Here is a 144,179-nt window from a genome sequence, read left to right as displayed (position 1 = left end):
TCATCCAATAAGAACATAATTATCATCATAAACTATCAAAAATCCTTCATTTTCTTCATAAAAATGGTCATACCGTGTTTTTACATAAGCTGAGATGCCTTGAATGAATGCATAACCAGTAGGCGGAGCCTCCATTGCTCTCAATCCAATGTTTTACTTCAATCTTCAACGTCTCCATCAATCTTCACCATCACTTCCATCATTCTTCCTCCCCGGTTCCTTCATCAAGATGGCACACATGAACAGCCCATAGAGAAGAGAGAGAGGGAGGAGAGAGAAAGACTAGAATATGTTCTCTTCATCCACACAGCCATTCCATGTGCGAAGGGTGGTGAAATGATCAACAAAGAGAGAGAAAATGTCGGGCATTGTCAATTGCATGAGGTATTCATAGCCTAGAAATCGATTGAGGGGGGATGATGGCGCATTTTGCGCCTGCATGCTGCCGCCATGCTCTCCTTCTTCATCCACTTTTTTTTTTTGCATGAAATGTTGGGGGGTTAAAATTCCCCAAAGAGCACCCCCCCTTTGGTCCAAGTTGTGGCCACCCTTTCAAATCTTGGCCATTTTGTGGCCTTTCCCTCGTCCTGGCTCCGATTCGAGCTTTGAAAAATCCTGGGCGTCTGGCTTAACATCCTGCACTGACTGGCAACTCCTGACATCCCACACGGTAGTCGAAAAAATTATCAAAAATCCACAAGTGTTTCTCGGGCACCCTTTAAAAGCCATCTTTCACTTGGTGCTTAAAATTATCCTAGCTGGAGCCGCCGCCTTCGATGTTAAATATTTTTCCCCTAAATTCGAGATTGTTTGGCATTTTTAAGGCACATCTCGGGCTCAGAACTCCGCTCTCACCGGTTGTGCGTTGGGTCTTGGGCGGCCTAGGTTTTTTTGGGTCGCTATCCGAGCTCACCACTGACTCAGAGTTGAACTTGCCGTCTTCGCTAGAAGAGGGGGTCTCCCCTGGTGGTCGCAGTTCAGATGGTGATTTTTCCCTAAGCACTGGTGTCCCTAGTTGAGCTAGGCCTGCTTGCTCAAGGTCTATGGCTCCTACGTGTTCTAACTAGGCGTGATCACAATTTATGTGCATGAGTCCTCGCTTTGTCTTGTAGGCACTTCTTTTTTGTGGCTTGGAATCCACCCGTATTTGTTCTATTTCATGTCCCTCCATGTCGTATTCTACCAAATCCATCTCACCCTCACTTCCATCACTGAAGGGTTGGTAGTCTTCGTACTCATCGTCAGAGTCCTCTGCGCCAGACTGTTCATCGTCTCGTAGGGCTTGGTACATCTCTTGTCATCGATCCGGGACTAAGGCCCAGTTGTACATAAGGTTCAAGTCATGCACCCTGGTCCATTGCCACTTGGATTTGCCTAAGAGATCCTGGAGTGGTTTGAAGTTTGCTGTTGAATTGTCAGCCGGCTTGTCTATTAAGTATTCCAGGGCCTCCTGGAGTTCTCTCTTGTTTCCTGGCACTTGGAAGGTGACGGGCTTAGGTCTCCCAAGAAGGGTTCCTTCCATCATGCATATTGGTATAGAGGACGTGCCGTCGATCGTGCCCATCATTTTGATGGCTTGCTCATGCGCCTCTTGATCCGAGAACGGTAGGTCGACTATAGCAAGGACATGCATCCAATCCCTCTCATCCTCTGGGCATGGGATATACTTGCTCAAGGGCCCATAAGACTTATTGACCTGACTGTCACCCTTGAGCATCGAGGAGATGGCTTCCAAGTTAACTGGTGAGGTCTTCCAAGTGTCCATCTCTACCCTCACAGCTTCTGTCCTGTTGCCTAAGAATATCAAGCCGTTACCCCAATCTTTAATAACTCTAGCATTGCGCATCTAGGGCCGGCCTAACAAGACATCGTAGTCCACCCCCTTCATGACTATAAAGTCGACAGAGAACTGGACACCTACGATTTTCACTGGCGAGTTTTTAAGTACCCTGAATGGCCTCACCCTCATGCCATTTGCTAATGTGACATTAAACTGAGCGATCTCAATAGGTGGGTTTCCCCAGGTCTGCAGTACTGCATGGCTTAGCATACTAACCCATCTCCCGTGTCTACGATCCCCTTTCTTGTTGTGTCTCCTAAGGCTAGGACTGGTAACACTGCATGCATCTCGGTGCCTTTCCAAAAAGCTTTAACGTGCAAGGATTTTGGCACAGAGTGTAGCATTAGACTCAGTATTTGTGTTTCTGTGTCCTGATCCTGCAAATCTGCCGCCTGTTCTCGTGATTCCTCGACCCACTGCTTGAGGTTTTGCCATAGGGTGGGGGGTGCTGCTTAAGCAGGTCTCCTAGGCTTAATGACATTGGGGTGGTCTCTAGCGTGGTAAGGAGGCTGTCGGCTGCTTATCCCTCTCCTACGCCGAATTGTCCTGGCCAATGGTTGACTGATTTGTGGGCTTGCAGTATCAAGGCTTGCCCTAAGGAGTACTATCTGCAGTGTGGTTGCATCTCCTGACTTTGGTCGAGGGGGTGAGACTACTGTGCTCATGCTGATGAGATCCTCGCTCTCGTCCTCTAGGATGGGCTTAGCATCCCTTAAGTGCTCTTGGGCCTCTTTTACCCAGTCCTTCACTTTCTCTATGGCCTCGAGTTGGTGCTTCGGATGCGGGTACTCCCTTATCTTGGCACTTCCCTTTTCGGCCGTCTTGGGGGCTGAAGTTTCTGTATCTGCATCCTCGACTTTCTTTCCAACAGGCAGAGTTGTAGCACTCTCAGCTTTTAGTACGATCTTAGCCTCTGGCCTCCTCTTCGTTCACCTGCTACTCTTTTTTCACGTCGAGGCTATATCGAGGTTGCTGGGTCCCGGTAGTGATATGTCGGCCTGCTTTGTCTGGGCACGGGTCATGACACGCAACGGGATGGGTGTGGCCTCCCCATCAAGGTTCTCGACACCAAACAGCCCCAATGGGACAGATGGTACTTTGGCTGAATTTGCAGAAGGTTTCCGCTTTGGGCAATCGACGAAGAGATGGGTAATTCCACACTCAACAGACTTTAGGTCAGCTTTGTCTCTATTCTGCTGCTTCCTCTCAGGGGAACGTGATGAGACATGACCTGGGTGACCACAAGTCCAATAGATGATTGAATCCTACATCTGCCCTCCTAGGCCTCTACCTCGTCCTCTCCATGACGCCATCACTGGTATTGGTCGATAGTCCATAAGGACGGCGTTGCCCTCGTCGTCGTGAGAGACATAAGGGTATAAGTAATTCTTTTCCTCACTTGTCTCTTCCACGTAGTGGATTAGAGCGTCACTCAGTGGTGGATGGGTCACATAGGGACCAGGCAACCTAGGTATACCTGTAGGGTTTATGTCCATCCTAGGTACAGCTGGCTTAATGTCGTTAGGCGCAGGAAGGGCCAATGCGGTGGTCTATTCGCTAGGTAAGCCTGACCGTATGGTTGGGAGTATGGAAGTCTCCTAGGCAATTTGCAGTGCATAATGTCGTGACCGAACCTGCCACAGTTAGCGCAAGGTCTCGAATGAGGGTCTTGGCACTCGGTCGCTAAATGATTTCCACCACAGTACACACATTGGACGTGTGGCTGCGTTGGTCATCTCCACAGGTCTTGCAGCTTGACTATCTCCATCTTGACATCAGCCAAGTCATGGTTCATCTTGGTGGCCTTCCCCTTATCTTGGGATGATGGGGCTGGTCGCTCACCAAAGGTTGATGCTCTTTCCAAACCCCACGAGATGGTTTCTTTTAAGTTGGAGCTCCTAGAGCTCCTCTCTTTCAGTTGATCGTCAACTCTGATAGCTTCCTCAAAAACCCTAGCTAGCATGTCTTGTTGCAAGCTCGAGTTGGCTGCCAAAGCCTTATACAGTTCCTTGTTTCGAATTTTGCTGATGAACACAGTTGAAACTGCTCTTTCAATCAGTTGTTCACCTATAGGGATTCTCTTGAAGAGGCTCCTTACGTGGGTTACGTAATTGCGAATGTCCTCCTTCTCTTTCTGCTTGACATTCATCAGTTTCATCAGTCGCACTAGCAGATTGTCGGAGTATCCAGGCTCGGAAAATTTCTTAATGAAGAGATTCTTGAGGTTATTGAAGTTTTCCCGCTCTGTGGCATCTAAGCTTGTATACCAGGTCCTGCCCTTGTCACCTAAGCAGAGCCCGAATGCTTGAGAATGCTGAGTCAAGTTGTTGAGGCTGTTGGCTTCGTAGACTTGCTCGAACTGCTCTACAAAGTTGTATGGGTCGTGATGGGGTTGGTACTTGTCGAGCTGCTTTGCGACTATTGGGATTTTAGACTGGTTCTTAGAGCCTTGGGTTGCTCCTAATCCTGCCAGCAGTGAGGTCGCCAATGCTGCAGCACTTTGCTTTACTGCGGTGTTGTTTAACAATCGCTTCATAAGAAGTTTGCTCAGCGTTAAGTCTCCTTCTAGGGCTCTCTCATGATCCCCGTTCGATTTCTACCGGCTAAGTTCAGCACTCGATGTACCTCATGCAACTCCGTGCTTTGCCTTTGACTCTTGGCCTGCCGGTCTCTATTGTATGCGGCTATGCCTTACAATGCCTTATGGGCTAGCTTCCTCTCTTCTTCTAAGTATGCGATGATAGCATCTGTTGTCCGACCACGGTGCTCATACCGGGCGTGTGCATTATAGCTGCTGACCAGTTTACTAAATAGCCTCTGGGAAGACGCCCAAGTCGAGTTCCTCATTAGACCTACGGTCTGAGCTTTCCTCTACCATAGTCGAGTTCTCGTGCTTCGTGAAGCTATCGATCAGGTTGAGTGGGTTTGTCAAATCCCCTTCATTTGCGCCGCTTGCTTGGTCCTACTTTGCATGTTGATGGTTTGTCTCTGTTTGTGGATTCTCTCCTATTTGTGGGTTCCTTGAGTGGCTTATCTGAGTGAGTTCCTTGACTTATTAAATACAATCCTCAAGTTATCTCCACTCCGTGCGTGTGTTCTTTCTAGTGCACTTGTGTTCAATCAGGCTTTCAGTTTTTCTTAAGTGCACTTCAAGTGCAGAAATTCAAGGTGAGTGTGGAAAACAGCCTCTAAGCATCTCATGCATCCTCGGGCCTGATAGGCTTTGTAGATCAATTCTCTGGCCATCTAGAGGGGATTTAGGGCCTTTCGGTTACGTTTCCTTGCCGTTTTTGGGCTCGATCAGGTTTATGGCACAGCGGGCTGCCTCTAGGTCTCTGGGTTTCTAAGTATTGCAACAGCCCACTCAAACTGTTAAGCGGCTATGCCTTACGATTTTGTCTACTCGGTGCGCTAGAATTAGGCTCTTAACATCATGAGGGCTTGCGACAAGTTGCACTGCTGAGCTCCAGTTGGGTCAGATCAAATTTCTGAGAGACTGAGTTAGACACACACTTGGCCCAACTGGTCCAAATTGTAGGGGCCGAGGGAGTGACTCGGATGGGCCGAATCACACTTGTCCGAGTGCAAAAAACTTTTCACAGGCCAAGGTCCGAGTGGAGTCACTCGGATGGGCTGAGTCAAATGTTGGGCCGAGAGCCGAGTCGGGTCCTGGGCCGAGTGAACTTCGGACCGAGTGTTGGTTTGGTCAAAGGGCCGAGTGGAATAACTCAGATGGGCCGAGTCGAATGTTGGGCCGAGGGCCGCCGGTTAGGGTTTTCGGGTCGAGGTCCGAATGGGTAGGTCTGAGGGCCGAGTCTGGGACTCGGCCTAACAAGGGCCATTCAGATGGGCCGAACGCGGCGCGATGACGATTTCGATCAAATCTCCCGGAGTCAGGTAATCATCCCAAGCACAAACTTCCAGATCCTAGCTAAGGCACCAAGGGAAGTGATTGGTATACCTGGGGTGAGCGGTAGGCTCTTTGATGACGAGATCGAATCAAATTTTGCATGATTTATGCCTTGTTTTGCCCTGTTTGCAACAGTAAACCCTACCCTTTCCCGGTTCGATTTCCTAATCCTATCCTATAGTAAATGCAACAAGAATCAAAAGCAAAAAATTAAAATGATTTCTCCCTGTTTTCCAATCATCAAACTAACTAACTAACTCAAAATACTTACTTGTTTCAAAGATCAAAACACCCAACCTTCCTACCTACTTCAAGCTCCGTTTCGGGGGAGAATCCCTTACTTCGATGCTCGATATGGGGGTGCGCAAGCACTCAAGCTTCAATCTGTTGGTCCCGATAATGGAACCAAAATGTGGGAGCTTTTGCTCAACTGCCAAGACCCACGGACTGCTTATTGTTTCAAGCGTTCCAAGTGAGCTCTAATGGCTACCTCTCACATAGCCAATGCGCCATCGATCCTACGAGTGTAGTGAGCTTACCTTGATGCCGATATGAGTTACCTTCTCTCTCGTGCACTCCGATAGCTCCACAATCCTAGATGCTAGCTCAAGCATCCTTAAGCCTCCTCCATCTCCAAGCTCCATCCACCATAGCTGCGCGCACAAGAGAAGAGAAGAGAAAAGGAGAGGAGATGGTGAAGAGCTTCACCCTCTTGATCCCTCACTCCCACTCACTCACTCTCAAGAGCACACACAAGCAAGAAGAGGAGAAGAAGAGAAGAGCTCTTGTTGGGCATACACCAAAGAATGAGCTTCCATTCACTTTTTGAACTTTATATATACAAATCCTAAAACCCCATGGACACCCATCCATTTTTACATGACTGGCCATTGCGGCAAGGTCTCTTTTTTTAATTCCCTCTTTTTGCTTCATGCCCTAGGCCTATATTCAACTATTCTTTTACAAGTGGCACAGGAGGGAGCCTGGCGCTCTTTTACAAGAGTTTTTGGAGTTTTTGAGGCGTCTTTTATTTAAAACTACACTTTTGTCCCCTGCTTAGCTTTAGAGGCCGCCTGTGTGTCTTTGCTCCTTTTCCATCTTCTTTTCGCTTTTTCATTTATCCTTCTGCCTTCTCGGCTTGGGGTTAAAAATTAGATTAAGCTAATCTTCTTGATTAACATAATCCTAGATTATGTATGGCATCTTTGAAAATATGGAGAATAGTGGATGGGACAAGTCCCCACCTTGGTCATCATGCAAGAAGCCAAGGGTGGTGGTAGACAAAATAGAGAAAGGGAGCTAGATTACAAGAGTTGGGTGCCCAAAGCACATTATTATAATATATTTACAAAAAGGATAGAATGGAAAGTTGATGTGGTGAAAGAGAGAAGAAAATTGTATGTAGCCAGCAGTTTGTGCCTTCGTAACTTCAAATCGGTGAAGAATCTAAAAAAAGTTTCTTATGCAATTTTGTAGACCAGATCGAAACCGATCGAGTAATGTGAGAATTTTCTTGAAATTCACTTTTTCTTGGGATTTATTGAGATTATTAAAAATGACTTCCAAAAGTTGCTTTGACTTTAGTCCCCCATATATATATAAATACATATAAGCATGTGACAAAAGGGGTCCATGCTTGTAAGCTTTTATGTAAGATCCAAATGATACCATGATGTGGATATTGACTTGTGTACTAGGGTGAGGTGTCCTCTAATGATGGTGATAGATTCCAAATCTTAGTGATGCAGGTGGAATCCACATGTAGTTAGAGGCTAGTCCTTTGAAAAATCTATGCACTCACTCAACTCCTAGGTGTAATCCATTTCCATCTTCACTAAGATAACCATCTCTTTTACCCTTTACATTGACATCCCTCCTAAGAACTTGTTCCCTCCATTTGCTAGAGTTATCATAATCGAGAAGCAATGTAGCATACCTAGTGCTTGAAGAGTAAACCCAAAGTGATATGGTAAGGCTCTTGATAGGGGTTTGGCCAAATTTTGTGATAGAAATCCGGTTTGTAAAAAATTCAGATCAATTGTAGTGTAGTAGTGTGCACTTGTGTGTTGTGCAGGTATGTGCATTAGCAATAGTACTAGCACTAGCATATGCATTGTCACGTGCATTGGCACATGCACGTTCACTAATATATCCTTATGTGCACTTGTACCCACACCCTCACCCACTCTAGGTCCACTATTCGTAAATCTTGCATCTAGCCTCACATAGTATACTTGCATGTGCTTGTCTCTTAGGGGGTGCACCTATAAGAAATCTTCTATATAACGTGCATTCAAAGGGTATTAAGAAATACCTTTTCTTTCATCCTATAAGGCCATAAAATGGCCCCTTTTACTTTAGTAAAGTTATGAATTTTTTTCAAATTGTAATTAAAAATTTTATTTTATAAATATAATCCAATAAATGTTACAAAATAAAACACCATTTCTTTTGAACTCACATGGTATCTTACATGTTCCATAAGGTGCATCCCTGGGGGCTTGTCCGCACTTAAATGTACTTAGGCACACGTGCATCAACACTCACACTAGCACATGTATGTGCACACACATATGTGCTTGTGAGCACTTGAATCAACAACTCTAGATACCTTAACCTAGTATAGGTGAGCCTACACTAATCCAATCATTGTGCAGTTGTGCGCTCTTTGCATACATTCGAGCATGCTTGTGCATGGTTGTATTATGTGTTTGAGAGTACTTGAGTGCATTTATGTGCGCATGAACTTAGATGCACTTGCACTTAAGCATACCCACACTAGTGTGCACTTATGTGCACTTGTGTGTGCTTCAATATACTTGTTATCGCAGTTGCCCTTGCACTCGCATGTGCACCTATACTTGCACACAATCACACTTGTGCACTATGCACTAACTTAGCACACTAAGTTTGGTCCTTAAGTGCATGTAAGCACACCCTTCTTCTCAACTTGCATATGCTTAACTTAAGGCATAATTAGAAACCCGTAAAACCATAAAACCATAGTGCATGACAACAATGTACTACTCTCACACACGTGCATAAGTGTACACATACTAGTTCGCCATTTTACCACCTTTGAATGAGCAACCTCTCACGTGCATTGCATCTAGCTTAAGGCATAGACCTTAGGTCACTTCGCTACCTTGCATAACCCTCGGGGAATTCACAATATGTATACCCTATAAATCAGGTGCGTTCAAAGCTTATTTATAAATATTTTTATCTATGAATTTTTTCTTAATAAAACATAATCATTTTCTATTCAATCTATAAATAATCTCATTATATGGGACCCTTTTGTATGTAAAAAAGTGTAAAAATTGTATTTTTAAAATCCCTTATGTTGAATCTATGTGATACATATATATATTTATGAGACTGATCTCCCCAGGCAATGACCCTACATTTATGCCACCACTCTAGCTCACTATTGTAGTGCACTAATGCACATCTCAATGCATTACCCTAGTGCACTCTATATGCTCGAGACTAGGTAAAAATTGAACAATTTGAGAAACTCTATGAGGCCAATAACCTTCTTGGTGTATAAGCTTTTGGACTTTTCTTAGGAGAAAAGCGGCAAACTTGGTTTACTAGTCTAGATGCTATAAAGGATGTGTTCTAACTAAAGCTAGCTATGGGGATAACCTCATTGTTAAGGTCATGAACATCGAGTAGTAAGAGTATGAAAGCATGAGAGACTACGTTTGTAAGGTCAAAAGTCTATATAGATAAATTCCTACCATAGAGAGACACACCACCAAGGGAGTCAAAAAAGCCTTCGTCAAGGGCATCCACAATGAAAGAGCCTAAGAAACTTTGGTTGGGAACTCTCAACTTGATCACTCCAACATTAATAATATCTCAGATGAGGCTATTCATGTGGAAAAACTTCATTATAATATGATATGGACAAATGACCACATGGATCCCATTAGGATATGCTTGCAAGACAAAATCATACAAAAACCAACAAAATCAAGGACTATAGTAGGGACCACCTTCCTTTGCAATGTGTAATGCATTCATTGTGGTAGGGACCACTTACTTTGCAATGTTTCTAATCACATCTATCATGTACTAACTTTGGATGATTTGGCCATAAAGTTTCATATTGCAGAGCCCAACATAGGCTCCTTGGCCTACCTTTGCCTACTAACCTGGGGCTTGAATTATGCTAGAAAGTCCCCCACTTGTCACACAATTGACAATGTCAGTCCCTCCAATAGGTATACAATGAGCTGGGATTAACCCCTTTGAGACTCCTAGTAGACCCCTTGTGCCAATAGACATACACCCACCCAATGATGCCTATGTCCATTTTTTGAGGAACCAGTAGTGGATGAGGAATACATGAATCATTTTTCTTATTACAATGACAAAGAACATTTGATCCTTATGGACTATTGTCATGTATCCATTATGATGTTGAACATTAGCACGAGCTTGAGGTCACTTTTCGGCCTTTTAGCATGTAGAGAGAGAGTGTGCTCCACAAATGAGGAGAAGGTTTTCGTGATAGAACCTTTTTCCAAAAAGTATTTTCATATTCTCAATATATAAATTTGGAATTTTTGATATTGTTAGTTTTATTGAAATGAGTAGAGTAATTGACGCTTTCCAACAATAAAGCAAAGTACTACCATTTTCCAATAGTAATGTTTTGCTGTCATATTTCAATCGTTTCTCTTTACCAAGGGAAAAAAAGGTGGCAGAAGCCTCTCCTCATATGAAATCTTTGAGTGCTCAATGCTCATTCCCTCTCTAGCTCCTGCTTCCATTGAGTCCATAGTCACTTTCAATATGCTCGATGAGCAGGACATGTGGGTTCCCGTGACCATAAAATGGATAATCATGCAACAAAGAAAGTGGAAGAGATCTTCGACAGCCAACCCTTTTTAATCATGATGGAAGGAAACCGTAATGGATTTTAGGCTTGATGCCTCTAAGAAGACAATTAAAGAAGTGCATATGTAGTATGCTTTCATGCATCATAAGTTTAACCTTGAGCCCACTGCCTCTAATCTCCCTCTCCATAGACCCAACTATTGGTACATTTTGGTTGCATCTGCTTTCTAGTATGAATGAAGGCCTATGTTTCTTATTCACCTTGTTACTGAAAAGATCATTTGATGTTAACATACTTATATCCATCAAGCACTTAGGAGTGGCAGCTAGTAGAATGTATGGTAGATATTCAAGATGTCATCCACAGCTCTGTTGGCAAAGAGATTTACAAGGGGAGGACCAAAGCAGTGAAAGGTGAGAAGGATCGAAGCTTGCATGCAAGAGCTATGGCGAGAGAGCAAGAGCAAGAAAGAGAGAGACAAGAAATGGGAACTCCAACAACCAGAATGTGTGGCTGGGCCTTCCTTTATTCAAACTGTCACTAGAAGAATAAAGAATAAGTGATTGTGACGGGCGCCCACCACCTGCAGTGTGCAGTGATGAGTACTCTCAGTGTAGTAATACACGGGCGGCTAGGCGGAGGCGCCTTTACCCCCAACAACCTCCCACTTAAAGGTGAATCTGCCCCAATGAGAGAGAAAAAAGAAAAGATAGATAGTACAACATGTACATATGTACAATAGGATGAGAAAAAAGACGTCATCTCATCCAATGCCCATCAATCTCCTGAGGAAGGCAAAGCACTTGGTAGTGAGGCTTTTCATGAGCAAGTCTGCAGGATTCTGCTTAGTTGGAATCTTGACAAGGTCAACAGACTTGTCCTCAATGATCTTGCGAATGAAGTGATATCTCACCTCAATATGTTTCGTCTTCCCATGGAAGACCGGATTCTTGGCCAACTGGATGGCACTCATAGAATCTAAATGCAGTGTAGGCATAGGATATGTCATACTAAGGTCTGCAATCAAACGACCTAACCAAATAGCCTCCTTACAAGTCTCTGTGGCTGCAATATACTTGGTCTCTGTAGTAGTAGAAAGGGCCATACACTTTTGTGCCCTGGACATCCAAGAGATAGCCCCTCTAGCATAAGTGAACACATAGTCAGAACTGGACTTCCTACTATCTGCATGTCCTGCATAATCAGAGTTAGTGTACCCAATGACTCCTATATTCTGGCTGCCATAACAAAGACATATATCTACTGTGCCTTTCAGGTACCTCATGATACCCTTCATGGCATCCAAATGTTTCTTTCCAGGTATAGCCATATAACATGCCACAATCCCAACTGCAAAAGCAATATCTGGACGGGTGGCTATCATGGCATACATAAGACTGCCCATGGCTAATGCATAGGGAATCTTGGCCATCTCAGCCCTCTGCTCATCTGTCTGTAGACAATCATCCTATGAAACCTTCACATGAGAAGGTAATGGATAGCCAATAGGCTTAACATCCTGCATGCAGAAGCGCTCAAGGAATTTATGTACGTACTCCCTCTGTGACAGATAGAGGAGTCCCTGAGATCTATCGCACATGATGCGCATACCAAGTATATGAGAGGCCTGTCCCAGATCTTTCATCTCAAAGCTCTTCTTGAGCTAAGCCTTAAGAGCATCGAGCTCCTCATGAGTTGTCCTTGCTAAACGCATGTCATCCACATAGAGTACCAAAATCAATAAAGAATCATCGCGGACTTTCTTCATGTACAAGCACGAATCCATAGCACTGCGGCTGTAACCCTATGACTACATGAATGCATCAAACTTATGGTACCATTCCCTAGGTGCCTGCTTTAAGCCATATAGACTCTTCTTTAGCTTGCACACTAGGTGTTCCCTACTAGGGTCTACAAAGCCCTTAGGCTGCTCCATGTAAATCTCATCATGCAAGTCCCCATGTAGAAAAGTCGTCTTGACATCCATTTTGTACAAGTCTAGGTCAAGCTGTGCAACCAAGGCCAAGACTAAGCATAGGGTAGTCATCTTGACCACAGGAGAAAAGACTTCATCAAAGTCAAAATCATGCTCCTGCTTAAAACCTTTAGCAACCAATCGAGTCTTGTATGCCGGCGCTTGGGGTGTCCAAGGGTACTTTTCAGCTTGTACACCCACTTGCATGGCAAAGCCTTCATACCTTGAGGCAAGGAAACCAAAACCCAAGTCTGATTCTTATGCAATGAGTCAAGCTCAGACTACATAGCCCTCTCCCAAGAGTGACAATCACCTTGGCGCATAGCCTCATCATAAGTGAGAGGCTCTCTTGCATCTGTAACAGTACATAATCCATAGAGGGCACAAAACAGTCAGGAGGTCGTCTATCTCTAGTAGAACGCCTCAATCTAGGCTCTGTTGCCTAATTGACATCCTGTGTAACATCAGCATGTCTAGCATCTAGGCCGTGGGCATCACGTGATGTTTCATGTTGTCTAGTTGGTCGTGGAGCGGGCTGAACGGGAGTACGTGGCTCCTCCTGAAAGATAGCTCTACGTACCTCAACCACTTTTTCAGGCTGCATATGTATTTTTTCCTCATGAAAGATGACATCATGGCTGCAGATCACTTTCCGCGCCTGCGGATCCCATACACGGTAGCCCATCTCTCCTGCATCTCCATAGCCAATGAAAATGCATTTGACACTCTTAGGATCCAGCTTATTGCGTTTGTCCTTGGGCACATGGCAGAATGCCTCACAGCCAAAGACACACAAATGATCATAAGAGGGGGGCTTGCCTGCCCACACCTCCTCTGCAACCTGAAAATCAATGCCACTGCTAGAGGACTTGTTAATGAGATGCACTGTAGTAGTAACTGCCTTAGCCCAAAAGTGTTGTGGTAAGCCAGCCTGGCTAAGCATGCTACGAACCCTTTCCTGAATGGTCCTATTCATGCGTTTAGCCATACCATTCTGGGGTGGCTGTAAGGGGCGGTCAAGTGATGCTTAATACCCCGCTCCTCACAAAACTGCTCAAAAGCACATGAGACATACTCACCCCCATTATCTGACCTTAGACATTTGAGCCTTTTCCTAGACTGGTTCTCTGCTAATGCAAGCCAATGCTAAAATGTATCTAAGACATCGAATTTTCTCTTTATGGGATAAGCCCAAACCTTATGTGAGTAATCATCTGTGAAATTAACAAAGTACTTTGCCCCTCCAAGTGACTAATAGGGCATGGGCCCACATACATCTGAGTGCACAAGAGCCAAGGGCTCACCCATGCATTTCTTACCAGACTTTTTATGCGTATTTCTAGTCTACTTGCCATACAAACAATGATCACAGGAATCAAAATGCGAAGAGTCAAAAGGCAAAAGATATTGTAAAGCATGAAGCATTTTCATTCCTTTAAGAAACATATTCCCCAAATGAGCATGCCAAAGGGATACATGGAAAATAGAACCCACAGACAAAACATGATCCTATGTAGCTCTTGATACAAGTAAGAGATAGAGGTTGCCAGACTTGGCACCTCTTGCAAGTACAAGCCTGCCACGAGTAATCTTCCATGCAGAGTCTCCAAAAGACACAAAATACCCTACATCATCAAGCTGTCCAGCTGACATAAGGCTACATGTCAACACAGGTACATGGCATACATCATGTAAAACAAAAGAGCTGCCAGAAGGAAACTGCAGCCAAACATCTCCAATGCCCACAATGTCAAGAGACCTGTTATCACCAAGATGCACAGAACCAGACATGGTACGATAGGTATGAAACCAATCTCGACAGGGTGTCACATGAAAGGACACACCTAAATCCAAGAGCCAGCACTGCGCATACATAGAATGTATCTCAGAAGTCTATAAGGCATCGTATGAAGAAGCTACAAGTATGTAATCATCATCTGAATCGGTGGCCTGCATGACATTAACCTCTTCTATCTTCACACTGGACTTTGCAGGTACAATACTTCGCTCAGAAGACTTTTCCTACACTTTTTCTTTTTCCTTTTTCTTGCACTTATCATCACGCATTTTATGGCACTACGGCCTAATATGTCCTGCTTTCCCACAATAATGACAGATAAGATCAGACTTCCATCCATGGGACTTACTGCGACCACGTGACTTGGACTTGGACTTCTGAGAGTCCTTGCCCTTATGATCATTATCATGCCTACCATTTCTACCACCTCTAACGGTCAATGCATGTGAAGAGCGGGAAGCATCATTGTTCCTCTTATTGATTTCCTCAGTCAATAAAGCACTCTCAACATCTTTGATTTTTAGCCCATCAAGCTTGTTTGTGCATATGGCAGTACGGAATACATCCCATGATTTAGGAAGGGTGCCAAGTAGAAATAGCATGTGCAAGTTATCGTTGAACTCAATACCCTATGACAATAGATTCTTCATGATAGCATGAAACTGACTAAAATGAGATGATAGGGATGACCCCTCCTTCATGCGAAGGTCCATTAACTGCTTCAGCCAATACATCTATGACGTAGGACTCTGCTGCGCATAGAGCTCCTGAATCTTCTCCCATAAATCCCAGTGCACTCTAATTCTCATCTTCAACAACATTATGATGGACCTCTTCTGAGAGTGATAAAATAATGGTAGACTTGCATAGCTCGTCAAATTCCATCCAAACATCATTATCTATATCCTTAGGTTTGACGCCTTTGAAACACAAGGGTTTAATCTGCAACTTCTGCACCAAAACCTACCATATTTGGGACTTCCAATACCTATAGTTGGTACCATCCGACTTGGCAATGTTAAAGAGAGTTGTGTCTTTCAGATGACCAGCTATACTGTCCCAAATCAATGCAAAAATGCAAAATTGTAGGTTGCTGTAATCAGCAAAAAATGCACTAAAACCATTGCTAAAATTGGCTGAAAGAGTGGATTTTACCAAGAGAAGCACCTGCCACCAAATATGACCAAGATAACATCAAATAGTAAGCATTACCCTCAAAGAAGTGCTCAAAATCTGTAGATTTTAGCTTGATGTAATAAATGAAAGATTTCAGTAAATACGCGCTAATTGTGCCAGAAGCGGATCCCAAGTCAATCATATACTGCCAAGACCATAACCAACATCATGCGGGCATAACATAGGTATATGACAGTTGATAAGAATGAATCCAACACCTGAACATGTCATGAAATATCTGCCAGTGAGTAGGCACACCCCCCAGTCACAATGGAGCAAAGTGTATCTGCCACTACCAAGACTTGACACAAGTAGGTGTCAGCTCACAACAAGGAAATGGACCCAAGTCAAAGAGCCAGCTCATAAGCATCGGAAGGAACCAAGACATATGAACCATGCATCATCCCAAAGGGTAAGAAATCCCAAATAGTCTCAAAAGCTCAAATAGCATAGACCACCTGCTCAATATCTGTCAAGCATCCAAAAAATGCTCCCACTGGCATAAAGGCTGTAAATATCCAGCAACAAATCTCGAACAAAGCATGTACAAGCACCAGTGACAAGTGTCCAAGATCAAGTATCAATGAGACATACCGGATATGGAGGTGGTGTGACATCCATATGTAGCATCCATAGACATCAAGTATATCCCAAAATAAAATCTGGCAAGCCAATAAAACTCCAAAATATGCTCCAGACAATCGAATGTCAAGCCCAAGTAAAGCTCCAATAGCATCCAAGCTCAAACAATGTAACTGACATAGGTAGGTGACATGAGCATAAGTGCATGTCCAAAGTGGTCAAGCATAGACCGATAAGTGCCGAGATACATCCAAGATAAATATCCAAATTCTATGGAACGAGGAGCTCAAGCTCAATCAATGATTAAGAAGTAATGTCGAACTCTTTTCCAATCTCTGATGGTCAATACATCAATGTATATCTCCAAGATATGACTCGAGTAGCATAGGCATAAGCATACATGGGTAGAATAGCTTCAACCCAACTGTTTACAGCAGACATTCACTGCTCTAGACTAAGTATTTCAGGCCTCAAATTAGTACCAAAATGATGGCAATCCATTAATATAGCATCTCCATACATATAGACATCATCCGGGCATCAATATACTTCATCTGGGCATCATCCGGGCATCAATATACTTCATCCCGACATCATCAGCATCAATATACTTCAAGTGATCAATCTCGGTAAGCATAGACTTCAAGAGATAAGTGCTTCCCTGTTTTGGCCAGATCTGGGACTATTCAAAACAGTCAATGGCTGAGCTAAATCAGCTCCAAATGCATCTCACATAAGAGGCATAACATCTATAATTGATCGGCCTATATCAATAGACATCAGTAGAAGCATCACATAAGCCATAGGCATACAAATACATGTTGTCTCATACCTAAAATCTATTACAAAATATTTTATCATTAGAATTTGGTAAATCCGACATCACCATCACGTTCGGAGCATGCCAAAACCCCAACTTAGACTCTTATCTTTGCCTAAATCGAGTTTCGAATGCCCAAGATATAACAAAAAGAGTGATTTTTGAGCCATTTTTGCAAACATGCGCAAATAAAACGTGAGCATGCTGCTGTACTTGAGAGGCCAAATCAGGGTGGGAAGGGGATAAGCAAGAGCCCAATGAAGGCTTACAATAGACCTACACAAGCCTAGGACAAGTCCAAACAAGAGGTGAAGAGAACAAGCTTCAATGATGGAAGCTATGACTGCCTTTTCATGAAACCCTGTTGTTCATGTCAAAGAATGGCTGAGAACTGAGTGAGAAGCAAGCTCTCATACCTCGCGTAGATGCCGGGGAAGGCTGGGAAGCGCTTGTGAAGGACTTGTTCTGATACCAGTTGAAAGGTGAGAAGGATTGAAGCTTGCACGAAGAGAGCTATGGCAGGAGAGTAAGAGCAAGAAAGAGAGAGATAAGAAATGGAAACTCCAACAACCACAATGTGTGGCCGGGCCTTCCTTTATTCAAATTTTCACTAAAAGAATAAAGAATAAGTGAATGTGATGGGTACCCATCACCTGCAGTATGCAATTGCGAGTACTGTCAGTGTAGTAATACACGGGCGACTAGGCAGAGGTGCCTTTACCCCTAACAAGCAGCACTGCTAAGAGGGGCATATTATTTTACAACCATTTCTACATACCACCTCCCTCCAATAGGCAATGGGGAGCCTTCTCTACCCTTCTCCTTCTAGATTTCAAGAGCAGAAAGTGGCTATTACCAAATTCTAGAATAAGTGAGAGTTATAGGTGCACAATATTTCACGAGGTGCAAAAATTCCTAAAGCCCAACATTTCAAGTATTCAAAGCAAAATATCCACTTTTATACCTATAACCATTTTCATGGACTTCTTTTCTAGCACTAAAGTTTAGACCTCAAGAACCATGTTTCTAGTAGTGAAGCACCTAGATGCAGAGATTATCCTAGAGTTTGCATATGAACACAATATTAGTAAGTTTGGGAATCTCCCAATTCCCATTTTTTGAATACTAAAAAGGTGGCACCCGGATAACATGCTCATAAGTTTCTCAAAACCATATGATGTGACCTAATCCAAACATTTGACCACGTGTCCCAAACTTATGGGAAATTCCCATATTCCCCAATATGGTATTAGATGTAGGCTCGGATATAAAGGTACAAGATGGAATCACCTGCAAGGTGCAAATAGATTTTGTTGTTTGCAAGTACATGATTTTCACTCAAAACTTCATCATGGCATTTTTGTATGGAAGTTGATACCATGTGTGTGGGAAATTGGTGCCACTAGACCAAGATATGAGGGAGTTTTCTAAAAATCTATTACAAGATATTAATGATATTTGGTTAGATGTGAACTTTTGATCATTATGAAGGTAGGGTCAATGTATTATGACAATTGAGGATGGACTTGCACAATGAAAACATCCAACTTTGTGCTTCTTTTAGCTTTTATGTTGATGATAAAAAGGTGCATTACTTTTTGCATTGTTTATCTTGCTTTACATTCACATGATCAAAGAAATTGTTTGCATCACTTTACCTCTAGCTACTCTCTTTATGTTTGTCAGGTCCCAATAAGAAAAGAAAATAGCTTCATATATAAAGAGATATCAAACAATGTTGTGCATCTGTGTTGCCATTAGTAGCCCAACATAGCTACCTCTAAGGATTGTACATTTACAGGACAACAGGTGCCTACTTGCAAGATTCAAGGAGATGCACCTAAAATTAAGGCTTGGATGGTGAAAGAAAGATACATGTCATCATCATCTAAGAAGTTCATCTAAAATTAGCAATCATGAAATGAACCTAGCCTCATCCTATAAAGAGAAACAGTGTGCTGCTACAATGATAGTAATAGAGATGGACATAGGCAGAGAGTGAGAACACAAAAATGGAACAGAAGTTGTACAAACATAAAGTATAATAGGCTAAAGTTTAAGCATCACAATTCTCATTTGGATAGCACATTCCCTAGCTCTCAAACACTTATTTTGTATTTGGAATATTCTATACTTCTATCCAAGACTATCTTTAGTGGTGGTTTTCTCTGTCCTAGGGTACCAAAATTGGTAGCTTTTGGCACTTCCTTAGTACCATTATTTTCTTCCCATTGTACCATTATTGGTAGTCTTGGCACTTCCAAGTACCAAATTTGGTAGTTCCACAATACCTTTCTATGACATCTGGGTACTTTTTGTACATGATAAATAGGGTTATAAATGTAGGTTCCTTGTGCCTCATTTGAGTAATCTCTCATATCAATGTGTATTAGTCTACTTTGGGCCATGAGAAAATTACATTAGAGCTAACTATCATTGAGAATGGCACCAAATTTGAATAGCCTACACTTGGAGGCTCACAACCAAGAGATACGGGGGTTGTTGCCCTGAGGAGGTGCCTCTCTTGCTCGATGGTAACCCATACAACATTCAAAGCACACGAGGGTCAACACTAAGCAAAATGAGGGTCCTTCATGTCACAAATCGTGTGGTGGGGGGACTTGCTCAAGATACTGCACCAAACACACACAGAATGCACAAGGAGAAGCTCACTCAAGAGACAAGAAGAGAGATGGAGGCTAAAACGTTTTCTTGCTGGTTTCTTCTTCTTCTTTCACACACTTTTCAATGTACACAAATTATAGATAAGATACAACATAAAGGAAACTGGCCTACTAAGTCAAACAATGCATAATCGACTACACTAGTCGGCTGGCGTTATAACTATGCCAGTTGTAAATAGGTTTAACAACCTGAATATAATAAGTAATGAGTCAGTGGCCATGTGAGAGTCATAATGACCACCGATGTGCTAAGTGTAGATGTGTGGACCCATCTAACCAGGCGGTCCATCATTAATGTCTGCATGTATTGAGCTTGTCATCTCAACACTCCCCCTCAAGCTCAACTACATCTCTGCAACTCCAAGTAAGCTTCAAAACTTTTGAAGCTTCTCTGTACCCAATGCCTTCATGAATATGTCAGTTATCTGATCCTGTGTGCTAACATACACCAAATCAATCTCACCTACTAGTACCTTCTCTCTCACAAAGTGGTAGTGTACCTCAATATGTTTTGTCCTGGCATGGAACATAGGGTTCCTAGCCAACTGTATAGTGCTCATGTTGTCACAATAAATGACAACTGGACCTTCCACCTACATATCTAAATCAGCCAATAACTTTTGCAGGAGCCATACTACCTCACATGCTGCAACATCAGCACCTCTATACTCAGCTTGTGTACTCAACAAAGCAACTCTAGATTGCTTTTTGCTGCTCCAAGTAACTGCTGCACTACCAAGAGAGAACATGTATCCGCTAGTAGATCTTTTATCACCAGCCCAATCTACATTTGTGTATCCAAACACCTGTACATTTGTACCTGCCTCATAGAAAAGTCCATAATGTAATGTGGACTTCACATATCTCTATATGCGTCTGACTGCATCCAAATGTGGCCTTCTAGGTACTTGCATAAACTGACTCACAAGGCCAACAGCGTAGCTCAAGTCTGGCCTTGTAATGGTCATGTAGATCAAACTCCCCACTATCCTCCTAAACATAGTAGGGTCTTCTATCTCATCCCCAACATCAGCACTCAACTTTACATTCTGCTCCAATGGAACTGAAAGTGGTTTGCATGATGTCATACCATACTTGGACAACATATCCAAGCCATACTGTCTTTGGGACAGCCATATACCATCATCACATCTGATCACCTCAATGCCAAGGAAGTACCTTAGCTCACCTATATCCTTCATCTCAAACTTCTTCTTCAAAAAATCCTTGACTTCAGCAATCCCACTATCACTATCACCTGTAATAATCAAATCATCCACATAGATAACTATGATGACCAAACCTGTATCTCCCTTTCTCACATAAAGTGAGTGATCAGCATCAGAAATATAAAAGCCAATATTGACAAGATACTCTCTGATCTTGTCAGACCATGCTCTATGTGCTTGCTTGAGCCCATAGAGAACCTTCTTCAACCTACACACATACGTGGGATGCTCTAAATCTTCATAACTTGCTGGCTGATCCATATACATTTCTTCCTGCAAATCACCATGCAAGAAGGCATTCTTCATATCCATTTGCCTACAACCTCCAACCTTTGGCTGCTGCCAAAGGAATCACACATCTGACAGTTGCCATCCTAGCAACTGGACTGAAGGTTTCTTCATAATCTATGCCATATGTCTGGGCAGAGCCTTTTGCAACCAGCCTAGCTTTATACCTACTAATAGAACTATTTGCATTGTGCTTAATCTTATAAACCCACTTACATCCAATAGCTTTCTTGCCCTTCGGCAATGATACTAGATCCCAAGTCTTATTGACCTCTAATGCAGCCATCTCCTCATCCATTGATGCATCCTAATGAGCATTACCAACAACCTCCTCAAAACATGTGGGCTCAACATCCTCAATCACTTTCATCATATAAGCATAATGGTGAGCTGCATAACCTTCAAAACCAAATCTGTTAACAGGGTATCTCACCCTGCTAGACCTGCGTACCACTGGATCACTCAATGGAGTCTTTGCATTGACGCGTGCTCTCTGCACACCTGGAGTCCTCACTGAAGGAATGCCAAGCTCATTATCCAAGCTATCTGAGCCACTGGAGTCTCCATCAAGAACTACATCAATGCCATTTGACACTTTATTCTTTCCTTTGTCTTTACTTGTAGTGCTACTAGATGCACCTGAAGATGTAGAGCCACTCCTTAGTCTCCCAGACCAAGGACTACCAGATGATGTCTCTGGTCCACTAAGAGTCCGTGATCCTTGCTTTTCAGCCTCTGCACATGAGTGTCATGATCATCATCATCATCCAATGCATCACCACTAGATGCATACCAACTACTCATTTCATCAAAGATGACATCCTTGCTCACTTTGAACTTACATGTGACAGGGTTATAACAACGATACCCTTTTTGCTCTAAAGAGTATCCAAGAAAGACACACTTTTCAGCCTTTGGATCTAGTTTCTTCCGCAACTCATATGGCACATGAACATATGCAATACAGCCAAACACTTTCAAGTGTGAGACATCAGGCTTCTTACCTGTAAAACATTCTTCGGGGGTCATACCATGAACTGTAGCTGTGGGAATTCTGTTCATAATATAAACAGCAGTATGAATAGCCTCAGACCAAAAATGCTTAGGCATATTCTTTTCAGCCTCAGACCAAAAATGCTTAGGCATATTCTTTTCAGCCATCAAGGCGCGTGCAACTTCTGTAATATGCCTATTTTTCCTTTCTCCAACCCCATTTTGCTGTGGGGTATATCTGCATGTGAACTGTCTCTTTATCCCATGAAACTTTAGAAAATCACTAAACTCATTCGAGAGGTACTCTCCCCCTCCATCTGACCTTAAGCACTTTACTTTCAAGCATGTTTCTCTTTCAACTGTAGCCTTGAAAGTTCTAAAGTGCTCAAATGCTTCACTCTTTTCATTCATAAAATATACCCATAGCTTTCTAGAACAATCATCAATGAATGTGACAAAGTATAAACTGCCTCCAAGAGATACATTTTGTGTAGGCCCCCAAATATCTGTATGCACAACATCAAGGATATTTCTGCTTATATCTCTGTCATGTGAAAAGGGTTGTCTTGCCTGCTTACCAAACTGACATGCTTCGCATACCTTATGAAATTATGCAATTCTAAATGTAGGCAAACCTATAACCAACCCTTTGGAGTGCATTAATTTCAGCCTTTGTACATTTGCATGTCCAATGCGTTTGTGCCAAATTTCAATATCAGCAATAACACCTCTTCATTTGTACATAGCAGCATTCATAGTAGGAATTCCAGCATCCAGAGTAAACATATGTCCAACTCTACTTCCCTTTGCAACCAACCTGCACTTGTCATTGAAGTCTTCTACAAAGCAGCCCTTTGCATTAAATCTAACTTGCAGCCCTTGCTCTACCATCTGACCAACTAACACCAAGTTCTTTGTAATAGATGGCACATGTAATACATCTGAAAGACTCTTTGTCTTACCATCATGCAAGGACAAGGGAACTTTTTCAATGTGTGAAATTGGGTGGCATGAATCATCATCCATCTGCACATAACCTATATTTTGCAAATCCTGCATCTCTCCAAACCATTCTGCATGGCTAGTCATATGATTGAATGCACCTGAATCAACATACCAAACATCATCATGTGTTCCCTTTCCTGTAATAGCATTCAACATATGCTGCATAACAAACAGACGTTCATTTTTGTCTTCATTCTGTCGTGAAGACGATGCATAGTTTCCTTGTTGCAACTTACTACTGCGAATATCATCTTTCTTAGCATAACATTGGACTGCAATATGACCTGTTTTGCCATAGTAGTGACACACAATACCAGAGTTGTTAGAACCTCTGTTCTGCCATCCCCCTCTTCCTCTAAAGCTCCCCCTACCTCTAAAGTTTCCACGACCTCCTGAAACCTGCATATCGCCAAATTGCTGATTCAATCTGTTTTGCTGGTTGTCACTGTCAAGATTGTGGGAGAGAAGGAAGGAATCTCACTTGTAGCTTTCTTGCTTGCACAATGGGGGAATACACACAAGGGTGGAGGCTGAAAATTGTTTTCCTCTTCTTAGTTGTGTAAGCCAAAAGGAACTCTCATACAAAGAAATAGAAGAACCCTATATATGGGTCTCAAACCAAACTCAACTAACTAAGGTGGCATACTAACTGAGCCACGAACTAGAGTAGATAAGGATAGCTGTCATGTAGCTATTATTCATGGGCGGTGTACCAACCGCATCTACAACTGACAAGTCGGTGACATAAATGCACAACGGTCACCCTGGCATATCACGTGTGGAGCTCGATATCTCAACACTCCCCCTCGAGCTCAATCCCAATTCCTGCATACCAAGCAGGTCTCTGAACTTGCGCAGCTTCTCTACGCCCAATGCCTTCGTGAATATGTCAGCTACTTGATCCTCTGTGCTGACATAAACTAGATCAATAAGACCTAGTAAAACCCTCTCCCACACATAGTGATAATGCACCTCAATGTGCTTTGTTCTAGCATGATAGACTGGGTTATTTGCCAAGTGTATACTACTGATGTTGTCACAATAAATGACAACTGGCCCATCTGTAGACTGATGCATATCATAAAGTAGCTTATGCAACCAAGCTACCTCACATGCAGCCATTGCTGCACCCTTGTACTCGGCCTCTGTGCTCGACAAGGAAACTGTAGGTTGTTTCTTGCTGCTCCAAGTGACTGCAGCACTCCCAAAAGAGAACACATATCGTCTATCAGAAATACTACCAGCCCAATCAGCATCAGTGTATCCATGCAGCTGTATCTGAACCCCAGTCTCATAAAATAGTCCATACTGCAATGTGGACTTCACATACCTGAGTATGCGTCTAGCCGCATCCAAATGCGGTTTCCTTGGAGCCTGCATAAACTGACTTACCAATCCAACAACATAGCTCAAATCTGGCCTGGTAATAGTCATATAAATCAAGCTTCCTACTATGCGTCTGTACATAGTAGGGTCTTCCAGAAGCTCACCTACATCTGCGCTCAGTTTCACATTCTGCTCCAAAGGAACTGAAATAGGCTTACAGCCTGTCATCCCATATTTGGATAGCATGTCCAATCCATACTGCCTCTACAAGAGCTGTATCCCACTTGGTGATCTAATCACCTCAATGCCCAAGAAATAACGCAGCTCTCCCAAATCCTTCATCTCAAACTTCTACTTCAATAGCATTTTCACATGAAGAATATCTTCATCACTGTCACCTGTCATAATCAAATCATCAACATAAATGACAAGTAGCATAATACATTTCTCTGTTTTTCTCACATAAAGTGAGAAATCTGCCTTGGAAATCTGAAAGCCAATAGTGACAAGATACTGTCCTATCTTGTCAGACCATGCTCTAGGTGCTTGCTTCAAGCCATACAAGGCTTTCTTCAACCTGCAAACAAACTCAGGACGAACAGCATGCACATAACCTGGTGGCTACTCCATATATATCTCTTCTTGCAAATCACCGTGCAAGAAGGCATTCTTTACATCCATCTGATGTAAAGACCATTCCTTTGATGCAGCCATAGCAATGACTGCTCTTACGGTTGCCATCCTTGCAATCGGACTGAATGTTTCTTCATAATCAATGCCATATGTTTGAGCATACCCCTTGACTACTAATCTTGCCTTGTATCTGTTCACAGAACCATCTGCATTGTGCTTCACCTTATAAACCCACTTACAGCCAATTACATTCTTACCTTTAGGCAAAGGTACCAATTCCCATGTAGCATTTGCTTCCAAGGCATCCATTTCTTCATCCATGGCTTTCTCCCATTTTTCTTTTCCCATGGCTTGCTCAAAAGAAGTGGGTTCTGGTTCCTGTATTACTTTGACCATATATGCATAGTGAATGGCTGTAAATCCATCATATTTCAGCCTATCCACAGGATACCTAGTGATAGACCCAAGATTTGTGCAAAAAGAAGGCACTAAAGTGGACTCTACATGGACATATGCCTAGCATTTGGCTATCTTCTTTGTAATCTTTGTGCTCCCAAACATAAAAACATTATGTCAAATGGCATGACTCAACACTATAAAGTCATGACCCATGCAATTTGGAAAGGAAAAAGACTAGATATCCCTTGTAATAGAAAGGTCATAGGACCTTAGCAAAATGACAGCGTAAAAATATAATTTTGGTAATAATAAAAGAAAGATCGAGGAGTCGTGGGAAGAAAGAAGTGGTTGAGAGAAGTTGTAACTTCCTCTCTCTTCTCCTTTTATCTCTTCATCTCCACGACTTTCTCCCTCTCTCTCTCTTTGGGCACAACTTTCTTGTCTCTTCCCTTTGCACATTCATGTTTGTTCTAATGGAAGAGGGAGAGCTTGAAGATGGTGAGGATGCAGAGCCTTTGTGTGCCTGATGGATGGGTATGGGTGCTTATTTGGAGTGGAAGAGTAAGAGTTTCTACAGATTTTGAAGGTCGGGCATTGTAGATGCCACTCTACAACCTGGTTTCTGAGCATATTTTGGTGCCTCCTTGGGCATCTCCATTTTTGGCGATCCTGCCAGGGGGTAGAGTAGCTTTTGAAATCTGCAGAAAATTCTGGTTGTGATCATCAATGTCATGCACTTATTCCTCGAGCAAGGTCTCTGGTCTCTTCGAAATTTGACTCTTGCGGTGAAGACTAGAAGATTCGACATACAGTAGAGAAGACCAAAGAGACATGCCGTCGAATAAAAACACAAAACGTTTTAAAAAAAAAAAAAAAAGACAACGCCATATAGGAGAATTCGATGGTCGATTCAAAGGCCATGGTTGAAAAGATTAACAATATCACAAATCTATGATCATCCGGGCTGCTAGCAGAGGTTATTTGAGAAGGGATGGTTAAGCAAGAGAAGAGAAGCAAAGCCTCCAGTCACAAGCCAATGAAGAGAAAAGCACATTTGACATTTGATATTCCTTTTTATTGCCCAAAATCCAAATCTGAGAAGGGCGCAACCTGCTTCTTGAAGAAAGAGATTTGATTCAAAGCAGAAGCAGATGACGAGGATGAGATCAACAAGGATGCTGCTCCGACACGCTACATTGAGACCATTTCCCTCCTTTTCTTTCTAATGCTCCCTCCACTCCAAAAGCAGAAACCCTATATTCCTCATATATCACACTTATTATTTAGTTTTTGATAGGTTTTTTTCCTTCAATAAAACTTTGTTTTCCTTTTCCTATTTCTAAGTAAATCTTACATCAACTGGGTGGAAAACTTAATGATAATTCTTTTTTGAGGGTGTTTTCAATTTGGATATCTTTACATGGGTTGATTTATGTACTTCATGTGGATGTTATTTTCTCTTGTATTGCTTTTGTGTAGTTACACTTGCTTGCATAATTGTGTGAAGAGCCTTATCCTTTGTGTGATGTGCTATTGAACTTAGATAAACAACCTACTTGTGTTTGTATATGAATTTATTTCCCCCTTCCTTCCCCTACCAATGGAAAAAAGAGAACAAAAAAAATTTCAAGAAGAATAAAATGACAGACAGAAGATGAAGATGGAAGACTTTCTGGAGCTGATCATGGTTCTTCTCCAATTAATTGTTCGCGAGGACGCTTCACATTTCAACATGGGAGAAATGATACACCCAAGATTTGTGCAAAAAGAAGGCACTAAAGTGGACTCTACATGGACATATGCCTAGCATTTGGCTATCTTCTTTGTAATCTTTGTGCTCCCAAACATAAAAACATTATGTCAAATGGCATGACTCAACACTATAAAGTCATGACCCATGCAATTTGGAAAGGAAAAAGACTAGATATCCCTTGTAATAGAAAGGTCATAGGACCTTAGCAAAATGACGGTGTAAAAATATAATTTTGGTAATAATAAAAGAAAGATCGAGGAGTCGTGGGAAGAAAGAAGTGGTTGAGAGAAGTTGTAACTTCCTCTCTCTTCTCCTTTTATCTCTTCATCTCCATGACTTTCTCCCTCTCTCTCTCTTTGGGCACAACTTTCTTGTCTCTTCCCTTTGCACATTCCTGTTTGTTCTAATGGAAGAGGGAGAGCTTGAAGATGGTGAGGATGTAGAGCCTTTGTGTGCCTGATGGATGGGTATGGGTGCTTATTTGGAGTGGAAGAGTAAGAGTTTCTACAGATTTTGAAGGTCGGGCATTGTAGATGCCACTCTACAACCTGGTTTCTGAGCATATTTTGGTGCCTCCTTGGGCATCTCCACCTAGCTCTGGTAGACCTGCGCAAAGTAGGTTCACTCCCAGGTGCTCTCAAAACATCGCTAGTCTTCCTTACTCCAGGTGTAACAATAGAAGGAATACCCAACTCATCATCAATGCTCTATTCTGAGCCACTAGATTCACCATCCACATAAGAGTGACCTGCATTCACATCAAACATGGGCTGATCTACCTTCTCTTTTCCTTTTCGTGCTATGAGAAGATTCTCCTGATCTCAATCTGCCTTTCCATGGCGAAGAATGTGAACCACTGCTAGAGGACGCTCCAGGTCCACTAATATTTTGTGACTGCTGCTATGAATTATGTGCAGCATTACCATTTTGTGCATCTACATCATCAATCACATTTATTGGTTTATACCAGCTACTCATCTCATCAAAAACAACATCTATGCTCACTGTAAACTTACGAGTAGAAGGGTTATAGCATCTATACCCTTTCTGCTACAGAGAGTAACCAATAAAGATGCACTTCTCAGCTTTTGGATCCAACTTGGATCTCAACTCATCTGGCACATGTACATAGGCAATGCAACCAAAAATTTTCAAATGAGAAATATCTGGTTTCCTACCAGTATACCTCTCCTCTGGAGTCATCCCATGTATTGCTGCAGTGGGAGTCCTGTTCATTATGTAGACTGCTGTAGCAACTGCTTCAGCCCAGTAAAAATATGGCAAGTCTTTTTCATTGAGCATGGCACGAGATACCTCTCCAACATGCCTGTTTTTCCTTTCCGCAATTCCATTTTGTTGTGGGGTATGACTACATGAATATTGTTGCTTTATGCCATGCTCCTGCAAGAACCTTGCAAACTCATTTGAGAGGTACTCTCCTCCTCCATCTGAACTTAGGCATTTTATTTGCAGACCTGTTTATTTTTCAACCATAGCTTTAAGAGTTTTGAAATGCCCAAACACTTCACTTTTCTTCTTCATAAAATACACCCAAACTTTTCTGCTATAGTCATCAATAAAAGTGACAAAATAATGACAGCCTCCAAGAGACGCAGCTTTAGTAGTCCACCCATCAGAGTGGATTAATTCCAATGGCTTCTTACTCTCTTGAACATGTCTAGGAAATGGTTTTCTTGCATGTTTTCCAAATTGGCAGGCTTCACTTACCTTATGCATTTCTGCAACCTTGGATTTAGGCAATCCTGCAACAATATTTTGGGCCTGCATTGATTTAAGTCACTGTACATTAACATGACCAATGCGTTTATGCCAGATATCAATATCTGCAAAACTACACCAGTCCCATGTGCAAACATTGCTGCACTCAATTCAGACATGTCTGCATCCAACGTAAACATTCTGCCCTTCTTCTTTCATTTTGCTATCAAGCGACCTTTATTTTTCATATCCTCAACAAAGCATCCATGAGGATTAAATCTGACCTGCAAGCCCTGCTCAACCATTTGACCAACAGAAACCAGATTCTTGGTGATATTCGGGACATGAAATACATCGGATAGGTATTTCTTTTTCCCATCCTGCATAGACAAAGGAATTTTTCCAATCTGCACAATAGGATGTGCAGTATCATCACCAGTCTCCACAAATCCTGGTTTTTCCATTTTCCTTGCATCCTCCATCCATTCTACATGACCTGTCATGTGGTTTGATGCACCTGAGTCAACATACCATACATCATTGCTTTCTTCTGCACTTATCACAGAATTGTTCATGTGCTGCACCATAAACAAATGCTCATTTCTGTCATCACCCTGTCTACTAGAAGATGCATAATTCCCTTGTTGCAATTTCCCATTCATGATGTCATTCTGCTTTTTATAGCAGTCTTTAGCCATATGACCCATTTTACCACAGTAGTAGCATTCAACATTGCTGTTTGCATTTTGGCCTCTTTGCCATCCACCACGACCTCTTTGGCTCCCCCTGCCTCTAGAGTTACCACGTCCTCCTCCATAGGACTGGTTTTCTTGAGTTTGCTGCATATTCTGATTTCTACCACGGCCTCCAAATCGGCCTCCTCTACCTCTGCCTCTATCTCTTCCAGCATTTGAGTAGAAGACAGTTTCTTTTGAAGTTCCTCCTGAAGAAGATGCACCACCATTTCTCTGCTCCTCAGAAATTAGAAGAGCAATCAACTCCTCAAAATCAGGAAATCTTTCACGAACTGAAATGGATGTCCGAAACTGCGCATAATCCTTTCCTAGACCATTCAAGGTCACAGAAACTAAATCATCATCTTCCACTGGCGACCCAATGGAAGCAAGTGCATCTGCAATCTTCTTCACCTTCATGTGGTAGTCATTGATGCTCATACTTTCTCTTTGCACATTATGCAACTCTTGCTTGAGCTGCATTTTCCTGGCTTGCGTATTTGTGCTATACATTTTTGACAAAGTATCCCATGCCTCCTTTGGCGTACTTGCATCTTGAATATGCACAATCATAGAGTCTGAAATACTGATAGACAGCCAGTACATAACTTTCCTAGCTCTCTCATGCCATGCTTTGAATGCCTGCATTTGCTGTTGATTGGGAACATCAGGAAGAACTGGTTCTTCTTCATTTCCTGCAACAAATTCCCAATATCCTTTTCCCATAAGGAAATTCGTCATTCTAAACTTCCATGCTTGGAAGTTGTTCTTGTCAAGCTTTTCAGTTACAATTTGTGAAAGAGAATCAGACGCCATTATAGAATCCTGCAAAAAATTCTGTCACTGCAAAGAACACAGCTTTAGCCTCACAAGGGCAAATCTGCAAAAGTGACGAAAGTGATATTTAACCACACAGTCACTTCCTAGTGACGATTTTTCATATACAGGAACCAAGGATGATTCTGTAACTCCCAATGTCTCTGCACACGAGCATATGATGCAATATCTGTGGTAACTTTTCACCGACCTGTAGAACAGTGGTCGCACAGCATAAAACAGGGCTTTTTCTTGAGTGCGTGCAGAAAACTTTCGCCTCCAAAACAGGCCCCGAAATGGCCTCAAATCAAAAAAACAAGGTCGCCTATGGCTAAAGCCCTTTCTCGTAGCATATACTGTCCTCTTACTTGACCGCGAAGGGCGTCTCAACCTGAGACAGTGCACTCTTGCAATTTCCGGCTGTGCTACCTGCAGAGATCTGCTGGCTCTGATACCATATCAAGATTGTGGGAGAGAAGGAAGGAGTCTCACTTGTAGCTTTCTTGCTTGCACAATGGGGGAATACACACAAGGGTGGAGGCTGAAAACTATTTTCCTCTTCTTAGTTGTGTAAGCCAAAAGGAACTCTCATACAAAGAAATAGAAGAACCCTATATATGGGTCTCAAACCAAACTCAACTAACTAAGGTGGCATACTAACTGAGCCACGAACTAGAGTAGATAAGGATAGCTGTCATGTAGCTATTATTCATGGGCGGTGTACCAATCGCATCTACAACTGACAAGTCGGTGACATAAATGCACAACGGTCACCCTGGCATATCACGAGTGGAGCTCGATATCTCAACAGTCACTACCACGTCATGTACCACGGACTCTTGAAGAGGACCTGCCACGTCGCCTTCCTGAACTAGAGTAGAAAGCTTGGACTTGTTCACCACTTTTTTCAAATGTCTCACTCTGCATGGTGATCTCTTCAGTGATCATAAGGGAGACCAACTCATCGAAATCTGGAAATGGCTTTCTGACATATACAGAAGTTACAAAAGACTTCCAAGCCTTTTCATTGTTAAGTCCACCCAAGGTAGACGACACCAAATCATCATCATTGGGCATTGCATCAATCGCTGCCAAGGCATCTGCAATGCTCCTTACCTTCAGTTCATACTCATTGATAGAAATCTTCTCTTTCTTCAATGTATTCAACTCTTGCTTGAGTTGAATCTTTCGTGCCTTTGTATTTACAGAAAACATACTTTCAAGTATGGTCCAAGCTGCATATGAATTCTCTGCATTTCTAATATGTCCCAGTATATTATTGTCAATTACTGCAGACAGCCAATACATGATCTTTTTGTCTTTTGCATTCCATTCCTTCCGTGCCTTTGTCTCTTCTGCAGTTGGAGGATCACTCACCTCCGGCTCCTTTTCTTCACCTGAAACAAACTCGTAGAGGCCTTTTCCAATAAGGAAGTTCGTGACATGGAACTTCCATGAAGGGTAGTTGTTCTTGTCAAGCTTCTCAATGATGGGGTTTCCACTGTTCTCTGCCATTATCACAAAACTAATACCAAACAGTAAGAAAATCTTCTGCAACCCTCAATCTGTAGTGCATAGCAATACAGGAGGTAGCCTTTTTCACTGTCTTCTCAACAATACATGCAATCTGCAACCAGTTTGCAGATAAACCTTGTGTTTATTTGCTGGTAAACACCTTTGAACTTACAGATCTAAAACCTGTAACTTGTGCACCTGTATACGGCAGACACAGCTGAAATTGCAGGATACCTCAAACTGTTGTCCGCAATCTTGAGAGTCTAAAACAGGGCCTGAAATGACCTCGAATACCTCGAATTGATGTCCACAACCTTGCAAATTTGTAGAATACACAACACTCTTCACGCACACCAAATCTCACTGCAATCTGAGATTTTTGCTCTACCCTGCTTCCGGTGCCTCTATAGGCACTGTCCAAGAGAATAAGTAAAGAATGGGAGAGCTTCTTACCCGTTGCTTGCTTGCTCGAATCCTTGGCTCCTCTCCTTTGCTTTAGCCTTCAAAACTAGCCTCAATCAATGGTGCAGCTCTTATACCATGTCACGAATCGCGTGGTGGGGGGACTTGCTCAAGATAGTGTGCCGAACACACACAGAATGCACAAGGAGAAGCTCACTCAAGAGACAAGAAGAGAGATGGAGGCCAAAACGTTTTCTTACTGGTTTCTTCTTCTTCTTCCACACTCTTTTCAATGTACACAAAGTATAGATAAGATACAACATAAAGGAAAATGGCCTACTAAGTCAAACAATGCATAATATAATAAGTAATGAGACAGTGGTCATGTGAGAGTCATAATGACCACCGATGTGCTAAGTGTAGACATGTGGACCCATTAACCAGGTGGTCCATCATTAATGTTTGCATGTGTTGAGCTTGTCATCTCAACACTTCAGCCTAGAGAGGGGCCTCCTTTGCTTGGTGGTGACCCTCATCAAGTTCACCACACACGATAAACACTTCAACCATCTCAACTCTAATCAAAATGAACTAGCCTTTTCACAATTATAGACATAGACATTTTTCTCAAAAGAAATATAAATAATTCACAAGGCTTTCCTACTCAAGAAAGACCATACCACCAAATAAAATGTTAACAAGTATAGCAATACATATGAGAGTCTTTTCTTTTTTTTCTTGTTGCATTTCCATTTCCATTTACAAAGTAGCAAATGAGCACCAAAAAATTACAATGCAGAGGCCTTGAAGGTTTGGTTCAAGGTCTCCTCGAGAAAGATATTTCTTTCTAAATCTTGATTGACTATGGAGATACTCATTTATTTATTTCCCTTAAATGTGCAAAAAGGTGGGTGTTAAATCCCACACCCTCTAGGAAACTCATTGTAGAACTAGCAAACAAGAGAGAAATAATGTCAACTCAATCCATTAGCAATGTCAATTTAAATTACTGGAAGAGATCATGTCAACAAATTTCTAAGTCATGCCCTTAGGTTTTTATGGCTACCTGTTCTAAGTCATGCCCTTAGGATTTTAAGACTAGTTAGTACCCAATGAAGCAAACATGCGCTATTGGGAAGGTCGGATCATATTTAAAAATATAATTGGAAAATTTGTCCAATCACAAGGAAAAGTAAACAAACCTAAGATTTAGTTAGTGAAAGCTAGTTAGATCCTAAAGGGATTAAGGAAAGTACTTCCTGTCTACCTAGTCAAACTCAACAAGGTTGAGGATACCAAGGACAAAGATGAGCCTTCATGGCTAAGTCAATTCACTTATGTCTTTCCCAAGGAACTAGCAAAGTTACCTCCTAAAAGGGACGTAGGCCATGAAATCAAGTTATTTCTTGGAGTTGAATTAGTCCAAGAATATCTTATAAAATGTCCATTTCCAAGGAAATCAAATTGAAGGAGAAATTAGTAACTGCTCGACCAAGGGCTTATTTATCCTAGCAACTCTCTATGCGGTGCTCTTGTCCTATTCCAAAAGAAGAAGGAACCCTCAAATTGTATATTGATTACAAGGGATTAAATCAAGTCACCATCAGGAATAAGTATTCCATTTCCCAGATCAATGAGGTCTTAGATTGACAAGGGGCAATGATATTTTCTAATATCTCTTGATATTTATTGGATGTGGTTACCCTATCATGGGCTGATTTGATCTCTTGGCTTGGATCTAGTTCTTATGTCTGTCAGGGTGTTGTCAGTGGTATTTATATGCTCTTGGGTTATGTATTGAGCTTTGTGAAGGGAGGTGAGCCCTAAAGTGGAAGCACGAGTGGGAGCAAGAGCTATGGTGGAAGGAGTAGGAGAGAGAGTGAGAGTGAGAGTGAGAGTGAGAGTGAGAGTGAGAGAGAGAGAGAGAGAGAGAGAGAGAGAGAGACTCTAAATGTGGAAACTCCAACAGTCACAATATTGTGTGATCTGCCTTCTTTTTATTCAAATGTCATTGAAAGAATAAAGAATGAAGTGAGAGTGATGGGTGCCCGCCCCCTCCTACAATGTGCAGGCATGGGTACTATCAGTGTAGTAATACACAGCCAGCTAGGAAGAGGCACCTTTACCCCCAACAACCTCCCACCTAAAGGTGAAATGGCCTCAGTGAGGAGGGAAAAAAGAAAAAAGTACTAGTGTAAATAGGTACAACAGGGTGAGGAAAGACATCATATTATCCTACATCCATCATCTTCCTAAGGAAAGCAAAATGCTCCACTGAGAGACTTTTCATGAGCAAGTCTACATGATTCTGGTTAGTCAAGATTTGGACAAGATTAATAGTCTTGTCTTCAATGGCCTCACAAATGAAGTGATACCTTACCACAATGTGTTTTGTCTTTGCACGGAAGACCGATTTCTTGGCTAATTGGATAGCACTCAGAGAATCTAAATGTAGTGTAGGGATAACATCTGTCACATCAAGGTCAATAACTAAACGATCTAACCAAATGGCCTCCTTGCAAGCCTCAATGACTGCATTATACTTGACCTGTATAGTGGAGAGGGCCATGCATTTCTACACCCTTGACATCCATGAAACAACACCTCCAACAAAAGTAACACAAAGCTAGAAGTGGACTTCTTATTGTTTGCATGTCTTGCATAGTTAGAGTCAATGTACCCCCACGACTCTTGTATTCTGGTTGCTATTAAAAATGCACATATCAGCAGTGCCCTTTTGGTACCTCATGATACCTTTCACGGCATCCCAATGCCTCTTACCAGCTATAGTTGTATAACATGCCACAATACCAACTGCAAAAGCAATATCTGGAGGGGTGGCTATCATGGCATACATAAAATTTCCCACTACAGATGCATAGGGAATCTTGGCCATCTCGACCTTCTACTCATCTATTTATAGACAATCAACTTGTGATGCCTTCACATGAGAAGGAAATGGACAACCAATAAGCTTCACATCCTGCACATGAAAGTGCTCAAGGACTTTGTGGATATACTCCTTCTTTGACAGATAGAGTAGTCATGAGACCTGTTACATGTAATGGGCATATGAGAGGCTTATCCCAGATCTCTCATCTCAAAGCTCTTTTTGAGCTGAGTCTTAAGAGCATCTAGCTCATCATGAGCTTTCCTTGCCAAAATCATGTCATCCCCATACACTACAAAAATCAATAATAAACCATCACAAGATTTCTTCCTGTACAAGTATGGATCTATAGCACTATGACTGTAGCCCTGTGACTGCATAATAGCATCGAACTTGTGGTGCCACTTCCTAATTGCTTGCTTTAGACAATAAAGAATCTTTCTCAGTTTGCACACTAGGTGTTCCTTACCAAGCTCTACAAAACCCTTAGGCTACTCCATGTATACTTCATCATGCAACTCTCCATGTAAGAAAGTTAGCTTGACATTCAATTGATGAAGATCCAAGTCAAGCTAGGCAACCAAAGCGCAGGGTATTCATCTTGGCCACATGAGAAAAGACTTCATCAAAGTCAACACCATGTTCCTGTTTAATACCCTTAGCAACCAATCTAGCCTTGTATGTCGGCTTGGGGTAGCCAAGGGTACTTTTCAACTTATATACCCACTTGCGAGGCAAAGCCTTATTTCCATTAGGCAAGGAAACTAGATCCCACATATGATTCTTATGCAATGAGTCAATCTCAAACTACGTAGGCCTCTCCCATGAGTGATAGTCACCCCTGCACATGCCCTCATCATAGGTGAGAGGCTCTCCTACATCTGTAACCAAGACATAATCCATGGAGGGCATATAATAGTCAAGATGTCATCTATCTCTAGTAGAACGCCCCAAGTAAGGATGTGCTACCTATCCAACATCCTGTCTAACATCCTAGCTATGAGCATCAGCTACTAGTTTAGGCTATCTAGTTGGCTGTGCATGAGCAAGGGGACTCCTCCAGAAAGATAACCATTCGTATCTCAACCACTTTCTCAGGTTGCTTATGCATCGTGTCTTCATGGAACACTACACCATGGCTATGGATGAATTTCCACACCTACGGATCCCAAATATGGCAACCCATCTCACCTGCATCTCCATAGCAAAGGAGAATGCATTTCACACTTTTTGGATCCAACTTATTGCATTGGTCCTTGGGCACATGGCAGAAGGCCTCACATCCAAAGACACACAAATGAGCATAGAGGGAGGCTTTCTTATCCATACCTCCTCTACAACTTGGAAGTAAATACCATTGTAAGATGACATGTTAATGAGATGCATGGCAGTAGAGACTGCCTCACCCAAAAATACAATCGTAACCCTGCTTGGCTAAGCATACTGCTTGCGGACCCTCTCTTGTATAGTCCTATTCATACGCTCAGACATACCTTTCTAGGGAGGGGTGTAAGGGGCAGTCAACTGATGCTTAATACCCTGCTCCTCACAAAAATGCTCAAAGACACGTGAAATGTACTCACCCCCATTAACTGTCCTTAGGCATTTCAGCCTATGCCAAGATTGATTCTCTAGAGCAAGCCAACACTGAAAGACAGCCAAGACTTTAGATTTCTGCTTTATGGGATGAGCCCAAACCTTGCGCAAATAATCATTAATAAATGTGACAAAGCACTTTGCATCCCCTAATGACTCACAAGGCATGAGTCCACATACATCTGAATGCACAAGAGCCAAAGGCTCACCCATGCGTGGAATACCAAAATTTTTATGTGAATTCCTAGCATGTAAACAATGATCACACAAATCAAAATGCGAGTAGTCTCAAAAGGCAGAAGATAGTGCAAAGCACTAAGCATTTTCATTCCCTTAAGTGACATATGCCCAAGACAAGCATGATAGATAGATACATGAGGGATAGAACCCACTGACAGAACATGGTCAATAGTACCAAATACAACCAAGGGGTAGAGGTTGCCAGACTTGGCACCTCTTGCAAGAACAACCCTGCCCCGCGAGTTATCTTCCATGCAAAATTACCAAAGCATATATGATAACCTACATCATCAAGCTGCCCATCAGACATAAGACTTTTAGGCAATGCACATACATGACGTACATTATGCATAACAAAAGTTCTACCAGAGGGAAACTATAGACTGACATCACCAATGCCAACAATAGCAAGAGACCAATCATCATCTAAGCGCATAGAATCAAATATATTGTGATTGGTATGAAACCACTCATGGTAGGGAGTCACATGAAAATACACACCCGAATCCAAGTGCCAACATTATGCATGCATAGACTGATCCTCGGTCAGCTGAGAGGCATCACATGAAGAGGCTGCTAATATGTAGTACTCCTCAGGTTGCATGACATTTATCTCCTAAATCTTTATGATGGACTTTGTAGGTATAATACTATGATCATTGGATTTCTCTTACACTTTCTCTTTCCCCTTTTCTTTGTGCTTATCATTGCGTATCTTATGGCACTGCGGTCGTATGTGTCTTGCTTTCCCACAATAATGGCATGTAAGATCAGACTTATGTCCACGGGACTTGCTGCATCCACGTGACTTAGACCGGGACTTTTGAGAGTCCTTTCCATGATGATCATTATCTTTCTTGCCACTTCTGCCACCTCTAACAGATAAAGCATGTGAACTGTAGGAAAGCATCATTGCTTTTCCTCTTAATTTCTTCGATCAAAAGAGCACTCTCTACATTTTTCAATTTCAACCCATAAAGTTGTTGGTTACAAATCGCAGTGCGAAATACATCCCAAGACTTAGATACAGTAACAAGTAGAAAAAAATGATGTAGATTATCCCGAAACTCAATACCCTATTGAATCATATTCTTCATGATAGAATGAAACTAGCTAAAGTGAGCAGACAATGAGATCCCCTCCTTCATGCAGAGATCCATCATTTGTTTAAGCCAATACATCTGTGAAGCAGGGCTCTATTTTGCATAAAGTTCCTAAATCTTTTTCCATAGATTCCATACATTCTGATCTTCATCATCAACAACATTATTGTGGACCTCTTCAGAGAGTGATAAAATGATAGTGGACTTGCATAGTGCATCTAAATCAGCCCAGTCTCATCAACATCCATGTTCTAAAGTTTAATGCCCTTGTTTCTTATTGGCTTAATCTGTAGTTTTTGCACAAAACCTGCCATATTTGAGACTTCTAGTAGCCATAGTTGGTGTATCCAACATGGCAATGTTAAACAAAGCCATATCATTGAGATGACTAGCCATAATGAGTCAAACAAAGGTAGACTGTGCAAAAAATAGGCTACTGTAATTAGTAGTAAACAAGTGAAAACCACTACCAAAACAAGGTAAAAATAAGAGAAATGGCTAAAATGACCAACTGTCCACTAAATATGATCAAAAGGGTGTCAAACATTAATGATTTCCCTCAGTAAATGCTCACAGTTTGCAATTTACAGCCTGCTATAATAAATCATGGTAGTAGGTAAAAGAAGCCAAAAGCGGAGCTATCACCGATACATGACCACACTACAACTTCCAACAAGCAAGTACATCTAACAATGAGTGAAAAAGAGCAATGGGCACCAAGAACTATAAACAAGAAAGGTGTCAAACAAGATACAACTCATAGACATAAAAGTCATGTATGTAACAAGTCTCGGGGTAACAAAAGAGACCAAGAACAGGCACAATTGATAGAGAAATGTAAGTAAAGCTCAATAAAAAGCCATTCAAGATGCATACATAATTGACAACACCATGATAGAGATAGGTGCCTACCCAAGAGTAGTGTCAGATCAGCCCATTAAGCATGAACTACATACATGAAGAATAGAGAGCGCTGATACATGTCAATGTCCCAGGATCTCAAGCTCAACTACAAAGTCAAAGCTCTATGTACATTCAAATAAGCCAGAGCCTCCCACTGGAAGAAAAGCCAGATGCAAACAGATCAAGCATTACTCAAATACATCAAGTACATATCATTAGACGTCTGACATCCAAGTAGGATACATCCGAAGTATAAATCCCAAAGTAGCTCAAGCTCATAAAGCATAAAGCACTGAAGCTTCCAAAGTCGAGTAGCTAGCAACAAGATAGAGTGTCTAAGATCTCCAAAATTGTCAAATGCAATCAGAGATGAAGCACCAAATGTCAGTCAGACATAGATATTCCAAGTAGCATCCGTTTTTTACGTAAGCATCAAAGCATGAAGTCTAGATGTCAAGCATAGACAATAGGCATAAATTGTCACAAAGAATGCAAATTGTAGTCCAATGCTAGTTAGCGTAGACCAAAACAAAGCTTAATCACTGCTCAAAAGCATTCCAGAGCCAAAACAAAGAATTTTCCAACCTCCATATACATCTGTATGGTCAAATGAATCACCCGGAAAGCACCCGTAAGCAATAGGTAGAGCATACACTAACCAAATATGCTTTAGCCCTAGTTATTATAGTAGTAAATTCACTATCAAAACCTAGTAAATTAGTCCTCAAATCAAGCTTAAATCCACCTTAAATCATAGGCATATGATATACCAATGTAGTAGCATCAATTGTACACATTAGTAGTGCATATAGAACATCCGAATCATAGCCACGAGCAATAGGCATATAAAATCCCTGTTAAAAGAGGTTTAGCTCTACTGTATATATTAGTGAATATAATATCAAACCATGTTATTTTAGTACCAAAATCAGCTCCAAATCCAACCTATAACACGGGCGTAGCATTCTCGTACATGTAGACATCACCCCAGCATACCGGGCATCATAAGACCAACAAAGCTGACCATAGAAGCATCAAACAAGATGCTGCCCTGTATTTCTAGCTAGTAAACCTCAGCCAAAAGTGGAAGGGTCAATTCCAAGCATCAAAACCAAGTGTATAAGTGCTTGTATAGCTGCCTAATGAAGATGAAAAACGTGAGCTACTACTAAAAAAGGGCATGTTCCATGCAACATGATGTTGCACCAATAGGGTGAGGGCTATGGGGGACTACTCCAAGACTTTCTCAAGAAGGCTCAAAGAGTGGCCAAGAAGAATGCAATTGATAAGAGGCTCAAACTAAGTGGCTATGGCTGCCAACAAAGAGATGATTGTTGTAGATATTTGAATGGAAGCTGAGAGTGTGCTAGACTCCATCTCACAAAGAAGAAGGCTCTGATACCAATTGAAGGGAGATGAGCCCTGAAGTGGAAGCACAAGTGAAAGCAAGAGTTATGGTGCAAGGAGTAGGAGCAAGAGAGAGAGAGACTCCAAATGTGGGAACTCCAACAACTCCAAATGTGGGAACTCCAATAGTCACAATGTGTGACCGGCCTTCCCTTTATTCAAATGTCATTGAAAGAATAAAGAATGAAGTGATAGTGATGGGCACCCACCACCTGTAGTTTGCAGGCATGGGTACTATTAGTGTAGTAATACAAGGGTGGCTAGGTAGAGGTGCCTTTACCCCCAACACTTTGCTTAGTGGGTTATGCATCTAGCATTTCCATACCTCCTCTACAACCTAGCAATCAAAAGCAATCTAAGGGGACCGATTGATCAAGTGTACAAAAGTAGTAATAGCCTCAACCCAAAATTGTTGGGGTAATCTTACCTGGCTAAGCATATGAACTCTCTCTTGATTCATCCTGTTCAAGTGTTTGGCAATATCATTTTGGGGAGGGGTGTAACGGGCAGTCAACCAACGCTTAACACTCTGCTCATCACAAAATTGTTCAAAAGCTTTTGACACATACTCACCCTCATTATCTAACCTTAGGAATTTCAGTCTATACCCAAAATTGTTCTTAACAAGAGCAAGCCAACACTGAAAGGTAGACAAGACATCTCATTTTTGCTTAAATAGGGTAAACCTAGTCATTTTGTTAAAACGTAAGCCAAGTTATCTGATTTTTAATTCGAACCACCTCGCAAATAACCAGGCATGGGACCACATGCATCCGAATGAATGAGAACCAAAGGCTTGCCCATGTGCTTTTCATGCCAGACTTCTTATGCGTACGTTATGTCTGCCTTTTATATAAACAATGATCATAAGATTCAAAACACATATAATTTAGGTGCAAAAGATACTGCAAAAACTAGTAAGAATTTTCATTCCTTTCAAAGACATGTGCCCAAGGTGACGATGCCAAATAGATACACGTGGAGCTGCAACCACAAACAAAATATGGTCGACTAACCCAAATATCAGCAAAGAATAGAGGGTACTAGACTTAGCACCACATGCAATAACAAGATTCCCATGGATAATCTTCCATGAGAAATCACCAAAAGAGACACATAACCTGCATCATCCAAGGTGCCAGTAGAGATAAGACTATTTTTGAAAGCCATCACATGATATACATCATGAAGAGTGAACATGCTACCTGAACCGTAACATAGCTAGACATCACCAATACCAACTATCTCCAATGCCAAGTTTGTTAGATATACGAGATCTAGAGCATGATGGCAGATGCAGAAGCTATGGAGATTGAAATGGAAAGTAGAGACTCGTGAAGACATTGACACTGACAAGTCAAATTGTCACACAAGTGAATTAGATTCCAAGATTGAGACTTGGACTCATAAACACAATCTTGTGTATTGATAGTGACAAGGACACTTTACTGGAAAGAAAAGAGTACTATCATTGCATTAGAAAAGAGTGCAAGTACAATGCTTTATAGAAATTGAATGGTAGCACTTCTCCTACTGTGCATATGGGATTTTGGTCATGAGCCCTCATTGCTCCTTACAAAGGAACTGTAGGTATGATTGCAAATATCTCAACACCCCTCCTCAATCACAACTAGAAGTACAAAGTGTGGGCACACCATAAACATGGCAATTTGGTGAAATGTGTCCCTTTTCTCCGCATCTATAACACTCCACTTCTGATCTCTGACCATCGCCAGACTGTCTTCCTCTGTAACTTTGGGATGGAAATCTTTTTGGACCGAAATTAGGACCAAACTCTCTAGGCTTGGGTCCAATATCCTGTGCTGTCATTTTGGATTCCAGCAAGTTGAATCTTGCGTCTTCTTCCTCCCTTCTCCTATCATGCATCTCCTTCAGAGAGCAAATATCCTCTGTATGGTTCTTTCGCAAACAGTAGGAACAGAAGGCTCCAGGAATGGTTGGTTTTCTGTACATTCAGTGGCTAAATGGCTTGCTTGATGACACTTACCACACCAAGTATTTGACCGCATCACATCTCTTCCTGCTCCTGCAACGTTGGATATGCTAGCGGTATTCACTTTCAGCGTTTGTAGCTGCTCTGTAATCACATCCATCAACTCCTTTTTGATATTTGCAACTGAGTTGGATAAATAATCATTCAAGATTTCTCCTCCTGAGGCACTGGCAGTAGGGTTTTGAGGAGTCTCTATAATCACTGCATAAACAGGTTGGGCTGGTACAGAGGGGTCTCTATTCTGATTCTGATTCAGAGCTCCTGTTTGAACTGTTGTTGTTGGCTCCACTTGGTAGGGTTCCACTATTGCTGCTAATTTGGCATTGGGGAAATTGGTTGGGACCATTGTTGTTGTGGTTGAACCATCATTTGAGGCATTGATTGTGGCCATTGTGGATTTGGTGCACTGTACTGTGATACTGGGGGCATCTGTTGTTAGGGGTAGGGGACAGTCCCTGGGATTGCATTTGGTGGGTACATCATTCCTGACATCAGAGGAGGTAGGACTCCTCTTCCTGGATTCATCGCCAATCTAGCTTCCACTTCATCGTACAGGCTTGCACCTTCTGTTGCAGCTTGTAGTGTGGCTGGTCTTTGCAGCTCCACAAGCTTATGGACTTCTGGTTGTAATCCTCTGAGAAACACTCCCTTCTGAATGCCATCATCTAGATTATGGTTAGTCCATCTCTTCAGGATGGATTCCATTCGTGAGACATAAGCTTCTACTCTTTCTCCAGAGAACTGACTTAAATTCATAAATTCCTCTCGCATCCGCTCTTCAAAACCTTCACGCCTGAATTTAGTGAGGAAGGCCAACTTCAGGTCATCCCATGTGCCAAAAGTTCCTGCTACTTGTCTCTCATACCACTGAAACGCCGCGCCCTTGAAAGTGGCGGAGAATATTTCTAACCAATGCTCAGGGGTTCTAGCATTGTTAGCCACACATGCTACCATAAACTCTGCTACATGAAGATCGGGGTCTTCATTGTACTCTCCCTTAAAAATTGGCAACGGGACTACATTCGCTGGCCTGTCATCAATATTTCCAGGATAGATCTGGCTTGGAAGTGGACCTCCAGCAGGAGGAGGAAGGGCTTGATGTGCCATTGGGACTTCTGTAAAGAGTTCCACAAGGGTGTCAAAGGCGGCTTCTCTTGCTAGCACGTTCTCGGCTTTGATTTTTTCTTTCTCTCTTCTCACGTACCTCTGGACTCGTTCTAACGCTTGCCTCTTTATTGCGTCATTCATCAGGGGGTTGGCTCCACTATGTTGTTAGTGCTCCACAGAGGGATAACAAAAGGCTTCAGTCTCTGGAGGACTCTCTTGCCAACATTTCTTCTACTTCTTCCTTTTCAACGTCTCTGAATTTTGCTTTCATGCCACTGTGCACAGAGGAAGGTATTCGGTTCTGAAGGTGTCAAAATGCATACATCTAAGCATTGTGGTGGTGCCATCATCATAGTAATACCAGCTTCTGATGGTTTCAACAGTGTACATTGTAAAGAACACTCTGTCTACCAACTTCCAGTGGGTTGCCAATTGGACAAACAAAAGATTGTTAGAACACCAAGCATCCCACGTATCTTGCTGTTGAGCGTCTACGAACAAATCCCAGCTCTGTTCCTTCTTATTTTTGTGAACCTCCACAGACCAAGACTGCTGAAGCTTCTTCACAATCTCCCACTTGATGATGTCTGGAAACTTCTCAATGAATGCCAAATCTTCCATTGATACTCATTCTCTCTATTCTACTCTTCAGTTTTTTCCCAAACAGTTTGTCACCAAGATGCAAGTTTCTGCTGCTTCAATAGGAAGAGGAAACAGTCCACCACATAGAGCATGCATCATGATGGTGATATGTTTCCGCCATTGTGGGATGAACTTCTTGTGGAAACTGGCTTTGATTAGGAGAAATTCCAACTCTTCAGTGGAAGAAGGAACTTTACAAACATCCATTGAATTCTTCTCTTCTTGGCAATGCCATTTCCTTCATTTTCAGCCTTTTCAGGTGCTTGTTGATGGCAAGCTTCCCCGAGCTGTGCACCAAAAACATGGAGCCCCAAGAGGAACACCAAGGAAAAGGGAATTCTCTTGCAAGAAAATCTATCTTGTAACATCAACAAGCTTTTATTTCATTCTTTTGATCATCAAAACAAAGAAAACGGCAATTCTTCACGCAGCATCATAGTAGATATCTCCCACGAATTATCTTTAACAAACTTGATCATGTTCTTCATATTCTTCATATTCTTCATTAATAGACAAAGAGAACACAACTTTTGATGGAAAGAAATGTCAAGATTTTGGGAGAGAAGGAAGGAGTCTCACTTGAAGCTTTCTTGCTTGCACAATGGGGGAATACACACAGAGATGGAGGCTGAAAACAGTTTTCCTCTTCTTAGTTCTGTAAGCCAAAAAGAACTCTAGTACGTAGAAATAGAAGAACCCTATATATGGGTCTCAAACCAAACTCAACTAACTAAGGTGGCATACTAACTGAGCCACGAACTAGAGTAGATAAGGATAGCTGTCATATAGCTATTATTCATGGGCGGTGTACCAACCGCATCTGCAACTGACAAGTCGGTGACATAAATGCACAACGGTCACCCTGGCATATCACGACTGGAGCTCAATATCTCAACACTCCCCCTCGAGCTCAATCCCAATTCCTGCACACCAAGCAGGTCTCTGAACTTGCGCAGCTTCTCTGCGCCCAATGCCTTCGTGAATATGTCAGCTACCTGATCCTCTTTGCTAACATAAACTAGATCAATAAGACCTAGTAAAACCCTCTCCCGCACATAGAGATAATGCACCTCAACGTGCTTTGTTCTAGCATGATAGACTGGGTTATTTGCCAAGTGTATACTACTCATGTTGTCACAATAAATGACAACTGGCCCATCTGTAGGTTGATGCATATCATAAACTAGCTTATGCAACCAAGCTACCTCACATGCAGCCATTGCTGCACCCCTGTACTCAGCCTCTGTGCTGGACAAGGCGACTGTAGGATGTTTCTTGCTGCTCCAAGTGACTGCAGCACTCCCAAAAGAGAACACATATCCACTGGTAGATCGTCTATCAGAAATGCTACCAGCCCAATCAGCATCAGTGTATCCATGCAACTATATCTGAACCCGAGCCTCATAAAATAGTCCATACTGCAATGTGGACTTCACATACCTGAGTATACATCTAGCCGCATCCAAATGCGGTTTCCTTGGAGCCTGCATAAACTAACTTACCAATCCAACAACATAGCTCAAATCTGGCCTGGTAATAGTCATATAAATCAAGCTTCCTACTATGTGTCTGTACATAGTAGGGTCTTCCAGAAGCTCACCTGCATCTGCGCTCAGCTTCACATTCTGCTCCAAAGGAACTGAAATAGGCTTACAGCCTGTCATTCCATATTTGGACAGCATGTCCAATCCATACTGCCTCTGCAAGAGCTGTATCCCACTTGGTGATCTAATTACCTCAATGCCCAAGAAATAACGCAGCTCTCCCAAATCCTTCATCTCAAACTTCTGCTTCAATAGCATTTTCACATGAAGGATATCTTCATCACTGTCACCTGTCATAATCAAATCATCAACATAAATGACAAGTAGCATAATACCTTTCTCTGTTTTTCTCACATAAAGTGAGAAATCTGCCTTGGAAATCTGAAAGCCAATAGTGATAAGATACTGTCCTATCTTGTCAGACCATGCTCTAGGTGCTTGCTTCAAGCCATACAAGGCTTTCTTCAACCTGCAAACAAACTCAGGATGAACAGCATGCACATAACCTGGTGGCTGCTCCATATAGACCTCTTCTTGCAAATCACCATGCAAGAAGGCATTCTTTACATCCATCTGATGTAAAGACCATCCCTTTGATGCAGCCATAGCAATGACTGCTCTTACGGTTGCCATCCTTGCAACTGGACTGAATGTTTCTTCATAGTCAATGCCATATGTTTGTGCATACCCCTTGACTACTAATCTTGCCTTGTATCTGTTCACAGAACCATCTGCATTGTGCTTCACCTTATAAACCCACTTACAGCCAATTGCATTCTTACCTTTAGGCAAAGGTACCTATTTCCATGTAGCATTTGCTTCCAAGGCATCCATTTCTTCATCCATGGCTTTCTCCCATTTTTCTTTTCCCATAGCTTGCTCAAAAGAAGTGGGTTCTGGTTCCTGTATCACTTTGACCATATATGCATAGTGAATGGCTGTAAATCCATCATATTTCAGCCTATCCACAGGATACCTAGCTCTCGTAGACCTGTGCAAAATAGGTTCACTCCCAGGTGCTCTCAAAACATCCCTGGTCTTCCTTACTCCAGGTGTAACAATAGAAGGAATACCCAACTCATCATCAATGCTCTGTTCTGAGCCACTAGATTCACCATCCACATAAGAGTGACCTGCATTCACATCAAACATGGGCTGATCAACCTTCTCTTTTCCTTTTCATGATACCTGCATACCACTATCTGCATTGCTTTGAGAAGATTCTCCTGATCTCAATCTGCCTGTCCATGGTGAAGAATGTGAACCATTGTTAGAGGACGCTTCAGGTCCACTAATATTTTATGACTGCTGTGAATTCTGTGCAGCATTACCATTTTGTGCATCTACATCATCAATCACATTTACTAGTTTATACCAGCTACTCATCTCATCAAAAACAACATCTCTGCTCACTGTAAACTTACGAGTAGAAGGGTTATAGCATCTATACCCTTTTTGCTGCAGAGAGTAACCAATAAAGATGCACTTCTCAGCTTTTGGATCCAACTTGGATCTCAACTCATCTAGCACATGTACATAGGCAATGCAACCAAAAATTTTCAAATGAGAAATATTTGGTTTCCTACCAGTATACCTCTCCTCTGGAGTCATCCCATGTATTGCTGCAGTGGGAGTCCTGTTCATTATGTAGACTGCTATAGCAACTGCTTCAGCCCAATAAAAATCTGGCAGGTCTTTTTCATTTAGCATAGCACGAGATACCTCTCCAATATGCATGTTTTTCCTTTCTGCAATTCCATTTTGTTGTGGGGTATGACTGCCTGAATATTGCTGCTTTATGCCATGCTCCTGCAGGAACCTTGCAAACTCATTTGAGAGGTACTCTCCCCCTCCATCTCACCTTAGGCATTTTATTTGCAGACCTATTTCTTTTTCAGCCATAGCTTTAAGAGTTTTGAAATGCCCAAAAACTTCACTTTTCTTTTTCATAAAATACACCCAAACTTTTCTGGTATAGTCATCAATAAAAGTGACAAAATAATGACAGCCTCCAAGAGATGCAGCTTTAGTAGTCCACACATCAGAGTGGATTAATTCCAATGGCTTCTTACTCTCTTGAACATGTCTAGGAAATGGTTTCCTTGCCTGTTTTCCAAATTGACAGGCTTCACATACCTTATGCATTTCTGCAACCTTGAATTTAGGCAATCCTGCAACAATATTTTGGGCCTGCATTGATTTAAGTCGTTGTACATTAACATGACCAATGCGTTTATGCCAGATATCAATATCTGCAACTACACCGGTCCCATGTGCAAACATTGCTGCACTCAATTCAGGCATGTCTACATCCAACGTAAACATTCTGCCCTTCTTCTTTCCTTTTGCTATCAAGCGACCTTTATTTTTCATATCCTCAACAAAGCATCCATGAGGATTAAATCTGACCTGCAAGTCCTGCTCAACCATTTGACCAACAGAAACCAGATTCTTGGTGATATTCGGGACATGAAATACATCGGACAAGTATTTCTTTTTCCCATCCTGCATAGACAAATGAATTTTTCCAATCTGCACAATAGGATGTGCAGTATCATCACCAGTCTCCATAAATCCTGGTTTTTCCATTTTCCTTGCATCCTCCATCCATTCTGCATGACCTGTCATGTGGTTTGATGCACCTGAGTCAACATACCATACATCATTGCTTTCTTCTGCACTTGTCACAAAATTGTTCATGTGATGCACCATAAACAAATGCTCATTTCTGTCATCACCTTGTCTACTAGAAGATACATAATTCCCTTGTTGCAATTTTCCATTCATGATGTCATTCTGCTTTTTATAGCAGTCTTTAGCCATATGACCCATTTTACCACAGTAGTAGCATTCAACATTACTGTTTGCATTTTGGCCTCTTTGCCATCCACCACGACCTCTTTGGCTCCCCCTGCCTCTAGAGTTACCACGTCCTCCTCCATAGGACTGGTTTTCTTGAGTTTGCTACATATTCTGATTTCTACCACGGCCTCCAGATCGGCCTCCTCTACCTCTGCCTCTACCTCTTCCAGCATTTGAGTAGAAGACAGCTTCTTTTGAAGTTCCTCCTGAAGAAGATGCACCACCATTTCTCTGCTCCTCAGAAATTAGAAGAGCAATCAACTCCTCAAAATCAGGAAATCTTTCACGGACGGAAATCGATGTTCGGAACTGTGCATAATCCTTTCCTAGACCATTCAAGGTCACAGAAACTAAATCATCATCTTCCACTGGCAACCCAATGGAAGCAAGTGCATCTGCAATCTTCTTCACCTTCATGTGGTAGTCATTGATGCTCATATTTTCTCTTTGCACATTGTGCAACTCTTGCTTGAGCTGCATTTTCCTGGCTTGCGCATTTGTGCTATACATTTTTGACAAAGTATCCCATGCCTCCTTTGGCGTACTTGCATCTTGAATATGCACAATCATAGAGTCTGAAATGCTGATAGACAGTCAGTACATAACTTTCTTGGCTCTCTCATGCCATGCTTTAAATGCCTGCATTTGCTGTTGATTGGGAACATCAGGAAGAACTGGTTCTTCTTCATTTCCTGCAACAAACTCCCAATATCCTTTTCCCATAAGGAAATTTGTCATTCTAAACTTCCATGCTTGGAAGTTATTCTTGTCAAGCTTTTCAGTGACAATCTGTGAAAGAGAATCAGACGCCATTACAGAACACTGCAAAAAATTCTGTCACTGCAAAGAACACAGCTTCAGCCTCACAAGGGCAAATCTGCAAAACTGGCGAAAGTGGTATTTGACCACACAGTCACTTCCTAGTGACGATTTTGCATATACAAGAACCAAGGATGATTCTGTAACTCCCAATGTCTCTGCACACGAGCATACGATGCAATATCTGTGGTAACTTTTCACTGACCTGTAGAATAGTGGTCGCACAGCATAAAACAGGGCTTTTTCCTGAGTGCGTGTAGAAAACTTTCGTCTCCAAAACAAGCCCCGAAATGGCCTCAAATCAAAAAAACTGCCCTCTTGCGAAGGGCGTCTCAACCTGAGACAATGCACTCTTGCAATTTCCGGCTGTGCTGCCTGCAGAGATCTGCTCCCAAAACAGAAAATGAAAGCAACACTGCTCCTCTTACCAGAACACCGCGAGCTTGGCTTGCTTTCTTGAGCTCCTTACCACGAACAAGGCTCTGATACCATGTCAAGATTTTGGGAGAGAAGGAAGGAGTCTCACTTGAAGCTTTCTTGCTTGCACAATGGGGGAATACACACAGAGATGGAGGCTGAAAATAGTTTTCCTCTTCTTAGTTGTGTAAGCCAAAAAGAACTCTAGTACATAGAAATAGAAGAACCCTATATATGGGTCTCAAACCAAACTCAACTAACTAAGGTGGCATACTAACTAAGCCACGAACTAGAGTAGATAAGGATAGCTGTCATATAGCTATTATTCATGGGCGGTGTACCAACCGCATCTGCAAAACTGACAAGTCGGTGACATAAATGCACAACGGTCACCCTGGCATATCATGAGTGGAGCTCGATATCTCAACAAGAAAATCACATAGTATTCATCTTCATTGTCTTCATAGTCTTCTCCCTCACAGAAAGATATAATGTTTCACATAGAATCGACTATCTTTTGCATATGATCTCTCACAATAGTATGCTCTCAATACTACATCATATCCTCACTACAATCACTCAATAATCACCCACTATAATCCTTCTTAGGTCGTGGATACACCTCCCAAAAGGTATGTCAGATGTGAAGGGGCACCAGAGACTTCATAGTGTGCTGTGATATCTGGCTTCTGTCACTGTCTTCTGTAACCTTCTGTAAATCTTCTGTAAATCTTCACTTCTTTTAACTTGGATAGAGCTTCCATTCATCCTTTTCCTAAGACAAGAACACTTCCCAAAACATCCATACATCCGTCATAACACTCAACAGAAACAAACAGAACAGAACCACAGAGCAACAGAGCAACAGGACTATAGAGCTACAGAAGCACAGAAGCTATAGAACTTTACAGAAGATCAACAGAATCCATAAAAACCAAAACAAAACCAATTCAATCTCTCATAAACCTTTTAACACATTCTCAATCATCTCTCAAAATATCCATTCAACCATCTCAACTACCAAAACAGAAACAAAACAAAGCAAAATAGAAGAAAATCAGGCCTTCTAGAACCATACAGAGAGAATTACAGAACTCTTCAGAACAACATATTTCATCAAAAACCAACACAAACCCTTTCAAACATACTCAAACCACTCCAAACACTTCAAAACATCTTCAAACTCAAACAATCAACCACCAAAAACAACCATTCAGCAACAAAAACAACAAAAAATCAGCCCAAAAACCAATCATTTCCACACTCAACATATGGGTTGCCAAATGAGGATCCCATGGTGCATTTGAGAGAATACGACCTAACTTGCTTGGCAAGTGGGTTTAACATATACACCGGATGCTCATATTCCCAAGTATCCTAAAGGGAGAGGAAAGCAAATGGTATTGGAGCCTCCTAAGAGGGTCGATCAAATCATTTGAGGAGTCTTGTGATAGATTTCTAGATGAGTATGAAAAGAAGCTCCCTATGATTCAGGTCTTAGGGCAGCTTATGCAGTTTAGACAGGAGTCTTATCTTTCTGTTAAAGAGTATGCTAGAGCCTTTGATAGTACTTTTAAGCTTTGGCCAAGAAGAGCCAGTGCATTACCAGATGATGTGCTATGTGAGCTCTTTCTGAATGCCCTAGAGATTAATACGCAAATCCAAGTGGGACTGCGGAATCCTAAGTCGTTAAAGGAAGCAAAAATGCATGCCATTGATTATGAGGGTCATATTCAGAGATGTTGGGAAAACTTTTGGAGTTTTCCCCGCTCATTACAAGTGCATCCTAGCTTCCAACCATTTCTGCAAGAAGACAGCTCACTTGGTAATACCAAGGCAGCCTATGAGGGGAACCTTGGTGGCCAAAATCTCAAAGCAGAAAATGGCCATCCTATGCATAGTAATGACATGCCTATCAGTGAAAAGGTTCCAAGCCATGTAAGTCCCATTAGGGCTTGCAACACTTCCACGAAAGGTAGTTGTGATGGCAATATGGATCGCACCAATGGGCCTATGAGTGTTGATAAGCATTCTGTGTGTGGTTCTAATTTTGTTGCTAGTAAGGCTCTTGAGAGACCTTTATCGTCTCCAAGTGAATCATGCTTCTGAGTGGATGTTGTTCCCTTTAGTGAAAGCATGGTCCCTACGAGTAACAAGTCACAGTGTGGATGTAAACAAGCAAAGACATCTTTTGTAAAGAGGATGCAAAATGCTAAAAGTCCACTTGTGCTTCACAAAGGTCATAAGGACGTGAGGCCATTTGGCCATAGGGATAAGTTTGCATTGAGTTCGTTAGACCAGTGGAGCAAATTGAGGGAATGCAAGAATATTAAGGGAAATGTGAGATGGGTTTGGAGACCCAAAATCTTCAAAAGTATGGCAGGAGTGTCCGATGCAAGGCCAAGGATCCCATCTGGATATATTTTGTCGAACCCCCAAGAGGATAAGACTGGATATACATCTGACAATATACACTGCCTTGGGATACACCCATGTGATGTGCCTAGGCTTGAAGCTCTACCTAGGTTGGGTCACAGCACTGATTTATGTGAAAACCCAAATAGGGGAGGTTCGAATGAGTACAAAGCTATGATTCTTTCTCCCAAAGGAGTCACTCAGTCGCTTGAACGACCAGTTTATTCGGATTACAATAAATGTGGAACATGCGAGCCCACTGAGGCCATTCATTCAGCTCATAGTGCCCTAGAAGGGATCGGCCTTATTGATGAGTTATTTGTGGAAAGGCTTGGACTTGTAGCTCTACAAAAAAAAGACCTAAGATCAAAAAATACAAGATCAAGCTTTTAGCTAACTTGCATGAGTAGCATGGGGCTAGTCGACCTGTGATATGCTATCCTGGGCACCTTGGGTAGTCTGATAGATTGTGATGTATATGCCAAGGACATGAGTATTATGTGGACTAAAATGACCTATCTAGTTTTAAGCTAGGAAGGATAGCTACTTTAGATATTACGTCCAGATTTTGTTAGGCCAAGAGGGCCGATCAGTTTTTGTAGTGAAGTGTTTTATTTCATTAGGCCAAGAGGGCCAATTGTCTGTTTAGTACAGGTGCTGTTAATGGTTTCTTGTTTTAGTCTTGTGCTAGACAAGTTCGAAGAAGAGCTTGGAAGGAGCCTTTTGTTGCGCGGGAGCTTCTCGTGGCCCTATCCAAGTGATATTTCTCCTTTATGAGTACCCTGTTTTTAGGCTATTTGCGTTTGTGTACTTGTAGGGGATTTTCTTTTCTTGTTGGGGACCGGCGTCCAAGGCATGAAGTCCCAGGTTTAGGTTAAGTATGACTGAGGGAGGCCTAAGTAGTCGTTGCCTCCTGTAAAGACATTGTCAGACATTAAAAGATCTTTTTTAGAAGGTAGTCCTAGTGACCCTGTTCTGCTAGCCTGCTAGGCAGCCGTTCTAGGAGTTCTTGTTAGTTGTGAGGCAGTTAGAGAAGCCTGCTAGAAGAAAAAATAATGATGATGAAAAGAAACCCTGAATATCTTAAAAACCCCTAAATATATACAAAGGTGTGTAAAAAGGGGTTCTAACCCCTATAAAAATCGAAAAGGAAAGAAAGGAAAATTTATAAGCAGTTGATCATCGCCTAGTGAAGGCCTAGCCATTGTCAGACTATTGTCCTCTGTAACTCTGAGAGGGAAACCTCCTTAGGCGAAAATTAGGACTAAACTTCCTAGGCTTTGGTCTAATATCGTGGGTGGTCATCTTGGATTCTAACATGTTTAATCTTGCTTCTTTGTCTTTCTTCCTTCTTTCATGCATCTCCTTCAGAGAGCATATATATTCTGTATGGTTCTTCCTTAAAGAGTATGAATGGAGGGGAGCTACGAAGCTCTACCCCAAGATCTACGGACCGCTTATTGATCAAGCGTTTCAAGCCGAGTGGCCATGGCTACCTCTCACATAGCCGATGTGCAATGCCTACCTTACGGGTGTAGTGAGCTTACCTTGATGCTCGATCGAGTACCCTCCTCTCTCTTTCACTCCGGTAGCTCCACGATCCTTGTGGCAAGCTCAAGCAACCTCAAGCCCCCTCCATCAAGCTCCATCCTCCATCGCCGTGCAAGAGAAGAGAAGAGAAGAGAAGATGAGAAGATGAAGAGAGAAGATGGGGAGCTTCTTCTCCACGATCCCTCACTCTCACACACTCACTCCCTCACTTCCTCACACTCCCTCATACTCCCTCACTCCCTCACTCAAGCACAAGTAAGAAGGCAAGAAACAAGAGAGGAAGAAGAAGAAGCTTTGGCCACACAGAAGAATTAGCTTCTCATTCAATTTTGAACTTTATATACATGCCCTACTTTTTGGGTTGTCATCCCCACTTTTTACATGGCCGGCCATTAGCCTAGGCCCTCTTTTCCTATTTCCCACCGTTCTAACTTATCCCATTCCCAACTAATGCATATCAATTTGCACAGAAATGAGCCCGACACTCTTTTTACAAGGATTCGGGAGCGCCTTCATATTTAATGGCGCACTTTTCCTCTTTTCTTTTCTCGAGGCGACACTGAAGCCTTCTGAGAGGTCGTCATTCAAATTTTCAGGGTGGTCTGACCTCCATCCGGGGTGCCTTTTTCTTCCTTTTTTTAATGCCCTTTGAGTTATCTTTTTCTTCCATTTTTTCACACCTCTACTCCATTTTCCGATCCTCTGTGCTGCGATAAACATTACCCCCTCCTAGCTGAGTGCTAGTCCCATGGCACTGGTGTGGGGAGCAACAGGGTAGTTGGGGTTGCTACTAAGTGGAATTAATGGGTAGATGACCACAATCAAAAGGTGCTGTTGTGAATGAGAGATAATGGAGTTTTGATTCCTGATGATTGGGAGAGATTCCTGCGTGCTTGATCTTCATGAAGATGCTCGGCATTTGTCACACAGTTATAACTTCCCTTCTGCGATGGCTATCAAAACTGGGGCTCGTAATCATTTGGAGAATATGTGGTTCCAAGATCTATGCCAATGGTGGGTCCATCACTGAGTTTTCTGTCTGCTTGATTTGGTTGAGTCATGGTAGCCATCAGCAGGCAGATGGTCGGCCACATCAAGCATGTTGGTCCATTTAACCGTTGAAGTATGCAAAAGCTCCTAAAGCTGCTGTACTGGTGTTTGTTTGACTTATAGAAAATTTACTGGTCATTAGCGGATGTCGTGGATGGTCCTCCTTAGCTGGGTCGTCAGTCACTAAGTCACGATCATAGCCTGCAAGAGAAAGTTACACACTCCCTAAGGGGCATGTCTGTCTCATGGTGTGGTGTAAGTGCATGTGTGAACTGGGAGATGGGTCTAACCTTGGGTAGGCCCTTGGTAATGTCCCACACTTAAGGACCCAGTTCATGTGTTATTGGAGGTGCAGTGCAGAACTTAGGGTGACAGGTCTCAAAGTCCTGCCCTTGATGTGCCCTAAGCATGAAGTGGAGAGAGGGGCTAGGGTGAACCCTAGGTGTAGAGCGATGTGAGCCCTCATGCTGCTCTTTTTTTTTGGAGAATTGCATACAAAGAATGTTGAGATGACAAGCTCAACACATGCGGACATTAATGATGGACCGCCTGGTTAGATGGGTCCACACATCTACACTTAGCACGTCGATGGTCATTATGACTCTCACATGGCCACTGACTCATTACTTATTATTCAGGTTGTTACACCTATTTACAGCAGCTGGCATAGTTATAGCGCCAATCGACTAGTGTAGTCGGTTATGGATTGTTTGACTTAGTAGGCCATTTTCCTTTATGTTGTATGTTATCTATACTTTGTGTACATTGGAAAGTGTGTGGAAGAAGAAGAAGAAACCAAAAAGAAAACGTTTTGGCCTCTATCTCTCTTCTTGTCTCTTGAGTGAGCTTCTCCTTGTGCATTCTATGTGTGTTTGAGGCAACATCTCAAGCAAATCCCCCCACCACACGATTCTTGACATGGTATCAGAGTCGAGCCACTAAGAGAGGCTGATTTTAAAGGCTAAAGTGAAGGAGAAGAAGAAAGGTTCGAGCAAGCAAGCCACGGGTAAGAATCTCTCCCATCCTTCCACTCTCTCTCTTGGATAGTGTCTCTGGAGGCATCGGAAGTAGGGTCGAGGGAAAAATCTCAGATTGCTATGAGATTTGGTATGCGAGCACTGTTATTTTGGGCATCTGAGTCCGTTTCAAGCCCCGTTTAAGAGCCGTAAGGTTGCGGACAATAGTTTCAGGATATACTGTGATTTCGGCTGTATTGATCGAAAGTGAGTGCACACGTTATAGATTGCAAATCTGTAATTTTTGAGGTGTTTGTAGGAAGCAAACATAAGGTTTATCTATAAATAGGTTGCAGATTACATGTACTGTTGAGCAATCAGTGAAAAAGGTTTCTTGGTGTATTACTGTGCATGTGTTGTGGAAGATTGCAGAAGACTAGCTTGCTGTGTCTACCTTGTTTGTGATAATGGTAGAGAACAGTGGAAATCCTATTATGGAGAAGCTCGACAAGAACAACTACCCTTCATGGAAGTTCCGTGTGACAAACTTCCTCATTGGAAAGGGCCTTTATGAGTTTGTCTCAGGTGAAGAAAAGGAGCCAGAGCTAGGTATCCCTCGGACTGCAGATGAGTTAAAAGCATGGAAAGAGTGGAATGCGAAAGACAAAAAGGTGATGTACTGGCTGTCTGCAGTAATTGATAATACTATGCTGGGACATATCAGGAATGCAGAAACTTCACATGCAGCTTGGACGATTTTTGAGAGTACGTTTTCAGTAAACACAAAAGCATGAAAGATTCAACTCAAGCAAGAGTTGAATGCCTTGAAGAAAGGCAAAATGTCTGTCAATGAGTATGTGTTGAAGGTGAGGAGCATTGCAGATGCTTTAGCAGCGATTGATGCAATGCTGGATGATGATGATTTGGTTTCATCCACTCTGAGTGGCCTTAACAATGAGAAAGCATGGAAATCATTTGTTACTTCAGTATATGTACGGAAGCCATTTCCAGATTTTGATGAGCTGATCTCTCTCATGATTATTGAAGAGATCGATATGCAGGGTGATTTGTCTGAAAGAAATGGTGAACAGATCCAAGCATTTTACTCGAGTTCAGGAAGGGGACGTGATAGATCCTCTTCAAGAGGCCGTGGTATAGGACGTGGTACTGACAACCAGCAAAAAAAGATTGAATCAACAATTTGGTGATATGCAGGTTTCAGGAGGTCGTGGTAACTTTAGAGGCAGGGGGAGCTTTAGAGGAAGAGGTGGATGGCAGAACAGAGGTTCTAACAACTCTAGTATTGTGTGTCACTACTGTGGCAAAACAGGTCATATTGCAGCCCAATGTTATGCTAAGAAAGATGATATTCGCAGTGGTAAGTTGCAGCAAGGAAACTATGCATCGTCTTCATGACAGAATGAAGACAAAAATGAACGTTTGTTTGTTATGCAGCATATGATGTATGCTGTTACAGGAAAGGGAACACATGATGATGTTTGGTATGTTGATTCAAGTGCATCCAATCATATGACCAGCTATGTAGAATGGTTTGGAGAGATGCGGAATTTGTAAAATACAGATTATGTGCAGATGAGTGATGATTCATGCCACCCAATTTCACACATTGGAAAAGTTCCCTTGTCCTTGCATGATGGTAAGACAAAGAGTCTTTCAAATGTATTACATGTGCCATCTATTACAAAGAACTTGGTGTCAGTCGGTCAAATGGTAGAGCAAGGGCTGCAAGTCAGATTTAATGCAAAGGACAGCTTTGTAGAAGACTTCAATGCCAAGTGTAAGTTGGTTGCAAAGGGAAGTAGAGTTGGACGTATGTTTACTCTAGATGCTAGAATTCCTACTATGAATGCTGCTATGTATGCTAAAGGAAAAGGTGTTGTTGCAGATATTGAAATTTGGCACAAACGCATTGGACATGCAAATGTACAAAGGCTGAAATTAATGCAGTCCAAAGGGTTGGTTACAAGTTTGCCTACATTTAGAATTGCAGAATTTCATAAGGTATGCGAAGCATGTCAGTTTGGTAAGCAGACAAGACAACCCTTTTCACATGATAGAGATGTAAGCAGAAATATCCTTGATGTTGTGCATACAGATATTTGGGGGTCTACACAAAATCTATCTCTTAGAGGCAGTTCATACTTTGTCACATTCATTGATGATTGTTCTAGAAAGCTATGGATATATTTTATGAAGGAAAAGAGTGAAGTGTTTGAGCACTTTAGAACTTTCAAGGCTGCAGTTGAAAGAGAAACAGGCTTGAAAGTAAAGTGCTTGAGGTCAGATGGAGGGGGAGAGTACCTCTCGAATGAGTTCAGTGATTTTCTAAGGTCTTATGGGATAAAGAGACAGTTCACATGCAAGTATACCCTACAGCAAAATGGGGTTGCAGAAAGGAAAAATAGGCATATTACAGAAGTTGCATGCACCTTGATAGCTGAAAAGAATATGCCTAAGCATTTTTTTGTCTGAGGCTGTTCATACTGCTGTTTATATTATGAACAGAACTCCCACAGCTGCAGTTCATAGTACGACTCCTGAAGAATGCTTTACTAGCAAGAAGCCTGATGTATCACACTTGAAGGTATTTGGCTGTGTTGCATATGTTCATGTGCCAGATGAGCTACGGAAGAAGCTTGATCCAAAGGCAGAAAAATGTGTCTTTATTGGATACTCTTTAGAGCAGAAAGGGTATCGTTGTTATAACCCTGTCACATGTAAGTTCAGAGTGAGCAGGGATGTCATCTTTGATGAAATGAGCAATTGGTATGCATCTAGTGGTGATGCATTGGATGATGATGATGATCATGACACTCATGTGTAGGCTGAAAAGCAAGAATCACGAACTCTTAGTGGACCAGAGACATCATCTGGTGGTCCTTGGTCTGGGAGACTAAGGAGTAGCTCTACATCTTCAGGTGCATCTTGTAGCACTACAGGTAAAGAAAAAGGAAAGAATAAAGTGTCAGATGGCATTGATGCAGTTCTTGATGGAGACTCTAGTGGCTCAGAGAGCTTGTATGATGAGATTGGCATTCCTTCAGCGAGGACTCCACGTGTGCAGAGAGCACGGGTCAATGCAAAGACTCCATTGAGTGACCCAGTGGTATGCAAGTCTAGTAGGGTGAGATACCCTGTAACAGATTTGGTTTTGAAGATTATGCAGCTCAGCATTATGCTTATATGGTGAAAGTGATTGAGTATGTTGAGCCCACATGTTTTGAGGAGGCTGTTGGTCATGCTCATTCGGATGCAGCAATGGATGAGGAGATGGCTGCATTAGAGGCCATTAAGACTTGGGATCTAGTATCATTGCCAAAGGGCAAGAAAGCTATTGGATGTAAGTGGGTTTACAAGATTAAGGACAATGCAGATGGTTCTATTAGTAGGTACAAAGCTAGGTTGGTTGCAAAAGGCTATGCCCAAACATATGGCATAGATTATGAAGAAACCTTCAGTCCAGTTGCTAGGATGGCAACTGTCAGATGTGTGATTGCTTTACCAGCAGCCAAAGGTTGGAGGTTGCAGAAAATGGATGTGAAGAATGCCTTCTTGCATGGTGATTTGCAGGAAGAAGTGTATATGGATCAGCCAACAGGTTATGAAGATTCAGAGCATCCCATGTATGTGTGCAGGTTGAAGAAGGCGCTCTATGGGCTCAAGCAAGCACCTAGAGCATGGTCTGACAAGATTAGAGAGTATCTTGTCAATATTGACTTTTATGTTTGTGATGTTGATCACTCACTTTATGTGAGAAAGGGAGATGCAGGTTTGGTCATCATAGTCATCTATGTAGATGACTTGATTATTACAGGTGATAGTGATAGTGGGATTACTGGAGGCAATGACTTTTTGAAGAAGAAGTTTGAGATGAAGGATTTAGGTGAGCTAAGGTACTTCCTTGGCATTAAGGTGATCAGATGTGATGATGGTATATGGATGTCCCAAAGACAGTATGGCTTGGATATGTTGTCCAAGTATGGTATGACAGCATGCAAACCACTTTCAGTCCCGTTGGAGCAGAATGTAAAGTTGAGTGCTGATGTTGGGGATGAGATAGAAGACCCTACTATGTTCAGGAGGATAGTGGGGAGTTTGATCTACATGACCATTACAAGGCCAGACTTGAGCTACGATGTTGCTTTTGTGAGTCAGTTTATGCAAGTACCTAGAAAGCCACATTTGGATGCAGTCAGACGCATATTGAGATATGTGAAGTCCACATTACATTATGGACTTTTTTATGAGGCAGGTACAGATGTACAAGTGTTTGGATACACAGATGCAGATTGGGCTGGTAGTATGTCTGATAGAAGATCTACTAGAGGATACATGTTCTCTCTTAGTAGTGCAGCAATTACTTGGAGCAGCAAAAAGCAATCTACAGTTGCTTGTCGAGTACAGAGGCTGAGTATAGAGGTGCTACTGTTGCAGCATGTGAGGTAGTATGGCTACAAAAGTTATTGGCTGATTTAGATGTGCAGGTGGAAGTTCCAATTGTCATTTATTGTGACAACATGAGCGGCATACAGTTGGCTAGGAACCCTATGTTCCATGCCAGGACAAAACATATTGAGGTACACTACCACTTTGTGAGAGAGAAGGTACTAGCAGGTGAGCTTGACTTGGTGTATGTCAGCACACAGGATCAGATAGCTGACATCTTCACGAAGGCATTGGGTACAGAGAAGCTTCAAAAGTTTCAAAGCTTACTTGGAGTTGCAGAGATGCAGTTGAGCTTGAGGGGGAGTGTTGAGATGACAAGCTCAACACATGCGGACATTAATGATGGACCGCCTGGTTAGATAGGTTCACACGTCTACACTTAGCATGTCGGTGGTCATTATGACTCTCACATGACCACTGACTCATTACTTATTATATTCAGGTTGTTACACCTATTCACAGCTGGCATAGTTATAGCGCCAGTCGATTAGTGTAGTCGGTTATGCATTGTTTGACTTAGTAGGCCACTTTCCTTTATGTTGTATCTTATCTATACTTTGTGTACATTGTAAAGTGTGTGGAAGAAGAAGAAGAAGAAGAAACCAGCAAGAAAATGTTTTGGCCTCCATCTCTCTTCTTGTCTCTTGAGTGAGCTTCTCCTTGTGCATTCTGTGTGTGTTCGACGTAGCATCTCGAGCAAGTCCCCCCACCACGCGCTTCTTGACAAAGAAGGCATTCTGGTTAATGCCTATCACCTTCAACCGGAGCACAGGGTGGTCACAAGCATTGGGATAGAAATGCGCGGCTTTGTAGGTATTCTTTAATAGTGGCTCGGGCCTTCAGAGGTGTGGATGACAAGAAGGGATGATTACACCTCGTGAAGCGGGTATCATTCATATTCTCTAAGATTTCTAGGCAAAAGGAGGGAAGCAGGGTTTCCCTCATCATTAATCTAGTCATAGCCCTACTATCTATCCCTAGATTGATGTCAAAAAAGAGGGGAGGGAGGTGGGCTTCCTCGGCTGTAGGTCTCTGCATTAATAGGAATTTGATAAGCCTAAGATAATTACAGGTGGTTAGGAAGGCTGGATCTGGGCAAGAAGAAAAATCCAGGAGGAAGCGGTTGATGGATGGGAGGAGATCCTCTACTCTAAAAACTAGGCATTCCTCGGGACTCCGAGCATTTACGTTATATATCCTAGGAAAGTTAAAATCCCCATGAGTCATAATCAACTCATGCCTATAGGGGTAGGGATGTAGATGGGGTCATTGCGTTCTTTAGGAAGTGATCTGCAGAAGGTGGTCCAAGCGTCAAAATTGGCATCCCAAATCCTCCTCCGCCACTTTGGCTGTGCCTCCTAGCCTTGGACGGTTTTGGGAACCTTGTTTACCTTGTCCTGCCAGTAATATGCAGGCTCTTGCCTCCACCTGGTTATTATGAGGTTCCTTTCTTCTATCCACCTGTTCGCAAGATCATTGGCCAAGTCCTTGATCTTGGCTAGAATGCCTAGAGGCAACGCACGGTCCAGAGAGCATGGATAAGCAAATGAAAGCTCAAATGGTCTCGTCTGGAACTCCCGGTCATGCCATATGATCAATTCTTAAGGCCAATCAATAGGGTTGGGATCCCCTCGTAGTGGCACTGGCTCTTCAGAGAATTGTGTGGGTAGTGATTGTGCTCTGCGTTGTGCTTCCTCTGCCAGTTCCTGCCTTCTTCTTCTGGCTACCACAACGCACTCGGGCATGTGGGCATCTTCGGGCTCTTCAGGCGGGAGGTCTGGTAGAGGCGGACTAGGCATTCTTCGTTGTTCTTCTTCAGCATCTTGCTCCAAGTCCGGACCCTCTTCGACATTCTGCTCGGCCACTGCTGGGGCCACTTGTGGTGGTGGTGTTGGCTGCTCCTGTTCTTTGAACCCTAGTTCCTTAAGCTCAATAGTGGAGAGGCCCGCACGGTGTAGGTAGTAAAATTGTTGCTCTTTCGTGATTCACGTGCCTGTTGGAAGCTCTCATTCTTGAAGGCCATATCTTAGCGCTTGGATAGTCAGTTCTAGCTTCCTTCTTACCTTTTCCACTGAATCATTGCCCTCCACTTGGGTGACATGTAGTACTGTGCTAAGAAAGGCTTGCTTTTGTGCATTGGCACATACATCAGCTACTTTTTCCCTGGATTCGGCAAGCACTCTCTTGCACTCAGCCACCACTGCCAAGCATTCCGTTAATTGCCTAACCCTTTCAAAGTTTTTGTTTTCCCACTCGTTGGCTCTCTCATCCATCTTCCTTCTTCCCTCTTCCAGCTCACTTGCCAAGGTGGTTACCCTGTTGTTCATTTGTTAAGACCCAGAGTTGGTTCCACTCCTTGGATTTCCGAGCCAGCTGTTCTTCAGTAATTTCTTTCGCTTGATTTGCAATGTTGAATCTCTTTTCTGCCTCAGCAATTAGTTTTGACTTTTCTTGTGCTAACTGCTCGTGGCTTTGGATCTCCGCAAGGTGCAATCTTCGTTGTGTAAAGACCATGGCCATGAGGGTCTCTGTGTCTTCCTTGGCAATCTCCAACGCACCTTGCAGTCATTGTGCCTCCTGTTGCCGCCCTTGTGCTTCTGCTGCAAGGATTGTTGGCCTTTCCTGTGCTAGGAACTCTATCTCTCTCTCTAGCCTATCTTGTTCCTCGAGTTCATACCATAGCTTTGCTATGGTATCCTCTTGCCGCTCACTTGGCTCGCCTTCTTGAGAGCTGTTAACTGTCCATACCTTTCTAGTTTGGTAGTTCTCTATCCCAGGTCAACATATTGCTGCACTAGCAACGTTAAGCTCTATTGCCCTGCCACTAGGTTTTGCTCTTCGTCCTCCAGCCTTTGTCTCAGGCGGCTCTCATTGTCCTGGGCTTCTTTTGTTTTTGCTTCCAGTTGATCTTGCAGCACTTTCACCTCCCTTTTTCGGTTGGCTCCTTGCCTTGAAACTTCCAGCCTCAAGGCTACTGAAGTTTCATTTTCCTTCTCCAACTCCACCAGGGCCACCTTTTTTCTTCATTTGCCTTGTCCAACTGTGCCAGGAGCTCAGCCATGTAAGCATCGTAGTCCACACCAGGTGGCATGGGAGTAGGGGTTGTGGTGTTGACGCCTCTAGCTTTTGCCGTTTCAGATCTTTCTTGGACTCAGCATTTGCAGAGCAATGGGTCTTTTTGCTCTAGTTTTCAGTACAATCTCAACCACTTTACTGACAAGCATCTGCATCATGCTCATCAGTTGGGCCATGTCTAGAGAGGGTGTGGTTTGCGGGGCGGTTGTGGTGTCGGTTGGCACCGGCATGAAGGAGGAAGGCAGTGGGTGCAAGAGGGACTTGCCCTTGCCTACAATCACTGGGGCTGCTTCCATGCTGCCACTTGCTTCAACCTCATGGTGGAGACTCAAAGGATTAATCTCTCCTCTTCCATGGGTTTCTTCAACAGATCTGCAAGTGGCCTCTGCCAACTCAGCCAGTTCTTTCATCCTTAGCTCGTCGGCTTCCTCCTCCGCCCTTCTTTGCCTCTCTTCTTCTGCCTTTTTTGACTCTTCTCTAACTCTTTCGAGTTCTTCCTCTTCCTTTTTCCTTCGTTGCTCCTCCACCCTCCTTGACTCTCTTTGATCCCTCTTCACCTCGGCCCGCTCCTCTTTGCTTAGTCTTACCCCCTTCTTTTTCTGGCTCTTATCAGTCTTCATTTGCTTCTGTGGTTTGGCCATTTGAGTGGGTGGTATTTTCGGCTCTCCTTCGTTGCTTGCCATCTTTTTGCTTGAGCCTTATTCCTCGTGGTGAGGTGAGATTTGGGGCATAGCTTGCTCTTCCTCTACGCTAGCATCCTTGATAGCCTCGTTGATGATTGCTGTGAGGACACCTCCGTATCTGATTGTAGAGACTTTTGTGGTAGGTTTTTTTCTTGTGGATCGTGCGGTAGAGGCCAGAGATTCCCCACCAGCTGGTGCTGCGGCTGGAGCCAAAAGCGCGGCTGAACTCCTGATAGTTTTTTGGACAAAGCTGTTCCAATCCACCTCCTCTGGAACTCCTGCCGTAATGCTTTCCAGAATGACACCCCGATTCTATTCATTAGTGTATTGTATCTGTGGCCTGAGAAACAAGCGTGGATTATCTTAGCTTGCATCCTCATCGCAGGGTCTGGAATGTCAGCCAAACTGATTCCATCCACCATGTGCACGTCCTCTTTTCTGACTCTCATCATGGCATACACATCTATTTTTGGGCGCCTCTCTTTCTTGGGCACAAGCCCCAGGGCTTTCTCGACAATGTCTGCGTTAAGGGGCACTTGCACCCTTCTTTCCTGGTCATCCGCCCTTACTGTGACCGTGCCACAGCTCCTTCCTTCATCAAAGCTCCTTAAGAAGTCCGCGCACATGCTATAGTCTACAGCCTATCCGACCTTTTCCATGTACTTTTGGAGGTTACATTTGTCCACCAGCTCCCTCACGGTCGGCTCTTCCAAGATGACTTCCTCTAAATTCATGGTATGCTTGAACGTGAATTGGCTAAATCCACACGTCTCAATGCTGATTCCATACTTTGTCAGCTCTGCTTCAATGAATGGGAGTTTACTCTGTCCTGCCATGGTAGGTGCCTATCATCACACCAAGTCAACATTAGCATTATAACTTGACTCATCACTAACAAAAACCCAAGAAAGAATGTGTGTGACAATTTTCCGTGCTGATTCAGAGGAATGAAACTTGGAAATAACTCACAACCATCTATTTTCTCCTTGCATTCTTTTCTATTTGAATCCAGTTGATCATTTTCATCCTTTATACATCTTGCTACATCACTTGGCTCATCACTTGGCTCTCATTTGCTCCCCCCCCCTTTCCTCAAGTGTTAAGAGAATCCTTCCTAGGATTAGCAAGGGGAGGAGGAAGGCTCGCATGGGCTGTGTGGGGCGAGTTACTTGGCCAACAGCCAAGTATAAAGGTTAGGGTTATATTCAAGCTGGGCATGATGATCAAGTTCGCATGGTCATATGGAAGCTTGAGTGATGTAGGTCAAGTCATCATGAAAGATGTCCCCGGAGTTGAGGTGACTAGCAACGTGCAACTCCTCTTTCATGAGGAACTGGTCAATGTAAGGGTGGGCCAACACCTGGTCATCTAAGTGTACGTTGTGTATAATGGCCAAAACCCAAAATGAAAGAGGTGCCACATAAGTAGGGTCATGTTCAATTGTTTTGATTTCCCTCCTTTGCTCAGCATTGGTCATGATATGGAAGCCTTTTTTCTCCCATTGGAGTCGTAAGGCATATCACAATTATAAGAACGAAGAGGCAGAGCTGGCAAGCTGCGTGAGCTCCTCCAGTTCTTGTTCAGGTGTAGAGCGAGCAGGCTTGCGGTAAGAGGTGATTAGTCTTCTAAGAATAGCTTGCTCCTTTGAGATTTCTCCATTAGCAATTAATTCGGCGGCAATTTTGGGAAATTTGGTGGTCATAAACTTGTAGTCTTCCCAAGTGCATGGCAGCGCACGAACATCAGAAGCAAGGGGTTCTTCAAGAAGTCCTAGGTCAAGCCTCTCATAGCTCCTAGCAAATGTGGTGAAGGTGTCATCCAACTCCTTGATCCATGTCACTACGTCATTTCCTAAAGTCTCAGGGAGATCCTTGGCCCCACTGAAAGGAAAGATTGTCTTTCGTACGAAGGCTTAAGACCTGTTGGTGGTGATGGTGCAATTGGGCTGGACAGTGGTGACTCCATTGCTGGCGTCACACAGATGGGACTTTGCACTCTGGAGCACTTTGAGATGCTACAGTGGGCTTCAATGGCATAGGAGGCGTGCTGCATTCTATTCGAGCCGGCATGGGGGTGTGCAATTCCTCTGACCTAGATGATGCTGGGGCATCCATCTTGGGATGATAAATGTGTTGGGAGTCATTAATCACCACTGGTGCTGGTTCATCTTTCTTTGCAGTTTGTGCTTTGTATGTGCCAGCCTGTTTAGCTGGAGTGGGGTTTCTCAAAGTTGAGCCTCTTGAATGTCCACACTTAGGCACCCATATCCAGGGGTTGCCCTCATAGTATCCTTGTGCTCGCAAGAGATCTTTGGGGATCCATCGTGGCATGGTAGTGTGCCTACGTCGATAGTATCTGAGTTGCCTCTTAGGCTGCGACTGATAGTTTTTGCATTTAGAAGCATGTTTCTGCGGTTTACAAGGAGGTGGCCCTCGTCATTTTGGCACCCATATGAGCGTGGGCCTTGCGCATGGGCACCTTAGTCCTCTGGCACTCATCGAGTGTTTGACAAACTTAGCAGCATCACGGAATAGGGTGGGTCACCATAGTTGGGATTGTAACACCTTATGGGTGGTCGTATCCCCACTAAAGTGTTCTCCAACTATCCTGCCATGCGCTTCTCTCAATACATCATGCATCTTGTGCTCGTACATACATCTACGCAACAAACGGTCTTGTCCTAACCTATAGAGTTGATCGGCGATCAGTTGGTATGGCTGGATTTTTAAGATAAGTCTCCTTAGCTTGGCTTTCTCAATAGGTCTCTTAAGCAGACCATTCTCTAGCACTTGAACTACATCATCGGCCCAATATGGCGTCAAATCAGCCCTAAACAAGTCTCCTTCGCTAGACAAGCCAAAGAGATGAGCATCCGATAAGTCATGAGGTATGCCTTGTCCAACAGCTTCTCTTGTGGGTATGCGGGACATGTGATCAGCCATGTAGTGCTGCTTTCCCTTACGTACAACCACAGAAAAATCAAACTCCAATAAGAGAAGTAACCATCTCGCTATGCGACCTATAGCGCACGGCTTGTTCACAAGATAAAGCAAGGCTTGATGGTCAATGAAAAAGATGAAGGGTGTGGCCAACAGATAATGCCTAAATTTCTTCACAGCAAACACCATGGCTAACCCTTCCCTTTCTGTAGTGGAATAGTTCATCTCCATTTCAGTGAGCTGCCTGCTGGCAAAGCTCATAGGGTAATCAAGGTTAGGTTCATCAGGCTGGCATAGAATAGCTCCAATAGCAAACTTAGAGGCATTTATGTGTATATGGAATGTTATACTCCAGTCTGGGGCTCGTAAGATTGGTGCAGTGGTGAGAGCCTTCTTCAACTATTCATATGCATACTGACATTCCTCAGTCCGCTCGAATACGATCAGTAGCTTGTACAATGGTCTAGCAATCAGGGCGTAATTTAGTACAAAGCGTCGGTAGTATCCCATATGGCCTAAGAAACACTGAATGCCCTTGTAGTTAATGGTTGGTGGTAGGTCGCCTGACTTTTGAGAAGTCGGTGGCAATGCCATTCCTTGACACTACGTGCCCTAGGATGCATCCGTGCTTCACCCAAAACTGGCACTTTAAGGGGTTCAACGAGAGGTTGTATAACCGACACCGTTCAAAGACAGCTCTCAACTTTTCTAAGTGTTCGGCCCAACTAGAGTGTATGCATAAGTCGTCTACGAATACCTCTAACTCGCGTCTAAGCATATCCTTGAAGATGGTGCACATTAATCGTTGGAAGTTTGCAGGTGCATTCATTAGCCCAAAGGGCATAACGATGTAGGCAAATACACTCCACTCCGTGGTGAAGGCAGTCTTGTGCCTGTTGTCAGGGTGCACTTGCACTTGATTATAGCCAGAGAAGCCATCTAGCAAGCTATAGGCTTCTTTGCCTGCCACCCTCTCCAACATGTGCTCGGTATACGGTAAGGGGTAGTTGTCCCTCTTCATAGCGGCATTAACTTTCTTGTAATTCATGCACACTCAAATTTTACCATTCTTTTTCATAACAATCACTATGGGCAATACCCAATCCATGTGCTCAATCTCATATATAAATCCTGCCTCCATGATCTTAACGATTTCTTCCTTCACTGCATGGGCGTGTTTGGGATTCATAGGGTAAGGTCGCTACTTTGTTGGCACGGCATCTGGAACCATTGGGATATTATGGGTCACAACCCTAGGATCGACTCCTTTAAGTTCCTCCAAGGACTAGGCAAACACATTGACATACTCTTGGAGGAGAGCAACAAGTCTAGCCTCCTCACCCTTGGTCAGGTCGTGAGCGATGAATGCATGTCAAGGCTTCTCGCCTTCCCCTGCCAGGTCAACTTCCTTGACCTTGGCGGGTCCCTCAATTGGCTCACTAGCTTGCCCTTGTCTCTTTGTGAAGGGGAGCTACAAGCTCTACCCCGAGACCTATGGACCACTTATTACTCAAGTGTTTCGAACCGAGCGGCCATGGCTACCTCTCACTTAGCCGACGAGCAATGCCTACCTTACGGGTGTAGTGAGCTTACCTTGATGCTCGATCGAGTACCCTTCTCTTTCTTGCACACCGGTAGCTCCACGATCCTTGAGGGAAGCTCAAGCAACCTCAATCCCTCTCCCATGAGCTTCATCCTCCATAGCCATGTGCGAGACAAGAGAAGAGAAGAGAGGAGGGGAAGATGAAGAGAGAAGATGGAGAGCTTCTTCTCCAAGATCCCTCACTCTCACACAATCACTCCCTCACTCCCTCACACTCTCTCAATCCCTCTCTCAAGCACAAGCAAGAAGGCAAGAAACAAGAGAAGAAGAAGAAGAAGCTTTGGCCACACACAAGAATGAGCTTTTCATTCACTTTTCCACTTTATATACAAAACCCTAAATCCCTTTTGGGCGGTCATCCCCTTTTTCCCTTTTTTACATGGCCGGCCGTAGCCTAGGCCCTTTTCTCATTTCCCACCGTTCTAATCTATCCTATTCCCAACTAATGCATACAATTTGCACAAGAGTGAGCCTGGCGCTCTTTTACAAGGATTCGGGAGCGCTTTCACACTTAATGGTGTGCTCTTTACTCTTTTACTTTCCTTGGGCGACTCTAAGACGTCCTGAGGGTCGTGCCCGTGCTTTTAATTTTTTCAGGGTCTAGTTACCGGTTAAGGCGCCTTTTTCTTCCTTTTGTCCATTTCCCGCTCCTCTGTGCTGCGGTAAACATTACCCCCCTCCTAGCCAAGTGCCAGTCCCATGGCACTGTGGTGGGAAGTAGTGGGATAGATGATGTTGTTGCTAGGTGGAACTGGTGGGTAGATGACACTGATGCTTGTGAATGAGAGGTGATGGAGTTTGATGACGATGACTAGGAGAGATTCAGGTGTGCTTTAGACTTCATGAAAATGCTCAGGATTTCACACACAGTTGTGGCTCCCATTCTGTGACGGGCTGATAGAGGTTCCAATTGGCTGGTGGAAAATAGGTAGCTGGTTATCCTTTGGTCAACAAAAATGCTTGATCACAATAAGCAATCCCTTAGGAGAATGGTAGTGGAGGCATTTATTCTGGAGAAACCCCCCGAATGCTGTTTGCCTTGAAAATCTGTTGCCTTGATTGAAGATCCTTGTCTTTGAGTAGAAGGTCTTCAGTTTTGAGTTGAAGGTCTTCAGGCTTGTGGAATCAATAAGCGATCCGTAGATCTTGAGGCGTTGGGCATGGATCATTGGACGATGAGGTTCCAAGATCTATGCCAATGGCAGTTCTACCTTGACTTGGTTCAATCAGGGTAGCCATCAGCAGGCAGATGGCTAGATGCCGGCACATGAAAAGAAGTTTTGATCATTAAAGGATGCCGTGGGCGATCCTCTTCCGTGGGTAGCCATTTCTTGAAACGCGAACATAACCTACAAGAAAAGTTGTGCACTCCCTAAGGGGTGTGTCTGTCTCAGCGTGTAATGTGTGGTGCCCGTGGCAGTGGAACTGGGAGATGGGTCTAACCTTGGGCAAGCCCTTGGTAACGTCCCACACTTGAGGACCCAGTTCGTGCTTCGTTGGAGGTGCAGTGCAAGTCTTAAGGTGACAGGTCTAAAAGTCCTGCCCTTGATGTGCCCTAAGTGTGAAGTGGGGAAGGGGCTAGGGACAACCCTAGATGCAGTGAGTGTGGTGCACAATAACAAAGAAGGGAGACTGCGAGCATATGTGAAGTGTTCTCCTTGTTAACTTGCTTAGTAGTAGATTCATCTTTCAGCTTTGCTATTTTTTGCTCTTGTCTTTCTCTCCAGTCACCTTGTCTTTGTTTCCTTGTGACTTTTTCTCTCTTTGCTTTCTTTTCTTTTCTTTTCTTTTCTTTTCTCTTTTTTTTTTTTGAGAATGAGAGAGGGAGTACAATTGTCAAGGCATATCACACCCATTTAATCATCACGGAGCGGTCGCAGGCATTGAGATAAGAATGCGCGACTTTGTAGGTATTCTTTAATATCGGCCTTAGCTCTCAGAGGAGTGGTTGACAAGAAAGGGTGAGCACACCTTGTGAAGCGGGTGTCACTCATATTTTCTAAGAGCTCTAGACAGAAGGAAGGAAGGAGAGTAGCCCGCATCATTAACCTAGTCATAGCTCTACTATCTATTCCTAGGTTGATATCAAAGAAGAGTGGGGGGAGATGGGCTTCCTCTGCTGTGGGTTTTTGGAGTAGCAGGAATTTAATAAGTCGGAGGTAATTACAAGTGGTCAAAAATGCTGGATCTGGGCAGGAAGAGAAGTCTGCAAGGAAACGATTTATAGAAGGAAGTATATCTTCTAACCTAAACACTAAGCATTCCTCAGGGCTCCTAGCATTTACATTATATATTTTTGGGAAGTCATAATCCCCATGCAAGTCTCTATCATAGTCCACTCCATGCCTACGGGGGTAGGGCATGTAGATAGGATCATTGCGCTCTTCGGGGAGTGAACTGCAAAAGGTAGTCCATGCATCACAATTGGTGTCCCAAATCCTCCTCCGCCATTTCGGCTGTGCCTCGTAGCCTTGGACGGTTTTGGGAACCAGATTGACCTTATCTTTCCAGTAATCCTGTGGTTCTTGTCGCCACCTAGTTATTATCAGGCTCCTCTCTTCAATCCACCTGTTTGCAAGTTCATTATCTAGATCCTTGATCTTGGCTAAGACTCCTAGAGGCAGGGCCCGGTCCAAAGAGCGTGGAAAAGCAAATGAGAGCTCAAACGGCCTTTTCTGGAACTCTCGCTGACGCCAGATGACCAACTCCTGGGGCCAGTCTACAGGATGTGCATCACCTCTTAGTGGCATGGGCTCTTCAGGAAGTTGTCTTGGAGTTGTGCGTGCTCGGCGTTGGGCCTCCTCAGCTAATTCTTGTCTTCTCCTCCTTGCTGCAACTATACGCTCAGGCAGTTGGGCAACTGCAGGTTCTTCCTATGGGAGATCGGGTTGAGGCAGACTCGGCATTCTTTGTTGCTCTTCTTCATCACCTTGCTCAAAATCCAGACCCTCTTCGACATGTCGCTCAACCACAGATGGGATGACTGGCGGTGGTGGTGGTGGCTGTTCATGCTCCTCAAAACCTAGCTCCTTGAGCTCAGCAGTGGAAAGGCCCGTACAGCATAAGTAGTGGAATTGTTGCTCCTTAGTGATCCCTGTACTCGTTGGGAGCTCCTGCTCTTGAAGACCATATCTTAGAGCTTGGGTGGTCAGCTCCAACTTTATTTTCACCTTTTCCACTAGATCATCGCCCTCAGCTTGTGTGACATGGAGTACCGTGTTGAGGAAGGCATGCCGCTATGTTTTAGTAGTTATTTCGGCAGCTTCAACCCTGGCTTCTGCAAGCACCCTTTCACATTCTGCCACTGCCAAGTGTTCAGTCAAGTCTCTCACCCTGTCAAAATTATTCCTTTCCCAATCCATAGCTCTTTCTTCCATCCTTTTTCTCTCTTCCTCCAGTTGGCTCGCTACCTGTTGCTGCTCATTTGTTAAAAACCACAACTGGTTCATTTCTCTTGACTTTCGAGCCAGCTGCTCTTCAGCAATCCCTTTGGCTTGATCTACAATGCTGAGCCTTTGTTGCACCTCAGCCAGTACTTTTGATTTTTCCTGCACCAACTGCTCTTGGCTTTGGATCTCAGCAACAAGGAATAGCCTTTTTTGATTGAAAGCCATGGCCATGAGGGCCTCTACATCTTCCTGGGAGGTCTCCAACGCATCTTGTAATCTTTGTGCTTCATCTTGTAGGCATTTTGCTTCTGTTGCTGAGACTCTTGGCCTTTCACTCTTCAAAAACTTGATTTCACTTATTAATCTGTTTTGTTCTTCTAGCTCCTTCCACAAATGGAGCTCCATGGTATGTTCTTGTGGTGTACTGGCTTCGCCTTCCTGAACCTCCTGTATTAGCATTTCCACTTGAGCGACCTTTTGCTGTAGATCATTGTATTGCTGCACTAGTAGCTTTAGACTCCTTTGCTCTGCCACCAGGTTCTGCTCTTCATCTTCCAGCCTTTGTCTAAGGCGGCTTTCGTTGTCCTGGGCTTCCTTTGCTTTTGCTACTAGCTGGTCCTGCAAAGCCTTCATTTCTCTTCGTTGGTCGGCTCCCTGCCTTGAGACTTCTAGCCTAAGAGCAGCTGACCTTTCTTTTTCTTTTTCTAGCTCCATCAAGGCCACTTTCTTCTCTTCCTTCACCTTGTCTAGTTGTGCCAGTAGCTCAGCCACATATGCGTCATAGTCAGTGTCGGCAGGCATGGGAGTATGGGGTGTGGTGGTTGATGCCTCCAGCCTTTGTCTTTTAGGGTCTTGCCGTGACTCTGCATCTATGGCAATGGGCCTTTTCAATTGGGTTTCTAGCACGATCTCGGTCACTTTGCTCACTAGCATTTGCATCATGTTCATTAGCTGTGCCGTGTCGAGGGGAGGTGTGGGTTGTGTGGTGGTTGTAGTCGTGGTTTCAGTCATTGCAGGCACAAAAGAGGAAGGAAGTGGATGTAGTAGGGACTTGCCCTTGCCTACAGCCACTGGAGCTACTTCCACACTTGAACTAGCTTCGGCTTTATGACAGGGCCCACAGGTTCAAGCTCTCTACCCCCGTGGGTCTCTTCCACAGATCTTCGTGTAGCCTCTACCAACTCGGCCAGCTCCTTCAGTCTCTGCTCTTCAGCTTCTTCTTCCGCCCTTCTTTTCCTGTCCTCTTCTACCTTCTTTGATTCTTCTTTTATCTTTGCAAGCTCTTCCTCCTCTTTCCTCCTTCTTTCTTCCTCAGCCCTCCTAGACTCTCTTTGAGCCCTCTTGATTTTAGCTCATTCCTCTTTGCTTAATTCCTCTTTCCTTTCCTTCTGTCTCCTGTCCCCTTTCTTTTGTCCTTCTGGTTTGCTTGCTTGTGTAGGCGGCACCTCCTGTTCTCCCTTGTCACTTATCATTCTTTCACTTGATTCTTCTCCTTCATGGTGAGGTGGGCTTTGATGTGCAGCTTGCTCTTCCATGACTCCAGCATCCTTCATTGCTTCATCTATGATGGCTGTCAAAACACCATCATATCTAATTGTGGCCGCCTTTGAGGCAAGTTTCTTCCTTGTGGAGCGTGCTGTTGAGGTAGAGGATTCTCCTCATGCTGGTGCTTCCGCTGGAGTGAGAAGGGCAGCTGAGCTTTGAATGGTTTTCTGCACGAACCCATTCTAGTCTACCTCCTCAGGGACTCCTGATGCGATGCTTTCTAACAACGAGACCCCGATCCTGTTCATCAATGCGTTGTACCTTTGGCCCGAGAAGAGTGTGTGGATCATCTTCGCTTGCACCTTCACTGCTGGATCCGGGATGTCAGCCAAGCTGATTCCATCCACTGTGTGCACCTCTTCTTTCTTTACCCCCAGCATGGCGTAAACATCCCTTCTCATCCACCTCTCTTTCTTGGGTACGAGCCCCAAGGCCTTCTCTACGATGGCCGCATTGAGGGGCACTTCAACTCTTCTTTCCTGCTCCCCTATCCTCACTGTGACCGTGCCACAGTTCCTGCCCTTGTCAAAGTTCCTCAGAAATTCAGCACACACGCCGTAATCCACGGCCTGCCCCACCTTTTCCACATACTTGTGGAGGTGGCATCTGTCCACCAATTCTTTGACTGCAAGTTCCTCCAAGATGGCCTCATCCAGGTTCAGCGTGTGCTTGAAGGTGAATTGACTGAATCCTCGTGTCTCAACGCTAATGCCGAACTTGGTCATCTCTTCTTCAGAAAATGGGAGTTTGCCCCCTTTGTCTTGTCCTGCCATGGTGGTTACCTATCAACACACCATGCCAATATTAATGCTTAAAAATCGGCTTATTTCTAACAAAACTCAATTTTCAGAGAAAAATGTATGTGTCAAAAATTGGTATACTTGCTTAGAGGCTTGAATTTTAGAGACAGGCTCACAGCAACAATTGCTATTGTTTTCCCTTTGCAGTATCTTCCATTGAAACTCAATTAATCATAACATTATGTTAGATAGCATGACTCTCATTTTGCTGACTCTCATTTTGCTCTGCTCTTGCTCACATTGCTCCCCCCCCTGTCTTGGATCTTTCAAGGAATCCTTCCTAGGATTAGCACAGGAAGTACGAGGCAAATGCTGTTTTTCGTGGATTGACTTACTTAGCCAATAACCAATCATAGAAGCTTGGATTGTATTCGAGTTGGGCATGACAATCAAGAGCAGATGGTTGGATGGAGACTTGGGAGATGTAGGTCAAGACATCGTGAAAGAGATCTCCAGTATTAAGGCGGCTTGCAACATGTAATTCCTCTTCTGTAAGGAATTGGTCAATGTAAGGGTGAGCGAGCACATGGTCGTCTAAATGCTGGTTGCAGGTGATGGCCAAAACCCTAAACGAGATAGGTGCCACATAAGTAGGGTCATATTCGATGGTTTTAACTGCCCTGCGTTGCTCAGCATTGGTCATTATCCGGCAACCTTTTTTCTCCCATTGGATTCTCAGAGCAAACCACTGCTGCAAGAACATGGAAGGCGAGCTTGCCATCTACGTGAGCTCTTGCAACTCGTGCTCAAGAACAGAATGAGGAGGCTTATGATATGAAGTGATTAGTCTTCTCAGGTCAGCTTGCTCCTTTGAGATTTCATCATTTGCTATCAGTTCAGCAGCAATTTTGGGGAATTTAGTGGTCATAAGTTTGTATTCTTCCCAAGTGCATGGTAATGCACGAACATTCGAAGCAAGTGTTTTGTCAAGAAGACCTAGGTCTAGCCTCTCATAACTTCTAGCGAATGTAGTGAAAGTTTTGTCCAACATCTTGATGCAGGTTACTAAGTCATCCCCAGAAGTTGCGGTGAGGTCTTTAGCCAAGGAAAGGAAAGGTCGTACTGCGTAGGAAGGTTTAAGACCTGCTGGTGGGAATGGTGCAAATGGACTGGATAGTGGTGACTCCATCATTGGTGTCACAGGTGTGGCTTTGCACTCCGAAGCACTTTGAGGTGCTGTAGGAAGCTCTGAGGGCATGGGAGTTGTGCTGGGTTCTGAGTAGTCATGGGGGTATTTAAGTTCTCTGTATTAGGTAAGTCTAAGGCTTGTGGCATTTTCTTTGGTCGATAGATGAGCTGGGGCTTACTAGCCACAGCGGGCAATGGTTTGCTAACTATGCCCTGGGCACCATGTGTGCAAGCCTCCCTCACTGGGGTGAGATTGCTTGTAGATAAGCTTTTAAACTTGCCATTTTTAGGCACCCAAATCCAGGGGTTTCCCTCGTAGTATCCTTGTGCTCGCAAGAGATATTTGGGGATCCATCGTGGCATGGTTGTGTGTCTACGTCGATAGCGTCTAGACTGCCTCTTAGGCCGTGATGGTGGCTGATTATTTTGGCGTTTAGAATCACGTTTGGGTGGTCTACTCGGATGTGGTCTTTGCCGTTTTGGCACCCATATAAGCTTGGACTCCTTGGCCTTGTGAGCACTCTTTGTGGGTTTGGGCCTAGGGTCGAGAGCCTGGCATGAGGCCTTAGTTTTCTTATGTTTAGACTTGGTCTAAAGCGTGGTCGTAGGGGTTTCTACGGTGGCTTCGTAATGGTGGAGTCAGGACAGCCCTTGCTAAAAGTCGTCACTATACGCACATTGCCTATAGCAAGATGAATGCGGTTTAGGTTGTAATCCACATTACAGTTCGTTTGCTTCTTGAAAGTACGACCTAATAGTGACATATTACCGGCTCCTTTAGTGTCATGCAACACATGGAAGAAAGCTGGTAAACTTTCAGACTCGATAGAAATGACTACCTTGCACTTCCCTAGGAGTGAATAAGCATTACCCCCAAACGGGGTGAGTTTGGCATTAGTGAGCTGTAGTTTCGGTTGACCAATGTGTGTCCAATGGTCATGCATCAAGATGTTGTAGTCGGCACCTTCATTAATCAAGGCATCGAAAGAATATGTTGCTCCTACTGTGACTGTGATTCGTAGATATGCCGGTGCCACTGCTTCTTCGTCCTGATCTGTAAGGTCGGTTATAGTAGCCATGCAGACGTTCATTGGGGTTTCTAGCATGGGTGGCTCATGTAATGGATGGGAAGGAGGATAGTACTTCTTTATGCAGTTGCCATTAAAAAAGCCTATTCCTTCACCTTCAAGCGTCTCTAACTCAATATTCCCTGTTCTACCAATCATGCGTATTCTGAAAGGCCCTAGCCCCCGAAACTTCATCTTCTGTTTATGTCCTTTTATAAAGTATAGCAGAACAAGGTCTCCTTGTTCAAAGTCTCGCTGTTTGACATGCTTGTCAAACCACATCCTTCGTCGAGCCTTCTCACAAATCAGAGAGTGAGTGGCGAGGAGTCGGGTCTCTGTTAGGCGCTCTAACTCCACTAAGCGATTGGTCCAAGCCTCTCTTCCCTCCCAACGCTCCTGGACTGCTATCCTTAAGCTAGGGATGAAGAATTCTAAGGGTAAAATGGCTTCAGTTCTGTATGTCTGCCTAAAAGGCGTCTGTCCTATAGCCGTTTTATAAGCTGTGCGATAGGCCCACAAGGCTGCCATTAGCTTGTTGTCCCAGTCACTTCTTGAAGTAGACACTACCTTTGTAAGCACGTTGACTAAGATTTTATTCGTGGATTCGGCTTGGCCATTAGCCTGAGGGTAATAGGGAGAGGACTTTCGATGAATTATTAGGAAGGTAGAGAGTAGGTGGGAAATCACCTCATTAATGAAGTGCGTGCCTTGGTCGCTTACAAGTTTGATTGGATAGCCAAACCATGAAATGACCTGCTCCCACAAGAATCTTGCAGTGGTTCTAGTATCATTCTTCCTCGTGGCTCGTGCCTCTTCCCACTTCGTTAGATAATCGGTTGCCACTATGATGTAGTGAGCTTGGGAATATTGTGCTGCAGGACTGATAGGTCCAATAAAATCGATGCCCCATTTTTCAAAGGGTTGTCAGGCTATGATAGGGGTCAACTCCATCTTGTCTTTCCGCACAAGCACTTTGGTCCTTTGGCACTCATCGCAGTGCTTTACGAATTTAGCTGCATCGCGGAAAAGGGTGGGCCACCATAGTTGGGATTGTAGCACCTTTTGGGCTGTTGTGTCCCCGCTAAAGTGTCCTCTAGTGATTCCGCCATATGCTTCTTTCAATGCATCGTGCATCTCGTGCTCACATACGCATCTGCACAATAAACCGTCTTGTCCCAACCTGTAGAGTTGGTCGGCTATCAGTTGGTATGGCTGAATTTTCAGGATAAGTCTTCTCAGCCTAGCCTTCTCAATGGGTCTCTCAGGTAGTCCGCTCTCTAGCACTTGCACTATGTCATTGGCCCAATACGATGTCAAATCAGCTTAAAACAATTCTCTCTCGCTAGACAGGTTAAAGAGATGAGCATCCGGTAAATCGTCAGGTATGCCTTGTCCAGCGGCTTCTCCTGTGGGTATGCGGGACATGTGGTCAGCCATGTAATGTTGTTTTCCTTTACGTACAACCACAGAGAAGTCAAACTCCAGTAGAAGGAGTAACCATCTAGCTATGCATCCCATAGCGCAAGGCTTGTTCACAAGATATAGCAAGGCTTGATGGTCAACAAAGAAGACAAAGGGAGTGGCCAACAGGTAATGCCTAAATTTCTTTACCGCAAATACCATGGCCAACCCCTCCCTTTCTGTCGTGGAATAGTTCATCTCAGTCTCTGTGAGCTGCTTGCTGGCAAAAATCACCGGGTAATCTAAGTTATGTTCACCAGGCTGGCATAGCACGGCTCCAATAGCGAACTTAGAGGTGTCTATGTGTACATGAAACGTTATGTTCCAATCTGGGGCTCGTAAGATTGGTGTAGTAGTAAGAGCCTTTTTCAACTCCTCATATGCACGCTGGAATTCCTCAGTCCACTCAAACACTATCAACAGCTTGTACAATGGTCTCGCAATTAGTGCGTAATTTAGTACAAAGCGTCGATAATATCTAGTGTGTCCTAAGAAGCACTGAACTCCCTTGTAGTTATCAGGTGGCGGCAAGTCAACAATGACTCTGACTTTAGAAAAGTTAGTGACAATGCCGTTCCTTGACACTACGTGCCCTAAGATGCATCCGTGTTTCACCCAGAACTGGCACTTTAAGGGGTTCAACGAGAGGTAGTACAACCTACACCTTTCAAAGACAGCTCTCAATTTCTCTAAGTGTTCGGCCCAACTAGAGTGTACGCATAAGTCATCTACAAACACTTCCAATTCATGCCTAAGCATGTCCTTAAAGATAGTGCACATTAGGCATTGAAAAGTCGCAGGTGCATTCATCAGCCCAAAAGGCATGACAATGTAGGCGAATACACCCCATTCCGTGGCAAAGGCAGTCTTGTGCATGTCGTCGGGGTGCACTTGCACTTGATTATAGCCCGAGAAACCATCCAGAAAACTGTAGGCTTCTTTACCTGCTACCCTCTCAAGCATGTGCTCGGTGTAAGGTAAAGGATAGTTATCCCTCTTTGTAGTGGCACTCACTTTCTTGTAGTTCACACATACTCGGATTTTTCCATTTTTTTTCATGACAATCACGATAGGTGATACCCAGTCTGTGTGCTCGATCTCATATATGAATCCTGCCCTCATGAGTTTATCAATCTCCTCTTTTATTGCATGGGCGTGTTTGGGATTCATGGGGTAAGGTCGTTGTTTCGTTGGCACTGCATCAGGGACCATTGGGATATTATGAGTCACAACCCTAGGGTCGACTCCCTTAAGTTCATCCAATGTCCAGGCAAATACGTCAATGTACTCTTGCAAGAGTGCAACAAGTTTGGTCTTCTCATCCTCCATCAAGTCATCTGCAATGAATATAGGTCTTGGCTTTTCACCTTCCCCAGCCAAGTTAACTTCCTTGACTTTGGCAGGTCCCTCGATCGGTTCACTAGTTTGGCCTTGTCTTTTCGCACCTAGCTGAATCACCACTCTGTCACCCTTTTTAAATTTTGTAAACCGTTTGGGTAGATCCTGCGGTTTCTTTTGCCTTTCTGCTTCTGAGTCCTTTGCTTACTTCCTAGCCTCCTCCTTTAGCCTCCTGCGCCTTAGGTGGACTACTTTCCCTTGGTGCGTTTGACATTAGAAGGTTGTGGTATCTCGGAATCACTCTCAATGCTGACTTCCGACTCTGAGTTAAACTCGCATCCCTCACTTGAGGAAGGTGTTTCCCCAGGGGGTCGTAGTTCAGTAGGTGCATCCGTCTTGAGCACTAGGATTACCCATGGTCATGCTACTCCGGCTTGCTCATAATCCACGGCTCCTATGTATTCTAGCCAGGATCTATCACACTCCATTCGCATGACTCCTTTTTCATTCTGACTGGTCCTTCCTCTCCTAGGCCTCGAGTCTGCCCTGATTTGTTCTATCACTTTTCCTTCTGTGTCGTACTCTATTGTATCTATCTCTTCTTCACTCTCCTCTCCCGTAGAGCGACAGTCCTCATACTCCTCGTCATCAGAGTCCTGTCCTTTTGACTGCTCATCATCACCTAAGCTTTCCTCTCCCATCTCCTTGTCATCAGTAACTAAAGCCCAGTTATATAACAAATTCAGGTCGTGGACCTTGGTCCATTTCCATTCTGGCTTAGCTAATAGATCACGTAGAGGTTTTAAATTAGCAGCCAAGTTACCTTCCAGTTTATTGGCCAGATACTCTACGATTTCTTGAAGCTCTAGTTTGTTGTTGAGGATATCGAACGAGGCTGGTTTTCCTGGGTTGAATGAGCTTCCTACCATCATGCATAGTGTCGCAATTGGCTCCTCAATTGGCATGGTTGCGGCTTTAGTAGCCTGCCGATATAATTCTTCCTCATCCAAGAAGGGTAGGTCAATGGTTGCCAAAACGTGCATCCAATCCCTCTCATCCTTAGGGCAAGGAATATATTTAGTGAGTGATCCATAGGGTTTGGTTGTTTGAGTATCGCCTTTCAGCATAGCTGAGATGGCATCTAGGTCAACAGGGGTCGACCCGTCTTCCAAATGTCCATCTCTACCCTTACTGCACTAGTTATGTTCCCTAGGAAAATCAAACCATTGCCCCAGTCCTCAATGACACGCGCATTCCTCATCCAAGGTCGGCCTAATAGTATGTCATAATCCACTCCCTTCATGACAATGAAGTTTATGGAAAACTGCACACTGGCAATCTTTACTGGCCAATTCTTTAAGATCCCGAATGGTTTTACCTTCATTCCATTTGCTAACGTGATGTTAAACCTGGTATCCTCTACAGGAGGGTTTTCCCATGCCTCTAAGACTGCATGGCTTAGTACACTAACCATTAGGGGAGTTTTGAGGTCTCGAAAATGCCCTGTAAGAGATCCTAGAGAGAGAAAACAATTTACGAAATAAAATCATTTTATAGAATTTTTAAAAGGTTTATATTTTGGTAAGTTAAAATATCAAAATTCGTTAATAAATCATTGTCGTGATATTCTCGTGGTCACATCAAACCTAGAAATCTAGGTCGCCATAAAGTTGGCAAGGTTGTCATAATGAAGATCTTACCTCTCCTCATTAAAGTGAAAAGTAATATTCAATTTGAATTTTGGTGGATACTCGATTGCCTCCCTCCATCGTTTCTCCATCGTTTCTCTCTTCTTTTTTTCTTCTCCTTATTAGTCTCTTCTTTGTTTTCGTTCTTGCTTCTAATCATATCCTTAGCTATGGATCAATCACCCAATGATCTCTGTAACTCAGCTATGGATCAATCATCTAATGATCTCTGTAGCTCTCATAAAAGACCTCTCTATCATCTTCATATTGAGTTGGACAGTGAGTATGAACCGATAAGAAAGAGAACAAAATCTATCACGGTTACAGAGTCTATGAAACATATACTGAGGTTTGAAGGAAAGAAGAATATTGATCTTTGGTTAGATGGAAAGCTATATCCCAAAGATCCTAGCAGAAATAGCACTCCTCCTTTCTATAATAGCTCGTCATTAATGAGGTTTATTGGTGATGGCTACAATGGATTTTTAGGTTATACACTTAATCTTGTTGCAGAAAAGGATATCCTTGGACTAGAGAATCATCTTTTGATGAAACACAATATAGAGTTGTTGCAGAAGCTAGAGGATTGTCAACAAAAAATTCATTCATTGGAAAAGCGTATCAAAGCTTATCAACAAAAGCAAACTTTATTAGGCCTTCGAAATCGACAAAGAGCTCTTAAAAATATTGAGAATCTCAAACGAGGAGGAGGAGGCTGTGGTAAAAGGATCCAAGTAGCAAGGTATATTTTTTTTCACTTGAAAAATCTTAAATATGGCTTTATTTAAACTACTTGCATTGATTTGTGATGTTAATTTTGCTTAGATCTCTTCTACAACCAAATGCAAGTGAAAGAGATTCTTTAAAAGCAGCTCAGTTTTATTATCATCTTCTTCCTTCAGTGGTTTCAAAGGATATTTTGGAGAAGAAGAAATTTAAAAAGGCAAAGAAACAATGCTTGGAGTCATTTGTGAAGGATCATTCTTTGGATTCTGAGTTAGTACAGAAGACACTGGATAGTATTGGTATCAGTCGAGATGCTTATATGCAACTTTTCCAACTTTTACAATCAAATATGAAGCAAGGACAGGTACACAATTGCATACTTCCGAAACCATTTGTGGTTAGGACTATCAGACAGAGAGTTAATAACAAAGTGATGGAGATTCTAGGTGAGCCTTTTCATATCAAGGCTAGCTTCAAGGGCAAGAAAAAGGAGGTTACATTCAATGAGTTTAACAATATTTTCCTTGACTTGCCCACCCTACAATGCTTAATGATCAAATTTTATGACTTGTCAGTAGCTGAGGCACAGGGAGTGGCTAGATTTGTGATTAAACTTGATGAAAGTGAGATTCTGAAATGTAAAAAATTGGAGAGAATCTCTATCACCTTGATGAATAGAGCACTTTCGTCAAGTCATTGCAATCACTCAACATCATTTAGTGTTCAATCTGAATATAACATCTGGTGGCTAGGAGCATTTGAGGTAGATACTGAGAATTTTGATATACTATATTGGGTTTTTCATCAAACATCAATACCTAATGTTATTCAAAGGCAACAAGCAGGAGAAGAGCTATTTGTTGAAGGATTAGGGAACTACAGGATTGAGTGGCACATAGCTGGTGACCTAAAGACACTCAAATGTATGTATAATGTATCAAAGGGAGCTAACTCGAGATCTCCTTGCTTATATTGCATGTCCCCAGCTGTAGAGTTAAACTCAAGCAATTGGAATAGAGCTCCCTCTAGGCACAATAAGGATCCACAGTTTAAACCAGTCTTGGACATTCCTTTAGCGAATGCCCATATTTGTACACTTCATGCACTTTGCAGGATAATCGAAAAGCTTGTTCATCTCTATATAGGATTTGCATGGAAGTTGAAGCCATTATCAACTAGAACAGATGCTATAACAAAGGTTGAAAAAGTTCTCTCTGCAATTGGTTTGCATGGTGGCAATGTTGTTATTGAACCAGATCTTCAAAAGTCTAAGGATGGTAATTGTGTCCCAAAAAAACCATCTATTGGTGGAGTGAAGGCTAGAAGGTTTCTAGGCTTTCATGGGAGACTTGGCAAGATAAACTCGAGAAATGGTGGCTCAACTATTAAATTTAATCAGTGGAAATCCCTACATAATGCAGTTAAGGATCACACTGATAATGGACAAGCTCGAAATAGAAAAGCTAAAGTTTGGGAAACACTAGACAAAGCGTTTTTTTATTGTGATAATACTGAATGGAATGACGATGATCTCAAAGACTTTAAAAACCAATTGAACCTTTTCAAAAAGGCGATGACAGAAGCTTGGGGTGATCAACACTTTACTCACTATATGGTAAGAAGTTTGTATATGTTTGTTTCTTCATTGTCGAACTCATATAATGTTTTTTAATAACTTTCCTTATTTGTTGACTATGCAGCATATTCTATACAACCATGCTCCATACTTTATTAAACAATATGGATCTCTATCTATCTGGTCAACCCAAGGTATGGAAAAATCACATTATCAAGCAAGAACAAAATATTTCAGACATACAAGACATGGAGGTGGAAGACACAAAGCCAACAGTTTATTAGAGGTCTTTCAATGGTTCTATCGACAAATTTGGCATAAATTCAAGCTTAAAGATACAACCACATCAAGCAATACATCATCTTTAGCAAGGACTATACAAATTGTTACCCAAAGAAGAAAAGATAGATATTTAAATTCTTGCGCAAAGCAAAGATTTACAGAATGGTTACAAACCAAACAAAGAGTTGGGAAAAGATGGGTTTCAAGAAACCCTTAATCTTTGGCATCTTCTAGTCTGATTGTGTTACAGAAGAGTCCTTAGTTTCAGGCACCTCGACAGGGCCTTCAGTGGAGTCCTTGGTTTCAGGTAGCTCGACAGGGCCTCTAGAGGAATCTTTTGTTTCATCCCACTCAATAAGACCTCTGTATTTCAAAAACTCTTGTTTCCGATAGCCTGGAAGAAGCTTCAAATTCTTACTATCTCCTACATAAGAGAGCAAATAGGAGCCAAGAACTCCAAAATATCCAGCTCTAGATCCACTGTATCCAGGCATAAAGCCAAAAACTCTTATGGCTTCTTCCTTCTCCACCAAAATGATCTTGTCCAAACCTCTGCTGAAAACTTGAGATCCAATAACCTTTGAGATAGCTCTCAAAGCCATCATTGGTAGACTTGGAGAGCTGGACAATCTACTATGATATATTACAATTGTTTGATTGTTTAAGTTTCCAATATAATGGCCAAGGCTTTGATTTTTTCCAAGCTTCATTGGCCTAGAGCCCTTGGCCCTTCCAAGAAAGTTGTCCAGATCTTCAATCTCCATCTATACAACAAACCACAACAGTACAAGATATAAGATATTTATCTATAATGCATAATAAAGTCTAACATAAACTCAATGGGTAACTTCGAATTATATTTCATACCTTAGGGTGTTCATCTTCTTCAAGAAGACTATCATCATAAAGATTTATTGAACTCTTGGGCTTCTCATCTGATGGAGACTTCAATCTCTCTTCATACCCTACATCATCAATATGAAGTTTCTTCTGGACCTGCAAGAACTCTTCTTCTATAGGTAGTCCCCCCTTTTCGTATTCTATGATCTGATTAATACATGTATGTAAGGCTATAGAGCTATCTTGGAAATTCTCTCCCTCAACATCAAGACTTGCTAGTGGTTCTTGTTCATAACCTATAAAATTCATGTCATTTTTGCCCCAACCTGCAAGGATTGCTAAGCAATAATCTTCTCTAAGATCAAAAAGATGTTGAATATCATTTAGCAACACATATCTCTTCTTGTTGATAAGATAAGTGGGAAATGTTGGAACACAGGCAAGAGGACCTTCTTCATTAACCTGTGCACTTGGCTCAATCTCCTTTTCTTCCACCATTGTGATATTGTCACTCTTGAATAAACCTACATCAAAACCTTGGACAAGTTGATTCTCAACATCTTCTTGGAACATCTCCTCCTTCTCTTCGACCTCCTTTTCCATACTTGCAATATCCTCTAGCTTTCTCTGTTGGTCTATATCTGGAGAAGAATTTTCCATGTACTGAAGATACACAATAAATCCAACGTCCTTGTGGATTAGAAGGCATTGGTGTTGGTACCTGTGGAAAGGGCAACATGTTTCTTTCTTTCTAAATTCCTCATCAATGAGGTTGAACCTGCCGAGCAAAGTTGACCTGGATGTATTGGTGGCTCCCATGACATCACTATAATGAACAAATCCATTGACTTCCAAACCTTGCACATGTCTATCATAAAAACATCTGTACTCCTTAAGTTTATCATCAAGATCCTCCAATAACTCCTTCAAATCAAAAGGAACATTGAAAATTTCCCTGATATAGCAAAACTTGGAAGAATTTCCAGTGATGTGTAAAAAATCAAAGAGCCTATCATCAGATGTCTCAATTATCTCCTCCTCATCCATTCCTTCCAGAGATAGCTTCCTCTTTGTCATTTTGACCAGAAAAATATTTATTCCTGAAAAAAAAAAGCAGAAAAGAACCAATATCCAATAAAACAAGATGATATCATGGAAAGAGGCCCCAACATTTATTTTCCAAGACAAAAAAATCAAAACAGGAGAATTTTTTTAGTTGACCGGTGAAACGCGAAAATTCAAGTGTGAAAGGCAAATGCCTGTGAAGGAATCGCGTTTCATCGGACACTAGCTTGAAGACAAAAATTATTCTAAAATGTGGCCGGTGAAACGCGATACTAAGCAAAATATCATCAACAGATACATTTTCTCGTGTTTTACTTGTTAAAAATTGCAAATGAAGAAAGGAAACATGAACAATAAATAAATTCTATGAAAACACACAAATTGATGATATAATCATTTTTGGAAAAGCTATGCTGCTTTTGAAAGATAGAAAGCACATAACATCTTTAATTGTTTAAGTGTTATAAAACATTCTTTTTATATTAATCAAATTTATTTTGTTAAAATGCTTGTAATAAAAAAAATTGTTACCTATCAAAGATTGTTGAACTGCTCTCCACACAGGATGCAAGGACCTTGAAGGGAAGTCGAGACGAAATTTTGGCAGAGAAGAAGACAATGTCGGAGAAATGGGTTTGAAATGCTTTTATATCGACCGTTAAGCATGTGGTGATAGTTCCAACGAAAAAGTTTGTGTAATAATGGAAAAATACGTGTACACGTGTCTGACTTAACACAGCATAATAAACTCCTCAGAAGACGTGCGCATTCTCTTTTTCCAAAAATACGTTACACGTGTGTTAAATAACCCTTTTCCAAGTAAATAAAAAATTTCGATAAGCGAGAGTACGTCACACGTGTGTTATTAACACTTTGCGAAGAACGTTGAGTCCATGCAAATTCACCGCCTTCAGCTTTCATCGCATTTCATCGCTACTCCATCTTTGTTTTTGGTGTTCCTTCCAGTCTCCAAGCATTTCCTTCCAATCTCCAAGCATTTCACTGCTTCTCCAACAAAGCAAACCTTCAAGCATATTGTCATCTTTAGGCTGAGATTGTGAAGAACAAGCTGAAAAGAAGGTATGGTTTCTGCATCTTGCTTTTCAATAATAAGCTCCATTCAATGCATTGTTTTAATATTTTTCCTTAATCCTTTATGTTATTATTAGCTCATGACCACTACAAAAGAATTTTTTCCACAGTGAAAGCATTCCTTAATATTGTAGATATTTAAGGAAATCTTACTGTGATCTGCATGAGCTATCTGAAATCCATGCTGCTGTTAATAATTACTTATCTGAGCATTCCATACTCTCGGTGCCTGTTTCTTTCCTCCCTATGGATATTTTAAGTAATCTTAAAAGATTTCCTTGGATCAAAGCTCTTTTTTCTTGGTTTTGTCAATTTTTATGCTATTCATGAGCTGTCCGGTGAAACGCGAAAATAAGGTGCTTCAAGCAGGTTTCCTGGCTTAAATTCGCATTTCACTGGACACAATGGACAACAAGTCCGGTGAAACGCGAAAAGAAGCAGCTGCAAGGAGGCGCCTTGCTTGACACTCGCATTTCACATTGTCAATTTTTATGCTATTCATGAGCTGTCCGGTGAAACGCGAAAATAAGGTACTTCAAGCAGGTTTCCTGGCTTAAATTCGCGTTTCACTGGTAACAATGGACAACAAGTCCGGTGAAACGCGAAAAGAAGCAGCTGCAAGGAGGCGCCTTGCTTGACACTCGCGTTTCACTAGACAGCTCGAGAAAAATTCAGCTGATACGAGAAAACGCCATGCAGCATAGATAACTCTTGTCTGGGACTCGCGTTTTACTTTACATGCTGGAGAAGAAGTAACATATGTTTTTTTGGCAGATGGCTAGGACTAAGTCAACAGCAAGAAAATGGAAGATTGATCCGAGGGATTTAGCATCAAAGATTCATCAGTCTTCAAAGCCTCAGAGGCTCTCTAGAAAGTCAAAGCCAAGGAGAAGGTTTTCTCAAAATGTCAAGTGTCTAAGGGAGATTAGGAAGGCAGTAAATGCTCTTGACAATGCAATTCCAAAGTTGTCTTTTCAGAGGCTTGTCAGGGAAATTTGTGACAGATATAGTTTGGATAGTTTCAGATGGACAAGAACAGCTCTTAATTGTATACAAGAAGCCACAGAGGATTTTCTAATTGAGTTTTTCCAAGATGCCTACATTTGTGCTGCTCATGCTCATAGGCTCACACTCATGGACAAGGACATGGTAATTCTTAGGAGGCTAAGATATAGATTTTCAAAGGTCCTTGAGCCAATTCCCCTCACTGATATGAAGACATTTAATATCCTTAATGTGCCCCCAGCTAGAAGAAAGAAAGATGATTCTGGTGTCAGGGTTGAGGATGTCACCCATGAGAAGGATACAAGGCAACATGAAAAAGAGGAGAAGGCTAAAGAGGAACAAGCAGATAAATGGAGAGAGTATAGGAAGCAAAGGGTTGAAGAAAGGGAAATAGAGCTACTAGAGTCCTTTGAAAATGAGCTAGCCACCCTTCTTGAAGCAACTAATCCAAAAGGATTCAGTGTGTTTTGTTTCTTACTTGGTGACTTAGGCAAAAGAACTGAGGTTCTCTCCTTTGATGCTGGATGTGTTCAGATTCTTAAGGATAAAAGAAGAGAAGTAAATGACACTCTTATTCTTGCTGGCCTAAGGTATGTCCATCCATAATTACTTATACTTTTTGATATTTTTTTAGCAATAAGATTTTTCTTGTTTATACTCACTATTTCTATGCCTTTTCTAGGTGTATAATGCATGAGTTTCCTTTGGATATACAACAAAAAATTGAGGTTTTTGATCCATCTGTCTCATTCTTTATGAGGAATGAGCTTGATGCAAGTTTTATTGAGCACTGGCTCAATTTGATTGACTTCCATACTTTGGAGCTGCTTATAATTCCATATAATGAAAAGTAAGTGATTCAATATTCTATTAGAGTTTTTGAGATTTTATCCTACTAATTTGTTGAGATATGATTGCTTTTAGTTCTCATTGGAGCTTGATTGCAATAGACCTTGTGGATAAGCAATGCTTTTTAATCAACTCTATGAAAGGAAGCCATGGAAATGCTAAATTGTAAGTTATATTATCCAAGGGCTCCTTGATATTTCAATTCTTTTTTTTGTAAGTACTCTAAATTTCAACATATTTTATATACAGAGGTGCCAAAAGATTAATTGAAGAGCTAGAGAAAAGACCCCCTATGCCATCTGATTTTCTTGCAACAATGCAATATAGACAAGTTGCGGTAAGTTATTCATTAAAATAATTGAACCATGAGTTTATTCTATGAACTACCATTCGTCCTCTTTATAGTTTTACTTTGTGTTGGTGGTTGCAGTGTCCCCATCAGGATGATAGCCATTCTTGTGGCTGGAGGGTGATTGCAAATGCTAGAAGAATGGTTAACTTTGTTTATCTTAATGATGATAAACATGTAAAGGTAATATGAAAGATGCTAAACTTTAAGATAGATATTAATTGCAAATAGTCCATTGATGATAAAAATATAGTCTATTGTAAGAACAATAATGAACTAAAACTCTTTTTTCTATAAATGTGTGACAGTTTTTGAAGGATTGCTATACATCTGAGCATATTTGGTACATCAGAGCAAAGCTCTTGAAGTATATGATGGTCAATTGTATACAACCAACAACAGAGATTGGTGGGGATTTACACCATGAAGGAGATGCGGTGCCTATAACCAGGGAAGGCAAATCCACAGCTTCAACACCTTCTATACCCAAGACATCAAAGCAAGGCAAAAGGACTCCTAGAAAGGATAGTTCTCCAAAAAAGAAATAGCTTTGCCATATCGCCTTGTAGGCCTTCATATATAGAAATTTGCCCTTCAGCCCTTGTATATCTCATAGAGATGGCAGATAGACATCTGCTACAAAATTTGTACATGTATTTTATATTGATAGTAAAGATATCTTTTCTTGAATGTCATTGCAGTGTATTTTATTTTCTCTCCTTTTCGATATCTGCAAAAAATAAATTACAAATGTTTGTTAGTTAGAAAGTGAGATCTTGATATACATCTAAGTAGATATAATATGATGTGAAAACTTACTCGTTTCTTGTCAAGTTGGAATACAAAGAAGCATGGTAGTTCAATGTCTTCATTTTGTAAATCCATCCTCACTTGATGTAGCGTACATGATTTTCTGATCTTTAAGATTGCAATAATATCCTCGTTGAACCAAATATCAAGATCCACAATAGGATCCTTGCTGAAGTCATTAAGATTCTGGTCTAAAGCAACTAGACTACTGCCAACAAAATGCCATCGACTATAGTAAAAGCTAAGGATAAAATTTTGAGTAGCAATCATATATTTACAAGCTATAGAGTCTTGATCTATCTTACATATAATTTTTCCTTCTGTCCTTGTATCCCATCCTTCATCAACAAATTGTATGATATGATCATATGTTAGTCTCTTCACTGAAAGCATGGTTTTTGTTATTCTTATCTCCATATTAGAGAAGAAATCAATAAATATATTAATAGGCATAAATAAAGTAACTTTGCTTAGCCTACTTGAGATATTAGATTTTAGTGCTTTCTGGATCTCAGAAAATATCTTACATCTATAGCCCTCACTAGTAGCTGGACTTGGCAAAGGCCACTCAAAGCTTGAAAAATCTGGCAAAGGAAGGAGTTTTATTGATCCCCATTGGCAACACCACATAGGAATAACATAAGAATGGTCATAAAAGAATATTCCATTCTCTGCAAGCTCTGTCTTCTTTCTACCTCTATACATTTCTTCTCCAATTGAACCATGTATAACATCAATAACATCAATAATAGATTCCACTGGTTGCCATTCCCCAAGATTAGAGGGATAGACATCTACAAGACAAACAAATATTATAATGGAAAAACCTAAACCAAGAAAGGAAAAACTTTAAGAATCAAATTCTTACAATTTGGTCTATGCATTGGAAGCTTTGAAGATCCAGGTTTCAAACACAGCTCTCTATGCATGAACACATGTTGCACTAGTACCTCTTTGATACTATTCTTATTTGCTCCAAGCTTAAAATCTCGGATTCTGCCCTTCCAAGCAGAGATAAACGAGCTCTCATGTCTTTGCCTTTTTCCACGTTTTGCTTGTTGCATGGTGATCCAACTACCTTTGCTAATGATAGTAGGAATCCATCTTCCATTAGTTTGGAATGAGTTAAACACTGATATGGATGTGATTTGGGAGCTTGGACGCCTTGTTGAAGGTCGAATTTCTGTATCCATGGTAGAAGAGAGAGATACATGCACACACACACACACACACACACACACACACACACACACAGAGGACTAGGCTATCATAACGGAGGGAAAAACAATAGAGGAATAAAAGAAAGGAGGGAAAAAACTGAGCGCCATGCTTTTCACCAATTTGAATTTCGATTACATCAGTCATTATCATTAATCTAGAAACATCATTAAATAAAAGTAGCCGAGACTCTATGCCATTAATGCAAAATATGTCATAATCACGAATATAAGAGACTAAAATACATAATAAAAATACAAATTCGTAATATTATCATATTTATATATTTTTGTAAAATTATTTTTTAATTTTTTTTAATTAGAAGTTCCGTTACGGAGGCTTTGCTCTTATTGGTCTAGAGCACTCTCTCTCCACATCCTAAAAGGCATTTTCGAGACCTCAAAACTCCCCTAATGACCTGCGCCTGTGTCTACAATTCCTTTTCGTGTCATATCTCCTAAGGCTAGGACGGGTAAAACTGCATGCATTTCAGTGCCTTCCCAAAAAGCATTGATGTGCAAAGACTTAGGAGTTGAGTGTAGAGTTAGACTTGGGATCTATGTAACTGCATCAAGATCTTGCGGATCAGCACCCGCAAGTCCTGTGTGTCCCTCCATCAAGTCTTTTAACTCCTGCCATAAGGAATGATTCTGCCTAAGCATGTCTTCCAAGCTTAGAGTTATTGGAGTAGACAACAAGGTTGTGAGGAGGCTACTGGGCTCTTGTCTTCCCCTGAGGCTAGCATTTCTAGGCCATGTGTTCTGTCTTCCATGGCAAGTTTCCCCTTGGCCTTGCTGCTGAGTTGCCCCCAGTGGTGCAGGTATGCTCGCAGCTTGTGGTTTTGAAGGTGAGACTGGTGTGCTCACGCTGGAGAAATCGTCAATAGGATCTTCTAATATGGGTTCAGCATCCTTAAGGTGCTTTTGGGCGTCCTTGATCCACTCCTTGACCTTAGCTATAGCCTCGAGCTGTCGTTTGGGATGGGGATATTCCCCTACCTTGGCACTCCCTAGCTCGGCTGTCTTAGGAGCTGAGGTCTCTGCCTCTGCGTCTGTGACCCTCTTTCCTATTACTAACGTAGTCGCTTCCTCGGTTTTAAGAGTTATCTTTGCATCGGTTCTCTTTTTCCGTCTCCTCCGGCTTTTCTTTCCTATTGAGGTTGCGTCAAGGTTACTTGGCCCTGGCAAAGAGATGCCTGCCTGTTTTGTTTGAGCTCACATCATAACATGTAGTGGGATGGGTGTATCCTCACTGTCAAAGGTTTCCACTCCAAAAAGCCCCAAAGGCACCGATGGCATGTTGGGGCAGAGCTAGTTGATGGCTTCCGCCTAGGACAGTCAGAAAACAGATGTGTGATTCCACACTCTGTGCATCGGAGATCCGCTTTGTCCTTGTTAGCTTGTTCTCATTCTAGGCAGCGTGATGAAATGTGGCCTGGGTGGCCAACATGTGACTGGATCTTGGCTTGGCCCTCCAAATCCTCTGCCTCTTCCTCTTCCTAAAGCCATCACCGGCACCGGCCGATAGTCCATCAGGACTGGGTTGCCCTCCTCGTCATAGGATATGTACGGGTTGACATATGTTTCTTCCTCATTAGGCTCCTCCACAAAGTGAACAAGAGCATCGCTAGATGGGTGGGTTACAAAAGCCCTTGGTGGTCTGGGTATACCAGTTGGGTTCATCTCCAGCCTAGGTACGACAGGTCTTGAGTCAGTCGGTGCTGGGAGAGCTAACTGGGCTCCCCTCCCAAAGAAATTGGGTGGCCTATTACCTAAGTATGGAGGGTTGTACTGATGCGTGTATGGGAATCTCCTCGGCATTCTACAATGCACTGCATCATGCTCGAATCTACCGCAATTTGAGTACAGTTGAGATCTAGGATCTTGGCACTCAACTGGGAGGTGATTGCCGCCGCAGTATATACATTGTACATGCGATCTCACAGGCTTCCTTACTAGCTCTTGCAACCGTGCAATATCCATTCTCATTTCTGCCATCCCCTGGTTGTGGTCTACACTCTTTCCCTTATCCTGCACACTAGCAGTTGCTTTTTCCCCCGAAGTAGTTGATCTCTCAGGGTCCCTCTGGCTTGCACTCTCTCGGTTGGTAGTCGTCATGCTGCGTTCCCTGAGTTGATCATCTACGCGTATTGCCTCCTCGAAAACTCTAGCTAGCATGTCTCGTTGCAAGGTGGAGTTACTGGCCAAAGCCTTGTAGAGCTCCTCACTCCGAATCCCGTTCATGAACATTGTAGACACTGCCCTCTCGGTAGGTCGCTCATTGGCAGGGATTCTCTTGTAGAGGCTACGCACCTGAGTGGCGTAATCCCCTACGTCTTCCTTCTCCCTTTGACTGATATTCATCAACCTAACAATGAGGTTATTCGAATACCCTGCCTCTGAAAACCTCTTGATGAAGAGGCCCTTAAGGCGAACAAAGTTCGTACGTTCTGCGTCATCTAGACTAGAATACCAGGTCCTCCCCTTATCACCTAAGCACAGGCCGAAAGCTTGAGCTCGCTGCACAGGGTCAGTAAGACCGTTTGCCTCACATACTTTCTTGAATTGCTCCATGAAGCTGTATGGGTCACTGCTAGGTTCGTATCTAGCTAGTTGTTTTGCTACGATGGGGATTCTAGCCTGCCCTTTAGCCCCTTGCGTGACTCCCAATCCCGATAGTAGCGTGGTGGCTAGGGCAGTAGCGCTCTGTTCAACGGACATATTTTCCAAGAGTCGCTTTGCTACCAGTTCGCTCAATGTCATGTCAGCCTCTACTGCCCATTCCCTCTCTACATTCGGTCCAGATTTGGCCGCTCCAGCTAGGTCGTCTAGCCTCGTATATATCTACGTCTTGCTGTAGCCTTCTAGCCCTTTGCTCATGGTTGTAGGCAATTATGCCTTCTAGCACTCTCTTGATTGCTCTTCTCTCTTCTTCCAGGTTTGCTACCACTTCCTCTACAGGTCTGCCCTGGATCACGATCCTAGTGAGTAGATCGTAGTTGTGGACCAGTTCTTTCCTGGACTGAGGTTGGAAATTATCCTAAGTCTAATTGGTCCTCTCCTCGTTCGCCTCTTGATCCCGACATTGTTTCTGCTTCCAGCTCCATGAGGTTGTCAATAAATCCAAGCAGCTCCGGCAGTGTCCAATCCTCTATATTGTCGCTTTCCATGTCTTCGTGTCTTCTCCAAGTCCTACTAGTAGGGCACTCAGGCACCTGTCTAAGTCTTGGGGTCTTCTCCTACTAGTGGGTTCCTTAATTTTATTAGATATCCTGATGTGTTCCTTGTTATTTGAAAGCAGCTGCAATCCTTATTCACACCTTATTCTTAGTGCTTTCGTGGTGCTTGGTGCGAAAATAGGCTTTTCTCTTTTCTTGCAGTGCAAACTTAGTGGAATACAAGAGTGAAGTGCTGATGCAGAAAGCGTTTAATGCTAACTCCACTCTGTTTCTCTCCACATTCTTAGCCTGATTTGAGTTCTAAGCTCGGTTCCCGGCTATTCTATGGTCTTTCTGAAGGTCTGTGCTGCGTTTTCTATTCTGCTCTAAGTTCGATTGGTCTCTAAAGGTTCTAATGGTCAAACTGGGTCTTGGGGGTGTTCAGGGTTGTGTCCTGGGGGTTAGGTCTGTGACAAGTGTTGAGATAGCGAGCTCCACTCGTGATATGCCAGGGTGACCGTTGTGCATTTATGTCACCGAGGTGTTAGTTGCAGATGCGGTTGGTACACCGCCCATGAATAATAGCTACATGATAGCTATCCTTATCTACTCTAGTTCGTGGCTTAGTTAGTATGCCACCTTAGTTATTTGAGTTTGGTTTGAGACCCATATATAGGGTTCTTCTATTTCTTTGTAAGAGAGTTCTTTTTGGCTTACACAACTAAGAAGAGGAAAACTGTTTTCAGCCTCCACCTCTGTGTGTATTCCCCCATTGTGCAAGCAAGAAAGCTATAAGTGAGACTCCTTCCTTCTCTCCCACAATCCTGACATGGTATCAGAGCCTTGTTCGTGGTAAGGAGCTCAAGAAAGCAAGCCAAGCTCGCGGTGTTCTGGTAAGAGGAGCAGTGTTGCTTTCATTTTCTGTTTTGGGAGCAGATCTCTGCAGGTAGCACAGCCGGAAATTGCAGGAGTGCATTGTCTCAGGTTGAGACGCCCTTCGCGGTGAAGCAAGAGGGCAGTATATGCTGCGGGAGGAAAGCTTTAGCTCTCGGCGACCCTGTTTTTTTGATTTGAGGCCATTTCGGGGCCTGTTTTGAAGGCGGAAGTTTTCTGCACGCACTCAGGAAAAGGCCCTGTTGTATGCTGTGCGACCACTGTTCTACAGGTCGGTGAAAAGTTACCACAGAGATTGCATCATATGCTTGTGTGCAGAGACATTGGGAGTTACAGAATCATCCCTGTTGCCTGTTGATGCAAAATCGTCACTAGGAAGTGACTGTGTGGTCAAATACCACTTTCGCTAGTTTTGCAGATTTGCCCTTGTGAGGGTGAAGCTGTGTTTTTTGCAGTGACAGAATTTTTTGCAGTATTCTGTAATGGCATCTGATTCTCTCTCACAGATTGTCACTGAAAAGCTTGACAAGAACAACTTCCAAGCATGGAAGTTTAGAATGACGAATTTCTTATGGGAAAAGGATATTGGGAATTTGTTGCAGGAAATGAAGAAGAACCAGTTCTTCCTGATGTTCCCAATCAACAGCAAATGCAGGCATTCAAAGCATGGCATGAGAGAGCCAGGAAAGTTATGTACTGGCTGTCTATCAGTATTTCAGACTCTATGATTGTGCATATTCAGGATGCAAGTACGCCAAAGGAGGCATGGGATACTTTGTCAAAAATGTATAGTACAAATACTCAAGCCAAGAAAATGCAGCTCAAGCAAGAGTTGCATAATGTGCAAAGAGAAAATATGAGCATCAATGACTACCACATGAAGGTGAAGAAGATTGCAGATGCACTTGCTTCCATTTGGTCGCCAGTGGAAGATGATGATTTAGTTTCTGTGACCTTGAATGGTCTAGGAAAGGATTATGCGCAGTTTCGGACATCCATTTCCGTCCGTGAAAGATTTTCTGATTTTGAGGAGTTGATTGCTCTTCTAATTTCTGAGGAGCAGAGAAATGGTGGTGCATCTTCTTCAGGAGGAACTTCAAAAGAAGCTGTCTTCTACTCAAATGCTGGAAGAGGTAGAGGCAGAGGTAGAGGAGGCCGATTTGGAGGCCGTGGTAGAAATCAGAATATGCAGCAAACTCAAGAAAACCAGTCCTATGGAGGAGGACGTGGTAACTCTAGAGGCAGGGGGAGCCAAAGAGATCGTGGTGGATGGCAAAGAGGTCAAAATGCAAACAGTAATGTTGAATGCTACTACTGTGGTAAAATGGGTCATATGGCTAAAGACTGCTATAAAAAGCAGAATGACATCATGAATGGAAAACTACAACAAGGGAATTATGCATCTTCTAGTAGACAGGGTGATGACAGAAATGAGCATTTGTTCATGGTGCAGCACATGAACAATTCTGTGACAAGTGCAGAAGAAAGCAATGATGTATGGTATGTTGACTCAGGTGCATCAAACCACATGACAGGTCATGCAGAATGGATGGAGGATGCAAGGAAAATGGAAAAACCAGGATTTGTGGAGACTGGTGATGATACTGCACATCCTATTGTGCAGATTGGAAAAATTCCCTTGTCTATGCAGGATGGGAAAAAGAAATACCTGTCCGATGTATTTCATGTCCCGAATATCACCAAGAATCTGGTTTCTGTCGGTCAAATGGTTGAGCAGGGCTTGCAGGTCAGATTTAATCCTCATGGATGCTTTGTTGAGGATATGAAAAATAAAGGTCGCTTGATAGCAAAAGGAAAGAAGAAGGGCAGAATGTTTACGTTGGATGCAGACATGTCTGAATTGAGTGCAGCAATGTTTGCACATGGGACCGGTGTAGTTGCAGATATTGATATCTGGCATAAACGCATTGGTCATGTTAATGTACAGCGACTTAAATCAATGCAGGCCCAAAATATTGTTGCAGGATTGCCAAAATTCAAGGTTGCAAAAATGCATAAGGTATGTGAAGCCTGTCAGTTTGGAAAACAGGCAAGGAAACCATTTCCTAGACATGTTCAAGAGAGTGAGAAGCCATTGGAATTAATCCACTCTGATGTGTGGACTACTAAAGCTGCATCTCTTGGAGGCTGTCATTATTTTGTCACTTTTATTGATGACTATAGCAGAAAAGTTTGGGTGTATTTTATGAAAAAGAAAAGTGAAGTTTTTGGGCATTTCAAAACCCTTAAAGCTATGGCTGAAAAAGAAACAGGTCTGCAAATAAAATGCCTAAGGTCAGATGGAGGGGGAGAGTACCTCTCAAATGAGTTTGCAAAGTTCTTGCAGGAGCATGGCATAAAGCAGCAATATTCATGCAGTTATACCCCACAACAAAATGGAATTGCAGAAAGGAAAAACAGGCATGTTGGAGAGGTATCTCGTGCCATGCTCAATGAAAAAGACTTGCCAGATTTTTATTGGGCTGAAGCAGTTGCTACAGCAGTCTACATAATGAACAGGACTCCCACTACAGTAATACATGGAATGACTCCAGAGGAGAGGTATACTGGTAGGAAACCAGATATTTCTCATTTGAAAATTTTTGGTTGCATTGCCTATGTACATGTGCCAGATGAGTTGAGATCCAAGTTGGATCCAAAAGCTGAGAAGTGCATCTTTATTGGTTACTCTCTGCAGCAAAAAGGGTATAGATGCTATAACCCTTCTATTCGTAAGTTTACAGTGAGCAGAGATGTTGTTTTTGATGAGATGAGTAGCTGGTATAAACCAGTAAGTGTGATTGATGATGTAGATGCACAAAATGGTAATGCTGCACAGAATTCACAGCAGCAGTCACAAAATATTAGTGGACCTGGAGCATCCTCTAGCAGTGGTTCACATTCTTCACCATGGACAGGTAGATTGATATCAGGAGAATCTTCTCAAAGCAATACAGATAGTGGTATGCAGGTATCACGAAAAGGAAAAGAGAAGGTTGATCAGCCCATGCTTGATGTGAATGCAGGTCACTCTTATGTGGATAGTGAATCCAGTGGCTCAGAACAGAGCATTGATGATGAGTTGGGCATTCCTTCTATTGTTACACCTGGAGTAAGGAAAACCAGGGATGTTTTGAGAGCACCTGGGAGTGAACCTACTTTGCGCAGGTCTACCAGAGTTAGATATCCTGTGGATAGGCTGAAATATGATGGATTTACAGCCATTCACTATGCATATATGGTCAAGGTGATACAGGAACCAGAACCCACTTCTTTTGAGCAAGCCATGGGAAAAGAAAAATGGGAGAAAGCCATGCATGAAGAAATGGATGCCTTGGAAGCAAATGCTACATGGGAATTGGTACCTTTGCCTAAAGGTAAGAATGCAATTGGCTGTAAGTGGGTTTATAAGGTGAAGCACAATGCAGATGGTTCTGTGAACAGATACAAGGCAAGATTAGTAGTCAAGGGGTATGCACAAACATATGGCATTGACTATGAAGAAACATTCAGTCCGGTTGCAAGGATGGCAACCGTAAGAGCAGTCATTGCTATGGCTGCATCAAAGGGATGGTCTTTACATCAGATGGATGTAAAGAATGCCTTCTTGCATGGTGATTTGCAAGAAGAGGTCTATATGGAGCAGCCACCAGGTTATATGCATGATGTTCATCCTGAGTTTGTTTGCAGGTTGAAGAAAGCTTTGTATGGCTTGAAGTAAGCACCTAGAGCATGGTCTGACAAGATAGGACAGTATCTTGTCACTATTGGCTTTCAGATTTCCAAGGCAGATTTCTCACTTTATGTGAGAAAAACAGAGAAAGGTATTATGCTACTTGTCATTTATGTTGATGATTTGATTATGACAGGTGACAGTGATGAAGATATCCTTCATGTGAAAATGCTATTGAAGCAGAAGTTTGAGATGAAGGATTTGGGAGAGCTGCGTTATTTCTTGGGCATTGAGGTGATTAGATCACCAAGTGGGATACAGCTCTTGCAGAGGCAGTATGGATTGGACATGCTGTCCAAATATGGGATGACAGGCTGTAAGCCTATTTCAGTTCCTTTGGAGCAGAATGTGAAGCTGAGCGCAGATGCAGGTGAGCTTCTGGAAGACACTACTATGTACAGACGCATAGTAGGAAGTTTGATTTATATGACTATTACCAGGCCAGATTTGAGCTATGCTGTTGGATTGGTAAGTCAGTTTATGCAGGCTCCAAGGAAACCACATTTGGATGCGGCTAGACGCATACTCAGGTATGTAAAGTCCACATTGCAGTATGGACTATTTTATGAGACTGGGGTTCAGATACAGTTGCATGGATACACTGATGCTGATTGGGCTGGTAGCATTTCTGATAGACGATCTACCAGTGGATATGTGTTCTCTTTTGGGAGTGCTGCAGTCACTTGGAGCAGCAAGAAACAGCCTACAGTTGCCTTGTCGAGCACAGAGGCTGAGTACAGGGGTGCAGCAATGGCTGCATGTGAGGTAGCTTGGTTGCATAAGCTACTTTATGATATGCATCAGTCTATAGATGGGCCAGTTGTCATTTATTGTGACAACATGAGTAGTATACACTTGGCAAATAACCCAGTCTATCATGCTAGAACAAAGCACATTGGGGTGCATTATCACTATGTGCGAGAGAGGGGTTTACTAGGTCTTATTGATCTAGTTTATGTCAGCACAGAGGATCAGGTAGCTGACATATTCACGAAGGCATTGGGCGCAGAGAAGCTGTGCAAGTTCAGAGACCTGCTTGGTGTGCAGGAATTGGGATTGAGCTCGAGGGGGAGTGTTGAGATAGCGAGCTCCACTCGTGATATGCCAGGGTGACCGTTGTGCATTTATGTCACCGACGTGTTAGTTGCAGATGCGGTTGGTACACCGCCCATGAATAATAGCTACATGATAGCTATCCTTATCTACTCTAGTTCGTGGCTCAGTTAGTATGCCACCTTAGTTATTTGAGTTTGGTTTGAGACCCATATATAGGGTTCTTCTATTTCTTTGTAAGAGAGTTCTTTTTGGCTTACACAACTAAGAAGAGGAAAACTGTTTTCAGCCTCCACCTCTGTGTGTATTCCCCCATTGTGCAAGCAAGAAAGCTACAAGTGAGACTCCTTCCTTCTCTCCCACAATCCTGACAACAAGGTCAACTAAAGATCCTTATTTTTCCTTCTGGTAGGATGGTCCGATTCCCAGGATCGGACTGTCCGATTCTGGGAATCGGACAGGGCTGATCCGACTCTAGTAGTCGGACGGTCCGATCCTTGCAGTTGGACAGGGCTGCTCCGATTCTTGCAGTTGGACAGAGTGGTCCGAGTCCAGCAGTAGGACAGGTCTGGTCCGACTCTAGTAGTCGGACGGTCCGATTATGATGGGCGTCCGAGTGCCATGTGGCACATCCAATCGGACTATCCGATTCTGGGAATCAGACAGGGCTGGTCCGACTCCCTCAGTCGGATGGTCCGATTCTTGGAATCGGACGGTCCGACTCCAGGACTCGGGTGGTCCGATTCTGGGAATTGGACCACTGAGACCTGGTCCGACTGCGTCTGGCGGCAGGCGCGATTTCGACGCGTTTCGATCCCACTTGACGCCTGCTACACACAATCACAAGAAACTTTTCAAATATGATTAGGGCACTACTAAGAAGCACCAGACTCATCTGGAGTAGCACAAATCGATGGCACCCAGAATCATGATAGCGCTCCCTGTTCCTGGAAACCAGAAGCTCTCTCTCTCTCTCACACACAAAGCTAACCAGTGAAATGAGGTTTGCCTTGGCCTCCCAAGCCTCTTAAGTTTCTTTCCTAGCACTGCAAAACCTTAAAGCCAATTCCCTTTTCCTGTTTTACCCAGAAATTTGAATCTGGTCCCCTGTTTCCCTGTTTCTAACAGCAGCCAAAACCTTCTGTTTTCTCTTTTCTTAACCTAATCTAACCTTAATCTAGTGCAGCCAAAATGCAAAACAGAGATGCAGAATGGTAATCCTACACTAATGCTTCCAACAAACCAAAACACTTACTTATTTCACGGATTAAAACATCCTAAATCTCCTAGCTATCTCGAGCACCGGTTCGAGCTGCAAACCCTACTTCTATGCTCGGTTTGATGCACGCAGCGCTCAAGGCTCAATTCTGTCGGTCCCGGCAACGGAACGGGTTCAAAAAGGGGAGCTACAAGCTCTACCCCGAGACCTACGGACCACTTATTGCTCAAGTGTTTCGAACCGAGCGGCCATGGCTACCTCTCACTTAGCCGACGCGCAATGCCTACCTTACGGGTGTAGTGAGCTTACCTTGATGCTCGATCGAGTACCCTCCTCTTTCTTGCACACCGGTAGCTCCACGATCCTTGAGGCAAGCTCAAGCAACCTCAATCCCTCTCCCATGAGCTTCATCCTCCATAGCCACGTGCGAGACAAGAGAAGAGAAGAGAGGAGGGGAAGATGAAGAGAGAAGATGGAGAGCTTCTTCTCCAAGATCCCTCACTCTCACACAATCACTCCCTCACACTCTCTCAATCCCTCTCTCAAGCACAAGCAAGAAGGCAAGAAATAAGAGAAGAAGAAGAAGAAGCTTTGGCCACACACAAGAATGAGCTTTTCATTCACTTTTCAACTTTATATACAAAACCCTAAATCCCTTTTGGGCGGTCATCCCCTTTTCCCCTTTTTTACATGGCCGGCCGTAGCCTAGGCCCTTTTCTCATTTCCCACCGTTCTAATCTATCCTATTCCCAATTAATGCATACAATTTGCACAGGAGTGAGCCTAGCGCTCTTTTACAAGGATTCGGGAGCGCTTTCACACTTAATGGTGTGCTTTTTACTCATTTACTTTCCTTGGGCAACTCTAAGACGTCCTGAGGGTCATGCCCGTGCTTTTAATTTTTTCAGGGTCTGGTTACCGATTAAGGCGTCTTTTTCTTCCTTTTGTCCATTTCCCGCTCCTCTGTGCTGTGGTAAACACTTTGCTCCTAGCAAAATCACCACTCTATCACCCTTGTCTCTTTGGCTCACTGGCTTGCCCTTGTCTCTTTGCTCCTAGCAAAATCACCACTCTATCACCCTTCTTAAACTTCGTGAAGCGTTTGGGGAGATCCTGCGGCTTCTTTTGCCTCTCTGCTTCTGAGTCTTTAGTTTGCTTCCTGGCCTCCTCCCTTAGCCGTCTGTGCCTTATGTGGACTGGCAAGTCCCCTTTAGTGCGTCTGACCTTAGAGGGTTGGGGTATTTCAGGATCACTCTCTGTACTAATTTCAGACTCCGAGTTAAACTCACATTGCTCACTTGAGGAAGGAGTTTTGCCAGGGGGTCATAATTCAGTAGGTGAATCCGTCTTCAGTATTGGAACTACCAGTGGTTGTGCCACCCCTGCCTGCTCGTAATCCATGGCTCCCATGTGCTCCAACCAGGACCTATCGCACTCCATCTGTATGACTCCTTTTTCATTCCAGCCTGCCCTTTCCCTTCTAGGCCTAGAGTCTGCCTTGATCTATTCGATTTCTCTCCCTTCAGTGTCATATTCTATCGTGTCTAACGCTTTCTCACTCTCATCCCCAATAGAGCGATAGTCCTCGTACCCCTCATCATCAGAATCTTGCCCCTCTCTGACTGCTCATCATCCCCCAAGTTTTCCTCTCCAATCTCCTCTTCGTCAGTGACTAAAGCCCAATTGTATAACAGGTTAAGATCATGAATTTTTGTCCATTTCCACTCAGGCCTAGCCAAGAGATCACTTAGGGGTTTTAGATTAGCAGCCATGTTGCCCTTTAGTTTATCGGTCAGGCACTCTATGATTTCCTGAAGCTCGAGCTTGTTGGTGGGGATATGGAACGAGACTGGTTTCCCTGGATCACGTGAGCTTCCTACCATCATGCAGAGTGGCACGATGGGCTCCTTTGCTGGCATGCTTGGTGATTTAGCAGCTTGCCTATACAGCTCTTCTTCATCTGAGAACGGTAGGTCAATGGTTGATGCATCCAATCTCGCTCGTCCTCAGGGAAAGGGATGTACTTAGTCAATGACCCATAGGGTTTGCTTGCCTATGCATCACCTTTTAGCATGGTTGAGATAGCATCGAGGTCAGCTGGGGTAGTCTTCTAAGTGTCCAATTCAACCCTCACTGCTTCTGTTCTATTCCCAAAGAAGATGAGATTGTTCCCCTAATCTTCAATAACTCACGCGTTCCTCATCCAGGGTCGGCCTAGTAGTATGTCATAGTCCACTCCCTTCATGACAATGAAGTTCATAGAAAACTGCACTCCTGCGACCTTCACTGGCTAGTTATTTAGGACCTCGAATGGTCTGACCTTCATTCCATTGGCCAATGTAACATTGAGCCTAGCCGCTTCCATAGGTGGGTTTCCCCAGGCTTGTAGAACTACGTGGCTCAAGACATTGACCCTGGCACCTGTGTCTATGATTCCCTTTCATGTTGCATCCCCCAAGGCTAAGATAGGTAAGTCTACATGCATCTCCATGCCTTCCCAGAAAGCATTGACGTGCAGTGACCTTGGAGCTGAGTGTAGCGTTAGGCTTGGAATCTGCATGACTGCATCCTGCTCTTGCAAGTCAGCGGCAGTATGCTCCCCTTTTCCCTCCACCCAGTGCCTTAATTCTTACCATAAGGGAGGGTGCTACCGAAGCAAACCTCCTAGGCTCACGGTTACTGGGGTGGTTACTAAAGTGGTGAGGAGGTTGCTGGGTGGTTGGCTTCCTCCTTGGTTAGGATTCTTTGGCCATATGTCTTGGTTAGCTTGCTGACAAGCTTCTTCTTGGTCTTGCCTCTGTGGCATCTCACGTGGTGTGGGTGCGTTCCCCAATTGAGGTCGCGATGGTGAAATGGGTGTACTCACACTAGAGAGGTCTTCCATTCGGTCTTCCAGTATGGGTTCTACATTTTTAAGGTGTTCCTGGGCATCCTTGACCCACTCCTTGACTTTGGCTATAGTCTCGAGTTGCCGTCTGGGGTGGGGGTATTCCCCTACCTTGGCACTCCCTAGTTCTGCTGTCTTGGAAGCTGAGGTCTTTGCCTCTGCATCAGACCCTCCTTCCTGTCACTAGAGTTGTAGCTTCCTCAGTCTTAAGGGTAATCTTTGCGTCTGTTCTCTTTCTCCTTCTCCTCCCGCTTTTCCTTCCCAACGAGGTTGCATCCAGGTTACTTGGCCCAGGCAATGAGATGCCCGTTTGTTTTGTCTGTGCTCTCATTATGACATGCAGTGGGATGGGCGTATCCTCACTGCCAAAGGTCTCCACACTGAACAGCCCCAAGGGTATGGAGGGCACGTTGGCAAAACTAGTTGATGGCTTCCATCTAAGACAGTCAGGAAATAGGTGTGTGATTCCACACTCGATGCATCGAAGGTCAGCTTTGTCCTCGTTTGCCTGTTCCCTTTCCGGGCAGCATGATGAAATATGGCTTGGATGACCATAAGTCTAGCATGAGATTGGATCTTGGCTTGGTCCTCCAAAGCCTCTGCCTCTTCCTCTACCTAGCACCATTACCGACACTGGTCGATAGTCCATCAGGACTGGATTGCCTTCCTCATCATAGGATATGTATGGGTTCACATAGGTTTCCTCTTCACTAGGTTCTTCCACATAGTGAACAGGAGCGTCACTCGGTGGTTGGGTTATATAGGGCCCTGCTGCTCTGGATATGCCCGTTGGGTTCATCTCTAGCCTAAGAATGGCCGGTCTTGCATCATTTGGTGCTGGAAGCACCAAAACTAGGCTCCCCTGCCAAAGAGGTTAGGTGGCCTGTTGCCTAAGTATGGAGGGTTGTATTGCTGTGCATATGGGAATCTCCTTGGCAATTTGCAATGCAATGCGTCATGACCGAACCTACCACAGTTTGAGCATGGTCTAGATCTAGGATCTTGGCACTGGTTGGGAGGTGGTTTTTGCCACAGTGTATACAGTGCACATGCGACTGCACAGGCTTCCTCATCTGTTCTTGCAATCGAGAAAGCTCCATTCTCACCTCAGCCAGCTCCTGGCCTTGGTCAACACCTTTTCCCTTATCCCGTATGCTAGAGTTCTCTCTCTCTCCCAAAGTTGTTGTCCACTTTGGAGCTCTCTGGTTTGTGCTATCCCGACTGGCATTCCTCATGCTTCGCTCCCTAAGCTGATCGTCCACCCTTATTGCCTCTTCAAAAGCTCTAACTAACACGTCTCTGTGTACAGTGGAGTTACTAGCCAAAGCCTTGTAGAGCTCCTCACTTTGAATTCCATTTATAAACACGGTAGACACAGCCTTCTCGTTAGGTTGCTCATTAGCAGGGATCCTCTTGAAGAGGCCACGCACATGAGTAATGTAGTCTCTTACATCTTCCTTTTTCCTCTGAGACTGACATTCATCAACCAGACGATGAGATTGTCAGAGTACCCTGCCTTAGAGAATCTCTTGATAAAATGGTCTTTAAGACGGGCAAAGTTTGTGCGCTCAGCTGCATCTAGACTAGTGTACCAAATTCTCCCCTTATCTCCTAAACACAGCCCGAAAGCTTGAGAGCATTGTGCAAGGTCCGTGAGAGTGTTTGCTTCACAAACTTGTTCGAATTGCTCCACAAAGCTATATGGGTCATTGCTAGGTTCATACTTGTCTAGCTGCTTTGCTACAACAGGGATCCTAGATTGCCCCTTCCCCCTTGCATGACCCCTAATCCTGAGAGTAATGCTATGGCTAAGGCTGTTGCGCTCTGCTCAGCGGACGTGTTGTCCATGAGCCGCCTGGCTACAAGTTCACTCAATGATAAGTCAGCCTCTGCTACTCGCTCTCTCTCTGCATTTGGTCATGCTTTGGCTACACCAGCCAGGGCTAGCACACGCCAGGGCTAGCACGGACCTCGTGCATGTCTACTTCTTTTGGAGTTTCCTAGCCTTTTGCTTGTGGTTATAGGAAATTATGCTCTCTAGCACCTTTCTAATCGCCTTTCTTTCCTCTTCTAGGTTTGCTACCACTTCCTCTACTGGCCTGCCCTGAACTACCGTCCTAGTCAACAAGTCATACTCATTGACTAACTCCTGCACTAGGACTGGGAATTCTCCCAAGTCCAGTCAAGTCCTCTCCTTGTCCTCCTCGTGATCTTGACATTGCTCCCACTTCCAACTCCACAAGGTCGTCGATCAATTTGGGTAGCTTCGACAGCGTATCCGATCCTCTATGTTGTCGCCTTCCAGACCCTCGTGTCCTCTTTAAGGTCCTACTGGTGGGGCTCTCAGGCACCCAATTATGTTTTGGGATCTTCTCCTAATAGTGGGTTCCTTGATGTTATTATATCTCCTGATGAGTTCCTTGTTATTGAAAGCAGTCAATCTTATTCACAACTTGTGCTTCGTGCTTTCTAGTGCTCAATGCAAAAACAGGCTTCTCCTTTTCTTGTAGTACACCTTTGGTGATGAAATCAAAAAGTGACATGCGGATGCACAAAATGCTCAATGCAAACTCCACTCTTCCCCTCACGTTTGTAGCTTGATGTGGCTCTAAGCATAGGTTATGGCTGATCTAAGGTTTTACTAAAAGTCCCTGCTACATTCTCTATTCTGCTTGAGGGTTGGTTGGTTGGTTGGTCTCCGAACATCAAGTCAAATTCTAAATTTGGTCTGCTAAGTGTCTAGTTGTTCGGGGTGAATCCTCGGTTATCATGTCTGGCCTCTGGCTTCTAAGGGCCAAATTGGGTTCCTTGGGGGATCAGAGATGTGACCAAGGTGGCCAGGACTGTGAGATAGGTTTAAAAACCTTCTATTTAAAGTTCTGGTGAATTGGTCTAATTCTAGGAATCGGACGGACTGGTCCGATCCTGGGAATCGGACGGGCTGGTCCAATCCTGGGAATCGAATGGGCTGGTCCGCCGATCCTAGGAATCGGATGGGCTGGTCCGAGTTTCACACTAGAAATAGTGGTCAGATTCTACTTTGGTCCGATTTCCCTAGTCGGACAGGGGAGGTCCGACTACTGCAATGGGTCGAGTGGTCCAAATCCAGGACTAGGACACGTGGTCTGATTTTGACACCGGATCCAATTATAGCAGTCGAACGAAGTGGTCCGATTTTTGGAGTGGTCCGATTCTGGGAGTGGGATCGGAAAATCGATCCGATTTTCGAAGTCGGACGGTCCGACTCCAAAAATCGAGCGGTCCTATTCTGGGACTCGGACGGCTTGGTCTGATGGCGCGGACGACGGCCCCCGCGGGTTTTGCACGATGCCTCAAGGTCAACGCCTACTCCACGGAATTGTGTCGTGCCTTCCAAATAGATGCAAAGCAATAGAGGGAACTGCCAGGCATACCTTAAAGCAATGCGGCACTTGAATCGATCAGCGCTTCAATGATCTCCCCGCAACTCTCTCGCTCTCTCCTTGGCTCTCAAGCTCACTCTCTTCTCAAAAGGCAAGATGTCAAATGTGGTCCTTCCTGGTTCCTTGGGCCTCTTATTGCCCCATCCCAGCCTGCTGTAACCTCAAAAGTTAATCCCTCATACTCTTCCAGCCAGAAATCTCACTCTGTGCCCCTATTTCCCTGTTTCCAGTAGCAGCAGAACCCTTCTATTTTCCTTCTTTTTCCTATCCTAATCTTAGCCTAATGCAATCAAAATCAAAACCAGAGATGGAGATGGATGGTCCTACTCTAATATTCAACAACAAATCAAAATACTTACTTGCTCCAAGGATCAAACCTCCTAAATCTCCTAACAATCTTGAGCATCGGTTCAGGCTGCAAACCCTACTTCTATGCTCAATCCGATGCGCACCGTGCTCAAGGCTCGATTCCCTCGGTCCCACCCATGGAACCAAAATGGAGAGGAGCTACGGAGCTCTACCCCGAGACCTACGGACCGCTTATTGATCAAGTGTTTCAAGCCAAGCGGCCATGGCTACCTCTCACATAGCCGATGCGCAATGCCTACCTTATGGGTGTAGTGAGCTTACCTTGATGCTCAATCAAGTTCCCTCCTCTCTCTTGCACTCCGGTAGCTCCACGATCCTTGTGGCAAGCTCAAGCAACCTCAAGCCCCCTCCGTCAAGCTCCATCCTCCATAGCCGTGCAAGAGAAGAGAAGAGAAGAGAAGAAGAGAAGATGGGGAGCTTCTTCTCCACGATCCCTCACTCTCACACATTCACTCCCTCACTCCCTCACTCAAGCACAAGCAAGAAGGCAAGAAACAAGAGAGGAAGAAGAAGAAGCTTTGGCCACACACAAGAATTAACTTCTCATTCACTTTTGAACTTTATATACATGCCCTACTTTTGGGCGGTCATCCCCACTTTTTACATGGCCAGCCATTAGCCTAGGCCCTCTTTTCCTATTTCCCACTGATCTAACTTATCCCATTCCCAACTAATGCATACAATTTTCACACGAGTGAGGCCAGCACTCTTTTTACAAGGATTCGGAAGTGCCTTCACATTTAATGGCACACTTTTACTCTTTTCTTTTCTCGAGGCGACACTGAAGCCTTCTAGAGAGGTCATCATTCAAATTTTTAGGGTCTGACCTCCATCCGGGGCGCCTTTTCCTTCCTTTGTCCTGTGCCCTTTCGGTTATCTTTTTCTTCCATTTTTCCGCACCTCTGCTCCATTTTCCAATCCTCTGTGCTGCAATAAACAATGAACAAAAGGCTCTAGGGATGGTTGGTCTTTGAGTACATTTAGTAGCTAGATGTCCCTCTTGGTGGCACTTTTTGCACCATCTATTAGATCGTAGCACATCTCTTCCACCTTCTGCAAGACTGGATATGTTGGCGGTATTCATCTTCAATGTCTATAGTTGTTCTGTAATCACATACATCAACTCCTTCTTGATGCTTGCAACTGAATTGGATCATTAGTCCTTCAAATTTTCACGTCATGGAGTTCTTGCAGTGGAAGCCTCTCTAATCACTACATAGACTAATTGGGTTGATCTAGAGGATCCTCTGTTTTTTGGTTGAGACTGGGGGTTGCTAGTTCCAATTGGTAAGGTTCCACTGTTGTTGTTGAGTCACCATTGGGAGAACTATTTGAGGGCACTACAATTGTGGTTGAATCATCATTTGAGGTACTGTCGTCATCTGTGACCCCACTGTGATTTGGTGCACTGTACTATGGCACTATTTGCATTTGAGGGTAGGGGTAGGGAACTATCACTGGGACTACATTTGGTGGATATACCATTCTTGGCATGGAAGGAGGTAGGACTCCTCTTCCAAGGTCATCAAAAGCCTTGCTTCAACTTCATCATAATGTCTTGCACCTTCCGCTATAGCTTGCAGGTTGATTGGTCTTCTCAATTCCACAAACTTACGAACTTCTAGTTGTAGGCCTCTAAGGAAAAGTCCCTTCTGGATGCCTTCATCCAAGTGATAGTTGGTCCATTTTCAATATGGATTCCATTCTAGAGACATATTCTTCCACATGTTCACTAGAGGATTGACTTAGGTTCATGAACTCCTCTCGCATTCGTTCTTCAAAACCTTCACACCTAAATTTAGTGATGAAGACCGTCCCATGTGCCAAAAGTTCCTGCTACTTGTCTCTCATACCAAATATTGCCAACCAATGCTCGAGGGTTCTAGCATTGTTAGCTACACACGCTACCATGAACTCAACTATAAGAAGATCAAGGTCTTCATTGTACTCTCCCTTAAAGATGGGCAATGGGACTACATTCACCAGCATGTCATCAATATTTCTAGGATGGATCTGATTAGGAAGGGGACCTTGAGTCACATTGGGACTTCTATAAAGAGTGCTACTAGGGTGTCAAAGGAGGCTTTTGCCACTGGTTGGTTCTCAGCTTTGATTTTTGCCTTGTCTCTTCTCACGTACCTCTGGACTCATTCTAGTGCTTGCCTCTTGATTGCGTCATTCACCAGGGAATTAGCTCCACCAAATTTATCTATACTCAACAGAACAGAATCAGAAGGGCTTCAATCTCTAGAGGACTCTCTTGCCAAAAATTCTTCTACTTCCTTCCTTTCAATGTCTCTGAATTCAACTTTCAGTCCACTATAGAGGGGAAGATATTCAGACATGAAGGTATCAAAACTCATTCTTCTAAGAATCGTTGTGGTGCCATCATCATAATAATGCTAGCTTCTAATGGTTTCAATAGTGTATGTTGTGAAGAACACTCTATCTACTAGCTTCTAGTGGGTTGCTAATTGGACAAATAGGTTATCATTGCACCAAGCATCCCATGTATCTTGTTGTTGAGCATCCACGAATATATTTCAACTCTTTTCCTTCTTGTTCTTGTGAACTTTAACTGACCACGATTCCTAACGCTTCTTCACTATCTCCCACTTAATGATGTCTGGAAACTCTTCAATGAAGGCCAAATCTCCCATGGATGGTCATTCTCTCTGTTTCTACTCTTCAGTTTTCTCCCAAATAATTTGTCACCAAGATGCACATCTCTATTGCTTCAATAAGAAGAGAAAATAGTCCACCACATAGAGCTTGCATCAAGATGGTAATATGTTTTCTGCCATTGTGGGGTGAATTTCTTGCAAAAAGTGGCTTTGGTAATGAGAATTTCCAATTTTTCAATGGTTGAAGGAACTTTCAAGCATCCATTGAAATTTTCACCTCTTGGCAATGCCATTTCTTTCATTTTTTAGCTCCTTCTGATGCTCGTTGAAGGCAATTCTTCCTTCGCAGCTGCACACCAAAAACATGAAGCCCCAAGAGTAACACCAAGAGAATGTGGAATCTACTATAATAAATCTATCTTCTATCATCAACAAGCAATTTTTTCATATTTTATGTGACCACAACAAGGAAAAGAACACCAGGAACAAGAAATCTTCACGTAGCTTCATAGAAACAATTCTCCCATGGCTTTAACTTGAACAAAATTGATTGTGCTCTTCATATTCTTCATAGAATTCATCAAGAGACCACAAAAACACAAGAGAATACACCACTTTGAATGGAAATCATCACATAGTATTCTTGTTCAAAGGTTCCATAGCTTTCTCTCGCAATCTCTCACTCTGATACATTATTTTGTATAGATTTAGCTATCTCTCACTCACACACACTCTCTCTCTCATAAATTCTCTCTCTCAATAGTACATTGGGATAATCAACAATGATCATCCATAACTCCTCTTTGGTTGTGGATACCCCTCCCAAGATGTATGTCTGATATGAAAGGTCACCAGAGGCACTATAGTGTCCCTTCATAGCTCAAAAGTGTCATTGTCACTTCAGCCTTTACTTGAGCCTTCATCAGCTAATTCTTCCACTTCTTTGAGCTATTTTGAATTGTATTAATCTATTTTAAAGATTATAAATCTTTCCCAAGCTACACATCCATCCCACATAACACTTACAGATGTCAAGAGATACTGAGAGAGACAAATAGAGAAAAGCCATGAGAGAACTCCATCATGCTCTCATCCTTCCATTCATTATATCATTGTTCATCTTCACTTACTCAAGTGCAAGTCATACACTAGTTTTAACTAACCATGACTAACTTTGGTTAGGTTACAACAACTAACCCGACTTATTAAGTGTCCCACATATCTACAGTTGGACACAGCTAAGATACCGTCGATCACACACATGATAGTGAGCTTAAAGTCTCAACACTCCCCCTCAAGCTCATGATAAAACCTATACACCAAGTAGCTGTCAGAATAATCGACTAAATTTATCTTTACCCAAAGACTTGGTAAAGATATCTGCTACCTGCTTATCTGTCTTCACATGCATAAGATCCACTCTACCTGCAAGAACCATCTCACAGATAAATGATAGTGTGCCTCAATGTGTTTAGTTTTGGCATGGTATATTATGTGAGAAATGCGGGATCTAGAGCATGGCAAAATCGGAAGCTATGGAGGATGGAGAAAGAGGTGTAGACTCATGATGGAAAGGACACTGTTTGTTACACAAGTGAATTAGGTTCCAAGATTGAGACTTGGACTCATAAACACAATCTTGTGTATGTGGACAATGACATTGACACTTTATTGAAATGAAAAGAGTACTATCATAGCATTAAGAAAGGAAGCAAGTACAATGCTTTATAGGAAAGTAGGAAACTGCAGTAGGCACCATTGTGCATATGGGATAAGTTAGCCTGCATATCCTTGACCCTGAGATTCCATACAAAGAGGCTGTCTGAGTGTGATTGCTGATTCTCAACACCCCTCCTCAATCACAACTAGAAAAATCATAAAGTGTGTAGAGGCTGTAATGAGAACCACCTGCAAAGTGTGGGCATACCACAGACATGGCAAAACACCAGAGGCTGTCGCAGAAAAACGCTAAGTGTGGGTACCATAAACATGGTGGACATCCAGAGGCTGTAACAGGGGCCTCACAAAGTGTACAGGGACTGTAATGCCAAGTTACATAAGGAGTTTACAAAGCTTATGGCAGGAAGCATTAGGGCAAGGAAAATACAAGGCTATTAAAACAGTTTATCAGAATTATGAGAGTACAAGGACTGATGAGTCTTGTCCTTCCGATCCTGGTGGTCTTCATCTTCATCTTCTTCTTCCTTTGCTCCATTTTCTTCTTCTTCTTTGACTGCGACTAGATAGGCCTTTTGGGATCTCTTTCTTGCGTGGCAGAACTTCTCGGTGTGTCCGGTCCTTTTGCAGAAGTCACAAAAAAGCTGATCTTTCTTGCCTTTGTACCTGTTGCCAACATATAATGCATGCTCATCTCTAGAGGTACTTGGTTCTTCTTTAGTTTTTAGCTTCTTTTCTTCTTCTAACAGTGATGCCTAGATATCAACAAGTTCAGGATTTGGCATGTTGATTAAAGTTGTTGATACATTATTATATTCAGGAGGCAAACTCTTAAGTAGAACACCGATGCAAACATCTTCATCCATTTTAATGTTGATTCCTGCAAGTTGGGTTAGGAGTCCTTCCATGTAATTGAGATGTGTGGCAAGTGATGTGCTGGACCTCATTTCAAGCCTGAAGAACTCAATCAGGAGACCATACTTTGATGATTTAGATTGTGCACCGAACAGGGTGTCAAGTCTTTTCCATGTATCCTGTGAGGTCTCACAGTTATCCACATGATGGATATAACTGTCGTCTAGCTCCAGTTTGATAATGGCCTGGGCTCTGTCATCATTCTTTTGCCAAGTAGTTGCAAGGTCCGCGTCCCGAGGTTTCTTCTCTTTGCCATTTGTGATGGCCCAGAGACCCTTCTTCATCAGGATGAGCTTGATGCGGGTTTGCCAAGTGTGGGACCCGACTCCTTTGAATCGAGCATCTGGAGAGTCTTTGCCCATGTTAGATTTATGGGAACAGTAGAAAATCAACTTCAGACTTATTTGATTTGAGTAACAGAAGAATTGATTGAGAGACACAAGTGCTAAAAAGCACTAACTGAGTGTCAATGAATACCAAATCTGCAAAAGTCTTTTACTCTAAGTGATCTTCCCCTTCTTGATTTGATGCTGATGCCTTCAGATCTGAGTGACAGTACTTTAACGAACTTCAGAGAGTATTGCTCAGTGATTAAAATCACTGTTGATAACTTCAGTGAGAGAAACAATGAAAAACTGTCAAGATTTTGAAGCTTTTGGCTATGGTGGAATTAGGGTTTCTGAGACAGGGGCCTGGTTTTTTGCTGATTGCAGGAGCTATAGTGGATCATTTTCAAAACTTTTTACATGTCTAGGAAGCTTATGTCATGGGCTATCAAAGCCCCATGGAGATCGTCCAGATCGCGGGCTGTACGGCGCATGCAGAGCACTCGATCAGAATCGGCGCAGTTCAGGACAGGCGCAGTCGATTTCTGTAATGCCGGGGCCAAAGAGCAACAATGTCATCAGTTATTGTGATAGGGAGTTGCGCCTAGTGTTGGGGAACATCTTCCAAGAAGAGGTCATAGGCTGATTTGACCTGTAGAGGGAGATCTCAGCCCTCTATCAGAGGTATGTCCAGGCTGGCTATGGTGGCCACAGGACAGAACCACAGAAGAATGACAATGCTGAAGCTATAGGAGCCCAATGTCAGTGATTGATGTGTCAAGAAGAAGCTCTGGAAGTAGGGAACACTTTCCCAGAAGGAAGCAAGTGAAGATATGCCCTGTAAGTGGAGATCCAGCTCCTCCAACAGAGGTAGGTTGCAGGTTGGCTATGGCTGCCAAGGGGTAGAGAGTGAAAATGGAGTTGGAGATTAAGTCAAACACTTGAGCTGAGCTGGATAGAGATTATGAGAGACTGAGGGAGCAGAGAGAGGACCTGAAACATGCTAAGCCATGCTCAGCTGCGCTCTGATACCATGTGAGAAATGCGAGATCTAGAGCATGGCAAAACCGGAAGCTATGGAGGATGGAGAAAGAGGTGTAGACTCATGATGGAAAGGACACTGTTTGTTACACAAGTGAATTAGGTTCCAAGATTGAGACTTGGACTCATAAACACAATCTTGTGTATGTGGACAATGACATTGACACTTTACTGAAATGAAAAGAGTACTATCATAGCATTAAGAAAGGAAGCAAGTACAATGCTTTATAGGAAAGTAGGAAACTGCAGTAGGCACCATTGTGCATATGGGATAAGTTAGCCTGCATATCCTTGACCCTGAGATTCCATACAAAGAGGCTGTCTGAGTGTGATTGCTGATTCTCAACATATTAGATTTGTTGTCAGAAGTACACTACTGATATTGTCGCATAATAAGGTCACTAGAGCATCCATCTATATGTCCAAATCAGCCATAAGCTTGAGCAACCATGCAATCTCACATGCTCCCAATACAGCACCCTTGTACTCTGCCTCAATGCTAGACAATGCAACCGTAGACCTGCGATCATATGAGCATCTTGCCCAATTTGCATCCGTGTATCCAATTAGTGTCAAGGGCTTATCTTTCACATAAAACATCCCATAATCTATAGCGGACTTTACATATCTCATAATCTACCTAACAACATCCAAATGTGGCTTTCTAGGCTTCTGCATGAACTAACTTATCAGCCCAACAACATAACTCAAGTTAGGCTTGGTGATGGTCAAGTAGATTAGACTTCCAACCATCTGTCTGTACATAGATACATCATCAATTTCAGCTCCAGTGCTAATGTCCAACTTGACATTCTAATCAAGAGGTGTATCTAGTGGTTTACATTCATCCATGCTATATTTCTTTAGCATTTCCATGGCATAGTGTTTCTACATTAGTCATAAACCATTTTCAGCCATAATCACCTCAATACCCAAGAAATACTTTATTTCACCTAAGTCTTTCATATCAAATTCAAATTTCAACATCTGCATAACATGCTATATCCCAAGTCATCATCACCTGTGATTATCAAATCATCAACATAGATAACCAGCATTGCCAAACCTTTTTTTGTATTTTTCGTGAACAAACTATGATCAGCCTTGCCACCAGTGAATCCCAAACTCTACAAGTAATTACTGATCCTTGCATGCCAGGCTCTTAGAGCCTGCTTCAGCCCATACAATGTTTTTTTCAATTTACATACATAATGCTGAAAATCAAGGTGTGCATACCTTTTAGGCTAATCCATATAAACATCCTCTGCTAAATAACCATTGAGAAACACATTCTTAACATCCATCTGCTACAATTTCCAGCCTTTTAGTAGCAGCCAATGCGATCGCTATTCGTATGGTTTCCATCTTGGCAATAGGGCTGAATGTTTCCTTATAGTCACCCATACTATTGAGCATATCCTTTAGCAACCAGGTTGGCTTTTTACCTCTATACACTTCCATCCAACTTGCATTTAATCTTGTAGGCCCATTTGCAACCAATGGTCTTCTTTCCTTCTATCAATGGCACAAGATCGCATGTTCTATTTTCAGCCAAGGCAAATATTTCCTCATCCATAGTTGTGCACCAATTTTTATCCATCACTGCTTCAGCATATTTAGCAAGTTCTTTGACCTCCATCACCTTTGTCATATAAGCATAATGCTTTGCAAAATAACTACTGTAAGTCAGCCTATCCACAGGGTACTTGACTCTCTACAAGTGTCTAAGTTGTGGTGCACTACTCGATTCCCCTCTCTCATGAGGTAGAATATACATGTTCTACCTAGTGCTAGGCATGTACACAATCAGAATACCAAGCTCACTGTGTAGACTATCAGTTGAGTCATAGCCTGAAGTCATCATGCCAAGTGTCATCACACCAGATGTATCATCAGAAGCTTGCACTTTCCCTTTGTTGTTCACCACATCATATCTCCCCCTCACTAACATACTAGTGTTAGTGGACGATGAGCCAGAGCTCCACAATCTCCCTGTGCATGGAGATACCATTGCATATCCAATGGCACTACAACCAGTGATGCATACCAAGAGGCCATCTCATCAAAGATAACATCTTTGCTGAGACTAGTGTTTCCCAAGTAGAGGGATCATAGCATTTCTATGCCTTATTCTCCTGCAAATAACCAATAAAGACATACTTATGTGCTTTTGGATCTAGCTTCTTCATCTTCTCATCAGGGATGTGCACATAAGCAAGACAGCCAAATACTTTCATGTGACTGATATCAGGCTTGCAGCCATACAACTTCTCAAATGGTGTCATATCATGAATACATGTAGTGGGAGTCCTGTTCAAGATATACATGGCTGTCATAACAGCCTCAGCCCAGTAATAGAGCAGCATCTTCTTCTCATTCATCATTGCATGCGCAACTTCCATTAAGACCCTATTCTTCCCTTCAGCTACCCCATTCTGCTCTGGAGTGTAGTTGCATGTAAGCTTCCTATGTATGCCATTTTCAATCAAAAAAGTATCAAACTCATTTGACACATACTCCCCACCACTGTTAGATCTCAAACAAGAGATATAGCAATCAAATTCATTTTCAACATGTTGCTTAAATTGCTAAAAAACAACACTTCATCCTTTTTTTTCATTATATAAACTCAAGTATAGTGACTGAAGTCATCAATGAATGTCACATAATACTTAGAGCCTCCCATAGATGCATTATGGGCTGGCCCCCACACATCAGAGTGAACCAACTACAACGGTCGCTTACTATTTCTTACATGCTTGACAAATGGCAACCTTGACTGTTTACCAAACTGACAAGCATCGCAGATATGACCAATATTTGTGTAAGCAAACTTGGGTAGACCTGTAACAAGCTATTTTTTCTGCATCATTTGCACCCGCTAAAGATTAACATGCCCCACTCTTTTATGACAAATTCCTAAATCTCTAATTGTGCCAGAGCCATGGGCAAACATGGCTGATTCCAACTGTAGCAAAGTGGCATCAAGAGTAAACATCCTGCCATTCCTATGACCACGAGTAATCAATTGTAGCCATTACCAAACTCCTCAATGAAGCAACCATGCTTATTAAACCAAACCTGCAAATTCTACTCAGTCATCTGGCCCACAAACAATAAATTTTTAGTAATTGACAGGACACGCAATATATCATGTAAGTTCTTCTTCTTGCTATCATGGATTACCAAGAAAGGCACTTTGCCTTTATGTTCAATGCTATGTTGTGTGTCATCCCATGTGCATACATAGCCATTCCTCTTAGGCATCATGTCAATAAACTAGTTGCCATGAGGGGTCATATGATTCGATGTCCCCTAATCAATATACCAAATAGCATCCTCAATAGACTTCTCAACAGCCCTATCTTTCACATATGTCATGGCAAACAGTCTATCCCCAAAAGCATCATCTGTCTGACTAGACAATGCATAATGTCCATGTTGCTTGCCCTTTTTATTGCCCTGCTTCTTCTAACAATCCTTGGCAATATGACTATAATTTCCACAGTAGTGATAATCCTTATCCTTATTAGGATTGTTAGATGGACACTGCTCATGCCAGGAGCCTCTGCCTCTAGGGCTAGATCTCCCCCTGCCTCTGAAATTTCCACATCCTCTTACATTTGAACCTACTAGTTATTATTGCCATAAGATACATTCTGTTGGCCTCCTCTGCCATAACCATAACCTCTACCATGACTTCCATGGCCACGTTGATGAAAATAAAAGACAACATCCTTGCTCTTGGAGCTACTAGAGCCTTTAGCCAAGCCAAGTTTAACTTCCTCATGAATAAGCAATGCAACCAGCTCATTGAAATCCAGCATTTCAGCTTGCATAGAGATGGAAATATCAAATGACTTATATTCACATCCCAAACCATTTAATGTAAATGCAACCATGTCTTCATCCTCAACCTATGTGCCAATGGATGCCACCCGATCTTCAATTGTCTTAATCTCTGTGACATAATCCTATATAGATCTGCCTTTTCTCTCCATGTTGTTAAATTTATGCTTTAACTGTATCTTCCTGGCACTAGTATTTGTGCCATAATACATGATCAATATGTTTTATGCATGTGCTCGTGACTTGCAGTTCATGATTTACATTAACATAGCATCCAAGATACACAAAGATAACTAGTGTAGCATCCTGCGAGCTCTTTCCAACCAAGCTCGATGTGCTCGTCTTTGATCAATTGTAGGATTCCTCTCTAGGATTTCAGGTTCAACTTCAACACCTATCACCAAGTCCCAATATCCTTTACCTATCAAGAAGTTCTCTATACAGAACTTCCATATGGCATAATTATTTCTATCAAGATTTTCCTCCACTGTTTGGGTTATGTTGTCGGTTCTATCTACATTTGCCATATTGTAACAGACAATGGCTAGTCAATGCTTGACTTCGTGCAAGCCAAGAAGTCTAACTGACCAAGTGTAGTCTTTGATTGTTTATGACAAGTTTTTGCAACAAAATTTTTGTTGTAATCAAGGTATTTCAGCTCATTAACATCTCAAATCCATCCACAAACATGTGGCATAACCTATAGATACATCAGTCAACACATAGACCATGTAGTTGTTGTAACTCTATATCATGCAACCTCACTTTACTCAACCAAACATGCAGTCTAAAATCTATGGGCTGTCAATGACCAGCAGCTCTTTCAAGGCCAAAAATGATATTTATACATGTCATACATGCTCCAAAAACTCTCTCACATCTACTAGTACATGTAGGAGTCCATACATGATCACGCAGGCATAGTTCAATTCATGTACAACAAGTACATGAGTCAAATATCCTACTTGCAGATTGCAATCAACCAATGCACAGCTCAACCAAGGTTTATTCTAGCTCAAAAGATCATCAAACCACTTCATATATATACTATCAAGTGTAAGGGTCATTACATGACCATTCAGACAACCATAGACACTTTGTCTTCAATAGACAATGTCATAGAATGCATTCCCTATTTGTAACCAGCCAAGATAATATCAATGCATTTGTTTCCAACTTCAAACTTTAGCTTTCATGAGCATTCAATGCTCATCTCAATCCTCCAGAAATTCAGCAGACATATGCCATGTCATATATTTGATAGAAGTTAACCAATGTTATGTCATGCTTCGGGACCAATGATTGCTTGCTGTCCACAGTTTTATGATAGTTTTCAGCCTATCATATATTTTTAGATATGAGTATTTTCTCCAAGAAATTGCAACTCAAATGCATAAGACGCAATACATATATCTTCTAGGATGTATCTACACTTCAATGGAGCCAAGAATGTAGGTCAGATAGCTTCAATGCTTCAACCAAGATACAGTGTATGCGGTATATTCACTGTTTACAATAGTTCATGCTTTGTTCTAGTTTGTGTACCTACGCATAACCTTCAAACTCAACTTCCATCAATGCATTGCCATGTTAGGACCTTCAAGTACATTCCAAAGTGTGTTTGCAAGCTATAGATCACTTGAGCAATGATTATTTTATTGATTAACAGCCATAGGGAACAATTTGGACAGCATGTGCAATCATGTGATGCAACTTGGGATGTATTCTAGCAAATCTCTAGCCCACTGATGATCAGTACTCTCTCTTATGTGGTCAATGAAGCCTCCAAGTGCTCTAGACAGGACCCAGACAACTTCTCCTTCAAGCAAGACAAAATACCAACAATGGCAGGCAGCTTCTCTTAACAAAGATCCTATCTCTTCAATCTTCACGTCTTCTTCACTTTGTTAAGCTGTAGAGACCCCTTCCAAGATGGCTCTGATACCATGTTAAGAGATACAGAGAGAGATAAATAGAGAAAAGCCATGAGAGAGCTCTATCATGCTCTCATCCTTCCATTCATTATATCATTGTTCTTCTTTGCTTACTCAAGTGTAAGTCATACACTAGGTTTAACTAACCATGAGGTCACACCAACTAACCCGACTTATTAAGTGCCCCACACATGTATAGTTGGACACAGCTAAGAAACTGTCAGTCACACACATGATAGTGAGCTTGAAGTCTCAACAACAGAGGCATACATAGAATAGAAAAAGAAGATAAACAAAGGCTCTACAGAAGCTCAACAAAGGGTATACATAACCATACAAAAGTTCATCAAAAAGCCTTTAGCTCAACTAAAACCATTCTAAACCATCAAGAATCAATCAGTTGCTTCCAAACACTTTCAAAATCCATCAATCATTATATCAACTTCTCATACAATAGAACCTAGAGTAAAACAGACTCAATCAGAATCAATTAGACACTATCAAGACATCAACAAAACATGTTAGAACATCATATCTCAACTGAAAGACATCATGAGCTTTTAAACCTAATCAACCTCATCCAAAACACTCTCAAATACTTCCAAATCAAGTAATCATCATATAAAATCCATCAAAAATCAACCATTCAGTCCATAAAAACAACAAAAATCAACTAAAAGATCAAGTCATTTCAACCCTCAAGCACATGTACTCCCAAGTCATGTAACATCTTAACTAGCCAAACAACTTCACATGTAGCTAAGGTTGCACCTCTCTATTTTGCTTCGGTACTAGAGAGAGCCACAATGGATTTCTTTTTACTACTCTAGCTAATCATTGACAGCTGGGTTTAAGACCCGATTTGGACCCGTTGAAGCGATGGAGCCTAGTTTTGGAGCCGAAAAGTGTCTGAGAGGCGGTAAAGAGCCAATTTTCATGAAAAACCAAATGATGGTAGATGGCCGGAGCTAGAGTTTTCCTAGATGCATTTCGACGTCAGGAATCCAATGCAAGTCTTGGTTCATCGATCGAAGGTCGTTTGACCCCCCCATTTAATCCCCGCAAGGGTTGGCGTTGTAAAGCAGCTTACTAGATCCGGGAGCCAAAGAGTACAAGACATGGCCCAACTTTATAGATTTCGATGTTACGAAGCCAGCCGTCCAATCGGATCGCGAATGGGAGTCCGTTTGCACCCCCAAACATGCTAAAAACCCTTTCATAGTAGTGTGAAAGTGGTTTTTTGAAGTGGACATTTTATAAATGAAATGAAATGAAACTCTAAATCAAGAAAACATGCAAAAACATGTTGTGATGTAGGGAGGGGTGTTTTTTGATTGACGCCCCATTTTTTGGGGATGTATGTGCCTCTTGGATACTCAATCATGTAGAGAGAGAAGGGAAGATCCCTGATCCATGCAAAGAGGGCAAGATTTTGATGGTAACCATGTGCAATATGATGAAGGGAATGAAATTCTAATTTGTAGTATTTCTCTCTCCTCCCTCTCTCTCCTACAAGGGGCAGTTCCTGCATGTGAAGAAGAATGAAGCCCGGTTGGTGAATGCTCGTCCGTGGCATGGTACCGGATTGCTTCCAAATCGAAGGTGGGGTAAAGATGGCAGTGTCCAGGCAGGTTGAGTATCAAACGGGCCCTAATTTGCAGACCCGCAACAAGTTTCAAAACCCGAAATAATTAAAAAATACATTGTAATGACATTTTTACAAAGAAAATGGCTCTTTTTTTGCATTTGATGAGGTTAGCAATGTTCATATGGGCTGAAAATTGATGGACATGTTGTTTGCTGCTGGTTTTAGTCTTTCATAATTAAAAAACTCAGAAAGTATACACTTAAAGTGTGGGAAATATAATGGAAAAACCCAAAAAGCATGATTTTTGGAGAAAAAATGGGGTTTTTGGGCTCTAAATGGGAAAAGCATGAAACAAAACACCAATAAAATGTACATGTTTGCTATTTAAGGACTCAAGAGTCACAGGTCTGAAATAATACTAATTTTCTTCCATTTTTATTTTCAAAAAATGAGAGAGTATACATGGAATGTTTCAAAACATAACTAATAATTACAAGTCAAGGCTTCACATAGTCTCTTGGCTCGTATTTTGATAAAAAGAAACAATCCAAATCTCCCCTAAAGAGGCTCAAGGGTATCTGATGCCAGCACCTCAGAATCAATAGGTCACAAAAAAGACATAGCTCTCTCTCAACATATTAGTCAGTATATTAGTCAATTGAATCGTACAAAGATAATATATAAATAGACAATGGAAATTAACCTATTTTAGAAAAAATCTAATTGTTTTGAATAATGATGTATACAATATATATTGATACTTTATAGATTAAGAAAAAATGCTCTTTAAAAGGGGAAAAATAGGGAATGGACGAGGAAAATTATGGAAAATTATGGATGTGTCTGTGAGTGTACAATGAGGATAAATCATGAGAGTTTGCCTCAGGTTATCTCCATTTATATATTTTTGTGAGTATTTACTGCTTATTTTGTGCAAAATACACATGAAATTACCCTTTTACCTATCACCGCAAGCAAAACTCTAAACTTTAGGGGAGGAGGGAAGTTTGAGTGCTGAAATATAATATAAAATCTGATGTATTTGCTGCACTATTCATATAGGATGACCTTAAGTTAAATAAAGGGAAGTACAGCACGAGTGTAAGGCTCGATGTCTTCTCTCATTGCAGCAATTAGGCGTTAGTGTATGGAAACATGAAAAGAATGGATTTGCACAATGCATGAGGATATTTTTCAATTGTTTGAGCAGTTAATCATATACACATTTGCATTAAGCATCATTAAACGGTATCAATTACAAGCTCCTAGATGCATAGCACTTGATTTCTTTAGGACTTGACCCACGTTGTCGTCGTGTTAAGAGCTGAAGGTCTACCACCGGGGCTTAGTGCAGAAGAGGAGTATGGGATTCAAAGTTCAGGAAGGGGAAATAGATTGGGGTTTAATAAGATCCGGGATTTAGAAATGATTTAGATACGGAAGAAGAATTCAAGCTTTTTCTCTATGTATTTAGCATACATGAACGGAAGAAATAACTCTATCTTGATTACATCAAATGCCTCTGGAAACATACACCATAACATAAAGGATATTTTCAGATTCTCAATCCAAATATGAATATCAAATGCAAGCTCTAGTGACTTTGTTGTTAATTCTAAGGAACAAGTTTTATGTTGATAGACTCAAATACATTCAAGATTTGGGCCAATGGTACATGAAATGAGTTGAAGAAGCATAATCTTTACTTCAGCCATGTTCTAAATCAGAAAATTCCAGCCCATAATCAAGCTCAAAAAGAGAGCATAAACTCATGAATAAGCTCCTATAATCATTAATGAGCAAAGTCCTGATGAAAAGAGGTCATTTTCTTCCATTACAACCACATAAATCTCTTGTTTGCTCATAAAAATGGACAAGAACAGTGGGCTGCCCTGTTTATGACTGGTTATTTCAGCCCATAACAGCCCATACACCTTCAAAATCCTCACCCTTTGCTTGCCCCAAAGTCACTCAAGTACTTGGGTACAAGTTGCGGGCTTCATTGGACCATGAGTAAGGTAGACAAAATGAGAGAAGTCGTGCATAAGAGCAAGCTGAATACTTTTCTCTCAGATTTCCCCCTTTTATAGACTGTCATAACATGCATTTTCATCAGACCAAATGGACAAAGAAGTGGAGCTCTCACCGTGTTTACATCTTCATCTTTAGTCCTGTTGATCTCCAGTTTGCATGCTCCAAAGCATGCACCATAGCTCTAGCTCTTCTCCAGTTACAGTCAGGCTGTGCAGCCCGCATTTTGCACCGAAAAATGCGGGCTGCTCCCTGCTCAGTCCCAGGTCACTTTTTGACCTAGTCAGGTCACTTCTTGGTCACTTTAGTCTATTACTTCATGTCCCCTGTGAACCTAGTGGACTTTTGGCAACTTTTGGCATTTTTCTTGAGTTCTAACCATATTTTTGCACTTGAATCAATGTGATTTAACCTGCAGACTATCAATTACTTCCAGTTGACCAAGTTGTAGGTTCCCATAGACTTATTTTTCATCAATATACATGGTGCAGCTGAAAATTATATGCTAAATACAAAAGAACTTATGTAACTAAGTTGGTTATTGAGTAACAATGTCTGAATTTTGTATGCAAATTCCTCATATAACTCCCAGTGAAGTTCTTCTGTGTTCATAAGAATCCCATGATTTATATTAAGAACAGTAAACTCTTTGACATTCACCCCCTCCTAACCTGCACATCCTCCGGCATGTGCCATTTCATAAGATTACAGGTTAAGGAGGGTCTTCTTCTGATATATCTTCATCTTCATCCTCTAAGTCTTTTTCTTCCTGCTTGTCTTCAAGTAGAGGGCTCATAAGTCATCAAGCTCATAAGTTGAAGATTCTCTTCGTTTGAAGAGCTTGATTCGTTTCCCGGCTATTGGTATTTTTATCATGGTCCCATCCATTTCAGCCAAAGAGTAAGTAGCATTATTATGTACTACTTTTACAACATATGGTCCAAACTATCGCTTGGCTAACTTTCTATGAGCACTATATTGATTGTCCAGGCTGCTATCATAGACAAGTACCCAATCATTCTCTTGAATAGCTCTTGGACGGAGTCGATGTTGCTTGTCAAACCTCTTCTTATTCTTTAATCTTGCTGTTTTCAGCCTTTCAATGGCTGTTTTGACATCTTCTGTGTGACAAATGCGGGATCTAGAGCATGGCAAAACCGGAAGCTATGGAGGATGAAATGAGAAGTGTGGACTCATGATGGAGAAGACAAAGACACTGTTTGTTACACAAGTGAATTAGGTTCCAAGATTGAGACTTGGACTCATAAACACAATCTTGTGTATGTGGACAATGACATTGACACTTCACTGAAAAGAAAAGAGTACTATCATTACCTTAAGAAAGGAAGCAAGTACAATGCTTTATAGGAAAGTAGGAAACTGCAGTAGGCACCATTGTGCATATGGGATAAGTTAGCCTGCATATCCTTGACCCTGAAGCTCCATACAAAGAGGCTGTTTAGTGAGTGTGATTGCTGATTCTCAACACCCCTCCTCAATCACAACTAGTAAGGCACAAAGTGTGTAGAGGTTGTAATGAGAACCACCTGCAAAGTGTGGGCATACCACAAACATGGCAAAACACCAGAGGCTATCACAGAAAAGGCTAAGTGTGGGTACCATAAACATGGTGGATATCCAGAGGCTGTAACAGGGGCCTCACAAAGTGTACAGGGACTGTAATGCCAAGTTACATAAGGAGTTTACAAAGCTTATGGCAGGAAGCATTAGGGCAAGGAAAATACAAGGCTATTAAAACAGTCTATCAGAATTATGAGAGTACAAGGACTGATGAGTCTTGTCCTTCCGATCCTGGTGGTCTTCATCTTCATCTTCTTCTTCCTTTGCTCCATTCTCTTCTTCTTCTTTGACTACGACTAAATAGGCCTTTTGGGATCTCTTTCTTGCATGGCAGAACTTCTCGGTGTGTCCGATCCTTTTGCAGAAGTCGCAGAAGAGCTGATCCTTTTTGCCTTTGTACCTGTTGCCAACATATAATGCATGCTCATCTCTAGAGGTACTTGGTTCTTCCTTAGTTTTTAGCTTCTTTTCTTCTTCTAACAGTGATGCCTGGATATCAACAAGTTCAGGATTTGGCATGTTGATTAAAGTTGTTGATACATTATTATATTCAGGAGGCAAGCTCTTAAGTAGAACACCGATGCAAACATCTTCATCGATTTTAATGTTGATTCCTGCAAGTTGGGTTAGGAGTCCTTCCATGTAATTAAGATGTGTGGCAAGTGATGTGCTGGACTTCATTTCAAGCCTGAAGAACTCAATCAGGAGACCATACTTTGATGATTTAGATTGTGCACCGAACAGGGTGTCAAGTCTTTTCCATGTATCCTGTGAGGTCTCACAGTTATCCACATGATGGATATAACTGTCGTCTAGCTCCAGTTTGATAATGGCCTGGGCTCTGTCATCATTCTTTTTCCAAGTAGTTGCAAGGTCTGCGTCCCGAGGTTTCTTCTCTTTGCCATTTGTGATGGCCCAAAGACCCTTTTTCATCAAGATGAGCTTGATGCGGGTTTGCCAGGTGTGGAATCCGACTCCTTTGAATCGAGCATTTGGAGAGTCTTTTCCCATGTTAGACTTACGGGAACAGTAGCAAATCAACTTCAGACTTATTAGATTTGAGTAGCAGAAGAGTTGGTTGAGAGACACAAGTGCTAAAAAACACTAACTGAGTGTCAATGAATACCAAATCTGCAAAGTCCTTTACTCTTTTACATCCAAGTGATCTTCCCCTTCTTGATTTGATGCTGATACCTTCAAATCTGAGTGACAATACTTTAATGAATTTCAGAGAGTATTGCTCAATGATTAAAATCACTGTTGATAACTTCAGTGAGAGAAACAGTGAGAAATGTCAGAATTTTGAAGCTTTGGCTATGGCTTTTGCATTAGGGTTTCTGGGGGCAGCCTGGTTTTTTGTTGATTGCAGGAGCTACAGTGGATCATTTTCAAAAATTTTTATATGCCTAGGAAGCTGACTTCATGGGCTATCAAAGCCCCATGATAATTGTCAACATCGTGGACTGTATGCAGCACGCAGGCAGCTCGAACGTAAGCAGGCGCGATTCTGACAGATTTCCGCGATTTCCGCAATGCTGGAGTCAGGGCGCAGTAATGTAGACGATTTTTGTGCCAGGATGAATCGCCTTGAGTAGAGGAACAACTCCCTAGAAGAAATCGTGGGCTGAAATGGCCTGGTTGAGGAGTTATTGAAGCTCCAAGTAAGGTAGGTCCTGTCTGGCTATGGCAGACACAGAGCAGAGATTGAGGATTTTCACAATGCTGAGCTCCAGATGGTCCAATGTCCTGGATTGATGTGATACAGGGAAGCTTTTGAGTTGGAGAATACTTTTCTAGAAGGAAGCTCCAAGAGATTTGACCTGTGGAGTGAGATATAAGCAGCTCAATCTGACAGGGTGCTGCTGGCTATGGCTGCCATGGAAGCTTCAGTGAGAGTAGAGTTGGGAGATGAAGTCATGAGCTGACATTGAGCTAGACTGAGGTTGAGAGGAATCAAGAGAGGCTAGAGAAGCAATGCCATGCCCAACTGGGCTCTGATACCATGTGACAAATGCGGGATCTAGAGCATGGCAAAACCGGAAGCTATGGAGGATGAAATGAGAAGTGTGGACTCATGATGGAGAAGACAAAGACATTGTTTGTTACACAAGTGAATTAGGTTCCAAGATTGAGACTTGGACTCATAAACACAATCTTGTGTATGTGGACAATGACATTGACACTTCACTGAAAAGAAAAGAGTACTATCATTACCTTAAGAAAGGAAGCAAGTACAATGCTTTATAGGAAAGTAGAAAACTGCAGTAGGCACCATTGTGCATATGGGATAAGTTAGCCTGCATATCCTTGACCCTGAAGCTCCATACAAAGAGGCTGTTTAGTGAGTGTGATTGCTGATTCTCAACATTCTGGCTGTTCAAAGAGTAGAGAGAGAGAAAGGGAAAAACTCCATATCCATGAGCCTTCAGGCTCTCAAGCTCATTCCTTCATTTTCACACACTCAACTGAAAAGCACACACATACTACAAGATAAAGTGACCTAGTGTAAATGTAGACTAGACTGACTAACTCTAGTCAGGTCATTGACTGACTACTAACCCGACTTATTTAATGTAGTCACATGTAGACAGCTGTACACACTAGCTGTCATAGATGTCGGTCATAGATGAAGACACACTGACAGTGAGCTTGATTTCTAACACTCCCCCTCAAGCTCAAAAACAAAACTCAAATCATCTGCATCACTCCAAGTAGCTGTCTAAAGTGAATGAACTTATCTTTACCTCTGCTACCTGGTCTTCAGTCTTCACATGCTCCAAGTCAATCTGATCTGCTAAAACCATTTCCCTGATGAAATGGTAGTGAACCTCAATGTGTTTTGATCTTGCATGATAAACAGGATTGCTTGCTAACATAACACTGCTCAAATTGTCACAGTACAGCTTGACTTTGTTGTCCAAGTGTACTCCCAAGTCATTCAGTAACTTCTATAACCACTTAGCTTCACAGGCCGCTAAGGCCGCACCACGATACTCTGCTTCTGTACTGGACAATGCAACTATAGGCTGTTTCTTACTCTGCCACAACTGATCATGCTACTATCCAATCCAAATGCATAGCCGTTGGTTGACCTCCTGTCATACGTGCAACCAGCCCAGTCAGCATCAGTGTACCCCATCAAGTCAAGGGTTTTTCCATATGCATAAAATAGCCCATGATCTATGGTACCCTTTACATATCTCAGAATTCTTCTGACTGCATCCAAGTGTGGTTTGCGAGGCTTCTGCATGAACTGACTGATCAGCCCCACAGCATAACTCAAGTCAGGTCTAGTGATCGTGAGATAGATCAAGCTGCCTACCATCTGTCTGTACATAGTAACATTCTCAATCTCTGTCCCAACATCAATCTGCAGCTTGACATTCTGCTCCAAAGGCGTATCCATAGGCTTGCAATCAGCCATACCATATTTCTGTAACATGTCATGAGCATACTGCTTCTGTAGCAGCCATATGCCTCGAGATGTAGAAACAACCTCAATCCCCAAAAATTATTTCAGCTCTCCAAGGTCCTTGACCTTAAATTCAGCCTGTAAACACATCTTTATTTCAACAATCCCATTTTCATCATCTCCTGTAATGATTAAGTCATCAACATAGACAACAAGAAAAACATAGCCACTATCTGTCTTCTTCGCAAACAGACTATGATCAGCATCTCCCAATCGGAAACCATGTTGCTGTAAATAACTGCTGATGCGAGCATTCCATGCTCTGGGTGCCTGTTTCAACCCATATAATGCCTTTTTCAGCCGACATACATGTGCTGGAAATTTTGGATGTACATAGCCTTCAGGCTGTTCCATGTAAACCTCTTCCTGTAATTCTCCATTGAGAAATGCATTCTTTACATCCATCTGCCATAGTTTCCAACCTCTAGCTGCTGCCAAAGCAATCACAGTTCTAACTGTAGCCATCTTTGCTACAGGGCTGAAAGTCTCCTCATAATCAAGACCATACTGCTGCGCATACCCTTTTGCAACCAGCCTGGCCTTATATCTTTCCAATGATCCATCTGATTTACATTTTACCTTATACACCCACTTGCATCCAATAGGTGTTTTTCCCTCAAGCAACTGTACCAAATCCCATGTACAATTTTCAGCCAAAGCTGAATATTCCTCATCCATAGCAGCACGGCAATTCTCATCTGAAACTGCATCATCAAACTTACTTGGTTCTCTAAAACCTATTACTTTCGTCATATAAGCATAATGACGGGCTGAATATCCAGTGTAAGTATACATGCCAACAGGTCGTCTGACCCTCTCTGATCTCCTGAGCTGTGGCTCACTGTGAGCTTGTCTCTCATGAGGCGGCACATAACGGCTCTGTCTAGCACCTGGCGTCATAACATACGGAATCCCCAATTCACTATCTAAGCTGTCACTGCTAGATGAATCATAACCTGCAGTGAGTGGACCTGTTACATCTTCAAAAACCTTTTCTTTTCCCTTATCTGTTCTCCCCCTCACTGACATATCCATGTCAGTGGATGCAGTAGTGCGACTCCGTAATCGTCCTGTCCAAGGACTCACTGTAGATGATACATCACCTGTCTGACCAGTCATGGAAGTACTCTCTGCAGGAGTACTTTCAGCATGACTCATACTGGGTGAGCCATCAGTAGGCACTGCAACAGGATTCCCATACCAAGATGCTAACTCATCAAATACCACATCTCTGCTTATGAGTGTCTCATGCGTAGAAGGTACATAACACTTATAAGCTTTCCGTTCCTGTGCATATCCAATAAACACACTTTTCGCTGCCTTAGGATCCAATTTCTTCCTCTTCTCATCCGGTATATGCACATATGCAATGCTGCCAAATACCTTCAAGTGTGAAATATCAGGTTTATGACCATACAGCCGTTCATACGGAGTGACGTCATGAATCCCTGCTGTAGGGGTTTGACTCAGCACATATACTGCAGTCACCACTGCTTCAGCCCAATAACAATTTGGCAGACATTTTTCATTCAGCATAGCTCTAGCTGACTCCATCAAAACCCTGTTTTTCCTCTCTGCAACACCGTTTTGCTACGGTGTATAACTTCATGTGAGCTGTCTTCTGATCCCATGTTTAGCAAGATACCTGTCAAAGTAGTTTGAGACATATTCACCTCCTCTATCTGATCTCAAACATGATATGTAATAGCCCAATTCATTTTTAGCATGTTTCTTGAAGTCTTTGATCATCAATAAATGAGACATAATACCGTGCACCGCCAAAAGAAGCATTATGTGAAGGACCCCAGACATCAGAGTGTACCAATTGTAAAGGCCTAGTGTTGTTTTTTACATGTCTCATGAAAGGAAACCGTTCCTGCTTCCCAAACTGACATGCAGGGCATACATGACCAAAATCATTATACTTGAATTTAGGTAATCCAAGTACTACTTCTTTCTGCTGCATAGATTTCAGCTTTTGTACATTGACATGTCCGATTCTCTTGTGCCAGATCTCTACATCTCTGATGGCACTCTCATCATGAGCAAACATAGCTGCTTTAAGTTCAGGAATGGTCGCTTCCAAAATAAACATCCTGCCATCCCTTCTGCCCTTGGCAATTAGCTTGCAACCATTTCCATACTCCTCAATGAAACATCCATCCTTGTTAAACCTCACTTGCAGATTCTGTTCTGCCATTTGACCCACAGACAAAAAATTCTTTGTTATGGTCGGTACATGTAAGACATCATGCAGGCCTTTCTTCTTGCCATCAGGCATCATCAATGGAACAATCCCTTTATGCTTTATGTCATGTTGGGTATCATCCCTAGTACATACATGACCATGTGTACCTGCAACCATCTCATCAAACCACTCTCCATGCGGGGTCATGTGGTTTGACGCTCCAGAGTCAATGTACCATCTGTCATCTCTATCATGTCTCGATGCATTTTTAGATACATGCTGCATGGCAAAGAGTCTATCAACTGACTCATCATGAGCACCACTGGAAGATGCATAGTGCCCATGCTGTCTGCCCTTTGCCTTCATATCTCCTTGCTTCTTGTAACAATCCTTTGCAATATGCCCATACCGGCCACAATAATGGCAGTCCTTGTTCCTGTTGAACTGATCAGACGACTGCCATGAACCAAAACCACCACCTCTACCTCGAGGTGATCTCCCCCTGCCTCTAAACCCACTAGATCCACACTGGCCTTGTGTATTTGCACCATGCCAATTACTCTCTTGCTGCTGCTGTCCATAAGTATTACGAGTGTCACCACGACCTCGAAATGAACCACGACCTCTAGATCCTCTGCCACGCTGGCTAGAGTACAACACAGTGTCTCTACTCTGAGATGCACTAGAACCTATATTCAAACCAAGTTTGACTTCCTCATGCAGCAACAAAGCAACTAGCTCTTCCCAGCTAGGGGGCTCTTCTCTGACAGAAATGGAAGTGTCAAAAGCTTTGTACTCTTTGCCTAAGCCATTCAAAGCAACAGCAATCATATCATCTTCTGATACACTTGAGCCAATAGTAGCAAGTTGATCAGCTATGGTCTTAATCTCCGTGGTATACGTCTGGATGCTCTTGCCATTCCTAGACATGTTGTTGAACTGCTGTTTCAACTGTATCTTTCTTGCATGTGTCATGGTTCCATAATTTTTCATCAGTATGTCCCAAGCATCCTTCGGAGTCTCACATCCAGTGATTTGAATTACCATAGCATCAGATATACATAAGGAAAACCAATGTAGCACCTTGCATGCTCTTTCATTCCATAGCCTGTAGGCTCTTTTCTGTTCATTTGTTGGATTGTGTACAGGTAACTCAGGAGCAACTTCATCTCCTGTACATAAATCCCAATAACCTCTGCCAACCAGAAAGTTTTTCATTCTGAATTTCCATAATGTAAAGTTCTTATTATCCAACTTCTCTCCAACTATCTGAGTGATATTGTCAGTCCTATGTGCATTAGCCATGATGCAATAGACTGTCTATCAAGTGCCTAACTCCCTGCAGTCCAATAAGTATGACTGACTAAGTTCAGTCCGTAACAGTTTATGACAGTTTTCTGCACTAAATTGCAGGAAAAAACCAGGGTATTTCAGCCCACTGACACCCCAAAACAACCCTCAAACAAGTGGTCTCAACTGTAGATATAACTGTCAATATATAAGCTATGTGTTTGCTTCAGCTTAAGCTTATGTAACCTCACTGCCAGGGTACATACATGCAGTCTGAAAACTGTAAACTAACCAGCAGCAATTTCAAGTCCAAAACTGAGTGGTAATCATGTCATACATGTTTCAAAATCTCCCAGGTAGCTGCTAGTACATTTGGCAGTCAAGACATGATCATAAGGGCACAGAACAGTGCATAACTAGCACATACAAGTGTCAACAAATTCAGTTTTAGGTTGCAGTCAACCAGAATTCAGCATACCAAGCTCCAAGCAGCTCCAAAATGTCTTTTGACCATGTCAAACATTTACTTTGTAGTGGCAAGTTCAATACATGAGCATCTGAGTAGGCATAGACAACCTGTCTTCATTGACCAATGGCATAAACCTCATGAGCTGTTTGTAATTAACCAGGACAGTGTAACTGCATTTATTTCAGCTTCAAAATTCAGTTTTCAATGATGCTCATTGCTTGCTTCAATTCTCCATGCATTCAGCATGTATAGGCCAGTTCATATAGATGATGGAACCCCCAAGATGACCTGTATTGCTTCAGTAATGCACAGTACTTGTCATTGACTGTGTATGACAGTTTTCAACCTGTCATTGATTTTCAGATCTGAGTATTCTGTCATTGACTGTGTATGACAGTTTTCAGCATGTCATTGATTTTCAGATCTGAGTATTCTGTCATTGACTGTGTATGACAGTTTTCAGCCTGTCATTGATTTTCAGATCTGAGTATTCTGTCATTGATTGTGTATGACAGTTTTCAAACTGTCATTGATTTTCAAATCTGAGTATTCTGAGCAAGAGATCTCAGTTCCAAGACATTTGATCCAATGTATACATGCTTTGACACATTCTTGTGCTCCAAAGATGCCTTCTGAGTGTAGTACAAGGCTCCTGTGTGTCAGTAATGACTGAATGCATGCTGTCCATTCATGTTTACAGCAATTCAGAAATGATTACAGGTCTGTGTCTGTCACTCCAGCTCATAATAGAGCTCCCACACAAGCATTTACTCCTTGCACACTTCAAATACCTTCAATAGTGAGCATACATGCTCTATGAACCTTGTCTAGGTGCCCCACTGAAGATTGACAGGTTGTTGTCCACTCAGATCAGCAGGCGCAGATTTTCAGATACAGGTTGTTGTCCATTCAGATCAGCAGGCGCAGATTTTCAGATACAGGTTGCTGTCCATTCAGATCAGCAGGCGCAGATTTTCAGACACAGGTTGCTGATTTTCAGAAGGCAGTCCACGATTTTCCTTCCTTTGACTATGGCTTCATTTGCAAGTGTCCAGCTTCTTCCTCATTCCTTACTTCCATCTCCTTTGCACTGCAAGTTGTCATGTCCATTCTCCCACAGCCTCATGGATGAAGCTCTGATACCATGTTCAAAGAGTAGAGAGAGAGAAAGGGAAAAACTCCATATCCATGAGCCTTCAGGCTCTCAAGCTCATTCTTTCATTTCCACACACTCAACTGAAAAGCACACACACACTACAAGATAAAGTGACCTAGTGTAAATGTAGACTAGACTGACTAACTCTAGTCACTACTAACCCGACTTATTTAATCTAGTCACATGTAGACAGCTGTACACACTAGTTGTCATAGATGTCAGTCATAGATGAAGACACACTGACGGTGAGCTTGATTTCTAACACTGGCCTTCTTTCGAGTTGCCTTATGTGCACAGTCAACAACTCTTCTCTATTCATGCCTTCATCCCATGGTAAAATACTCCATGTGACAATGGACTCTTCAATAGGCATAACAGGTGGCTGTCCATATATTAGTTCAGCCGGCATATAACCTGTTACTGCACTATGGGTAGTTCTATCATCCCATAATGCGAATGGTAGCATTCTAGGCCATTCCCTCGTCTTTCCTTTGCATGATTTTGCTAAAGCTTTAAGAATTGGTTGATGACCTCTTTCTCTCTTACCATTGCCTTCAGGGTTGTAGGCTGAAGTAAGAGATAGCTTGATTCCCAATTGAGCAAAGAAATGGTGAGCCTCATCAGCATCCAATTCTCCTCTATCAGCAGTTACTTTGGCAACACATCCATACCTGCAAAATACTTCTTCAAGTAAAAAACTACAAACAGCATGAGTAGACTTTGTTGTCAAGGCTTTTCCTTCCACTTGATTTGTGAGATCTTCTCTAGCAAGTACTAGATATCTCATGTTCCAAATTCCTATAGGCATGGTTACTAAATCAATAACCCATCTATAGTGAATGGATAAAGGATAGGTAGGCTGAAGCCCATCTCTATGTTTTACCATGGAGTACATTTGACAAACATGACAAGACTCAACAAAATGCTCAATGTCTTTATACATGTTTTGCCACCAAAATTTCTCTTTTATTTTGGCAAAAGTGCCCCATATGCCTCTATGACCAGCCAATAGGCTTTCATGAAATTCTTGCATGACCTGTCTTTGAGTCTTTTTGTCTCCTAAGACACGAATAGGCGCCCTTCCTTTCTTTTTCGCATACCTCCAAAGGTAACCATCTTTAAAAAAAAAACCATAAGCTTTTCTCTTAATTCTCTTGAACTCTTCATTAGCCCAATCTTCCTTCTTTGTCATAGTGCTCAAAAATTGGCCACTTTTTAGCCAATCATCTGCATAATATTCCTCTTTAAAGTGTGAACAAACCATAACAAAACATTGAGCATGATGTCTACTAGTTGCCCACTGTCCTTCTTTGGTTGTTTCATCCTTCCTTGCTGATGTAAAATTTGTTTTAGCAGTTGAACCTTTTGTACTTGCTGTAATTATTGTTGTACCTACATTTTTGACTGCTGAATCATCATTAGATTCAGCTGAACTTATTGTTTTCAGATTTGTACCTGCATTTACAGCATCATTTATAGACTCTGATTCTTCTTCATCCATCATTTCTTCTTTATCCTTATATCTGGCACGCGAAATCATGTTAGCAACTGGATTATCTCTTCCTGCAATATGTTTCAAATCAGGATTTAAGGATTTAATATAAGCTATCCATCTTAGCATTGCTATGTTGAAAGTAGAACAGTTGGCAATCATGCCCAAGAGTGGAAGGCAATCTGTTTCAACTATTACGTGTGCGCCCATAAAGTACTCCCTATCACATTTCAATGCAGTTACTACTCCCCAAAGCTCTCTTTTAATTTGAGCATACCTTCTTTGTCGTTCATTAAGAACCTTTGCTCCAAAGCGGATTGCATATCTGTTGCCTTCAAGGTCATCTTGACCAACTGCCCATCCTATTCCAATAGGACTTGTGTCCACTGTGAGTATAATAGGCTGTCCATTAGAGTAGTTAGCCCTTTTTAAAGTGGGGGCTGAAATCAACAATTTCTTCAGTTTCTGAATTGCTTGAGTATGTTCTTTTTCCCATATAAACCTTTGGCCTTTTCTTAGCACTGATAAAGACTTTCAGCAACATGAGCAAAATGTGGTATCCAAATAAGGTAGAAGACACATGCACCAAGAAATCTTCTCACCTCTGAAACATTTGTACATTTTTCCTGCATTTTGCTGATAGCATCAATCTTGGATGGAGAAGGCTTTCGGCCATATGGACCACACATATGCCCGACCATAAGAACTTCTTCGACTCCAAAAACAGATTTAGCACCTGAAAGAGTAAGATGGACTTCTTCTAATTTAGACAAGATTTGAGCACAATCATTAATATGATCGAAAACAAACTTGCGACATCCAAGTTCATTGAGTTCTTCATTTTTCTCATGAACTTCACATCCTTTGATTGGAACATCATCAAGAAAAGGAAGAGTTAATTGAGGAATATAATCCCTCAATACTTTATGCATGGCATTCATCATGTGAGCTACTGAATTCGTAGCCCCTTGAGGTAGAGTACACACGCGGACTAAGCCAAGAGGCGTCTTCATTGTGGTAATGTCTCGGCTTTCCAAAGCAAGCTAAAATTGGTCATAGCCTGAATATAAATCTCCCATGGAATAGATTGCTCTACCTGCAAAAGCTTTAGCAAATTCATCAACAATTGGCCCTGACCAACATTTCTAATAGTGACTTTATTGACGGGCTATAAATCTTGAATGAATCGCAAAGATCCATTCTTCTTAGGCACGGTAAACCATCGGTTGGAATATGGAGCTGAGGATGGCTCCAATATTCACATTTTTATCTTTTCATTTAGAAGTTCCAATAACTTAGGCAAATGAGCCCTTGGTACCGGAATTGGTTTAAGATTCCAAGGAACATGTGGGACCGTAAAAATCACCATTGGTGCCACAATGCTTGGATCCACACAACCAATTTCATGTGGCTGAAATGAAAAAGCTTTGCCATGATTCTTTAATATCTGCATGAAGATTTGCTTTTCAGCCGGCAAGAGGAAAGAGTCTTCACCAATTTTCAGTTTTTGTAGACTTTCTGCTGTAAATTGGTGACCAATATCTTTAGGATCTCGAAGGCTTGGCTGTTTGGATACCCTTTCTACAGTCCTTCACTTTCAGGTGGTAGAGGAGTAGCCACCGGCTTGACCTTTTTATCAACTGTTTTATACTTTGTTTCTACTCTTACTTCATCCTTGTTTGGCTATCCAAAAGCTTCATAATCTGCAAATTCTTGAATTATGTCATACATATCCAATGTACATACCTGTATGGACTGATTTTCAGCTTGATTTTCTGCATGAACGGCTGTATAAATTTCAGCCATTGTATCATTATAATTCAGCCCATAAAATAGCCCTGAAATTTCTTCATCTTTAGGTAAAACATCAATTTTCTTCAGCTCTTGTTCCATATGACACAAATACTTTCTTTCAGCCCTATTCATGGCTAAAAACTGTTTATAACAGCCCACACTATTGGCTGTAAAAACCTGCAAATCAGCTTTTGGCCTTGCCTCCTTTATATGTGGAGGCAATTTTTTATGACATGATGCACTGCCATAGCCTCCACTTATAGCAGCGCTATCTGAAAACCCTTAAATTCTCGGGCATTAGAAGGAATAGGATGATCTCTCAATCGATCCCTATTCCGGTGGTGATTTACACAGACGGTCAGGAATTGGACAGCTTTGTCATTATCCTTACTTCTTATCCGAGCATATGATGAACCATCATCAAGAGCCTTTGTCTCTAAACGAGACTCGAAAATAAATGGTTGTCCAAGAATGATAGGATAGCTGCAGGAATATTGAACAAAGAAATGAAATTCATCTTTTACATTACCAATAGTAACTTGTACATAAGGACATGCTGCATAAAGATCGCCAGAAGAGTTATTGGCTGCCTTCATGCGCCATCTTGGGTCCACATCAATGGGCCATCCGCCATTCTCATAGAGACTTCGTGACATAACATTAATCTCCAAACCATGGTCTATAAGGGCAATGCATGGAGTTTCTTTTTCACCGATTTTAACAGCGGTTTCAGTATAGTCACCCTTGCCCAATGGGTACGGGAGTAGTGACTACTAGGAATAAAGTGAGCATCACTTTCTTCTTGCATGTTGTGAAGATAAGCTTCTTTCTTAAGCATGGGCTGCACTTTAGATTGAGAAATCCCCACCATAATGTCTTCTTCAGTTTCTGCTCCATAAATGTCTTCATCTTTGGCTTCTATGGCTGCAATCAATTCTTTGATTGCCTCCAATCAAATCCCTTGAGTTTTCAGCTTCTCTTCATCCTGTAAATACACATGAAGTGCTTGCAAAAAAGCATGTACAGATTCTTCAGTTTTCTCACCAACATATTGTCTTTTTTGTTTAATTACATCAATTATTACATCATGAAATCCTCGTTTTGCAATTCCGAGAATTTCACCTAATGTAAATTCAATTCTATTTCCAAGAATCCTTTCTTCTAGGATCCGTTTAAGATCCGTTGCGGTCTCTATGTCTGACTGCAACTTTTAACTGGGATGTTTGCTTTTTCGTTTTCCTTCTGTCTTCTTTGCTTGAGGGGCATCTCCCATATCAAGCTCTGGCGGTGGAGGATTCTCAGTAACCTTCTGTTGATCTGGTTTACTTCTTGTTACGCGTTTAGTTGGCCCTGAAGAAGAAGGACCGGCAACATCCTCATCTCTTCTTCTCTTTTCTTCTATCATGGCTTCATGATTATTAATTTCAGCTAACCGAGCAAAAGCTGAAAATGAATCCACAGGCTCGGTCCAACCGGTTCTTCCTTGGATACATTGACTGGCAATGGTTAAATCATCTTTAGTTGCCTTGCCTTGCTCCATGCGATCCAAGGCCTGCATCCACACTTTAGATTTTGCATTAGTTTTACATGCTTTAACAATTTCATTAGTTGGCTCAATTTGCAGCCTATAGGTTGCTGCATCACCAGCTACATAGGCTGTTCTTGTTGCCAAATCCTCCAATCTTTTCTTCATGCCACCGTTGCCAAAGTTTGGCTCAAGAGGAAGACCGGTTTCGGTTGCATGAATTTTACCATCCTTCCAAAAGACTATTTTTTGTGCTTCAGGTTCACGGAATGCACCGCACTCCCTCTTGTCATGCTATAGGCTATCACACCAAATATAGCGTCTTTTGAAGCCTTCTCGTACAGGCCTTTGGGCAGTTGACCGACCCCTTTCTTCCACTTTTACATCAAGCCTTTCCACTTTAGAATTAATCTCCGTTAGATTAAGATGGAGATCCCGCATGCTTTTTATTAGCTCGTCCATGACATCCTTCTTTGGAGATGGAACAGCAGAATTTCTTGGTTGCTCGGCCATAGAGACAGTGTCAAGATTGTGGGAGAGAAGGAAGGAGTCTCACTTGTAGCTTTCTTGCTTGCACAATGGGGGAATACACACAGAGGTGGAGGCTGAAAACAGTTTTCCTCTTCTTAGTTGTGTAAGCCAAAAGAACTCAAGTACAAAGAAATAGAAGAACCCTATATATGGGTCTCACACCAAACTCAACTAACTAAGGTGGCATACTAACTGAGCCACGAACTAGAATAGATAAGGATAGCTATCATGTAGCTATTATTCATGGGCGGTGTACCAACCGCATCTGCAACTGACACGTCGGTGACATAAATGCACAACGGTCACCCTGGCGTATCACGAGTGGAGCTCGATATCTCAACACTCCCCCTCGAGCTCAATCCCAATTCCTGCACACCAAGCAGGTCTCTGAACTTGCGCAGCTTCTCTGCGCCCAATGCCTTCGTGAATATGTCAGCTACCTGATCCTCTGTGCTGACATAAACTAGATCAATAAGACCTAGTAAAACCCTCTCTCGCACATAGTGATAATGCACCTCAATGTGCTTTGTTCTACCATGATAGACTGGGTTATTTGCCAAGTGTATACTACTCATGTTGTCACAATAAATGACAACTGGCCCATCTGTAGGCTCATGCATATCATAAAGTAGCTTATGCAACCAAGCTACCTCACATGCAGCCATTGCAGCACCCCTGTACTCGGCCTCTGTGCTTGACAAGGCAACTGTAGGCTGTTTCTTGCTGCTCCAAGTGACTGCAGCACTCCCAAAAGAGAACACATATCCACTGGTAGATCGTCTATCAGAAATACTACCAGCTCAATCAGCATCAGTGTATCCATGCAACTGTATCTGAACCCCAGTCTCATAAAATAGTCCATACTGCAATGTGGACTTCACATACCTGAGTATGCGTCTAGCCGCATCCAAATGCGGTTTCCTTGGAGCCTGCATAAACTGACTTACCAATCCAATAGCATAGTTCAAATCTGGCCTGGTAATAGTCATATAAATCAAGCTTCCTACTATGCGTCTGTACATAGTAGGGTCTTCCAGAAGCTCACCTGCATCTGCACTTAGCTTCACATTCTGCTCCAAAGGAACTGAAATAGGCTTACAGCCTGTCATCCCATATTTGGATAGCATGTCCAATCCATACTGCCTCTGCAAGAGCTGTATCCCACTTGGTGATCTAATCACCTCAATGCCCAAGAAATAACGCAGCTCTCCCAAATCCTTCATCTCAAACTTCTGCTTCATTAGCATTTTCACATGAAGGATATCTTCATCACTGTCACCTGTCATAATCAAATCATCAACATAAATGACAAGTAGCATAATATCTTTCTCTGTTTTTCTCACATAAAGTGAGAAATCTGCCTTGGAAATCTGAAAGCCAATAGTGACAAGATACTGTCCTATCTTGTCAGACCATGCTCTAGGTGCTTGCTTCAAGCCATACAAAGCTTTCTTCAACCTGCAAACAAACTCAGGATGAACAGCATGCACATAACCTGGTGGCTGCTCCATATAGACCTCTTCTTGCAAATCACCATGCAAGAAGGCATTCTTTACATCCATCTGATGTAAAGACCATCCCTTTGATGCAGCCATAGCAATGACTGCTCTTACGGTTGCCATCCTTGCAACCGGACTGAATGTTTCTTCATAGTCAATGCCATATGTTTGTGCATACCCCTTGCCTACTAATCTTGCCTTGTATCTGTTCACAGAACCATCTGCATTGTGCTTCACCTTATAAACCCACTTACAGCCAATTGCATTCTTACCTTTAGGCAAAGGTACCAATTCCCATGTAGCATTTGCTTCCAAGGCATCCATTTCTTCATCCATGGCTTTCTCTCATTTTTCTTTTCCCATGGCTTGCTCAAAAGAAGTGGGTTCTGGTTCCTGTATCACTTTGACCATATATGCATAGTGAATGGCTGTAAATCCATCATATTTCAGCCTATCCATAGGATACCTAGCTCTCATAGACCTACGCAAAGTAGGTTCACTCCCAGGTGCTCTCAAAACATCCCTGGTCTTCCTTACTCCAGGTGTAACAATAGAAGGAATACCCAACTCATCATCAATGCTCTGTTCTGAGCCACTGGATTCACCATCCACATAAGAGTGACCTGCATTCACATCAAACATGGGCTGATCTACCTTCTCTTTTCCTTTTCGTGATACCTGCATACCACTATTTGCGCTGCCTTCAGAAGATTCTCCTGATCTCAATCTGCCTGTCCATGGCGAAGAATGTGAACCACTGCTAGAGGACGCTCCAGGTCCACTAATATCTTGTGACTGCTGCTGAGAATTCTGTGCAACATTACCATTTTGTGTATCTACATTATCAATCACATTTATGGTTTATACCAGCTACTCATCTCATCAAAAACAACATCTCTGCTCACTGTAAACTTACGAGTAGAAGGGTTATAGCATCTATACCCTTTTTGCTGCAGAGAGTAACCAATAAAGATGCACTTCTCAGCTTTTGGATCCAACTTGGATCTCAACTCATCTGGCACATGTACATAGGCAATGCAACCAAAAATTTTCAAATGAGAAATATCTGGTTTCCTACCAGTATACCTCTCCTCTGGAGTCATCCCATGTATTGCTGCAGTGGGAGTCCTGTTCATTATATAGACTGCTGTAGCAACTGCTTCAGCCCAATAAAAATCTGGCAAGTCTTTTTCATTGAGCATGGCACGAGATACCTCTCCAATATGCCTGTTTTTTCTTTCTGCAATTCCATTTTGCTGTGGGGTATGACTGCATGAATATTGCTGCTTTATGCCATGCTCCTGCAAGAACCTTGCAAACTCATTTGAGAGGTACTCTCCCCCTCCATCTGACCTTAGGCATTTTATTTGCAGGCCTGTTTCTTTTTCAACCATAGCTTTAAGAGTTTTGAAATGCCCAAAAACTTCACTTTTCTTTTTCATAAAATACACCCAAACTTTTCTGCTATAGTTATCAATAAAAGTAACAAAATAATGACATCCTCCAAGAGATGCAGCTTTAGTAGTCCACACATCAGAGAATTTAATTCCAATGGCTTCTTACTCTCTTGAACATGTCTAGGAAATGGTTTCCTTGCCTGTTTTCCAAACTGACAGGCTTCACATACCTTATGCATTTCTGCAACCTTGAATTTTGGCAATCCTGCAACAATATTTTGGGCCTGCATTGATTTAAGTCGCTGTACATTAACATGACCAATGCGTTTATGCCAGATATCAATATCTCCAACTACACCAGTCCCATGTGCAAACATTGCTGCACTCAATTCAGACATGTCTGCATCCAACGTAAACATTCTGCCCTTCTTCTTTCCTTTTGCTATCAAGCGACCTTTATTTTTCATATCCTCAACAAAGCATCCATGAGGATTAAATCTGACCTGCAAGCCCTGCTCAACCATTTGACCAACAGAAACCAGATTCTTGGTGATATTCGGGACATGAAATACATCGGACAGGTATTTCTTTTTCCCATCCTGCATAGACAAAGGAATTTTTCCAATCTGCACAATAGGATGTGCAGTATCATCACCAGTCTCCACAAATCCTGGTTTTTCCATTTTCCTTGCATCCTCCATCCATTCTGCATGACCTGTCATGTGGTTTGATGCACCTGAGTCAACATACCATACATCATTTCTTTCTTCTGCACTTGTCACAGAATTGTTCATGTGCTGCACCATAAACAAATGCTCATTTCTGTCATCACCCTGTCTACTAGAAGATGCATAATTCCCTTGTTGCAGTTTTCCATTCATGATGTCATTCTGCTTTTTATAGCAGTCTTTAGCCATATGACCCATTTTACCACAGTAGTAGCATTCAACATTACTGTTTGCATTTTGGCCTCTTTGCCATCCACCACGACCTCTTTGGCTCCCCCTGCCTCTAGAGTTACCATGTCCTCCTCCATAGGACTGATTTTCTTGAGTTTGCTGCATATTTTGATTTCTACCACGGCCTCCAAATCGGCCTCCTCTACCTCTGCCTCTACCTCTTCCAGCATTTGAGTAGAAGACAGCTTCTTTTGAAGTTCCTCCTGAAGAAGATGCACCACCATTTCTCTGCTCCTAAGAAATTAGAAGAGCAATCAACTCCTCAAAGTCAGGAAATCTTTCACGAACGGAAATGGATGTTCGAAACTGTGCATAATCCTTTCCTAGACCATTCAAGGTCACGGAAACTAAATCATCATCTTCCACTGGCGACCCAATGGAAGCAAGTGCATCTGCAATCTTCTTCACCTTCATGTGGTAGTCATTGATGCTCATATTTTCTCTTTGCACATTATGCAACTCTTGCTTGAGCTACATTTTCCTGGCTTGCGTATTTGTGCTATACATTTTTGACAGAGTATCCCATGCCTCCTTTGGCGTACTTGCATCCTGAATATGCACAATCATAGAGTCTGAAATACTGATAGACAGCCAGTACATAACTTTCCTGGCTCTCTCATGCCATGCTTTGAATGCCTGCATTTGCTGTTGATTGGGAACATCAGGAAGAACTGGTTCTTCTTCATTTCCTGCAACAAACTCCCAATATCCTTTTCCCATAAGGAAATTCGTCATTCTAAACTTCCATGCTTGGAAGTTGTTCTTGTCAAGCTTTTCAGTGACAATCTGTGAGAGAGAATCAGACGCCATTACAGAATACTGCAAAAAGTTCTGTCATTGCAAAGAACACAGCTTCAGCCTCACAAGGGCAAATCTGCAACACTGGCGAAAGTGGTATTTGACCACACAGTCACTTCCTAGTGACGATTTTGCATAAACAGGAACCAAGGATGATTCTGTAACTCCCAATGTCTCTGCACATAAGCATACGATGCAATTTCTACAGTAACTTTTCACCGACCTGTAGAACAGTGGCTGCACAGCATAAAACTGGGCTTTTTCCTGAGTGCGTACAGAAAACTTCCGCCTCCAAAACAGGCCCCAAAATGGCCTCAAATCAAAAAAACAAGGTCGCCAAGGGCTAAAG

This window comes from Lygodium microphyllum, chromosome 29 (genome assembly GCF_053477565.2).
Source record: "Lygodium microphyllum isolate KBCC chromosome 29, Lygodium_microphyllum_v1.1.10, whole genome shotgun sequence".
NCBI lineage: Eukaryota > Viridiplantae > Streptophyta > Polypodiopsida > Schizaeales > Lygodiaceae > Lygodium > Lygodium microphyllum.
Note: the sequence above shows the minus strand (reverse complement) of the source record.